At 42.3% G+C, this 143084-nt stretch overlaps 7 protein-coding genes across 11 annotated transcripts in view; 3 read left to right on the top strand and 4 right to left on the bottom strand.

Annotated features, from left to right (window-relative positions):
- The window catches only part of LOC130127838 (CDP-diacylglycerol--glycerol-3-phosphate 3-phosphatidyltransferase, mitochondrial), a 21812-nt gene extending 2972 nt beyond the window's left edge, over window positions 1-18840 (top strand). For 2 of the 3 annotated variants that reach the window (XM_056297558.1, XM_056297560.1), the window contains 10 exons: window positions 2808-3018; window positions 7715-7792; window positions 7897-7996; window positions 8084-8273; window positions 8408-8586; window positions 9406-9668; window positions 11556-11847; window positions 12570-12718; window positions 12903-13033; window positions 18096-18840. In XM_056297558.1, coding sequence (XP_056153533.1) covers window positions 2808-3018; window positions 7715-7792; window positions 7897-7996; window positions 8084-8273; window positions 8408-8586; window positions 9406-9668; window positions 11556-11847; window positions 12570-12718; window positions 12903-13022 — 1582 coding nt within the window. In that variant the 3' untranslated portion in view covers window positions 13023-13033; window positions 18096-18840. The remainder of the gene's footprint in view (window positions 1-2807; window positions 3019-7714; window positions 7793-7896; window positions 7997-8083; window positions 8274-8407; window positions 8587-9405; window positions 9669-11555; window positions 11848-12569; window positions 12719-12902; window positions 13034-18095) is intronic. The other variant, XM_056297559.1, reaches the window with a different exon arrangement.
- LOC130127159 (dynein axonemal heavy chain 17-like) lies at window positions 18081-48790 on the bottom strand. Its single transcript, XM_056296730.1, has 77 exons — window positions 48749-48790; window positions 48506-48605; window positions 48326-48411; window positions 48109-48234; window positions 47830-47982; window positions 47594-47680; window positions 46813-46980; window positions 46587-46703; window positions 46065-46333; window positions 45416-45608; window positions 45137-45283; window positions 44891-44999; window positions 42878-42981; window positions 42200-42340; window positions 41930-42073; window positions 41659-41832; window positions 41199-41453; window positions 40853-41022; window positions 40503-40725; window positions 40258-40374; window positions 40081-40167; window positions 39584-39985; window positions 38591-38713; window positions 38111-38458; window positions 37868-37959; window positions 37600-37726; window positions 37315-37467; window positions 36986-37111; window positions 36587-36694; window positions 36347-36478; window positions 36067-36227; window positions 35497-35653; window positions 35269-35373; window positions 34999-35156; window positions 34398-34536; window positions 34027-34254; window positions 33595-33732; window positions 33372-33504; window positions 33159-33286; window positions 32930-33078; window positions 32439-32721; window positions 32154-32327; window positions 31857-32064; window positions 31520-31685; window positions 31144-31246; window positions 30893-31040; window positions 30661-30752; window positions 30370-30531; window positions 30071-30235; window positions 29726-29917; window positions 29309-29575; window positions 28980-29141; window positions 28470-28703; window positions 27330-27494; window positions 27105-27200; window positions 26808-27025; window positions 26457-26664; window positions 25033-25148; window positions 24747-24939; window positions 24422-24657; window positions 24191-24319; window positions 23818-24022; window positions 23570-23734; window positions 22990-23130; window positions 22666-22836; window positions 22453-22575; window positions 22157-22350; window positions 21646-21794; window positions 21422-21549; window positions 21104-21331; window positions 20812-21003; window positions 20476-20655; window positions 20136-20318; window positions 19863-20045; window positions 19622-19765; window positions 19251-19476; window positions 18081-18328 (listed from the first exon to the last, which is right to left on the bottom strand). Exons 1-77 carry the CDS (start codon window positions 48773-48775, stop codon window positions 18081-18083), a joined length of 12681 nt encoding a protein of 4226 aa, XP_056152705.1. The 5' UTR covers window positions 48776-48790.
- Window positions 48791-52373: 3583 nt separating this feature from the next.
- On the bottom strand, window positions 52374-68288 carry slc16a5a (solute carrier family 16 member 5a). Of its 3 annotated transcripts, none has more exons than XM_056297327.1 (6): window positions 68229-68288; window positions 60974-61422; window positions 58996-59139; window positions 57183-58022; window positions 55530-55841; window positions 52374-55163 (listed from the first exon to the last, which is right to left on the bottom strand). In XM_056297327.1, the coding sequence occupies exons 2-5, from the start codon at window positions 61341-61343 to the stop codon at window positions 55579-55581; spliced, it is 1617 nt and encodes a 538-aa protein (XP_056153302.1). In that variant the 5' UTR covers window positions 61344-61422; window positions 68229-68288; the 3' UTR covers window positions 52374-55163; window positions 55530-55578. The 3 variants fall into 3 exon arrangements, with proteins under 3 accessions (XP_056153302.1, XP_056153301.1, XP_056153300.1); XM_056297326.1 differs by adding an exon at window positions 64886-64989 and having other exon boundaries at window positions 52374-55841; window positions 68229-68269; XM_056297325.1 differs by having other exon boundaries at window positions 52374-55841.
- Window positions 68289-75029: 6741 nt separating this feature from the next.
- Window positions 75030-78362, bottom strand: kctd2 (potassium channel tetramerization domain containing 2). The gene is made up of 6 exons (XM_056297152.1): window positions 77753-78362; window positions 77538-77646; window positions 76830-76921; window positions 76522-76617; window positions 75968-76093; window positions 75030-75810 (listed from the first exon to the last, which is right to left on the bottom strand). Exons 1-6 carry the CDS (start codon window positions 78104-78106, stop codon window positions 75781-75783), a joined length of 807 nt encoding a protein of 268 aa, XP_056153127.1. The 5' UTR covers window positions 78107-78362; the 3' UTR covers window positions 75030-75780.
- Window positions 78363-82959: 4597 nt separating this feature from the next.
- On the top strand, window positions 82960-100558 carry tubgcp2 (tubulin, gamma complex associated protein 2). The gene is made up of 18 exons (XM_056297433.1): window positions 82960-83024; window positions 83611-83771; window positions 84924-85052; window positions 85353-85529; window positions 86153-86312; window positions 86550-86757; window positions 87659-87858; window positions 88288-88477; window positions 89247-89392; window positions 89487-89667; window positions 90155-90335; window positions 94089-94261; window positions 94665-94793; window positions 94926-95046; window positions 95823-95966; window positions 96414-96524; window positions 99581-99744; window positions 100289-100558. The coding sequence occupies exons 2-18, from the start codon at window positions 83622-83624 to the stop codon at window positions 100362-100364; spliced, it is 2640 nt and encodes an 879-aa protein (XP_056153408.1). The 5' UTR covers window positions 82960-83024; window positions 83611-83621; the 3' UTR covers window positions 100365-100558.
- A 568-nt stretch (window positions 100559-101126) lies between these two features.
- On the top strand, window positions 101127-111879 carry LOC130127499 (zinc metalloproteinase-disintegrin-like 2d). Its single transcript, XM_056297164.1, has 24 exons — window positions 101127-101199; window positions 101448-101554; window positions 101698-101771; window positions 101897-101972; window positions 102095-102171; window positions 102956-103157; window positions 103475-103540; window positions 103647-103709; window positions 103840-104009; window positions 104110-104191; window positions 104330-104472; window positions 104695-104881; window positions 105367-105456; window positions 106140-106338; window positions 107259-107361; window positions 107662-107830; window positions 107920-108000; window positions 108108-108192; window positions 109285-109405; window positions 109527-109686; window positions 109857-109904; window positions 110030-110080; window positions 110430-110572; window positions 110688-111879. The coding sequence occupies exons 1-23, from the start codon at window positions 101160-101162 to the stop codon at window positions 110559-110561; spliced, it is 2526 nt and encodes an 841-aa protein (XP_056153139.1). The 5' UTR covers window positions 101127-101159; the 3' UTR covers window positions 110562-110572; window positions 110688-111879.
- Window positions 111880-117000: 5121 nt separating this feature from the next.
- Window positions 117001-142539, bottom strand: LOC130127260 (inhibitor of nuclear factor kappa-B kinase subunit alpha-like). Its single transcript, XM_056296840.1, has 22 exons — window positions 142456-142539; window positions 141773-141888; window positions 133743-133837; window positions 132199-132316; window positions 130745-130814; window positions 130560-130648; window positions 130330-130419; window positions 129824-129948; window positions 129421-129528; window positions 129005-129140; window positions 126817-127011; window positions 124796-124898; window positions 124451-124574; window positions 123243-123394; window positions 122961-123022; window positions 122345-122454; window positions 122030-122079; window positions 121735-121840; window positions 120943-121090; window positions 120453-120589; window positions 119017-119116; window positions 117001-117502 (listed from the first exon to the last, which is right to left on the bottom strand). The coding sequence occupies exons 2-22, from the start codon at window positions 141875-141877 to the stop codon at window positions 117437-117439; spliced, it is 2289 nt and encodes a 762-aa protein (XP_056152815.1). The 5' UTR covers window positions 141878-141888; window positions 142456-142539; the 3' UTR covers window positions 117001-117436.
- Window positions 142540-143084: the final 545 nt, after the last annotated feature.

Below are 143084 nucleotides of genomic sequence, written 5' to 3'. Positions count from 1 at the left end.
CAGTCATGTGACACGGGCGAGCTAAATATGTCAGCGAGGGCTGTTTATTGGCACAAACATATACAAACATACTGAAAACGTTTGGAAGTGATAAACGCTCCAATATAACAACAGTCCAGAATTCACAATATGTAGTCTGTACTGAGACAAGGGGAAAAAAACCAAAATACCTGGTCTTAAAGATAATTTGAAATTTTAAAAATCCGTACAACTGACGCTGATTTTCTTTTTGTTACCAAATCTTCCTTTAGATAGATAGATAGGTTATTTTATTAGCCACACCAGCAAGGCCGGTGGAATTTGTTTTTGGTACACATTACTCTCTGCAGCACAATACATACATGGACAACAGCACACACTCCACATATTATCACGAAATACAGTTACACAATAACAGAAATAAACGTGTCAGGCATAACAGGTGAATGGTGGTATTTCTGCCAATGGTGCGTGAGGAGGGGGTGTTTTTCTCCTATTCCTCGCTCTTTTCAGGTTGTGGTCGACGATTAGAGGGGGCGGCTTTGGTTGTTTGATAAACTGATCAAGAATGATTGTGATAGGTGGTTCGCTATAAATGCAGAGCCTGCATGTCACTCACTAGCAACAAACTCTCCGTGTATCCAAGAGCCCTTAAATCAGAATAAATCGTCATATTAGACAGACTTCTCCTGTAGATTAGTCATTGAAAATAAGAATCGTACCAGTTGTCCTTTTGTATCAAGCAGCAAATAGTTGTAGCATGAGGTGTTTGTGTTAAATTGCCTTATATTTACATCGCACATCCCGCGATGTGACTATTGCGCTTGCGCACATTGCGATGGCGATGGCGATGCCATCCATTATCTGAACCGCTTATCCTGCTCACAGGGTCACGGGAATGCTGGAGCCTATTCCAGCAGTAATTGGGTGGCAGACAGGGAGACACCCTGGACAGGCCGCCAGGCCATCACAGGGCCGTCTCACACACACCGATGCTGAAACGATATATTGTGCAGCTCTAGTTTGAACTGTTATGATCTGAGGCTTTGTGAATTGCGCGTGCGTGTGCGTGTGTGTGTGAGAAAACATGTTGGTTATAAGATAGAGGGACACAGTTGAATGGCTTTTGACACTGTGCCTGACTCATAGCCATCCATGTCTGAGGTTAACACTCCACCCTTTCCTACTTGTTTAATGTGGTTGTAGAGTCAGACCGCATTATTTGATTGTGTGGTGGAAAGACAGCGAGGGGTTGGGGTGAACTCAAGGACACAGTAAAACCTGATGGATCTGTGTCCTGGTCTCAAAAGTGTCAGGGGTGCCTGCCAGTTGCCCCAGAAAGTTGTGCTTTTGAGTCTGGTTCACTTTTCATGTCATCCCTATCTCCCCCAACCTTCTCATATTGCCCAACTGAAAGCTATTTTGGTAAAGCAGGAATGACTTCATTTCTAAGAAGACAATACTAGTCATTCATGGCAGATTACGGACTCAGTCCAAATGCAAGTTTGCTGGTAGATTAGTACTTTCTGGCAAGTCAGGTTTATTTAAGGTGCATTATAACCAGTGAAGGTCTCAATACACCTCACAATAAGAAGACAAGAAGGGCAAAAGCTGAAGAGATACAAAGAGGGGAAAAAGTAATAATAAGATGATTATAATGATAAATATAGTAATAATAATTGCATAAAAAGTGAAATGGTAAACACAAAACAAGATCATGTGTTCTTGAAAGCTGTTGGTGTGCCCGCTGATAAGACTCAAACAAATAACGGAAACGTGATCCAAAGGCTGTGAGCGTGGTGGGTGAATACTTTGCCCCCCATTTGACTTTTTGTTAATTTTCTCACTGCCTAAATAGCCAGCATCTGAATGTGAGATGGGGCATATGGGCTAATGAGATCTAAAATGTTTCAGGGGGTTAATCTATTCAAGGCTTTACATGTCTAAAAAAAAAAACTTAAATCTGCTCCATCTTGTATTGGGAGCCAGAATGGTTGGCGTTGTGTGGTCAAACTTATAGTTTTTTTTTTGTTAATAGCCTAGCCATTTTGAGTCGAGCCTTTTTTCTTTTTTATGAACTTATTTCTGATTTTTCCCTTTTTCTCCCAATTTAGTGGCCAATCGATCCCTATTTTAGTTCAAACACTCACCCTCGTTCTGCATGCGTTCGCCAGCTGCATCTCTCCGGCCGGCAGTCTCGAAGGAGACGCCTCGCCAATTTCATGACAAGGTGAATCCAGGCCGAACCACTGCTTTTTCCGACACACACAGAGACGCATTCATGTGATGAACACAAGCCGACTCCGCCCTCCTCCTGAAGACAGCGTTGCCAATTATTGCTGCTTCATCGAGTCCGGCCATAGTCGGATCTGACGAGACCGGGGCGTGAACCCCGGTCCCCAGTGGGCAACTGCATCGACACAAAGCCGATGCTTAGACCGCTACACCATCACGGACATGAGTCGAGCCATTTTGAGTAAACTGAAGACTTCTTGTGGCTGAGTTAACATAGACCAGAAAAAAAAGGACGTTACAGGAATTGAGATGAGACGAGACAAATGCATGAATCAGGGTTTCAGCATCAGGCCACCACAGCGCGGATTGAATTTTATCAATATCACAGAAGGGAAATGCCATCTTAGGTAGACAGCAGGTAACTAACCATCATTTTACGAACCTATTATACGTTAACCATTTTAAATGCACAGCAAAATGTTTATGAGGCTTTTGGTATTAAGAAAAAGCTTTTTGGTGTACTTAGGTACAACAATAGGCCGATTTACCCCAGTGAAGTGAGAGTTCTTCTCTGCTTCCTGTGTCTCCTTTAGGTCCTCAGTGCTGCTGCTGGCCCCTCTCCTGGCAGAAGCTGACCCTGCCCCCCGACGTGTCTGCAAGCCCACCGGTTTGGCTGGAGCTCAGGGCACAGATGGCCTCCACGCCCGCTTCCAGTGGATGTCGGAGCACGTGCCCGCCTTCAGGGTACCAGGTGCTCACATTCACATTCTCACCTCCCCCGACCAGTTCTACCAAGTGATGAAGGTGAGTGGGGAGGAGGAGGAGGAGGAGGAAACACGTTAAGCACATGACTGACTGAATATTAATGTGTAGTTTTGACAAACAAAAAAAAAATTGTGGGCTGCATAACTGAATGTAAAAGGGGTGTGTAAGCAGGTGTGTTTAAAAAACAATCATGTTTATTTGTTTTACCTTTATTGACCTTCCCAGAACCTTGAGAGGAGGAAATATCAGATCAGTCTGGCATTGTATTTAGTAGGGCTAACACACACACAGACACCCACACACACACACACACACACCCACACACAAACAACATTCTCATCTCCTTAGTCATTGTCACCTGCATCCGTTACCTTTCTGTGTGTGTATTCACGTTTGTTAATGTGACATACAGGAATTGTACCCTGTGCTGTGTTTACTGTTTGCTTAGTGTATTATAGCACCAATCATGTTAGATTAGTGGCTAATATTTTCTCTTTCACTGACACAGTTCTACAAAGAAAGCATGTTTTTATTTATTTATTTATTTTTTGGTATCACAAATACATTGGTAAAAGTCAACAAAGCATGTTGAGCTTGGGTTTAATGTTAGGGGTGCACAATATATATCGGCTACTACTACCACCTTCAGCTGCTCCTGTTAGGGGTCGCCACAGCGGCTCATCCGTTTACATCTCTTCCTGCCCTCTGCATCTTCCTCTGTCACACCAGCCACCTGCATGTCCTCCCTCACCACATCCATAAACCTCCTCTTTGGCCTTTCCCCTTTTCCTCTTACCTGGGAGCTCCATATTCAGCATCCTTCTCCCAACATACCCAGCATCTCTCCTCCACACATGTCAAACCATCTCTATCTTGCCTCTCTTGCTTTGTCTCCAGACTGTCCAACCTGAGCTGTCCCTCTGATATGCTCGTTTCTAATCCTGTCCTTCTTCATCACTCCCAACGAAAATCTTAGCGTCTTCAACTCTGCCACCTCCAGCTCTGCCTCCTGTCTTTTCATCAGTGTCACTTTCTCCCAGCCATACAACATAGTTGGTCTCACTAGCATCTCGTAAACCTTCTCTTTCACTCTTGCTGGTACCCTTCTAATCACTCCTGACACTCTTCTCCACCCAATCCACCCTGCCTGCACTCTCTTCTTCACCTCTCCTCTGCACTCCCCATTACTTTGAACAGTTGACCCCAAGTATTTAAACTCATCTACCTTCGTCACCTCTACTTCTTGCATTCTCACCATTCTGCTGTCCTCCCTCTCGTTCACGCATAGGTATTCCATCTTGTTCTTACTCACGTTCGTTCCTCTTCTCTCCGGTGCATACCTCCACCTCTCCAGGCTCTCCTCAGCCTGCACCCTACTCTCGCTACAGATAACAATGTCATCCACGAACATCATCGTCCACAGAGACTCCTTCCCTGATCTCATCTGTCAACCTGTCCATCACCATTGCAAACAAGAAAGGGCTCAGAGCTGAGTTGGTGGAGGTGAGATTATCCCACCTCCACCTTGAAACCATCTGTCATTCCAGCTGCACAACTCACCACTGTCACACTGCCCTCATAAATATCCTGCACCTTTCTACGTACATCTGTGCCACTCCTGACTTCCAGATACAATACCACTCCTCCTCTGTTGGTACAACCCTGTTATTCTTGAAAATCAGTACCAGTATGCTTCTTCTGCACTCCACTGCCATCTCTCCTAAACACCTCCATGCATCCACAGGTATGTCATCTGGACCAACCGCCTTTCCACTCTTCATCCTCTTCATAGCTGCCCTCACTTCCTCCTTGCTAATCTATCGCACTTCCGGATTCTCTATCCCCACATCATCCAGCCTTCTCTCTCTCTCATTCTTTTCATTCATCAGCTCCTGTTGCACATCCTTCCCAGCTTGGTCCCTCCGTCTAGCCAATCAGTACAAGTCCTTTTTTCTTTCCTTAGTGTCTAACCTCTCATACAACTCACCATGTGCCTTTTCCTTTGCCTTCGCCACCTATCTCTTCGCTTTATGCCACATCTCCTTGTACTCCTGTCTACTTTCTTCATCTCTCTGACTATCCTACTTCTTCTTTCTCTGTGTACTTTGCTGTACTTCCTCATTCCACCACCAAGTCTCCTTGTCTTCCTTCCTCTGTCCAGATGACACACCAAATACCTTCCTAGCTGTCTCCCACACCATTTCTGCAGTGGTTGCCCAGCCATCCAGCGACTCTTAACTACCACCCAGTGTCTTAGCTCCTCCTTGAACTCCACACAACAGTCTTTCTTCTTCAACTTCCACCATTTGATCCTTGGCTCTGCCTTCACTCTCTTTCTCTCCAAAGTCATCCTACAGACAACCATCTAATGCTGCCTAGCTATGTTCTCCCCTGTTACCACCTTGCAGTCTCCAATCCCTTTCAGATCGCATCTCGTGCATAAGATATAGTCCACCTGTGTGCATTTTCCTCCACTCTTAGACGTCACCCTGTGTTCCTCCCTCTTCTTGAAATACGTATTCAGCACAGCCATTTCCATCCTTTTGGCAAAATCCACCACCTGTCCCTCCACATTCCTCACCTTGACACCATATCTGCCCATCACCTCTTCATCACCGGTTCCCTTCACCAACATGTCCATTAAAGTCCGTTCCAATCACTACTCTCTCCTCCTTGGGTACCCTCTCCACGACGTCATCCAACTCACTCCAGAGTTCTTCTTTCTCTTCCATCTCACACCCAACCTGTGAGGCATATGCGATGATAACATTCATCAACACACTTTTGATTTCCAGCTTCATACTCTGTCTGACACTCTCTTCACCTCCAACACATTCTTGGCATACTTTTCCTCCAGAATTACCCCAACCCTATTTCTCCTCCAATCCACACCATGGTAGAGGAGTTTGAACCCACCTCCGATGCTCTTGGCCTCACTCCCCTTCCACCTGGTCTCTTGCACACACAGTACATCTACCTTCCTTCTTTCCATCATATCAGCCAGCTCTCTCTCTTTTACCAGTCATAGTGCCAACATTCAAAGTACCGACTCTCACCTCCACACAGCTACCCTCCTCTCCCGCTGCCTCTGGACATGCCTTCCCCCCAGTAGCATAGTTTCCACTGGCACCCTGCTGGCCAGCAGTACCGGGGATGGTCGTTGGCAACCTGGGCTTCAACCGATCTGGCAGGGAAATCTGATTTATGATCCACATATTTGATTTGGCAAAGGTTTTATGTCGGATGCCCTTCCTGACACAACCCTCCCCATTTTTCCGGGCTTGGGACCGGCACTAATAATGCACTGGCTTATGCATCCCCAGTGGCTGGGTTGGGGGTGCACAATATAGTTTGTGGGTATTAGCTGATAATAGCTTTAAAATCTGTTGTCAGCAGTGGACCTTGCTAATGATTGCAACAGTCAGTTTCAGAAATACTTGTTACTCTCCTCTCTCCCATTGCTGATCTTGACTAACCTTAAAAAAAAACAAAAAAAACAACCTGATTTCAGTGTTGGGGTAGATATCGAAATTATGCCTGATATGTTGCACATTTTAGAGGACGAAGCATTAATTATGTGCCAACAGCAACCACAGGCATTAATGCAAAGCCTTGTTCTACAACCTGTAAAGAAATGTCTACAGTGTAACGATTTCTGTTTCGTAGTTACAATTGCTAGCCTATCTTGAATGGATGTAATTAATATCTAACTTTATGTGCATTTCTAAAAAGGTTTTGTGATTTGAAGGGAGTCGATTTCCCCTTTTGATATTTCACAGAAAAAATAATTTTACCTCAAGGTGACTATGTGATAGTGATCACTTTACAGGGAGGCTTTTAAGGATCGTCCTGTTGTAGAACAAATGCAGGGGTAAAGATGTTTGAAAATGTTCTGCCAAAATAAATGGGACATGTTTTCTCCATTTAAGTTGAAGTCATTTGTGTTCCTCTCCTTCAGTGAGTGCAGACATTTGGAGACATGTAGTGTTTAGTAAGAAATCAGGACCGGTACTAATAAAGTAGGGTCTTTTTAGATGTCTGCATCTACACCAAGTGTAACATCTACAGTATAATAACAGCTAAACTTGGGGGCGCCCCGGTGGCTAACCTGGTGGAGCGTGTGCCATATGTCAAGTTGAGTCCTTGCCACCATGACCTGGGTGTTCGAATCTGACCTGGGCCCTTTGGTGCATGTCATCCCCTTTTTCTCCTTGCCTTTCCTGTCTCTCTCGGTCTACTGTCACTGTCAAAAAAAACGGACAACGGCAAAAAAAATCATCTTTAAAAAAATAGCTAAAATAAAAAGAAACAAAAAAAACTAAACTAACAAAAAATAGCTAAACTAGGTGTGAATGTGTTGGCCCTGTGATGGCCTGGCGGCCTGTCCAGGGTGTTTCCCTGCCTGCCGGCCAATAACTGCTGGGATAGGCTCCAGCATCCCGTGACCCCGATTGGAATAAATGACTTGGATAATGAATGGATGGATGAAAAATAGCTAAACTCCACTGGTGATAACATGATGGTATTGCTATGAAAAAAACAAACAAAACGGTACCGACCAAAATGACCATGAAAATGATCAGTTATTGGATACCATCAACAAATTCAAAAATCCAGTACCATGCATCCTTGCTAAATGTACCAACTCAGTATTATATGAGGAGCTTTATTTTATTTTGTTCTTTATTATTATTTTTTTAATTATGTTCTTGTTATTTAACTTTTCCCACTTCAGGCACACATCAAAACCGCTAGGAGGCGAGTGGTGATGGCCTCGCTGTATCTGGGAACAGGCCCACTGGAGCAGGATCTGGTAAGAGGCCTAGCATAGAGGCTGTGTATGCACGCATGCATATGATGGTCTTCAGGAGCATTTATGTTTTTGATGCTTGTTTCTGACACCCTGTGGGGTTTCAGGTGGACTGTATGGAGGAAGCTCTGGAGCGCTCACAAGAAGATAGCGATGCACCGGACCTGAAAGTCTCTATCCTGCTGGACTATACACGTGGCTCGCGAGGTCTGTAGCAAATCTGCCTCTCTTTGAGATAAAAGTTAGGTATCAGCACCATACCGCCATCCTCATTGTGTGTGTGTGTGCGTGCAGGTCAGATCAACTCAAGGACCATGCTGTTGCCCTTACTGCAGCGCTTTACATCTCAGATGCGAGTGTCCTTGTACCACACTCCAGACCTTAGGGGCTTACTGCGTCTGTTGGTTCCTCAGCGCTTCAACGAGACCATTGGCGTCCAGCACATCAAAGTTTACCTGTTTGACGACAGCCTCATCATTAGCGGGTGCACTGACACGCTCCAAACTTTGCTTTGGGTGGTAGCGCAAGTTCACATGCTGAAAATTTTGCTTTTCCCAATCCCTGGCGCTCTCTCTCTCCCTCTCTTCCCCTCCGCACATCTCTTCTCTTTCCATGTAGGGCAAACCTGAGTGACTCCTACTTCACCAACAGACAGGACCGCTATGTACTGCTGGAGAATTGCGGGGAGGTGGCAGACTTCTTCTCTGAGCTAGTGGGGGCTGTGGGGGACGTCTCCCTGCAGCTTCAGCCTGATGACTCAGTCAACATGCTGGAGGGCATGGTGCACCCTTATAAAGGTGTGTGTGTGGGGTGTCTGTCTCACATATGCAGAATGTGTGGCCTCGCCAGAAGCCTTTTAAATGTTTTGACACCTAAACGTACACACACTCCTCTTGAACCAACCAGCGTTTTTTTATTGAGATGGGGGATAGGCCATGGAATCAGATGTCCGTAATGGAGTTCAAAAGCTTGGACAGGCAAATAAGTGAATGTCAGACATTGTGTGCATGTGCATGCCCATGTAACTGACAGGGAGAAATAGAAGCTTCCATGTGGGAGATAGATGCGAGGGTGCCCTGGCGTTTGGGTAGCAGTGTAACTGGATGTGAAATTGTCGGAATTGTGTGTGTGTGTGTGTGTGCGTGCGTGCGTGCTTATGTGCTGAAGCAGTGGACTGCTAAGACAGTAGAATTTGGGATGAATGACATCATGTCTGCAGTACTGGACCACAGTTGTAACGGACACCAGGAATAGACTTGTGATGTCACAATGTTTCTGGAAGGTGATATGGAGTGAGAACTTATACACACACACACACACACACACACACACGTACACACGTACACATTCAGAGACCTGCAAAGACACTGAATGGAGCTGATAATGAATGGCACCTGGAAAGATGAGCAAGGGGACTGACTTACAGTCAACAAAGGCTAAATAGATTAAAGCTGAGGTTGCATTTTCACTTCCTTTCCATCACCATCTTCTGACTCATGCCTGTATGCGGTTCCGGACATCTTTCTCAAACTTGGGCACTGATGGCCTCCCCCCAATCCAGCATCCACCCACTTTCCCATCCCTCATCTACCTGCCTGCTTTGTGTGTTTTTACAGTTTGCACGTGTTCACATGTCAGCGCACACTCACACATGGACCTCTCTCGTCACAAACCAGGCAACAGGGATGACTTCTCTGCCTCGGCTAGGAGGCGGATAATGGAGGTGGTTGACACAGCCCGCACACGGCAACAGCTGTTGAACCAATCAGAGGACTCCGGGGACGAGGACGTGGGAGAGAGGGTGGAGGAAGACACATGGGTGTTCCCTCTGGTCCAGATGAAGCCTCTGGGAATCCAGGTGGATGAGCAGGTCACTCAGGTGGGGCTCTAAGGAGTTTGATTTATATTTGACTTATTTATCACTACAGGGATGCACCTTGGTCATTGTCTTGTGACATACTTGGATCAAAACAGTATTGTCCACACTCTGTGTCTGAACATGAGGATGTTGTGACATACTGCCAAGGCACTTGTAATGTTGCAACAGCATGTGTGTGGTGTTTGAAAATGAGTTGTTTTTTTTTGGGGGGGGGGTCCCCCTTTTTTCCCTCCCCAGTTGTACTTGGCCAATTGCCCCACTCTTCCGAGCCATTCCGGTCGCTGCTCCACCCCCTCTGCCGATCCGGGGAGGGCTGCAGACTACCACATGCCTTCTCCGATACATGTGGAGTCGCCAGCTGCTTCATTTTACATGACAGTGAGGAGTTTCATCAGGGGGATGTAGCACGCGGGAGGATCACACTATTCCCCCCAGTTCCTCCTCCCCCCTGAACAGGTGCCCCGACTGACCAGAGGAAGCGCTAGTGCAGCAACCAGTACACATACCCACATCCGGCTTCCCACTCGCAGACATGGCCAATTGTGTCTGTAGGGACGCCTGACCAAGCTGGAGGTAACAGGGGGATTCGAAACGGTATTCCCCGTGTTTGTAGGCAATGGAAAAGACCGCTATGCCACCTGGATGCCAGAAAATGAGTTGTTTAGTACAATATCCTTTGGGACTTCAGTCCATCCATTATCTAAACCGCTTATTCTGCTGTCGGGGTTGTGGGGATGCTGGAGCCTATCCCAGCAGTCATTGGGTGGCAGGAAAGGATACAGCCTGGACAGATCGCCAGTCTATCACAGGGCGGAGTGACTGTAGTGTCTTCTCAGTTTTATCCGAATTTAAAAGCAGAAACTTAAGTGACATCCAATTTTTCACAGTAGCCAAGCAGGCCTCTGGGAGAAAGGGATTTTACAACAATTAAAGTCATTAGTTATGGAATAAATTTCTATTGCTATGCTGATGATACTCAGCTGTATGTGCCTGTAAGGGCCGATGATCATACTCAAATACTTTTTCAGTATGTTGAAAATTCAAGTGGTGCCAGAATTTCCCTGTTTTGGGCTTCTCCCCAACCCAGACTTTTTAACTGCCCCTCTATAATAAAGTAATAAAAATGGTTAAATTCTGGGTAGTGTAGCAGTCTATACCAACATGGGGATCGCCGGTTTGAATCCCCGTGTTACCTCCGGCTTGGTCGGGCGTCCCTACAGACACAATTGGTCGTGTCTGCGGGTGGGAAGCCAGATGTGGGTATGTGTCCTGGTCGCTGCACTAGCGCCTCCTCTGGTCGGTCAGTGCGCCTGTTCGGGGGGAGGGGGAATAGTGTGATCCTCCCATGTGCTACGTCCCCCTGGCGAAACTCCTCACTGTCAGGTGAAAAGAAGCGGCTGGCGACTCCACATGTATCAGAGAAGGCATGTGGTAGTCTGCAGCCCTCCCCAGATCGGCAGGAGGAGGTGGAGCAGCGACCGGGACAGCTCGGAAGAGTGGGGTAATTGGCTGGATACGACTGGGGGGGAAAGGGGGGAGGGAGGGGGCATGGTTAAATTCATTAAAACTTTACTTTGTATTTTCTCATAATTTAAAAAGACATAAAGAAAATAAACAAAAAGTCAGATTAAAACTACAACAGCTACTTCCCTGGTCGTCTATTTGGTCAGCTTGATAGCCTGTTCCATTTGTCATTAGGAGCGTGGCTGTAATGCCTCTTTGACCAATCAGCTGAAACGTAATTACAATTAAATTTGCAGGAAACAATGTTGTACTGCTCAGTATATAACATGAGTGGCATGTCTTTAACATGGTCTTAGTAGAAGTTTGGTGTGACGTTTGTTTTCCTCTGAGCTAAGCATCCCATGTTTCACGTTGAACCTCCAGCGTTTGCTGACAGATGCAGGTCCGGACGCCACTGTGTTCCTGACTTCGGGGTACTTCAACCTGACGCGGGCATACATGGGGCTGGTGCTCGGAGCCGGAGCCGACTACCGGATCCTCACTGCCTCCCCGGAGGTCAATGGTTTCTTCGGGGCCAAGGGCGTCGCCGGAGCGATCCCCGCCGCATACATTCACATAGCCAGACAGTTCTACAGTAAAGTCTGTCAGCTGGGCCAGCAGGAGCGAGTGCACCTCCACGAGTACCACAGGCCACAGTGGACCTTCCATGCTAAGGGTAGGTCAGACACACACACACACACACACACACACACACACACACACACACACACACACACACACACTGTATTTAAGGAGACACACCACAGCTTATAAACCTAGCCTACAATAGAAATGAGTTTTATTTCTTATTTTATTTTCATCTGTATATTTCTTATATTTTTACATTTATTCCTATGTTTCTATGCTTATTACAATTTGGCATATTTTTTAAGTTTTAGCTTTTGCTATCTAACCTTTTTTCTTCGTTGACATTTCTTTTCTCCTGCTGTGTACATGTGTATATGCTACGTGTGACCAAGAGCAATGTACCAAGTCAGATTCCTTGTATGTGATCATACTTGGCAAGGAGAAAATTTAAAAAAAAAAACTCGATTCCCCTCGTGTTGGCTGAATAACCTGTTTGGTCTCGCAGGGTCAACGAGAATATGAAATTTTAGTTTTGTTGGTTGGTTTTCTTGCACTGCTGTTCGTGTCAGTGGTTGCTTAGGCATGTAGCGTGAGAGACGGTGGCTTGTACAGTCATTCCCTCATTGCCCCGGGACAAGGATATACACTCAACTCGCTCATACTTTTGGTTTGGAGAGACGGTGGGGATTTCTGCATGTGCTTCCTTTTAGTTGTGGTTTGGGCCAACCGAAAGTCCCGAGTGGAAACGGCTCCGATAATGCTTTTCAACATTTCCTCATCACTCATTGCTCTCTTTTTCCCTTCCTACAGGTCTGTGGTATTACCTCCAAGGGCAGGATCGGCCTTGCCTCACTCTAATTGGCTCTCCTAACTTTGGTTACCGCTCAGTTCACCGTGACCTGGAGGCACAAATTGCCATAGTAACCCAAAACCAAGAACTGCAGGCCCAGCTGCAGGAGGTCGGTGCTCTTTTTCTTCTTCTACCACACAGCCAGAGTCGAAGATTAATGACTCACATTTACACACACACACACACACACACACACGTGTGTGTGTGTGTGTAGAAATGCATGCCTCATTTTGTTGTACTTAAACACACTCTTTCTTTCTTTTTTTTTCTTTTGTTCTTTCTTTCTCTCACAGGAGCAAGAAATGTTGTACAAGAGATCTACAGAGGTGTCGAGCTCTACGTTCGAGCGGCCGGACCGCCACGTCAAGCTGTGGGTCAAACTGGTCACTCCTCTCATCAAAAACTTCTTCTGAGAAGTGGTCAGGTATAATTCAACACGCATGTGGTCACGGCCCCGGCGGGATGCCCTCACAGCACAGTGTTGAAATTCTCTCTGTGCCCTTACTACAACCTTGTTTGACATTTTGACGTGCCTGTACCGACACGCAGAGACACACACACACACACACTCCATCCACATAGCCTCCCCCAAACCCGTTTCATTTCTCTATATGTATGCATTGCCATGATATTTAAAAGCACCATAAACCTCACAGATTCATGGTTTTCGCCGTTTATATCTGAATTCCATTTTTAAACTCAGTTTCCGTCATTTCATCTGCAGTTTTTTTTCCCCTCAAACTCCAGTATAAAGCAGACTACTCTCTAGGGCACCCTGCTGTTCAGAAACAAATGCAGACACATAGAAGTGCAAGACCCTCTGTAAAACACACTGGGTGGATTTTTTAGAAATGTCCCTAGTCATTGTGGTGAGTCTCGATTCTTCATCCGTGTCCTAATCTTCCCAGCAGCCTCACCCACATCACCCAAGTGAGAGCGGGACAATGTGCCGACTAATTCGCTTTTGTCAAGAAGTGAGTCACCACGGTATTATGGCGATGATTTGACAGTGTGGTCGGGGGTGAACTGACGGGCTCTGAGGATTTGGTGGGAGATTTGCTGAAACGGTGGAGTTTTGATTTCACCATCCCTGAAGAGAACGAACGTGTTATATCTGTTACCTCAGGCAGTTCCTTCCTTGTTAAAGAGCAGCTGTATATTCCGTTTTTTGTTGTTTTTGGGGGTTTTTTTTAGTGTAAAAATGAAACGTATAGCTTCATTTCAGTTACGACATCAGTCTCAGATGAAATCTCAACGTTTTTGCACATATATGATTGTTTGCGTTAAGTCTGCCAACTGCTGACTGTTCCCTGCAGCATGTAGTTCAACCACCAGATGTGTTATGTATTTAAATTAAGTATTTTCTTGTCTGTGCTGGTAGCGGTAACTGATATTGGGGGTTATTGTTCCTCATTAGAAATATTTTTTCTTTTTTTTTCTTTTTCCCCCTTTTTCTTCCTAATTGTTCCTGGCTAATCACTCCACTCTCCGTGCCATCCCGGTCACTGCTCCACCCCCTCTGCCAATCCGGGGAGGGCTGCAGACTACCGTATGCCTCCCCCAACATATGTGAGTTGCCAGCCGCTTCTTTTCACCTGACAGTAAGGAGTTTTGCCAGGGGGACGTAGCACGTGGGAGGATCACGCTGTTCCCCCCTCCCTCCTGAACAGACGCCTCTGACCAACCAGAAGAGGCGCTAGTGCAGCGACCAGGACACATACGCACATCCGGCTTCCCACCTGCAGACACAGCCAATCGTGTCTGTAGGGGCGCCCGACCAAGCCTGAGGTAACAGGGGGATTCGAACCGGCGATCCCCGTGTTGGTAGGCAACGGACTAGACCGTAATGCTACCCGGACACCCCCCAGCAATCTTTTTGACTTTGAAAATTACCCATAGTGCTCTTCAAAGTCTCCCATACCCTCCCATTCATGCTCATGGTTTAGTGGCCATCAGCAGTCAGTGCAGAAAACACATTGTAACATCAGTGAAAGGTAATGGATGTGGATGTTGTGGACGGTCTCATCCAGAGTGCTTTGCATTGAGCTAGCTGATGCGGGTTTCACTGTCTCACTCGAAGACACTGGACAGAACAAATTGTTGTGTATGGATACAATATTGGTTGCTACAAGTTTGAAGATGAGATATTATGAGTTGGCTCCTCTGACCATGAGCTCAGCTGCTGACCATGAGCTCAAGCTGCTGCAGATCTTATGCACTCAAAAACAACATGTCCATGTCAAAACACCATTCGCCATTGCATGTCATTTAAAGCAGAGCAACCCGCCGTCATCGTTCTATCCCATGGCATAACATAAGAGACAAAAATAAACAGAAAAGCGCACCGTGCCCCCCCCCCCCGAGCCTGATGTTTTACCAGAGCCGTTAGAAGTTTGGAGAGAAAACAACTAATAGTTTTGTTTTGTTTTGTTTTTTCTGGGCAGAGCAGGAAGTGTTGGAGTTTGGATAGTGACAGGTATTGTGTGGTATTTTATCTCTACTTGAGATAGGGAACGAGATTAAAGGAATCTGAGTGATCTATTGACAGAGTGAAAGTGTAGCAGATGGACAGTCTGTCATTCAGATATGCACACTGCAGACATGCCAGCACTCTCGACACAAACATTGAAGGCACAAGCGTATATGCCTGTGTCTATTTCAAGACCTCTTAGGAATGTTCCAAAGATCCTCGTGCTTTCAACATTATTATACAAAGAACAAAAGAAAAAAAAAGAGAGGACTTGGCAAATATGACAGGTCTCACTGGTTTGTTGAGCCTTCAAAGACTTCACCCAAGAAAATGATTATTAAGTCTGAGCTCCAAATATACCTGGTGAGCATTTGGCTCTGTGCTGTGTGTCAGGTGATACCCTGAAATGTGAGGTTGAAACACAGTCAGTTGGATAATTTTAGACAAAGCCTCTGTTATTTTTAATCCATCCCAACCCGCTATCAGTCAATGGGAAAACAAGCGAGAACAGCTGCTTCCTGTATCGTGTAAAGTGTGTTTATCTCTGCTCTGTTGCGGGGGTTGCTCAGAATTGTGTTTTTGCTTTTTTTTGTTCTGTATTACAAATTGCATAAAGTAACATCTACAAGAGTGTGTATTGTTTCTGGGTTGCAATCTGTAAAACGTGGCATTTTTAGAATTTAGACTAATTTCAGATTAATTAACATATGTTTGGGGCCCTGAAATGATCTTTTTCCAGATTTTTTTTTTGGGCAGGTTTGGAGGATGAGTGTAACTTTCGGCCTAGCGAAGCGGGTTCACTCCTCGGCCCATGTCAGAGTCAGTTCAGGTAGATGTGGAAGTCTCAGGTTGGATCTGCACCAGGCACTTTTTTTTTTGTCGAATGTCTCTTGTATCAGAAACACTTTCATTTTATCAGTGCTGTCATCTACACTGGTGTTGTGTTGGAAAGCGTCCGAGTTGCACCCTAGGCATGTTGCAGCAGCCTGTCCCGTCTTTTAACACCTGATCTTAATCTATTTTTTTGCACATAAGCATATAAATTAAGCATTTGATCCCAACATGTAAGCTTTCAAACCACCGTCATGTTAACTTTCAAGGCAAAATATAAATACACAATATGAGAGAACAGCAAGTTGTTATCCAAACACAAAACAGATTAATGACACAGTATTTATCGTGCAGTATTCAGTGCTTTTATTTCTTAAAAGCCTTGCTGCATTTTGCAAGCAAAAGTCTTAAAGGTAGCCTATAGTTTCCAGTATTCAGCAGGGATGCACCAACACCACTTTTTCAATGCTGATACCGATTCCGAGTATGAATCTATAAGTATCGTTGAATACCAAACTGATCCATTAGTTTTGTTTGAGTTCAGACTTAGACCATTAGTTTGGGGTCAATGGACAAAATAATTGAGCTACATTTTTTCCATCATTAAAGAAATACAGGCTTCCGTGTGCCAAAAATGAAGTAAATCATGCCATTTTGCTTTTATTCATGACGTTTTTTGTGGCTTTTGGTATTAGATTTTAGTCCTCGGTAAATTCTTAGATACTGACACTCCGCTTCAGTTAGGTAGCAGTCCGATACCAGTGTAGATATCGGTGCCTGAAAGCAAAACAAGTTTGGATGCAAATGGAGGGGCCACGTTGAGATGGTTTACGTCACTGACACGATTCACTGCAACACAGTCTGTGAAGAACGAGAATGGATCTTAAACTGGATATTTCCAGCATGATGTATGAACAACTTTGCCTGTTCTCACTGTTGGGACAACTTTCCTGTTGGGGCAAGGGGAGGATACTGGATAAATGAATGTAAAGGAAACGCTACTGAAGTGAGACATGTCACTTTTAAAATTATGTGTTCAGTGTAGACGGTTCGAAAGCTGAAGCCGAAATCACTTCAACTTTCTCGTTGGGTGCGTTATTTAACTTCCAGAGTGAGATTCAAAATAACAAGTAGTCCACAGATATTTATCTCCTAATGAGAACTTCATTTCAATGGTGGTACCCAGGTGTTGACAGAAACATTTCTCAGTCTGTTAATCAGTTATGAGCCTCAAGGCCAGGCAATATAGTATACACTTATCGTGGATACACGTTTTGCCCCATGTAATTGACAGGTGCTAATCCTGTGGCAAAACACCCAGTTGTGCCCTTCTTTCAAACTGTACTTTGCCTTATAAATATTCTTTGCAGAGACTATAAATCTAGTTAGCAACGTCATACCACATATCATGAAACGGTTGCTGATTTTTACTTTTTTATTGGTCACATTAATTTACAACAGTAAACTGCAATTCATCATAACAGTAGTGAAGATAACTGTCAGTGGTGGTGTCTGTGCCAGAAAATGGTCAATTAGTCCCAGACTTTACGACCAAGGGAGTAATTATAGGTTGGAGGAAGCAGGTGTAGTTTTGCACTCTGATGTGCATGTGATGATAATGAGTTTAATACATATGGAATTTGAATGTATGTCGTTCATTTCTTTGCCTTAGAGGCAAAAACAAAACACAGCTCGACGACAATAGTTTTCCCGTTTAAAAGGGTAAAATGTCCTCATCAGCACTGTACAACTGTTGAGAAAGCACTGACAAGTTGGAACCCCTCCAGACTGTGTCACACTAGAGGACCTATTGTGATGTGGGCAGGGTCAGTGTTCCAGCATTTCTATGTTCTTGTTCTTGTTCTTCACCCCTCAGCTTGATGAAATGCTGAATACATCTGTTTTGCAAGACAGCTGCTTTTGGTTTGGACTAGCCTGCCCTCTAGTGGAGTACATTATTTTATCATGTTGGTTTCGTACACCCAGTATACACACACATTTACCATTCTTCTACTTAGTGAAATTACCTTTGTATTATTGCCATTAATGATAAATTGGATAAATGGCGACATAATCATAACACCTCAACTGTAATAAATTCCCCCACACCTGTCACTGATTTTTAAAACTGAAGCCTTTATTAAATAGTGTGTTTTGTCTCTGTTTGTGTTTATTTGTTGAGCAGGAGGCAGACTGCGGCAAGCACCCACTTGGTGGGACTCTCTTTGGTCTTGAGGTTGAAGGTCCAAACGAAAGTGGATCCTCTTTCACGGGTCTTATACACGGGACATTCATACACATCTGTGGTCTTCAGGCGGTCTGCAGGCACCGCTTTGACAAAGATCACTGGCATCCTGGGTGTCAGCTCTTTCAGCCGCGCTGGAGCTATTAACCCCGCCTGTGTGTCCCAGCGAGCCCCTTCACACACACACATTTATACAGCAGAAGATACCTCGATGATTTAAATAGAGAATCTTCACGATTAACTTATAAACCTGTAACTTTTCATCCCTGCCTTGAGCTTTTCTGTTTTCTGTATCTTTTTCAGACCACAACGTTTATAAATATCTGACTTCATGGAACTGTTGATTTCTGTGTTTGTAGTTTTGACCATACACATACATTAAGAGGCATTTCTTAATTCATTATGTTCACTTGTATATTTTGGCATGTAAAGGACTGGAATAGGACCATTTTTTTTACATCGCTAGGTCCCTCTCAATGAGTCATATCTTAATCGGTGTGATGGCAAACAGACTAATGTGGCAAAGTAAATAATAATATAGTTCTGGGCAGCTCTTATTATGTATGTTTACTGCTCTTACTACCAACATACAGACATCCCAGTCACTGTACATTGTTTATGTACGGTTATCTTTGTAAAATACAGGATGATGCAATGGGTTTTTAAAATGACATTAAAAGTGTGACTGAGTAATCCATTTTGTGATGTCTTTAAATGAGATGCAACTGCCGGAACACTTTCATGACAGCAAACAAGGAAGTATTTCAAAGAAGGAAGACGGCGCTGTTAAGGCGATGTTTTAAGTTACATGAATAATAAACAGTTAAATATGAGCTATTCAGATAAATTAAGAACCTCACAAGGTACAATCTACCTTGTGAGGTTCACACACACACTCTCTCTCTCTCTCTCTCTCTCTCACACACACACACACACACACACACTATCTTACACACACACACAAATTGTAAGAACCTCACAATCTGGATTGTGTTGGTCAAAAGGTAAAAATAGGGATTCATAAACAATGTAACTTCCTATGTTTCTTTGTAGTGACTGCTATTTTGGTTTGATAGGGCAGCACATTAGCCTTACCTTCCATGAAGAGACCATAGATGATGGCTCCCTCCCTCGGTGGGCTGGTCAAGTCTTCTCGATTCTTCTTGGTCACCTCAACAGAGAGACTCATGTTGTCCAACGGCCATTTGTTCTTGCGTGCCATGGACTGCATGATGGCCATGAGAAAGGACTGGGGATTGAAAAGGCCAGCCAGCCACACTGCAGTGGGAAGTGGGAAGTCTGTAACCCATGCCTCCAACTCCTAAGGATGGAAAAGGAAAAACCCACTTTATCCTGTCCTCACTGATATTCTAGTCAGAATGTCCTTCTGATAAAAGAACACATGTAACACCTTAAAAGGGAAATCTAAGCACATGGTTATGGGTACAATTTGTATAGAGGTGTACCTGAATTCTGAGCAGTAGGTCTGCATACCAACCCCCCAACCCCTGTAGGGAGGGGTAAGCCACTTTGGTCCAAGATTCAGGCACAGTATCTAAAAACACAGCATTGGCCATCTCCTCCATATCCGTGGAAGTGGATAGCTCTCCCTGTAGTACAGATGATTGCTGATAAGTTAAAGTTCATAAACTTTAAAGTTATCAGCAATACTAAGTACAAAATGCATATATGTGCACACTCACACACCCTAAGTTCCATGTTGAGCTTTGTGAGAGAGCTTGACATCTTCATGAGGAGGATGTTCATTCTCTCACATTCCTGGAGAGCCACAGTGATGAAGGGTGTCCTCTCCTCCACCTTGGAGATGATCTGTGTCATATTGAAACCTTTAGGCAGTTTCTCCAAGATGTCCTCCAGTATGCCCTTTATCTACAACCAGAGTACACACAAGAAATTCAGACCATTTAGATTTCTGTTCGATACAGCAGTGGGCACAGTGAATGAGTTTAGCAGACGTACTTTCTCTTGGTGAGAGCCCCCATCTCTTACGGAAGCATCAAACTCTTTGGGCTGGATTTTCAAAATGGTGTAGAAAAGCCTCTCAGAGATGACAGTGAGAGAGTCAATCTCAGTGTTGGGATGAAGGCCATACAAATATGGGCTCTCTGCAGGAAGGAATTTATCTATGTGTGTGTGGTAGCCCTGTAACATAGAAGCATGTTTTTTAAATTAGAATAGATCTTTTCACTATATTTTGCACCTTCAATATGGTTCCCATCACTAAGGCTGCAGTTCATACAAATAAGAGACTGTAAAGAGTGGACGTGAAGCTGTGTGCTAGACTCTTGAAGTAACAGACCATGTAGTCAGAGCTGGGTGGGGAAAAAAACCCAGGTGCGAGCTGCAATTTCCCCTCCAGTATCTCTGGTCTGATGTACTCCTTTAGATATGTGCGGCACAGCTTCCTGTCCCAGTCATCACTAATATGACCACCATATGTGATCTCTCCAAACAGATACTGCAAGTCTTCCCATCGTACCTAAGAGAAGGAAGAAAAGAAAAACCACTGCCACCTTGGTACAAAATGAACACTCACAGGTGCCAAATAAATTTTTCATTTGATGTTACCTGTTGTTTTGTTTTTTGTCTGTTCTTACAATTTTGGTCTCAGTATATGTTGCTTTTCCATTATTACCTTAGAGTTGCCCTCCAAGTATTTGTAGAGCACATTAACAGAGATGATCAAATCTTCATTGTTAAAGGAATAGGAGCTGTTCCAGCCCTGAGCTCCAAACCTTTGCCTCTCCAATACCAGTGCATGGAAATAGCATAGTCCAAACAGAATTGCATTGAACTCCTTCTCCTTTGAGCTCATTTCAAATGTATCCTAAAAATGACAAGTAAAAAAAACCCCAAAACAATTTACTATCCTATTTGCATTCCATTGTAAGACATTTTGTTAAACAGAATACTATGAAATATGTAACCTGGTTGAAGAGGTACAAGGCCCTGTGTAATTTAGCACGCAGGCCTGTTGGGGGTTCATCAGTGATTTTGATGGCATTTTCCAACAAGCCCTGGGGGATCACATAGGACTTTGTTGTAGGTGATGGCTCAGCACTTATGAACACGCGGTAATCGTCATGGCTCCCAATGCTGTATTTCTCTACACACACTTCCAGGCTGTTCAGCCAAGAAGGCAGCAGGTGGATGTTCTGTGAGGAGAGCAAGTGACCTTGACAATAACCTATACTGACAGATAGGAGCCCAGAGAAAAATTGTTTCAGTGTCAGTATTGCAGGTACCTGCAAGAAAACCCAGTGGCCCTCTTTTGCTGCCAGGTCCAGAGCGGCCTTAGCCACCACTTCCTGGTCCTGACCCAGGGAAACATTGTGGAACTTCCCATTGTCAAATGTGAAGCCAAGTCTCTTGCCTAGAGGAGCAAGTCATTAGTCAAACATTGTTCCGAGTTTTCTAGTAGGTCTGTAAGTATCTGATCTGGTCTGAGAGATACTGCATTTGAACAAACCCAGAGCCTCAACATCTTTGAATGGGTCCACCCCAGGGGAAAGGATGAAGAAGATAGGGGTAGTAGAGCTGCTCTCAGCATAGGACACAGCAAAGTCAATACTCCTTTCTTCTATGTACTTAGTCCCCAGATTCTCCTCGACAAAGTTCCTGTAAGAGCAACAACAGTGTAGTTAACAGATAGATAGAAATTGTTTATTAACCACATGACCAAGGCCAGTGGAATTTGATTTTGGTACAATATGTAAAAACTCTGCAGCACGATACATACATGGACAGCAGCAGACACTTCACATAATATCACGAATCAATACAGTGATACAAAACATATTACACATAACCACATACAATAAGTGAATGGTACATATGCATACACATATGTATGCCAGTAGTGTGTGAGGAGGGGACAAGAGGGAGGAATTCAGAGTTCTAATAGCTAGGGGGGAAAAGCTGCTAGGGGGAAAAAGCTAATATTCAGTAGAATTGCATAGCTTTATCTCTATATATCCTACCTGACTGCATAGGACATTCGGTCAGGCCTCATACATCTCAAGATGCACAGTTTCTGCAGACCTTTCTTATTCTTCCAGTCCTGAGGGAATTTGTCCCTCTCAGGAGCCTCAGATTTCACAACCTTTTCCCAGCACATGGCTGATCCCTCAACGTCTCTGTCCAGGTTCTGAAAACCATCCATCTCAGACAAAGCCTTTGACAACCATGCAAGGAAACTTTTAATATCCCTGCAGCTATCAGTTTAAATATGACTATGACAACAATGTGTGCAACAGTGTGGAAGTGAATGCAGCACCTTGATGCCACCCCAGCACTGGTTGGTTAAGAAATCCACAGGAGAGCTGAGGCCAGCTTTGAAAGGAAAGCGAAGAAGAAAGTCCAGCTCAGTGGGATTAATCTCCTTCTTCAACAAAAAAGTCTAATCAGGATGAAGAAAAGAGTGTGAGCCAAAGCAACTTTTTGAAACATTTTCTTGAGAAAAAAATATCTGCTTTTGATATCCTCTGACCTGAAAAGCCACTTGTGTGATGAAGATGAGTTTGTCCCTCCCAAACAGACTGCGATTGGTGTACAAGAACAGTGAATAAGTTATCTCATCTATCAGGTTGTCCACACGCTGTTTCACATTCTCATCCGGCACCGTAAGCATGATAGCTGCTTCAAAAACAATGCTGAAAGCCTAAACACACACACACACACACACACACACACACACACACACACACACACACACACACACACACACACACACACAAAACATGAAAAAACAGATTCAAGAAAATCTTAATTTGAAGTACCTCATACAAGCATTTGTGATCATAGTTGTACTTACCTTGAGGGAGTATTGGTAAATGTTGTTGATCTTATTAAGGTCATTGAGGAGGAAGTAGAGTCGGGCAGCTTGGACAGCTACTGGTCTGTAACTCTCTCGAGCCTCATTGATCCTAGTCTCAGTTATTTTAGCATCTTGTATCTGATGAGTTAATAGAGTGTGACAAAGCTCGTCACTAACCATGGTTCTCTGACACAGAGACATGGATGATGATGGTAATTGAGGGTTCAACAGACATTTATCAAAAACAAAACAGATTAAAACACCAAAGATGAAAACCAAAGGTTAAAACAGCGAGACGTCTGCAGTCTTTTACATGGGAGAGTTACTGCCACAGAGACTGCAGCAACTCTCCCAATGTTAACAGACTCCTCTCCCTGGTGTCCAAATGTGAGTGTGTGCACATTTTTGCTGATCTGCACAAACACACACCACCACACTGAGGAATCAGCTTGTTATCTCACTCAAAGCAAATAAGGTTTGGATGGTGCTCTTTGGTCAGTAAATTAGCATAATTTATAGGAACATTCAATATACAATGCTTTAGACCTCTACTCCTACTTCAGGACAATGTCATCACCTTCTCTTCAATCTCTGTGACAGTGTACTTAGTAGTCTCCAGGTTCTCCACCACGGCCTCGTCTCCCAGAAGGTTCCCTGAGACAGCAGCCAGATGTACCAGCAGAGACTCCTCCAGCTGTTTTAGAACAATTTTAAAGTTGTTCTGTTGCATTGTTAGCTCTACCTGCATAGATAAAAATTGGCAGTTAGCAAATAATTTTAATTTAAGAACGCAAGCTACATGATGAATATCTTTCTTTACTTTACCTTACGCTCTTCCAGATCTGGTTGTTCCTTAGCAACCACAGTGGCCAGCAGCTGGTCCTCCAGGCGTTCACGTGTTACCAGGAAGTTTATAAGTGTGCACTGGGCCTGTATCTCTGGCTTGTAGTGGGGGTTGAAACATTTGGTGTGTAGGATCAAATGGAAGTTAGGGTGGAATTCAATCTCCTTATCATCTATCTGAATGTATCTGAAAGACACAGCAAGAGGAGGAACTTCAAAGTCTACAGAAACTCCTCACTGTAGTTACTGCGGCACATCTGATAGAGATGGCGCACCATAGGGCACAGGGGAAGGTGGTTGATGATCCAAGGTACAGTAGCTGATCTGAACATGCATAAAGATGTAGACGATTTACCTTCCCTTCTTTTTGACGGTGTTTCTCTCCAGTAGGGGTTTCAAAACTGGTTCTACTGCCTCACCACTGATGTTCTCTATGAGCAGCGTGTCTCCATTGGTAATGGCATTCTCTATGCTTTCCAGATACCTGTAAACAAAAATGCCAAGAACATTTCACATCAAATATGAGTTTATACTTGAATGGCAAAATATTTCAGAAGTTTCTGTATTTATCTTCAAGATAGCAGACCCCTTCTGTCCCAGGTGGATGACTTTAAGGTTGTCTTCATATTTGTTTTTGAGCCATTTGATTCCTTGCAGTTGGGAATCTACAATCAGTGGCCAGCAATTTGTGTTGCAGAGGATAGCAGCATTCTCTATGGACATGCGGTCGCTGGGCAAACCCTGGTTACTCCAGGTAGCAATTTCAGCATCATCAGTCAGCAACATCAGGGGATCGAGCCACTCTGTTATTGGTTGAGGAACCTGAAAAAAGTTGGATATCAAATAGTTATCTGCTCACATTTAGCTTAATTGTAAACAATAAGCAGTATCTAAACTATACAACTGTAGACCTTGAGCTCTTTGAGGTAAGGCAACCAGTATTTGTCCATCAGTTCAGTGCGATACTTCTTGGTGAAGTAGCCCATATAGCATACAAAGGCTGAAGTGAGCACTGCGTCCACAGCCAGGGTCTCCTTCTGAATCTTCAGCTGGGCTGTGGCCTCAAACCAGCGCACACTTTCAGAGGCTAAAGCCTCTAACAGCCTAAGGCAAAATACGACATGTCTTACATTGACTGTATCTTGTGAATGTGGTTGAGTTACCTGCGTACAATGTTTGTCCATCTTTGAACTATACCTGCTGGCCAAGGAGAGAGTCTGACTGGCGACATCTGCCTCTTGCTGACACCTCAGTTTTCTGGCTGTTGCTCTCACTAGCCCAGATGTCAGTTTGGCCAAGTTTGCATTCAGTTGCTAAAGACAAGAATTGAAAAGGTATCTTGAATCAAAATAAAATATCTGATCTCAAAATAAAACATGGGGCTCTATTTTTGTAAAACTGAGTGCAACTGCAGGCACAAGTGCAAGCGCATGTGTACATGGGTGTGTCCAATATAATTTTTGGTAATTTGTTGACCAGAGACCACGATGACCAACTGCATCCCTGGTGCAGTGCGGTGCAGTTGACAAATTAGTTGGATTAGGATACATAATAATCAAGTGGATTCAGGGCGGGCTTTGACTTGACCAATCAAATCAGCTCCTCTCAGTTGGTAAATGCACTGTGGCACAGCGTATTGTTATTTTCCTGATGGATGAAGAAGGAAGCCTATTAGAAGAGCTACACATTGCTCTTTGGTTAACTTAGATGAATGAAATTTGGCGGCGGTAAATTATTTCCCTGTACTGCCGCCATCTTCCAGCTATATACTCCATCCCTATAGTATAGATTGTGACAAAAAATATACAACATTTGAAGCAGCACACAATAAGATCTTGATTCAACAGCCTGGCTGACATAACTTACAAATTACCTTCAGTGTTCCCACATTGTGCACAAGCTTACAGAGACTGACAATGGACACAATAGTTTAGTCTAGGGCCTGACACTTGAGTGCATTTTCATGTCTAAATTTCATGACTCAGTGAAAAAATTCTCCCCTCCTGTTCCAATCATGGGATTGATAGTGAAATCGACTCCCATCCTAAGGGAATTCTGCAGGAATCCCGGGATTCAAGAGTCACAGAACTCCCAACCAGATGTCAGGCTCTATTATAGACAATCTGTATGAGTGGATACATCTGTCTGGATCAGGCAGACATTCACTTTGTCAAGTTAGGGTTGAATTTTCTGTGTGTCATAATGAGTGCAAACTGATTTGATTCGATTCACATCAAATTCAACAACCAAATATCAAAGATTTTTCTGATTAACTTATTGAGAATGTTGCATGCAATTAGTTGTTGCTAATGAGTTAATGATTTACTTCAGTGGGGTGAAATTGCCTGAGACGGCAGCCAAAATGGACACCAAAATTGTATTGCACCGCCAGCTGTGCCACCCCACCCATCTCCATGCAGGTGGGTAACTTTCAAGTTGTGAAATTATCAAACAGACGCAGACAGGAAAGATTTACCTTGAGCTTGAGAAACTGTCAATCACCCTGTGTTTGTGTTTCCACCAGCTCTGTGCCAGCACAAAAATAGAGCCCATGGGCTTGTCCCTTAGGGTTATATGAGAAATAATTATGGTAGACATGAGATATGAGTGGTAGGGCTCACTTTTATCCTGGCTGTTATAACAGAGAGTCTTCCCTGAGCAGCAGTCAGCTCAGTGTTGGCCTGAGAGAAGGCCTGTCTTTGGCACTCTGCATGAGAGTATAGCTCGTAGAACTTCACAATGTTGAGACACCATGAGCACAAGCTAGAAGCTGCAATGGACTTGGAGTAGATAGAGTGTGGCTCAAATGTTGGGTTGTCTTTAAATGGTCTGTGCAATAAACAAGGTGAAAGAGAAACTTAAGGATCACAGGCTCTATGCATAGAAGCACTCTAGGTAATGATTTAAAAAAAAGTATTATTACATCAATATTCTTTTGTTAACATGAAAAATCTAAAGAGTGTCAGTCTCACTGGACATTCTTGATACAGGATTCAGGGATCTTCTCCTTTTTGTAGTTATTGAGGCTATCCAAAAAGACATCTACTTTAGCCATCATGTTCTTGGTAGCCCTCCAGCTCTTGTCTTTAGGGATCTTTCCTGAGGGTGCCAGTAGGATCATCACAGCAGCCATTACATTAACAACAGGCTCTGGGGGAGAGGCCAAGGACTTCAACTCTGTCACATTGTTCTACAAGAAGAAAAAAGTAAATAAAAAGACAAAGAGGACACTCATCTCAGCTTCAGTAAATGAAATATATATCAATAACCTTGTTTAGAGTTTTCACAGCTTCCTGAGCAGCAAGCCAGAATTGCTCTGCTTTGTCCAAGTTTTCCTCATAGGATAGTTGTTTTTCTAACACGTTCTGCAAAAAGTCAAACAGACAACACTTAATGTGGGTTGCAACATCTGACTATAAGGTTACTAATACAGATTATAAAGCCTGTGCATACACAGACAACTGAATCGTACATTAACACAGCTTGTCACATACCTTGGTGATGACTTGTACTTTGAGCTCCTCCTTATTGGCAATGACCTGCTCCTTGGAGACCTTTTCAGTTTCCACGCCAATGACCTCAATAAGTTTGTCAGCATCCTCATTCTTCTGCCGTAATTCCTCTTTTTGAGCTGCCTGTGTATCTTTTATATCATTTACCTGAAGGACAAGAACATACAAGGGATCAAGGTTCAGAACAGTCAATTTACTTTACATTTAAAAGATAATTCAATTTTTTTTACAAACTGACTTATTTTTGAAGTTTTTTTTGTCATTGTGCATATTGGTTATATTTTTCTCACCAGCTTCATTGTAGAGATTTTAGATACCAGACCAACACTAAAACAGCATCTTATTGGACATCAGAACACAAGAGCCAGACATATTTCTACAAACCCAATTATCTAAACCATGTAGTTGGAAATGAAAACAAAAGTGCAAGTTAAAAGTTATTACCTAAAATGTCCAATATTTTCAAAAATGATCCATCAAATTGCTGAGCTACTTCCTGGTTCAACTTGCATGAATCCTATCGTCAGCAAACTACCGGGCCAACGCAACTGCGAAATCATAGATAATGGGAAATCATGAACACAGTCTAACTGAGACACTAGGGTTTTTCTGTCATTGTTATTGAAAGGACAGGTTTAAGGCTTGTGTTTTGATTCCCTGTAAGATGCCATTGTAAAACTGTCCAGCGTGTCCAAAATCTCAAAAATGAAGCTGGTGAGTAAAATGATATCATAACCAATATACACTATGGCAAAAACTGCAAAGATATAACCCAAATTGTAAAAAAAAACCCAAACACAACAACAACAACAGAATAATCCTTCTGGTTGATTTTCAAATAATACATTTTAAGTTTGTTTTTGTTTTTTTGCTATCCATGTTAAACTGTATGGCGTCATAACCCCCTATTTTGGAATTGTAATCTAATAACCAAAACAGGAGTATAGCCCAAGCCTTGGCCAAATACGTAGGTTAAAATCATGCTTACTGAAGGCTTCAAATCCTAACTTGAGACACCAAGTAAACACATCTGCAGTAAACTGCAAGGTCCATTCTGTCAGCAAGTCCCTACTTAACTCAAAAAGAACGGCTTCTAAGCAATTCTCACCTCATTTTTCTCACCTGTTCAGAGGTGCTCCTCAGATTTGTGAGTCCATTCTCCAGATGCTCAATCTTAGAAAGCAGCTGAATCCTTTTGACAGCCAGCAGCTTCTGATAAAGTTTGATGTGCTTCAAAAAGGTTTTGAGTGTTGCATAGTTATAGCGTCCGTCAGACAACAAGTAGGACTTCGACATTTCATTCACTGTTTTATGAACAAAGGCCATAAACTGGCTGAGAGAGTCCTTCATCACTGGCTGAAAGGATAGAGGAAGCCTTTCAATATTTCTCATCTCAAAGTAAAGTAAATAGAAGTCATACTAAAGAGAAAAAAAACAATCTTGGGCTCTTCAACATCTTTACCTTGATTTTTTTTTTGTACTGTCCTTGGTAAATATTTAATTAAAAGTTTAGTGTGCCAAAGGCTTTTTGATAAATTTTGAATTGTGCAATTTCCTAACAAACAGCATTACATTCAAGGCTTAGTTTGACTGACTCCCATTCCTTTTTTTAAGATGTATCTCAGAATTTACCGTGATGCCCTTTGTTTCACTGAGGAAGTGTTTGCTGACAGAGACTAGTGCCTCTTCTGGCCACTCATGGAACCAGTCAATGGAAGTGCAGTTGACCAGAGCAGGGAATTTGTGGGTCCTCACCCTCAATGTGGAACCCACAGGAGAGAAACAGAGGATAACCTAGCAGAAATTACCTTTCATCACACACAAAGCCTTCTAAGTGCAGGGAAAGAAGGCAAAGTGCTAAACTTTTTTTTAAACGACTGTCACATACAATCTTGGTATTTAAGACAGAAACCAGTCTAAAAGGACAATTTAGTGGAGCAGGGTTAAGTAAATCATATAACCTTGAGCTGTTTTCTGACTTTGTCAGTGAATAACTTCCAACAGTTCTCCCTTGAATCAAGCAGACCAAACTGTTTGACCTCCTTCCTCATGGCTCCCATAATATTCTTCACCTCATCATCCTTGAACAGGTCTGAAATCTCCCCTGATGCCAGCAAATCATTAATTGGTGCCAAGAACCCCTCCTCAACCACCTGAGAGTCTGCCATTAGGAAGACTGAGCCTATGTTCCTCAAACCAGCCTTCATACACTGGGCTGCCAGGTCCAACTGCACAAGAGGGGAGGACAAAATGACAAAATAGATAAAAGCGCTTCAGGTAGAAAGAAAATATCCACAAGAGTGAGTGTGCTGATCAAGAATAATGGATAAAAAAAGGTTTGAAAATGGATAGGGAAAAACGATGAACGTCATGTGAACCTTAAGATCTGGTACACCGTAGTTTTTTCTCAGTGGAATCTGGAACACCTCTAGGTTGGAGATTGTGGCAGCGAGACAAGAGAGGGACTGCTTGCCAGTTCCACTCACCCCCATGAGGAGGGCGTTACCATATGGAGACTCCAGGATACGGTTTATGCGACAGATATGTGACATGGCATCTTCGAATAACACCTGCTCAGATTGCAGTTTACTTAATGAAAAGCTGTTTCATTTGTCACACTTCAATAATCACAAATATAGAAGAAAAAAACCCCCATACTATGACACATTCTGTGTTATAATTAATCTAATGCATTTTCACTAGCTGGGTGCTGGAAAACTTACCAAGTTCATGGCAGCATTTACTTTATTGTAAGCATCAAGGGCTTCTAATAACAGCTTATTAAGAGCTCCCCAGTTTTCAACAGGGAGGTATTTGGTCTCTCCAATGCCTTGGGAGAAATGACAGTAGATGTTGGGCTTCTTCAACAGGTACCCATGATCCAAATCCTCAGGAAAAGACACAAGGAAAGGGAGAGGATGAAAAGAAAGCAAACATTTAATTCTACTTTTATCCATATGAGCAGTAAAGGCCAGTAATACTTCTACAACTTCCTTTTTCAAATGTCAGTATTTTCTTCTACCCCAAAGCACTTGTTGCAGATTTCTCGCCGGATATTTGAGAAATTCTCCATGTCCACTTCATCGACCAATTTGTCTCCATAGACACGGTCACATTCATGAAGCCAGAGACGCACCAGATTTGCAGGAGATTTTGCGCAATCTGGTACTGACAACAGAAGGCCCTGCTTACAGAGAAGAGATCTCATGGTGGATTACGATACCTTTGAGAAGAAATAACATACTTTTCCAAATTAAACATTCCCCAACAACAACAAATGTATACATTCTTGATGTGATAGAACAAGCCATACTTGGAATATTTTAGATAAATCTCTGAGGTTGTAGACATAATGAAACTTCACCACTGTGGGAAAGAACGTGGTGGATATCTTCTGATGGAAGACTGTTTAAATGGAAACAACAATATATCAGAAACCTCTACTGTGCATATAATTCAATTTTTGGGGATTACTTCATTAAAGGAAAACATATGAGAAATTTATATCATGTCATAAGAAAGGTTTAACACATTTAGGGTCTCACTGAGTGCAGAGTTGACAAGTATGGAGGAAAACTTTTTAACAGCCGGGACAAATCTGTTGATTTCCAAATGTTGGGAGAGGATGGAGTTATAGATGCTGTGAAGGGCATCGTGGCCAGGAAAACACACGGTAAACACTGCAAAGTGTCTCTGAAAGAAATACAAAAGAGAAAAAGATGAGAACAGCCTTACAAAAAGGACTTCAGTTAATGTTTTCAGTTCCCTCTCAGTTCGTACCCATTCTGTTCCCCACCTGAAGTCGAGGATCAACAGTGAAGCTGCCCGCTGAGGGGTTCATGCAGGCCACATACTGGCAGTTTTGAATGTCTTTCACAGAGAGTTTGGTTCTGTCATACCTGTAAAACGTGCAAAGACAACGTATCTTTTTTATACAGACTGGGTGGGCACCTGAGGTTTACATACAAATGAAAAAAACAATAAGCTGAAAAACAGAACAGAAGCACATTTCAAACTGCTTATATGTTTTGGAAGTTGGTTTTCAGTCATTTTAAAGTTTTGAACAGGTTATGACAAACAGATGACTGCACTTTTTAAATGGTCAACAATTAGCATCACTGTCAGTCTGACCAAAAAGAGAAGGCACAATGGTTTAGTATTATTGGATATACCAGTGCCCATGATCCAAATGCTGGCGAATGAGTGCATGTGGCGCCACAGTGAAGTACTTGTCCATCTCTGGCGTGTTAAGGTCATCAATGAAGTAAACTAATTTCTTGTTTCCTGGTGGACCATATTTTCTACCAGGCTTCCTCTCAAGGGGTTTCTCCAAAATGGCTAAAGACAGAGAATATGAAGAGGGCTTACTCATGGCCAAAGGCACTGAACACCCTCTGTAGACATTGAAATTGTTTTACAAAACCTTGTTTGTTTGGTTATCATGACCATAAAACTAATTGAGGACATCTAATCTTTCCATTCGAATAACATGGCATTAGACTCTCATACCTTGTAGCATTGCAGTAGTAGTGCTGAAGTTGAATTGGACTAACTGAACCAAGTATTGGTCAGTATTGAGGCTCCTCAATTTATCTCCCATTAGCATTGTCTTCCCGGTGCCTGCACTGCCAACCAACATAACTGGCCGCTTATGATCTATTAGCATATCCATGAAGTAGTGGATCCGAATAGTTTCAGCTGTATGCACTACAAAATCCTAAAAACACAGCCAAGTCATGAATACTCTAAAAAGCTTAAAGAAATCACACTTAAGCTTTCAGAGGACAGTTAGACTTAAGAGCAGACCTGTAGCGGAAGGTCTGGGTCAAGCACAAATTTTGGCACTTTTTCTGTCCAGGGAAGAAATTTCTTGGTCACAGTATCAATGTAGAAGTCAAATACAGTCCCACTTGATGGAAACCTTACGGCCTTGAACTTATTCACCCACCAATTGCTGAACTCCAAACGGTAATCTGTCAACTAAGAATCAAAGAGAAAGATCAAGTGGAACAGTTTAGGACTGAACAGAAAAGGGTGACTATCAGCATTGATATTCTAAAATCTAAAGTTTTAAATAAAATTTCTAAATACCTGGTCCTGAAACATTGCTCCCCCAAAGACCCAGACACAGGCAAACACCAAGTAGAGCTCATAGAGTTCTTTAGATGACTCCGGAGGTGTGTTCTCCGGCACCAGCAGACACTCCATCAGATACAGGAGGGTCTGGATCAATGTTGCTTCGGGGATGGTTGTGATTTTCTTAAAACTTGACTTTACTTTCTCCAGACAAGCAGGAAGGTACTTCTCAAACAGGATGGAAAGGTTGGCTTTCTCTGACTTAACATCTCGCTTTTCAATCCAACTTGTCACCACCCTGCCACCGGACAGAAGAGGGACGGAATACATCATGTATTATTCGCCTTTTTAATATGCTGTAAGACAGAGTTTACGCAGACTTACAAGATCTTGTAGAAAACAATAAATTCAAATGGGTGTTCATATCCAAGACAAACACTGTATAGTCACAGTTAAACAGTTAAAAGAAAGATCTGTAATAGTGGGTTTGCATTATTGGAACTGACGGGTTCCAGCCAAGATCAGTAGGGCTGATGATCAAAATACCAGCCCGCGAAACCGTGGCTGGGGTGGCCACCATCAAGTCTTTAGTCTCAAACACCAGTCGCATGGTGGGGTTAAGAGGTATTCGCTCACTATTGGCCAAGGTCAACACCTAGAAACCAAAAGATACTGATGAGAATCGGTTTTTGCTCCACACTCATCTTCACTAAAGATTTTTATCGAGGTTTAAACCTTATTATCATCCATGACAGAATTGAGGGATTCAGTCCACATGGGGTCAATATCTCCATCCAATATGATCCACTTAGGACTATCATTGCTTATTTTTGCCAGGTCCCTCATCAGACAAGAGAATAGCCCTGAAACAACATACATATAACTGCAAATATAATGTTTAATCTAGAGAGGCTATAATAAAGTCCTGTTGTAAGTATGTATACCAACCATCCTTCCACTCCTTGGTGTCAGGGTTGAAGATACCAAATAGCTCATCACAGGTCACAGCCTTGGGGTCAAGATCCACCACCACTGGCTCCCTCTTCATGTTCTGGTAGGTTTTACTTAGTGACTTTAAGACCTGTAAAGATGATTAGTTTGAAACCTCTGGCCTTTACAGAACATTGTTACTCTGTACAAGTAAAAAAAAAAACAATAATTTTTTAATCACCTTTGACTTGCCAGTGCCAGCATCACCAATGATGAAGACAGAGTGTCGAATGGCCAGCAACTCCTCAAGCTGAACCACCTTCAAGATAAAGCTCTCCTCTGCCTGCAGTTTCAGGTCTACGACTGACTGCTTCACAACCTGCAAGACACATATATAGTCATAATTTGGTACCTTTAATGCTAATTCATTGTATTATTTCTTCACTGCAGCAGGGTGAAGGTGTTGACTGCCTGTCAACTGAAGGACCACAAGTTATAGTCCTGATATGGGCTAGCATCCAAAATGCTGAAGTTTTTTCAGAGAATGTATGGCCATCTTTAAGTGTGTGAATCTGTAGTTAAACTTGCACTCTTTAACTCCCAGTGGAAGTGGGCAAGCACAAAGGTAATATCAAAAAATAATAATTATTATTATAATGAGACACCATCTGACCGCTTCAAACTCCATGTCTCTCATCTTGGGGACATCCGGGGCAGGGAAGAGGTCTCCTATCAATCCCATGAATACAGGCATGTCATCCAGGACCATCTTCGGGGTGTTGAAGTCTCTAAGAGCTCTCATTAGAACCTGATTTTCTGGTTGACTATGATCTTTTCTCTTTAAAGAACCTGCCACCACTAAAACAGACTTGATAGCTCGCAAACCCCAATCATAATGGCCCTGTAAATAAGCACACATGCAGGAACCCATGCAAACAAACAAAAGATTTATTGCAATATATTTGATTAATCATTAACAAAAATGAATGTTTGAGTCTACGGAGTAGACACACTATGGATGGCCATGCTGCACGCAATTCTTACCCGTTTGGAGAGCAATTCTTTACACATTGTGTAAAGGGTAATGAACTTCCTGGCCAGGACCCGAACACCAGTGAAGCCCTCTCCCAGCAACATAATCTCACAAATCAACCCACTGTCTGGTACCACCATAGCACATGGTCTGTAGGTAAGTGACAAAATAAGCTTTCAGAAAGGAACAGAGTGACGTAACAAAACATGTTGACAAAAGATTACTTTCATTTAGAGGATTGCACCTTTTTAACCCTCCTACACCCAGTGTTTTGTCATCTACTATATGTTCCTGTAACTTGCCATTTAATTACTTATTTGTTGTATTCATTTTTTTGTTTGTTTTTGCTTTATGCCTTCCTATCATGCTTGTATTGTCATCTTTTAAATTTGTTCTGCCGATCTTTCACTCTATAAAGTATTCTTGAGCCCTGGAAAAGCGCTATACAAAGTAATTTGTCATTATTAAGATGAAAAGAGGGAGGAATGATAAGAAAGGTGAAATCAAAACTAGCCCGACAAAGTTGATTGAAATTCAAATCACATCAACATCAACATATATACCACAATTACCAGGCCCTAAATAGTATTGTGGAAATGTTGTAAGTGGAACCTGAAAAGAGCTTTGAGATTCTCAGGCAATTCAGCTCGTCCAGTGTAGCCAGGGTTCATTGTGATAAAAGCACCCACCGAAGGTATTAGCTTCATCATCTCACCCAGAAAGGTAAAAATTGCCTTTTTTTCTCTGATACCATCCTGAATGCTCTTCACCTAAACAGAGATGGAGGCAGCCTTAGCATTTGGGAAATTGTTAGGCTAAAGTGTGGGAATGTCTTCAGATAAACAGTTTTTATACAGGTTTCAGCCATCAAACATATTTTACCTGCACAGCAATAACTGACAACACTCCAGCAGAGATGCGCTCAAACTGGTCAAAGCAGCCCCAGGTCCCAGTCTGAGCTAAACCTTTACAGACGTTTCCAAAATACTGTAACAAAAAAGATCAATTAAAAGGTGGATCAGACTGACAAACATACAGTCCTAGCCTTGCCTTGATGTATTCTGGTAACTCTGAATTCAAATCTTGGAATAAACAAAAAATGGAACTCACCTTGCTGTCCATCTGCTCAGAACAGCTGAATGCATAGACCATTATGCCAAGGGCTTTACCAAGATCCTTGACTGTCTCTGTCTTCCCAGTACCGGCAGGCCCACTCATGGCTCCACCCATGACGTGATGGAGTGACTGTGACAGTGTGATATAACACCTGTAGGAAAGAGTGGATAATACTTGAGAACATCTCATACCGCATCTCCTTCAAAATCATCTTAAAAGATGGTAATAATAACTAAAAGGTCTATTTACTGTGTGTAGTTGCAATAAAGATGTAATATGTACAAGGTAAAGCTAAGTAACACCATCAACCCCACCACTGTAACGTAAGGGATGAACATTGCATTTAATTCCATTGTTATGAAATTTACTTCTGGTTGCTAAAAGCATAATGATGATTCTAGCAAGAGTTGCAGAAATGCACAATCTGTCTCTCGTACTAATATAGTTGACTACAACAGGTGAATTGTGCTGAATGTTTGCCACAACTGGCAAAACCCAAATCTGTTTCCCTTCTGTTTGTTTTCACTAAGGAGAAAAACATTTGCAGAGCATGAAGCAAATAACCTTTCAGTGAGAGGTGTGACAACCAAACGCGGGGTGTTGCCCAAGTACTCATAGGAGTATCTGAATTGAGCATCGCAGATATTTGCAAAGCAGTGTTTTGTGCCATCATCCCATCTGTGTCTCAGCTGTGATTGCCACATGAATGCCTGGCCATTATTAATCTGTACACAAAGGAAAAACAGCTTAAGATATTGCCTGCCCTCTCACTTTATACTCTCAATGACAAGCATGGTTTTGTTCCATTCTAACTGTGGTAATAACTACTAGTCAATAAGCCTGCCTTTTCAGAAATGAGTTTGGCCACTACGTCTCGAGCATGGACATCAAGGGTACAGATAGTCATGAGCTTCTGGCGCTCTCCTTTGGTGAGTTCTCCATTCAGCAATTTGACAAGTGCATTGAACCGGAAAACCTGGAGGCACCACATGTCAGAGGTCAGACTTAAAAATCAATACTCAAAGTACAAAGTGGGTATTTTCAACACAGAAAATGCAGAATAGACTCATTTAAAATAGTCTACCTGTTCATCAAAATAGACCTTGATTGCATTTTCATACCCCTCCTCAAGTCTACGAAAAGCAATTCCAACTTCGGTGGTACACCAGATCTGAGTAGTTACTAGGGCAATCTGTGAAAGGTTAAAGTTTTATTTTACTACCATGCAGCCATGCTAGTATAGTTCATTAATTTCACTCTGACATTTATAACACATGACAAACTTCAGTGCAACAGTGAAAGTAAACACAATGGATAGACATCACAAAAAACTACAATTACAAAGTAAACATAATCGATAGACGTCACAAAACAAACTACAATTACATTAACATAACATTTTTTACATTTCAAACAGCAGTGAAAGCAGTCTCTGTAAATTAGAGTCCAAGATGAAACTTGACTATATTTATAAAGCAGGGACCTGTGCTGGGTAGTCAAACAGCCACTGTTCTCTGGGCTTTTCCTCATAGGCTATGACAGCCTCTTCAAAATGTGTCCTCACTGTGGCACACATTTGCTTAAGGACTGCGTTCAGCCATTGTTCCACCTGCAAAGTAAAGAGAAGACAAACACAAAATTTGTCTAAAGGTTTTTTTTTAAATAATGAGGAATTTATTATCAGTCATTTCTTCTGAGTGTGTATGACTTTTTTTGTTAAACATAGATTATAATAGCTATAAATAAATATTAAGTGAATTAAAAAAAAAACTGAAAAAATGCATTTGGAGGAAAATATTTGCAGAAGCCCACCTGTCCTGAGCAGCTGCAGTTCTCTTTAAAGTTCATATACTCCTTTTCACTACTGAACATACCCAAAGCTGTATTTGTGGGTTTACCATTTTCATCCATAATGAACTTGAGGTTAGCTAAGCTGTCAAACAACTTGGGTAGGTGTTTGCTGACCTACAAAAAGAGGAAAAAGAGACTGTAAACTATGAAGAAAAAAAAAACTGAGCATGCTTATATACATTATGTAAAATGAAAGTACATTATGTAAAACGAAACTGCAGAGTGGGCCTAAATTGCAATATTTACCACCACAGGATTGTTTCCATTGGATAGAATGTCTAGAAGGTCAGCAGAGGAAACAAAGTAGAATCTGGGGAAGACCGTTCGCTTGTTTTCCAGATACCCAGCCAAAGCATTCTCACACATATCCAGCCTGTGTGGTGGAAAAAAAACAGGCTAGCATCTGTGATGTGACAATGTCATTCAGTCATTTGAACTAAAGAAATTAATGGATTTCATTTGAACTAAAGAAATGAATGGATTTACAGATATTTATGAAAAGAATAAAATATACCTTGCTTCCAAACTTTTCAGCTTTTCAAGTAGACCCTTCTTGTTTGTAAGTTCAACCACATTGGTTATTTTTAATGCCTCTGTCATTATTCCCTTGGAGAGAACCAAAGTCAGGCATTTTGGCCACATAGGCAAGTGAAGAGTTATCCAAAATACTATATAGCATAGCATACATAGTATTCATATTCATTTACTCTTTGATGTAGCTTTCCTAGCAATAGTTTGCAATTAAATTTCTCCCTACCTTAAAATCCTTGTCAATGTCATCAAAGCACTTTGAGGCCTCAGGCAGCTGTGAATGGATGTCCTCTGAATCAGTGAAGATGCTCTCAAGGAGGGTCCAGGTGTGTTGTACAGCAAACCAGATGGAGATGACGGAGTCTACCATGGAGAGTTTCTCCTGCCAGCCTGAAGCTTGTTCAACAATATGGGAAATGTACTTGGACGCCACCATGGTCTGCAGCTGCACTTGGCTGTCCTCCAGTGTCTCAACCAGCTCCTTGTTTGGTATCAGCAGCATGGTACCTGTACGCTCATGGGGTTCATGCTCAAATGCCATGCTACCCCATGTACTGTCCAGCTTGGCCAGAGCCTGTAAAGGGGAGGTATCAAGAATGAAGATCATTTAAAGTGTTTTTGCGAACAAAACATGTTATGCAGACGCAATCACAGCTATTGTAAATTCTGATAAGTTTACAGTCTTTCTGGACATAGCATTCCTCACCCTTTCCATCTCAGACTCCTTGACAGCTTTGAGCACAATATCACGTACTTCTTCCTCAAACTTATGCAAGTTCAGTTTCAGCAAATCCTCAAATGTTGTGTTTTCAGACATCTCAAAATTCACCTGATGGATAAACAGATAAGTGATATTTAGGCTACATGTGTGAGGCAATATTTTTATTTTGTTAATAATGCAGTGTTCCCTGCAGTATTTCTTGCTGATGTGAGGGGAGGGCATAATTTCTTCTTATTCTTTTTTTGGATTTTTCTCCCCAATTGTATCCGGCCAATTACCCCACTCTTCCGAGCCGCCCCAGTCGCTGCTCAACCCCCTCTGCCAATCTGGGGAGGGCTGCAGACTACCACATGCCTCCTCTGGTACATATGGAGTCACCAGCCGCTTCTTTTCACCTGACAGTGAGAAGTTTCGCCAGACAGATGTAGCGCATGGGAGAATCACGTTATTCCCCCGTTTCCCCTCCCCCCTGAACAGGCACCCAGACTGACCAGCGGAGGCGCTAGTGCAGCAATCAGGACACATACCCACATCCTGCTTCCCACCCGCAGACACGGCCAATTGTGTTTGTAGGGACACCCGATCAAGCTGCAGGTAACACGTGGATTCAAACTGGCAATCCCAATGTTGGTAGGCAACGGAATAGACTGCTATGCTACCCAGATGCCCGGGAGGGCATAATTTCTATTAGTTGTGCCACATGTTTGCTCTTGGGCTAATTCCAAGATCAGTCCGAGCAACTGTTGCAGTCTGAGAATTGTTTTTTGTTTTGTTCTGTTTTTTTGGATACACATATACTAATATAAGGAAATCCTTACCATATTTTTTTAAATGTTATATATTCATTTGTTTGCAACAACTGGATGCATTTAAATACAATTTCATCAAATTTCTTTAGTGTGGGGGTCATCACAGCTAAATCAATGTAAAAGAAATTATCTTTAAGGGTGACATTGTCAAATGACCAAAAAACAGTACCTTTGTGGCCATCATGAGCTGCAGCCAGTGCCGCTGTCTGATAGCTGAGTTCTTCAGGCATCCCACAGCTTGCAACGAAATCATCATGTTGCTCACCATGCTGTCCAGTCCAGTGAAGGCATCCCATGCCCTCATTTCCTTGTCCAGCCCCTTGATATCCCTTAAGTATTTCTTTATGTCTATGTCCATATCATCCACATTGATGTCCGTCCACAAGGTGGTCTTCCAATTGTCAATGTTCCCTTTGATCTGAAGGATTGTGTCCCAAAGCTCTTTAAGCAGTACAACCTCTTTACGACAAGCTTTTAGTTGTTTACAGTCTGGAACATTGACCTCGAACAGACTGGCAGACTCAGTCAGTGCAGCCATCTCTTGCTCCAGCACTACAATGTCAGTTTGAGCCTACAACATGGGCATGCATACACACACGTCATTTAAATTATTATGTCATGAAGGTCTCAGTTTATTTGCTGAAACAATGCTATTTTATTACTCACCTCATCAAGAGACATGAGTGGATTTTCACAAGGAAAGAAAAAGAAAGGCTGATGTCTAAACCTTTTTCTAAACTCATCCTGTTTGATCTGTTGATAAAAGTATGATAATAAAATAAAAATTCTGCTCCTAAAGTTTAGTGTGTTGAAACACAATCTTTATATGTGAATACACCATACCTCAAACTGTTGACATTTCTGATGGACGACATTGACCTCACACATTTGCAGAGGAGCAACATTTTGTTTGACTTGGGAGGAAATCTTTTTAACACAATTCCAGTGTTCTGGGAGAGCCTACACAAATATGAATCCGATATCTTCAAGATGTAGTTTGCGCACATGCTGCGACTGAATATTATGGCTTTAGTTTTAAGTGTGGTACACAACAACAATCTTTGTGTCACCAACTTTGCATCTCTCACCTGTAGCTTTTCATGAATCTCATCAGGCAGCGCCTCTCCATAGACTCTGAGGAATTCAATAGTGTCTTTGAGAGAGGCAAACATGGAGTCTGTCACAGCCTGTCTGCCTTTCACTCTTATTAGGTGGCCCATAACCTCCAGCAGACCCTGATAGTCTCCCTCCTGTACTGTTTTGGTGAGACCCACCTTCATCTCGTTAATGAAGTCCTCTAAGTCTTGCAGGCTTCGCACACACATATACACACACACACACACACACACACACACACACACACACACAACTCAAGAATAATCAGACAGTAAAACTCGAACAAGTGTGAAAAAACTATAAGGGTTAGAGTGAAATTTACCGGTTAGAGATGTTGTCTATAAGGTGCTGTTTGAACATAAGGCTCCAGAGTTTGATGTTGTGAAGCAACGAGTATTTGAAGGGGCGAATATCAATCTGAAGCCAACCCTGAAGTAAAACGGAGTTCTCGAGGTTGCACATCTCATTATACAAGTTCTCAGATTTGTCTATCTGCCAAAAACAAGAGACACATTTCTCAGTTTATCCTAGTCACACTAATGCTAATTCCCACGGACCAGAAAACTGACAAATAAAACGAGACAAGGAATGCAGATTGATTTACAAAAGGTAAAAAAAAAAATTAACCTGTAACCATCACAAAAGTGCTCCCCTACAACTATTCCTACCTCCTTTCTGAATTCTTCAAGTGTTGGTGGGATTTCAGGGACAGGCTCATATCCATAGGTCTCTATTATCTCTGCACTCAGCACTTTGCCATACCGCAAGAACTGTTCCATGAACTCGTCCCTGTCATCTTGCCACAGGTAAGAGTAACTATACATACTCTGTCCATACGTCTGTGCTTCCTTCATAGCTTTCTGTACATGGTTTGTCACATTCTCATACATATTGGACAGCTTAGGTATACTATCGAGAACCAACTGAGACAAACATGAACACAGAAAAAAAAAGATCATACCATTGACTAATTGTGCCCTTACAGCATCAGTTTCCTTAATGAAACATGAAATAGACCCAAAATGATAGTTATGACATGAATGAAAAAGCATGGTGTTTCTATCCTAGTGATGAAGGGCAGGGTCAAGCAATAACTTTTGTCCAGAACCCACATTTGTTAGTACTCACTTGATAGCTACTTTTGTTGGTCAGTGATATGGGAGGGACCAACTGTGCTACTTTGTATACATCAGTTATGAGATTCTGCACCATCTCATGAAAGCTGTGGTCTAAACTTGGGCGGAATACAGCGAGTTTATTCTCTAATTCAAATTGAACCTCAAACAATGGAGCTCTGCCTTGCTGTAAATAGAATAATATGCCGTTACAAACAAAATGCACAAAACTCAAACAAGATGGAAATTTTAACTTATTCAGTGGAATTTGTCAGAGTTGATACCATATCATGCATATTAGTGGCCAGGAACTGAAGTGACACATGGACAACATCACAGAGTCCATCCACCACTTTGTCATCAATATAATCAACATATCTGATCCATGATTCTGCAGTTTCAGCTGCTTTAAACAGTATTTTGTTCTCCTGGAAGACAGAAAAGGTGACCAGATTACATGCCGCTTCATCTGTTAGACTCTGTATTTCTACCATGAATCCTCAGTGTGTCTGAGCCTGCCTACTTCATATCACACCATGCTTGGGTTCCTATACCTCTATCAACTTGTGCAGTTTCCTCCCTGACTCTTGAATAGCAGTGTACTTCTTTTCAACCACTGCCGGTCTTCCTTCCAAGTCCAGTAGAGAGTCCTTCTTATTGTCTTTCCTCTCAAACATGGGTGTAATAGACCACTCCTGCAAACAATCACAAACGAATGAGACTATTATCAAAATAGTTTAAAATGAAAATCAACAAATTCTGCTTTCATGATAATACTGGACTATTCTTAATTGGTCCTTATGGGGAAAATGTTCCTTTTTACTTTACCACCTGCATGGGCCAAAGCACAATGTCAGGAATCAGGAACACGTTGTCATTTCATTTCATGCACTTGCGCACACGAAATGAAACAAATCATCGTTTCCCCCAGCCCACAGCAGTGCAACTCCAAGACAAAAACACATCCAAAAACTACAAGAACTACAAGAACACATATATCCAAACTAACACATACGTATATCCAAATGTCAGTTACAGAACAGCATCCCTGGAGCTGGAAAGGATTCAGAGTTTTATCTAAGGACACATTAGTGGGTAAGAGGACATGGACCCTGGGTTCTCCGATGAAGTTGAGATATCCCCCTTTTCACTACACTACCCTGGTGCCCAGCAGTCCTAGCCCTAACAAACTAGCAACATTCAGAAAGAGGGATGACCTAGAATTTATTCACCTTTATAATGTTGTCCATGGTCTCTAAATTGACCTTGGCCTGGTTGATTCTTCTATGAAAATCATGCAGTATGTCCCTCATGTGCTGAATATACTCCCACACACCTAAAAAAGTTCACGTGATTTAGTCACTCATCAAATCAAAATGGTAAAATTTATCTCAAGACAATCAACTAATGTATTATTCTCAGCAATTCAACAGCTCTTCATTGTCCACTGAATCAGGCTCTTGATCAGTCATATTATTCAAAATTAATTTAAGATGCACAAAGTAATTTTTTTTAAAGATTTATTTTTACCTTTTTATTAGACAGCAACAGTGAAGAGGCAGACAGGAAATCGGAAAGAGAAGGAGAGGGATATGACATGCAACAAAGGTCGCCAGCTCGAATCAAAAAGGCGACGATTGTGATCATGTGGTGTATGCTCTAACCATTCAGCTACGGAGGTGCCCCACAAAGTAGTATTTTTGATATTAACAGTGAAATCAAATAACTCCCTGTAATGTCTAAGGATCATTTGTGCTCCTGATTGCATGGAGAATCAACACTGCAGTCTACAGTTTTCTTTAACCAGAGACAGGCTTTGCCTTAACTTTCAGCTCAGTATTTCATTGTTGACATAATCCAGCCCAAAGATGGCACCTCTCTTGCAACTATATGTCAATGGATAATGGCAACAACGAGCTGAAAGTGAAGGCAAAGCCTGTCTCTGGTTAAGGATAAATACAGACTGCAATATTGATTCTCAATACATTTGTCTGCACAACTGATGTCTTGATCCATGCTCAACAATCTAGGTAAGGAAATCCCAGAAAGTTGAATCAGTTCATCTGGACACAACGTTTAGTGGGAGAAAGGTTTCATCACTCATCTAAGTGTCTTCGTCAGGCTAGGCTGACTGCAGGTATCCCCAACCTTATAAACAGCACAGTTGCATAACGACAGAAACCAATGATCGGTTTCATATGCAAATTGCCATGACCATTAATTAGAGTTACAATGGCCATATGTACTATTCACAGAGGATTGGGGAATAGTTGCAATCACAGCATTATAAGATGGTGACAGATGTACTCTTAGCCCCACTCCGGTTCAGGGATGGTCGTTGCCTCTTCACCTAGATGGCTTCTTTGACTCCCCATTCAAACCAGCGTTCCTCCCGATCTAGGATGTGCACATATCCTGATCCTTGAAAGAGTGGCCACTGGCCTGTATATGGGTGTACATTGCCCAGTCCTGGCCTGACGAGGTAACTCTTCTGTGTTGTGCCAACCTCTTGGCCAGCGTCTTTTTGGTTTCCCCGATGTACAAGTCACAGCAATCCTCCTGGCACATAACAGCATACACTATATTGCTCTGTTTGTGCCGGGGGACCCAATCCTTGGGGTGGACCAATTTCTGGTGCAGCATGTTTTGGAGTTTGAAAGCAACCAAGATGCAGTGTTCGGAAAATGTGCATCTCAACTGTTCTGACACTCCCACCACATATGGGATCCGCCACTGGTTTATGCTTAGACAGCTGTTGTCCTTCTCCTTTATTCAATCAGCTGGTGCACTGTTTGGGTGTATTCCTGGCTTTGACAAATGTCCAGTTAAGATAACCACCCTTAACTAGGGATTTCTCCCCTTCCCCAGCTGCTGTGTCAGTGGGGACGTTGTCAGCTCGGTGGTACAGCGCCCTGGTGAACTTGATGTGGTTGTCCACAGAGTTAATGTGGTCAGTGAAATGTTGTACGTCCTGAGATTTAATTTTAACTCAGTTGTCGTCCACAAATCTGAACCAATAGCTAAGGGTGTCCCTGGATAGGACATCAGAGCCCTCTTTTCCACTTCCTCCATAGACAAGTCGGCCACTATAGGTGACAGTGAAACTGGGGAACCCAGTGATAAGTGATCCTTTCACATTACAGGGAGTCATTTGATTCACTGATTATATCAAAAATATTGTTTAATGTAGCTTTAATTATCATGCACGTAATAAAACTGGTACTTTGAATTAATTTTTACAGTACCATCCCTGCTCCACCTCAGAATACTCTCAGCCTGGGCTAGCTGAATATCAATGCTTTTCAGCTCTTCGTGAATCAGAGGCAATTCAACAGGGAGAACTACAGCCCGAATCTGCAAGAAACAAATTTTGTTTAACAATGCTTTTCCCACAACAATTAATATGAGTATCTGTGTCTATGCGAAATCAGCTGTTGCCAATCACAGCTCTTTCTTCAGTCATACATTCAGTAACTCTTTTTTTTTTTTACCTGATTGTACCATGACACAAGTAGGTCGAGATTGCAGACATATTTCCTTAGGATGCTGTTCTGAGCAAAGACATCAGCTGCACTGAGAGGGATGTTCTCCTGGCCTTGAATGGTCAGGTACTTTACCTCTCTGAGCACTGCCACCAGCTAAGGAATCAGAGAGACAGCACAATGTATGAGCACACATCAGTTAATGTTGGTTGTCGTATTGTTTATGGAGCTATCGTCATAAAATCGTGAATTTACATAACCAATTGCACAATAATATTGCCAACGAACCTTCTTGCTGAAATTTACACTGAGGATGTTTTGCTCACTGCGCAAAAGTAGTGGGTGTTCCAAGTTAAACCGGCAGTCTTTGTCTACCTGAGAGGTCCAGACAGAGTATACATCCTCACAGTACTGATGCAGCAAAGCCATAATCTCATCATACTTATGGAGCAACAATTTAGCCTCATCTGCGTCCATACAGCTGAAAACAAAACAAAACCAAATGCTTCAGAGCAAAAAAATAACATGGAGATGAATATCTCTGCATTCGAGAACTATTATGCAATTATTTATTATTTTTGCAAAACAATGTGGCCTTTTCAAATGTATTCCTGTCTCGCTTTTGTTGCTTCATTCATTTTTCCCCTACAGGGACCTCATTTAGCATTGGTTGATTGCTCACTACTAGAAAAGTGCTCTAAAACTAATTCATTAATAAATCTTAAATGATTAACAAAACAAAACTTGATGGAAAACATCAATTTAACCTTTCTTTAAACAAAAAACTAAACAAATGTGCATTTATAGTACAAGTAGTCCATAATTAATCCAATTAAGAGGCATTTTTGTGCTTAACCAGGTACTGAGACTACCATCAGGGATACAAGGGTTCAACGGTACAAACAAAGCATTTTTATGCATTAAAATATTCACATACAGCTGGTGTATGGCCTTGAAGCTTTTTGCTGAAATTTGAATCCTGTTTCTTAGCTCATGAGCCCATTTAATTTGACCTGCGATGGGTGGCATGTTCTTGCCGATTGAAGGTATACTCATCCCTCTCTGAACAGCTGCCTTCTGTGTATCAAACATCAACCTGGCACAGTCCAGCTCTGCAATGAACATTGCTATCAGCTTCTTGTATTTTGGGGAAAACCGGGCCTGGATGTTAGGTCGATGCATGATAAAACTGAACATCTCCATCAACTGCAATAAAGAGAAATTCATTATTTAGCATATATAGTCCTTAACTTATGTTAAATTTCTAGTTGCCATTCCGAAGACAATACTTTTTGTGGAATTCAGGGCCCATGTAAATTTTAGAAATATATCAATTATAATTATATAATTTATTATAAAATTGTATAAAAATTATACACGTATCAAAGCTCCAGTCTATCCTTTTCAGTGAAAAAAGCCCACTTTCAATAGAACGTCATCATGCCTAGCAAGATAGCACCTTCACTGCAGATTCAGCAGAAGCACAGTCATCAAAGGCTTTGCAGAGAACAGTGCCCAGTTGTTCCTCAAAATCCATGACATTGACCTGAAACTGCTTGTAGTTCACCTCATAGCTCTGTATTTATTGTAGGAGAAGTGCTGCAGTTATGAAAGATGTAGAAAGCCACCAAGCTCTTGTATGTGTGTAGAAAATAACTTATTCAGACATGTGGCTAGTTTTTCACCTTGTCATCTGTGTCAGTCACATCATATTTGCATTCAGCAAATGTTTTGATATACTCCTGGAAGTCCTCATAGATACCAAAAACCGCAGCTCCCATAGTATTGCCATGGACCCCCTGGATAGCCACATTCTCCAGTTTATGTAGCTGCGCTGACACAGAGAGGACTTCCTGGGAGATGAAGACAAGTGACTTAGCCAAACGTGAGTAATGTATGGCAAGTTAAAGACCATACAGTGACTTGACATTATTTGTCTGTGGGTGAGCCCACTGTATGGAAAAGAGGGGAAAACACTCCATTATGTGGTGCTAAGGATATTGGTCTAAGCAGAGCTTGCTTTTCTTATCCTACTGTGATTCCTCAGTTAAATTTGCTGAATTCTAGAAACTTTAAAAATCCTAATGAATTTCTAAAATTAAAAGTTACACACACAACTACAAATTTCACGCATATAATCGATTTACTGAATTAAATCATGACCCTGTTGTGAAAACTGTGTCATCACAGCAGTAGTACACATATTAAGACAGGGAAATAAAGACCGCTAAAGGTGATAATACAAAAAAGTCACAGCACTAAAGAGAAACACAGCTACTTCTTTGGAGATAATGATAAAAATATACTTGAGCCAAATTTTGTTATGGATCTGAAATATACTATATTTCAATTATATGAATTTTTAAACAGTTTGTTTATACTTCCTGTTCCCATTCAGGTCCATTTTAACACGGTTCAAATGTTTGTTTTTTTTTACAAGTGATTGAGAGAGTGAGAGCTGCATACTTCAATGGTCCATAGGCGTTCCAGAAAAGCATCTAGGCGGTTGAACACCAAATGAGATGGAAAATCCCAGTTCTTGGTGGTTCCACCCTATAAAATAGAAACAATGGGATGACAGTGAGGGGTAATTTGGTCTTGAAATGAGAATCAAGACATAGCCTTAAATACAGTCTTAATATATTAAACAAATTATAAAATGGATGGAAAAGAATGAAATTCATCTCAACAATTTTACTTACCTTGAAGTATGTGCCCATTTTCCCTTTAAATTGTTTATAGGTTTCTTTGAGGGCCGCAAGAGTTTGAATACACGTTCTGATATTTGCCAGAATCTCATCAACCTCCCCCATAACACCCTGCATCACCTTCTCACGACCGAGGAAGTTTCTGGTCTGCAGTACAATGTAGCACAATAACCTGCACTTACTATTCACATCATGATCATTTCATCTTTGTTAAACACAAATCTTATCAGCAAGACAACTCAGTGTTTTGAAGGCAAATATAACCAACAGTACCATATCAATGAATAAGTTACAGATTTCCTGGAGTATTACAATGATCCTCGCTGGCCTGCAGTAGTCTTCAGAGTTTGCCCAGGTGAGACAAACTGTGTGCATCATAGCTTTGATGCTGGTTATTAGCTGGAACGGAACCAAAGAATGAAAATATTATGGTTCAGTTTTAATCATAATTGTGGAAAATTAGGATAAACATATTTAAAAATGCTGTCACCTCTGAGTAGTCATTTTTCTCTGTGTCATTTAGTATCTTTTGCAGCGGTCTTAGATAGGTCACTATATCTCTTGCCTCCCTCAGGCCTAAAATTGAGGAAATTCATGAAATACTCTAATTTCTAAACATGTGTGTACTGTACGTAGAGTGAGATATTTTTTTAAAAGCAAATTTTAAGACCGTCTTTGATGTCGTTGTAAATATCATTCAGTATGGGCCAGTAGATACTTTCTGCTTTCTCAACTATATATGCCATTTTGCGGACTTTGTGGTTCATCAACTGTGAAGAAGGTAACAAAAATAGAATTACTAACTCCAATAGTGGTTGCATTGTTGCTATGTTAACATGAGATTCCAAATCATTCAGGACTGCTTGAAAACCTTCAATTACTTTTGTTAGATAACTTAGAGGACATACTGTACCTGGTCGTGTATATAATTCAGATTCATCAGGCGATTGTCCCAGAAATCAAACTCGGTTTTAGGAAGTGGGTTTAATCCATCCAGTATAGGCTGGCCTGAGTCTTTGTTTAGGACCTCATTTATCTGATAAACCCAGTCGATTATCAAGGTCTCAAGTGCATGCAAAAATTTGCTTTCAATCTGAGCAGGTAGCCTACAAAATGCAAAAGGAAAATATTTGCCCAGCTAAACTAGAGGTGAAAAAGTGAGTTACTTGCTGCCTCTGCTACGTTTGTGTTTGCCTACCCGCTTCCAGCATTCGCAACAGTTGCTGTGTTTTCAGGGAGTGGAAGAAATGTTCTACCCTGAACTTGACCACTGATGACAAAGGCCTCATTCTTTAATTGTTGAGTCCTACGAGAGACATCTTCTGAAACAACTTTAGGCCAGCTCTTGGTGTTGTCTTCATCTGCAAGCAGTGGGTAAACAACCTACAGAGAAAAAAAACAAAACAAAACAAAATCTCCAACTTGAAAACAAAACACCGAATGTATGATGAGGTGCAGGGACAAGCAGTCTATCTATATATTTTCAATGTTTCTTGAGAATAAAATCAAAATTTTGTAATTAATGTACCGTGATATTTTGAGAATTAAGTCAACATTTTAAGAGAGTCCAAAAGCTATTTTTTTCTATACCAAGTTAGGCATCTTCAATGAAATGCAAATGTAACGATCACGGATGAATAGACTTGCTAGCCCTTGGCTTGACTGGCTAACACTGTCGCCCGTGGTGAGGGAAATCCGGGTTTGTGTTCTGGCTGACTGCAGTGGTTCCTGGCTGCCCCCCTGAATTCACTACATTGGTGTCGGAAGTGGGATGGTGAGACCATGAGGCCATTGGAAGCGCGTGTACCCAGAGGCGTGAGGGAACTGTTACGCTGAAGCGCGGGGACGTGCTTCCCAAAGGAGGAGGGTAGTGTAACGATCACGGATGAATGGACTCGCTAGCCCTTGGCTAATCGGTCGGACCCTTTAGTCGACTGGTTAACATTGTCACCCGGGGTGCAGGAGATCCGGGTTCTTGTCCTGGATGCGGCGGTTCCCGGCTACCCCCTTGAATTCACTATACATTTACACTACCCCCCTCCGTCGGGAGGCGCGTCCCCACGCTTGGGCAGACCAACTCCCTCACGCCTCTGGGCGCCCGCGCTTCCAATGGCCTCATGGTCTCACCATCCCATTTCTGACACCAATGCAGCGAATTCGGGGGGCAGCCGGGAACCACCGCGGCCAGGACGTGAAGCCGGATCTCCCGCACCACGGGTGACAAGATTAACCAGTCGACTAAAGGGTCCGACCCATTAGCCAAGGGCCAGTGAGTCTAGTTATCCGTGATCATTACACTAACCTCCTCCTTCGGGAAGCGCATTCCCGTGCTTCAGCATACCAGCTCTTTCACGCCTCAGGGCGCTCATGCTTCCATTGGCCTCACGGTCTCACCATCCCATTTCTGACATCAATGTAGCAAATTCAGGGGGCAGCCGGGAACCACCGCAGCCAAGCCGCGAGCGAACTCAGATCTCCCGCACCACAAGCGACAACGTTAATCAGTCGACTAAAAGATCCACCCTGTTAGCCAAGGGTAGCAAGTCTAGTTATCCGTGATCGTTACACAAACAGCCACAGTGTGAGCTGTACGACATTCAAATAACTTAGATTCAATCCAATGACTTTAATTCAGACAAGTTTTATTGCGAAATATTAACCTTAGGGGTGTCATTTTTTCAGCTTTAGAAGTATCATTTGATTTGTTAGAACTGTTATATGGCCTCCTCGCTGAAAACAGCAAATATTCGGGAGGTTAAGGGGGCGTGGGCCTGAGTATTATTATTGATAGCTACAAGATAGTTCACTAATTTACATTTTGTTACGAGGCAATTATTCGAAAACAGAGCAACGGGCAGACTGATCATGTCAATTCATTGACTGCCCACTCCAATTTGGGTATTAAATGATGGAATTTATTATCAGAGGCCTACTGGTAGGGCGGTTCTCTGCCGCCGTGTCATGGATTACCCCATTTTATTATATGGCTGTACCTTACAAAAGAAGTCAATAAAATGACATAAACTAATCGTTGAAAATTATTCCGGAGAGATGTATTTCTTTATATGTAGCTTGCTAGCATTAGCCTAGTTACTTCATGAAGCGCATTAATTTGAAACAGAACAGGAGCAGTGATGAGGCCGCGGCTGGACAACCAGCTTGACAACAGTCCAATAACTAACTGCAGAATTCTTTAACTGACCAATCAGAATCGAGTATTCAACAACGCCGTAATAAAGTGGTCTGATTATGTTGACAAACAAGAGGATGGCCTCTCATGGGGCTTAAGTCATGTTTTCCCAACAGTAATTCTGATATTTTGGGTTACTTTTCATTAAACCGTCTCAAAAAATACGAAATTGTAAAACGTGATTTGTATCGCTATCTTTAATGGTAACATATAGGTTAAAATTTCGAAATTATTAACATTACGTGCGTGTTAGTTATTTGGACACTGCTCCTCTTGCGGATATTGGAAGTTGTTTGCGTTTTCACTGGAGACTTAATAAAATTTAGAAAAAAATAAGTCTTTTCCCTCAAAATGCTTACGTAATGCTTGTCATAAAACAACATTCATTTTGAAATTCTGACTTTATTGTTGAAATCCATTTGACACTCCTTCCAAACGTAAAGTCAAATATCAGAGGGCTACACCTAGCTAGCTACCTATCGCCCGCATTTGGCTAAAACCGTCCTGCGTTTGGCTAATTTAAAGCCGTTTTTCTCACCTGCTGTGTCACTGCAACAATGGCGTCCACGGGTTCCTTCGCAACCTCTCCTACGATGAGATGTTTAATATTGTCTTTGGTAAGGACTTTGTTCTCCCTCCTGATAAAATATACAGCTTTAGTTTTGATGTATCGGGGGAAACGGAGACTTGCGACGAGTTGGGAAGCGTCGTTCAGGGAAAAAACGAGGACGGAGTAATCAGACTTGTCAAAGAAACTCAGCAAAATAACGCCGTTGCTCTCCCTCTCTTTGAACTCTCGCCACTTGTCCTGCGTTAATTTGAACCCCCTGAGAATTATCTCTTGCAGAAAATCCAGTCGTTCGTCTCCCGGATCCATTCTTTTATTTTTATTTTACACCGATCAACCCTTTCCCCCAAATTTCCCAAGGTTTTCTATCAGTTCACATCTAAAAGTGGATCACCAACTGAAGAAAAAAACCCCAAGAAAAACCGTTGGAAGTTTCAATCGAACCCTCGCGCCGACCGGAAGTCAACAGTTTGTTACACAGTGAGCCGGATTTTGGACCATGTAGGTGTCGAAAGACGAAGTTAATATCTGGTGTAAATTAGCATCATTATCGTTAAATATCCCACTCGAACGGGATTGAACTACTATTTCAAAGCAGCTTATCCCACAGGAGGGCAGTCCAAGTGAGTTAGGACGGGTCACGGGGCATTTTGTGGCGGCAAGCCATTGGAGGCCAGAGTAAACCGTGAGTCCAGGGCAAGTCATTGGCAAGTGTGGTGGCCAGTGATACAGAGAAATTGCAACAACAACAAAAAAGTACATGAGACGAGGATCCTCCAAAATAAGACTTTTATTGACGTATCAACAAAGTCTGAGTCAGGTCTGCAGAGTGACTGAAAATCAGACAAAAGCCTCCCTGTCTTTAGACCATTTACAAATCTAGTGAACAATCTACTTGCGTTAGTCAATGTCCTGCTAATCAGGGACCTTGTTGATCAGGACATGTTGGTGGAGCAGGAGCCTCTATCGATGCAAGGATGACGTTAGGATGTCTTCAGTCATCACCCTTTGACAGTCTAATGGTTGTCTTGACATGCTACTACTACTGTTTTCTGCGTAATAATGGTTACACTTACATGATGGAATATCACTTATCATACTTTTGGGCATAAACAAGTTTATCTTCTACTGACGTTATGTCCTGGTTATATGGCCTTGTGCTACTTGCCACGCTTGTTTGTCGCTCTAGTCACATGATACCCACTTGTGCCCTTACGTACTACCATGCAAGTCATTGGAAGCCAGAGTAAATCATGAGATACCAGCGGGAGAAAGAGAGGGTTGGCTACCTGTAGCCGATACTTGGGCACAATATAATTCTAATTCATGAACGAGCATCTGATTTACAGCAACGACAACCAACCTCTATATGTGCAACAACACACGCACGGCGAGATAACGGATTTAGCACTCACCGTTTACTCTTGGACTAGAAAAAAGGCAACCTTTTACACACTTATTATCAATGCATTTCTCTTTAGTCAACTTTTAGAAGATAGATACATTTGGAATACTTTTTGTTCATGATCAAAATGTACAAATAATACATTTGTATCAAAGGCATGATTTATAAAAGCAACACTAACCCTTAGAAAAAATACTGAACTACCTTCGGTACAGAAACGTCACTGACTACACTCCAATGTAATTTCAGTGTCATGTCTTGATCACCAAATAGTTTTTATCTGAAAAAAAAACCAAAACAAAATAATAATGCTAGATAATTTTATCTGTATCTCCAGAAAAACACATTTTTGATAATGCATTTTCTATTTGCTCTATTACACAACAAAAGGAACTTTTTAAGATAGTTTTTGGATGCATTAATATTTATTCACACACTTGTATCATATTCATTCCTGTACTGATAGTAATCCTCACAGGAAAGTAGGCTATTGTTCAAAATGTTCCAGGTCAAAACTAAAGCAAAGTGTTTCAGTATAATAATAATAATCTCACACACACACACACACACACACACACACACATATATATATATATGTGTGTGTGTGTGTGTGTGTGTGTGTGTGTGTGTGTGTATTACACTACACTGCCACCCAAACACCTATAAAGCAGGAGCAGTTGATAGGTCTTATTCAAAGCCATTCCTCATCAATATGGCCTAACTACAATGAAAGAGTACAACTCTTCTTAGCCCCCCCCAAAAAAAGAAGTGAGAGGCAGAACATAAAATGAAAAATCACAGCAGACAACTGAGCTGCACTGTGTGCAGAGTGACACAAAATTACAAACTTTCTGACAGGTGGAAAGAATTCAGACAGAAAATAAACATGTTTGTGGAGCTCTGCACAGAGAGCAGATGCTGAAACCACAGCTACTAGTGAGTGCTGCAGCCAATGACTGGTGACCAACAAGGCACTTCTACCACGTGTGTGTGTGTGGGGGGGGTCTATATTCTGAATGTTTGAAGTGGCTGCAGCAAAAGCTCCAACACTTAATTGGCTCAAAGTTAACCTCAACTCACGGGCAACAACTATGCAAACGAAAGGAAATATGAGATGGAAAGAATAACACACACACACACACACACACACACACACACACACACACACACACACACACACACACACACACACACACACAGAGTACAGTTGGAATTTTTTTGGCAGAAAATGGGCTCTTACAAGACAACACTTTACTTACAAACACTATGTCTTGATAACCAGGATCGCCCCATCTGGTCCTCAAACACTAGTATGTATACTTTAAGTAGAAACACTTGTAGCAGTAATAATAATAATAATGCACATGGTCCTCTGTGAAATCACATCATGTTCATATGTATCAGAATGCAGATTGAGATAAACATCAATAAATGGGTGATAAAAAAACCAATTTTTTACAGACACTGCTGATGTGCTTGTCCTATTGACTGCAAATTAATCCTACAAAATATTTGAACTCTGATTGTTTAATTAATTAATCTCCTGTGCCAGTTTTTAATGTCCCCATATGGACTGAACACAGAAACTGGCCGGCCCATTTCTTATAGAAATACATAAAATTCTTTACGTTTAAAAGGCACTATTTCATGACAGTATGAGGAGCAGGAAAGATATGCATGTTTAATTAACATATACAGTACATATTACAGTGTGTATAACAGTGTAATAGTCTAAAAAGTTGGTGGATCTACCTTTGATGAGCTCACGTGATCAAGGGCCATTGAACCTGGTTATGAAGTGACTTGGCATCTCATGTTTAACGTCTTGGTGCTGTAATAACTAACAGCATTTTTTCCCTCCACTCACTACTCCTTTTGAAGGATTAAATATATGGCTTGGCATCATACATTGTCATGGTGGATTGTGTGATCACATTGATAAGTAAAGCAGCATATTATCACATAGAGTGAAAAACAATCACAATTCAGTGACTCCTTCAGTATAAACACAAATAAGTACCTCAGTTTGTTTTGGTATGTGTCCATCCTCGTCAAATAGTATTTGCAAATGGTTCTTAGCATGTGACAAGCTTGGTGCACCAGACTGGGGGATGACTTGTCATAAAAAAACTGTTCAGATTGTGTTTCAGCCTCAGCAATGTTGTCTGTCACAGAGAAATATAATGAATAATGTTTCATATTCCTTACTGTGATTATTTACACTTTCTGACAATTGTATTGTCCTATAAGGGACACCCACCTGATACATCAAGCCAGATAACAAAATAATAGGAACTAGAAAGTACATTTAAAGAGGGAATATGTGTGGGGAAGCTGAACGGGTTTGCCAGGTAGTAACAAGGTGGTTGCAAAATGTTTAACAATGGCTGCTAATTAATTGCTAGGACATTACTAGGTGGTTGTAGGTGCACTGCATCCACAGGACACCCAATAATAAGCAGGCAATAGCCCATAGAAATCAATGAAAACTGGAAAAAAAAACAACACGAGCACGCTAGCTTTTAACCAACCTGCAAATTACTTGTAAGTACTATTTGACCCAAGGATGAGGCGAGGCTATCAGAGCCTTGTGACGGTCTCAGAGTCTGAGGTCTTGTCTTTGTCTCCCTCTGTTGGCACACTGCTGTACTGACACCGGGGAGCCGTGTCAGCGGGTCTTGACTGGTCTGTCTGCGCTGAAAACTGCCCCTGTTTTGACGTCTTCTTGTCCCTTTTCCCCAGCCAATAAAATGAAACTATGATGAACAGGGCAGATGAGGCAACAATAACACTGCAGGCCAAGAATACATGGAAGTATCGCCCTGTGCTGTCCACCAGCATTCCTGCCAACAACAAGAAGAATGTTATTAATGTCGTCCATCACTAAAATGCAGGCAGAGGAAAAGACAGGCAGAACAAAGAACTTTTTTAGTTGTCTTTTTTTTTTAACATTTTCAATTCTATCAATCTGAGGTTTATTCCACCCCCCTCCCCTCAAGCATTTAATACATTACTTTTTATTTTCCAAGCCACTTCCTAATTAGGGTCACGGGATGCTGGAGCCTATCCCAGCACTCATTAGGCGGAAGGCAGGGAAACACCCTGGACGGGTCACCAGTCCATCACAGAGCAGACACAGACATTCATGCACATATTCATACCTAGGGGCAATTTAATATCTCCAATTCACCTGACTTACATAGCTTTGGACTGTGGGAGGAAACTGGAGCTCCCGGCGGAAACCCACGCAGACAGCGGGAGAACATGCAAATTCCACACAGAGTGGACCCTGGCCGGCCGGCTGGGAATTAAACCCAGGACTTTTTTGCTATGAGGTGAAAGCGCTACCACTGTGCCGCCCCTCATGTAATAGCTACTTGAAATTTGTTAAAATTATTGTACTAGATATATCTTTTTTATTTTTTTTCCAAAGAAGAAAGGATGTGCTGATTGACAGCACTGTTGCAAACTGGTGTTGTGGTCGATCTCATTCTGTAGCCACAGAAATGTTTGGGGAAACATATCTGACATCCGAGAAGGCAGCAGCATTCCAACATGACAGCCTGTGCCCTTTCCCCCCCTTTTTCTTATGTCACTAATACCAACTAGTAACACACACACACACGCGTGTGCACGCACAAACACTCTCCTTAGCTAAGGCTAGAGCTGTTTCTGTAGCCCCTCCCTTTAACCATTCAACTTGTCTAAAAAAAGTTCTTATTTACAGCAACTAAGAGACAGAGGCCACACATTCTACTTTAGTCCTGCTGCTTTTCATAGAATGCATGAATTAATGTGGTTTTGCATGAAGCCTTAAAATAAAACACACATGCGCAAACCCACACACAGACGGAAGTACAAGCACTCACATCACAGTATTTTCACTTGAAACACACAAATTCTTTGTTGCACACTGACACTAAATGGCAGGAAATTGTCCAAACTACAAACAAAAGCTTACACTTGTTTATAGAGCTGGGATTCTCAACACTACAAATACTAATAAGACAAACTATATGTACGATACCATGGAACATCCAAATGATTGATTAAAAATGAGCCCATGTCACTCCCTCTTTCAGCAGCTCATTTTATTTTACTCACTCCCTGCCCTTTACACTGAGACCCCCCCCCCACACACACACACACACACACACCACCTTCACCCCCTGTATTTACAGTACCTGCCAGTGGAGGCCCAATGAGTAGCGTTATGCTTTCCATGATAGCAAGCAGGCCCAGAGCTGCGGGGAAGCGACTCATCTCCACCGTATCCATGAGGACAGTAAACATCAGAGACCCCACCACACTCATGGACAGCCCATAGGTCACCACGAAGGCCAGCAACACAGGGAAGCTGGCTCCAATGCAGCAGATACTGTTACTAAGCCCATTGACCAACAGGGCCGAGGCAAACACGTACACGTGTCTACCTTTGAACCAGGGCAGGTTGAAGAGGACACCGATGGGCGGCCGCACTATAATATTGACCATGCCTATGATGGAAAGGAGCAGTGCGGCCTTGCCCTGCTCCATCTCGTGGGCTGTGGCATATGGTACAATGTACACTAATGACACCACGAACCCCAGCATCATCCAGGTGATGCCTATGACATACACACGGTAGTGTGTGTTCCCGCAGAATAGGTCGAAGGCCATATGTTTCCTCAGGCCAGCCGCAATACCGCTGAACATTGTCCTTGACCACCCCTTCAACGTCTTCTGCTTCTCCTCCTCTGGTTGAGTCGTTGTGTGGTTCATTAGGGGCTGCCCACGACGTCCAGGGGGCACCAGGGGTCTCATCACAGCGCCACACACACAGCAGTTGAGGAGAACTGCCCCCAAAACTAGGAAGCTTCCCCGCCAACCTAGCTCCATGTGGAGGAAATTACCCAGGATGGGTAAGGTACACAGGCCCAGGGCCGTACCTGTGGAGGACATGGCATTGGCAAATGCACGTCGACGAACAAAATAGTGTCCTAGGATGGTCACAGCCGGTTGGAAGCAGAAGCAGAACCCTAGGCCTATAACAAGAAAAGAAGATGGTAAATCATGCATTATATTTAGAATTGGAAAATTTAGAGCTGGAAAAGAGAGTTGGAAAATAAGTACGTGTTTATGGATAAAAAAAAAAATTCAATTATGTAGATAAGACGCAAGTGTTCTTTTGTCAGGTTATGGAAATACAAAATTGATATTCACTGTACTAAATGAATATATGTAGTCCTAAGGCTACGATTACATCGGACACGTTTTCAGCAATGAAAAGGGCCTTTTCTCATTGTTTTCCAGGGAATTGAAGCATTTTTTTTCCCGCTGTCTAAGCACCATGGGGTCCTTGCTTTTTGTCCGCCCAGCGCGCCTTTCGATTCACAGGAAATGCTTTGAGTGCCTTAAGATAAAAATGTTCAACTCTTAGCAGAAAAACGTCCTACATAACAATGGCCTTGGCAGGTCTTCTGAACGGAACTGTTGTACAACAAAGATAGAGGAAAAAGAGCTAAAGCAAGTGCTTTCCATCTCCCTATCCATCTCCCTGTTTAAGCTTGCTATCTGTAATGACAAGTCCAGATGGGTAAGTGTGTAGCTAATTCACGTTTTGCTAACACTGGCACACAAGTTGATTGACAGGTGACTCTCTGGCTGCTTTGCAATGGTAAACGCCTTCTAGTGCCAAAACGGCATCCAGGTTGATTGGGATCAGGACTGTTCAGAGAAAAAGCAGTAGGTTTGCAATGGGGTCACAGCCCAGTCTATATAATGTTGATTCTGATGAGACACGATGAGATGAGATAAGACGTACTTTATTGATCCCCGTGGGGAAATTCATCCTCTGCATTTAACCCGCCCCCAACACACACACTGGAAACAGTGGGCAGCCATGTAGCTAGGAGCAGCTTTGGGATGGGTTCGACTTTAATCTCTTAGCATGAATCGATTACAAACATGGTCATGAAGACTAGCATTACCTTTGCCAATGTGTCTGTTATCACTCACCTGTAATAACCCCGGCAGTGATGTATATCTGAATGATGGATTGAGTGAATGAACTTGCAGCCATTCCAATTCCACTCAGAACTCCACCGAACATGACTGTTGCTCTGCACCCGAATTTTTCCACAAACACACTGCAAAGAGGACCTGTAGAGACAGCGTAATGTCCTTTGGGTTAAATTCCACCTCGAGCATTAAAAACAAAATCTTACATAGAAACGACGAGGAAACTGCCTTAATTCGACAATCCTCTTTGCTTGACCCCACAGCTTGCCTCAATTATCAGTACATGACTGAAATAATTTAGTTGTTCAAGTGTAGGCTTCAGCATCCCTGCGACCCTGACAGCAGGATAAGTGGTTTGGATAATGGACGGATGGATTGTTACTTAAACATTTCATGTGTTTGAGTTTATGATTTTGTGAGGTTCTAAAACTTGGCAAAACTAAATATTTTCTCTAAGACACACAGACATCGTTTTTTGTTTTTGTTTTTTCTGGGTGGACCATGGTCTCTGGTCACAGTATTAACTAATAGCATTATTAATAGTAGTGAGACATGTGCAGAGGAGAGATGATATATTAGGAGAAGGATGGTGAGTACGGAGCTGCCAGGGAAGAGTTAAAGAGGAAGGCCAATGAGGAGGTTTATGAATGTGGTGAAGGAGGACATGCAAGTGGCTGGCATGACAGAGGAAGATGCAGAGGACAGGAAGAGATGGGAATGGATGATCTACTGTGGCGACTCCTAACGGGAGCAGCCGAAAAAAAGAAGATTATTAATAGTAGTTGCAGCAGTTGTAACAATAGGAGGAGGATTGAGATATATATATATATATATATATATATATATATATATACACACACATACATACATACACACACACACACACACACACACACACACACACACACACACACACACACTTATTTATTTTTATTTTTTTCCTTTTGGATTTTCCCCTCCGTTTTTCTCCCCAATTGTACCCGGCCAATTACCCCACTCTTCCAAGCTGTCCTGGTCACTGCTCCACCCCCCGCCGGTCCGGGGAGGGCTGCAGACTACCACGTCTCCTCTGATACACGTGGAGTCGCCAGCTGCTTCTTTTCACCTGACAGTGAGGATTTTCACCAGGGGGATGTAGCACATGGGAGGATCACACTATTCCCCCCAGTCCCGAACAGGCACCCCGACTGACCAGAGAAGGCGCTAGTGCAGCGACCAGGACACATACCCACATCCGGCTTTCCATCCGCAGACACAGCCAGTTGTGTCGGTAGTGACGCCTGACCAAGGCAGGAGCTAACATGGGGATTCGAACCAGAGATCCCCGTGTTGGTAGGCAACGGGATAGACTGCTACGCTACCTGGATCCCCCCCAGGAGGATTTATATTTAACTTAATTTTAACTTCCCCTTGGCATCAGTGAAACACTTTTGTATGGCCAACCTTACTTCTGTATTTCATACTCGTTATGTAATGCTCTGAGGCACACCTTTTAAAAGGATGCTGGTATTTTCTAGAGCAACAGCCACTTGATAAAGACTCAGTTTTCCCTCATGCAGGTGTAAGAGTGACATGTCATAGATAAGTCGCTTATGGACCATGTAATGTGTTTCACCAGATTACATCTTCTGTTAATGCTTTGGGAAATAAAGACTCATTATCAAATTTTAATTTTAATCTGCAATGGATTAACACCGTCTAGGTAGTGTTCCTGCCTTCAGCTCAGTGTCTACTAAGATAGGCTCAACCTACCACAAACCTTGAATTTGATTAGGGGGGTATAGGGAATAATTTAATAAATTATGATTTTAAAATTCTATACTTACTGCATATACATTTTATACATACTGCACACCTTGTATACGGCATCTAGCGCAGATGTCTGCTGAAGGTTTCAGAGAAAGTAAACATCATATATTTTTATGTTTTCTAATTGGAGGTATTGGTGCTGGGTTGATTGGTCTATAGACAATACCTCCTGCATGAAGCACCGATGTCATTATAGAGGGCACCCACGAGGTCTCACTGTTGGTGGCATGGAACTCTTTCTGCAAGTCCGTGTAGAAGATTCCAATGCAGGAGGGGAAGGCAAGGGTCAGAGCCAGAACTATGATGGTGGCAACAAGCACCACCCAGCCCCAGCCCCCATCAGGGGCAGTGACTGCCCCTGGCATCGGCGAGGAGTCCTGGGAGTCATAAATGGTACTCCCCGCCTCACCAGGGTCACAGTTGCTAGCCCCTCTCTCCCTCTCCTGGTCCACACCATTAGCCCGCTTGTGGACCTTGGTGGTCTCCATGTGAAGGCAACAGTCACTTGTCCCTCTTTCTCCATTTCTCTGAGTCATTTTCTGCTGAGTGACTCGGACAGTGCTATCCAGGGTGTACAATTACTGACGCCATCCATATCAAAATAACTCCTGTCACCTGTCGGAAACGACAAAAACAACATATGCGAAGCAATCAGATGTGTCTATCTGCCAAATGGGTTTATTTTCGTATGACAGATTTAATTCAAAGCCAGTTTGCCTGGGCCTGCAGTTGATTTTAAATGCAATGGCCACAAATTAAGAATACAGATAGAGGGCGAGTGTTTCTGCTGCAGCAACAATAATATGAAGCTCACAAAAAGCTCTTAAAAAAGTGGGGAAGACTAAACCCAAAATATTACAGTTAATATGGCTTCAATATTCTTGAATGAAAACTATATAGCACCATAGAGACCCGCTATTTCCTTTTTTTCTAGTTGATAAACTTGTTGAGATTTACTACTTTATTATAATGCTGTGTTACATGTAGGTCTACATGTTTCGTGTGAGCAACCCACCAAGCCAAGTTTTTAGCTTGTGTAAATTTACTATGCAAATAAAACATTCATGTTCTGACTGATTTTGTGTTACCAGAGGGCAAAACAGTTCAATTTTATTCATTTCATAACAGGCTGTTATTTAGATAATCAGAAATTCCCACTTTATGAAGATGAAGATATGCTCTCTCAAATAGTTAGGTAAGAAGTTATTTTCCTTTCTGTTTACACATCTTGTTTATGTCTTTGTCTTGTGTGTGTTGTGCATCCCCAATCAAATTGCTATCATCTGCAAACTTACTTGGCGAGGAATAAAACAAACTCACATCAGAAGCTTTCCGCATTTAGGGAATTCACTTCAAGCTAGAAAATGAATTTGGACCGTTAACAGGGTTTTAGATCAGACTGTTTGTCCAGCGTGGGGATACTGCGAAGTGTACTTTGGCTGTTAGGAAGCTTGCACACGCTTGAGAAAACTCGAGCATGAATGGCCCTCTGTGTGAATGTGCAAGCCTGGTTTCCGCGTGATATTGCAAGCTGCTTAGTATCATTCGCAAAAGAGGAGTGCACTCAGCAGAGTGCAGATCTCCACCAGGTGGACGTATCTCCCCCTTTCTGTTGTTCAAACTTGAAGAAAAACTCCTTTTTCACCTACCGAGAGAAAGGAACTACACGCACACATGGACAGACAAACCAGTGTTTTTCCTGCCATTGTAAGACTTCAGCGCAGAGCCCAAGTCGATTGAACCAGAAATATGGAAAAAGAAAGTCGTTAATATGTAGCACTCAAGCTAAAACAATCTACCCAATAAAAACGTTTTGCCTGTCAGTCTGTGGATGTACAGCCGCCTAGGTGGAGCCTCACACGAATGCGACCAAATCTGACATAAAATGACAGAGATCATCCATCCATTCATCCATTATCCAAGCCACTTATCCCAATCGGGGTCACAGGATGCTGGAGCCTATCCCAGCAGTCATTGGGCGGCAGGCAGGCCATCACAGGGCTGACACATGACCTAGGGACAATTTAGTGCGGCCGATTCACCTGACCTACGTGTCTTTGGACTGTGGGACAAAACCGGAGCACCAGGAGAAAACCAACGCAGGCACGGCACGGGGAGAACATGAAAACTCCCCATAGAGGATGACCCCCACGGTTGGACCACCCCAGAGTTCGAACCAAGGACCTTCTTGCGGTGAGGCGACCGTGCTAACCACTGCAGAACTATGCTGCCTGACAGAGATCAGACTATCATTGTTTCAAAGCCCTTATTAAAAGACTTAAAATGTGTGTAAACATCTTGGTTTTCCTATCACATGAATCAAACCGCGGTGAAATTGGTTTTATATTCAGTGTTCACTGACAGGATAGTTTCCCCTTCTAACCTCAACAGCTTAACGTAAGCAGAACCGATTGTTTTCAGGTTGGTTTTATATTATAGAGGAAAATGCAGCCGATGTTTCAGTCTTGTTCAGTTCAACAGCTTCAGCGGTTGTGACGTAATCGCAAATTAACTTCGTTGAATGTCTACGGAAGTATGTAGGCACCATCATAAAAGTGCTGTTTACGTATACTGAACTTGCAAGAACTTATTTTATTTATCAAAACAACCCAGACCAATTATTCTATGATTAATGATTCTCTCTCTACCTTTTCACAGCTGTTGAACTGCCACTAGCCTATGTTTTATATATTATATAATGGCCGTTTCATATTACAATTAGCTTTTGTAGTAGCTGTCAGTTTTCAACATAACTTCAAAACACCTCTTAACTATTTTGCATCTGGTTTATGAGTTTTACCAACTGTTAAAAAGCCTAAAATCACACCAATAATCCCTAATTATGACTATTCTTTGCATTTTTTCAACAGCTTTATCAATTCAAAAGATAAAGATATATTCAAAGATATGCATATCAAATCACCTCTCATTTGTTATTCAGATCCTCTTACAACTTTCACAGTAGGGAGCAGGTGGAGGTATGCACTGGAGAGAAGAGGAATGAAAGTCAGTAGGAGCAAGGCGGCATACATATGCGTGAACGGTGAACGAGAGGGAGGACAGCAGAATGGTGTGGATGCAAGGAGTAGAGGTGATGAAGGTAGATGAGTTTAAATACTTGGGGTCATCTGTTCAAAGTAACCGGGAGTGTGGAAGAGTGGTGAAGAAGAGAGTGCAGGCAGGGTGGAGTGGGTGAAGAGAGTGTCAGGAGTTACTTGCGACACAAGAGTACCAGCAAGAGTTAAAGGGAAGGTTAACAAGATGGTAGTGAGACCAGCGACGTTGTACGGTTTGGAGACAGTGGCACTGATGAAAAGACAGGAGGTGGAGCAGCAGGTGGCAGAGTTGAAGATGTTAAGCTTTTCATTGGGAGTGATGAAGGACAGTATTAGGAATGAGTAAATTAGAAGGACAGCTCAGGTTGGACAGTTTGAAAACAAAGCAAGAGAGGCAAGATTGAGATGGTTTGGACATGTATGGAGGAGAGATGCTGGGTATATTGGGAGAAGGATGCTGAATATGGAGCTGCCAGAGAAGAGGAAAACAGGACGGCCAAAGAGGAGGTTTATGGATGTGGTGAGGAAGGACATGCAGGTGGCTGGCATGACAGAGGAAGATGCAGAGGACAGGAGGAGATGGAAACGGATGAGCCGCTGTGGTGACCCCTAACGAGAGCAGCCCGAAAGTAGTAGTAGTAGAAGATCGTTTGAACTGAAAAAGCCATTCAAAATATAAATTGGAAACTCTCATAATTAAGCCACTAAGATTGGCATTAGACTTAGACTAGTTTTGTCATTGCCTCCCTTGTCTCATACATACAAGGGAATGAAATTATGTTTCACAAGGACCACAGTGTCGCATAAAAACAAATAACACACTATAAATATTTAGTGTATTAAAAGCAAAATTCACTTCAAAGACCTAAAACACCACAAGCACACGTGACACGGACAGTGAGAAATATGGTCAAAAAGTAATTTTGTGGAAGGTCTAAATGTTCAGGCTGTTGAGGAACCTCACAGCCCGAGGAATGAAACTATTGCATAGTCTAGTGGAGGCAGCATGGATGCTCCGGTACCTCCTGCCAGAGGGTAGGAGGGTGAAGTAGCTGTGGGAAGGAGGGTGGGTGGGGTCCTTCACAATGTTGAGAGCCTTCTGGGTACACCATGCGTCATAGATGGCCTGGATGGATGAGAGAGCAGTTCCTATGATCTTTCCAGCTGTCTTCACTATCTGCTGTAGCGATTTTTGGTCGGAAGCCTTGCAGTTCCCATGTCAGACAGTGATACAGCTGGTCAGGATGCTCTCTAGCTGACCTCTGTCCCGAGGGATCATATGACTCTTAATAAAGGCTTTTTTTGACAAGCTAAAAGCTGTTGAAACTTGTGAGAGGACCTGAATAACGTGTCTGTGAATGTTCTCATTCATCCAGGTCATGGTTATCCAAAGGAGTTGAATCAAGTGCAACTGGACTTGGTATATATCCGTGAAGACGTTTCGCCTCTCATCCAAGAGGCTTCCTCAGTTCGTGCCTTTCTGACTAGACGAAGCTAGTCTGACTGGCTGGTGATGAGACTCAGAATTTATCCTCTTGGAGTCGTTGGTCAGAGCTATAGATGTCCATGGCTCTTTGTGTCCCGATGTTTACAAACGCCCATCGCTAACAGAGCCATAGATATGAGTGGCTCTTTTGTGTACCGATGTTTGGCCGCGCCCGTCGTTATCGGAGCTATTGATATGCGTGGCTCTCTTGTGCTCCGATGTCCAGCCGCGCCCTTCGCCATCGGAGCCAGTCAGACTAGCTTGGTCTAGTCAGAAAGGCATGAACTGAGGAAGCCTCTTGGATGAGAGGCGAAACGTCTTCACGGATATATACCAAGTCCAGTTGCACTTGATTCAACTCCTTTGGATGACCTGAATAACATATGAGAGGTGATTGGATATCATTTTGAATTGATAAAGCTGCTGAAAAAAAAACCCATGTAATAGTCATAATCAGGGATTACTGAACTGACATCTGGTTTTAGGCTTTTTAACAGCCAGTTAAACTCATGAACTAGAGGTGAGATAGTTAAGTGGTTTGAATTTGATATGTTGAAAACTGACAGCTACAACAAAAGCCAATTGTAATATAAAATCGCCATTATAATATATAAAACATAAGCGAGAGGAAATCCAATGGCTGTGAAAGGTAGCGGTAGAGGGAGAATCATTAATCATAGAGTAATTGGTCTGAGTTGTTTTGAGGTCCGAGTTGTTTTGATAAATAAACAGTTACTGCAAGTTGAATATAAGTAAATAGCACTCTTATGACGGTCCCAACAAACTCCCGAGAAGCGCTACTTAAGAGTAAATGGGTTTTTTTTCTCCGTTTTTGCTACTTAGACTGATATTCAATGAAGTTAATTTGCGATTCAGTCACAACCGCTGAAGCTGTTGAATTGAACAAGACTGTTAAACATCGGCTGCATTTTCCTCTACAATATTGTAGCGAATTCAGGGGGCAGCCGGGACACAAACCCAGGTCGCCCGCACAACGGGCTGCGCTAACCAGTCAACTGAAGGGCCCCACCTGTCAGCCAGTTGGCTAGCGAGTCTAGTCATTCGTTGTCATTAAACTACCCCCCTCCTTCAGGAAGCACGTTCCCGTGCTTCAGCGTATTAGCTATGTCACGCCTCTAGGCGCACGCGCTTCCGATGGCCTCATGGTTTCACCATCCCACTTCTGACACCAATATAGCGACTTTGGGGGCAGCCAGGAACCACCGTAGCCAGGACGCGAACCCGGATTTCCCTCACCATGGACGACAGCGTTAGTCAGTCAACTAAAGGGTCCGACCCGTTAGCCAATGGGTTAGAGTCTAGTTATCCATAGTCGTTACACGATCCCCCTCCTTTGGGAAGCACTTCCCCGCGCTTCAGCATATCAGCTCCCTCATGCCTCTGGGCGCACGCGCTTCTGATGGCCTCACGGTTTCACCATCCCACTTCTGACACCAAATGTAGCGAATTCAGAGGGCAGCCGGGAACCCGGGTCTCCCGCACCAAGGGCGACTAATGTAACGACAATGAATGATTAGACTCACTAGTCGGTTAGCTAACGGGTCAGACCCTTTAGTCGACTGGTTAACGTAGTCGCCTGTGCTGCTGGAGACCCGGGTTCGCGTCCCGGCTGCCCCCTGAATTCTCTACATTGGCGTCAGAAGTGGGATGGTGAGACCGTGAGGCCATCAGAAGAGCGTGCGCCCAGAGGCGTGAGGGAGTTGGTATGCTGAAGCGCGGGGACGCGCTTCCCGAAAGAGGGGGGTAGTGTAACTAGTATGAATGAGTAGACTCGCTAGCCGGTTGGCTAACGGGTCGGACCCTTTAGTTGACTTGTTAACGTAGTCGGCCGTGGTGCGGGAGATCCGCGTCACGGCTGCGGGGGTTCCCGACTGCCCCCAGAATTCGCTACAATACCCAACCTGAAAACAATCGGTTCCGTTTACATGAAGCTATTGAGGTTAGAAGGGGAAACTGCCAGCAATATCTAACATAAAATAGACAGATGGCTCCAACAGTTTGCGAGATTAGCCGCGGACGGGGACACACACACACACACACACACACACACACACACACACACACACACACACACACACACACACACACACACACACACACACACACGGTATCACGCCAAAGCGTGTAATACACTCGCTGGTCCAACGTGTATTCTTCTCCGTGGGGAGTTGCTGGCATTCGCGCACTGCACCTCCATACACGCTCGTACTTTCCACGCCTGAGCGAGGCAACCCGTGACACTTGACACGTTGGACCGGCGGTTGTATCACACGCTTTGGCGTGACACTGGGCTGCACACGCGCTGCCGCCTGACGGAAGTAAGTGAGGGGGGGGGGGGCATCCATACAGTACTTGGGCGGTTGTACAGGCGAAGGCAGATGCAAGCAGTAGTCAACTACACGGAGCATCCCCAGCCTTGAGTTCATAAGCGCTATCGACGATACAGCCAAACTAAAAACACTACACCCGTTTATACGTTTATCCACGTAACCGGCTTCCTGTAACTTAAAACCAGCTATTTCTGGGTTTAAAAAGCAACTCACTAATTCCAACCACGCTGGACCAACACAAGCAGCTTGAACGCACCCTCGCTATACTGCCCCGATGGTAATTTCCTGTCAAAAGCCATTAATGGCCGATACGTCCATCATTTATCAATATAAACAATGCTACTCCCGCCCCCCTCCTAAAAAATGCTGGCAGTAATTTTATCGCAAATCTGGTATTTTCGCCGAGTAGATCTATAGTCATCTATAATCATATTGAACAAATTCATTCGGCAAATCCGTCCCAAACGGGAATCAATATAAACCAAACACATTTTTTAATAGTCAGTTGGAAATATAAAACGTCCTCACCCTTGTACACCGATGTGCACAGCCTCGTCTACCACCCCTGCCCGCCGTCTCGTAGTCTCGTAGTCTCTCTAACCAGGCGGTAGTGTTGTGCTCGCAGTGGGAGGAGCCAAACCACAAGGGGCCAGTGGGCCCTCCTGCAGCAGGCCGACAGAGGCCCCCCGCGTAAATGCCAATCCGGAGCAGTAAGGCGGGAGAGAGGAAAGAAGAAACAGGTTTTATGTTCCTCGCGAATAAGGTGGGAATTTCGAAATCCGTTTCGGTACGGTACGTTGAGAATTACGGCAAATTGCGAGAGAGAGTCCAAAAGCTATCTATTCAGAAGGGATCTCATCGTTTCAGCCACGGCCAAATGACTTGCCTGTAACGTGTACAAATCAGACAGTTTCAAATGTTGACGCAGCTATACTTAATAAAATTTTGCATTTTTGAAGACATTTTCAAAATGCCAACGCACCTTCTGGCTGTGTTATGACATTCTGATATAGCCTGCTTATTTTTTAACGTGACAACATTAATTAAGAAAATTCTAACTTTGTTTTTGAATTTCTCAAAAAAACAAAAACAGAAAATTTTTTGGAGGGCCTTAAACACTCCTTTAGATGAAGAGTGGAAAGGCAGTTGATCCTGATGACATACCTGTGGAGGCATGGGGATGTTTAGGAGAGATGGCAGTGGAGTTTTCACTAGATTGTTTAACACAATCTTGGGAAGTGAGAGGATGCCTGAGGAGTGGAGAAGAAGCATACTGGTACCGATTTTCAAGAATAAGGGCGATGTGCAGAACTGTCGCAACTACAGAGGTATAAAGTTGATCAGCCACAGCATGAAAATATGGGAAAGACTAATAGAAGCTAGGTTAAGAGGACAGGTGATGATTGGTGAGCAGCAGTATGGTTTCCTGCCATGAAAGAGCACCACAGATGTGATGTTTGCTTTGAGAATGTTGACTGAGAAGTATAGAGAAGGCCAGAAGGAGTTAGAGTGTGTCTTTGTAGATTTAGAGAAAGCACATGACAGGGTGCCGAGAGAGGTGTGGTATTGTATGAGGAAGTCGGAAGTTGCAGAGAAGTATGTAGGAGTGGTGCAGAATATGTATGAGGGAAGTGTGAGGAGAGGTGTATGGTAGGTGTATGGTAGGAATGACAGATGGGTTCAAGGTGGAGGTGGGATTACATCAAGGATCGGCTCTGAGCCCATTCTTGTTTGCAATGGTGATGGAGAGGTTGACGGATAAGATCAGGCAGGAGTCTCTGTGGACTATGATGTTTGCGGATGACATTGTGATCTGTATCAAAAGTAAGGTGCAGGTTGAAGGGAGCCTGGAGAGGTGGAGGTATGCACTGGAGAGAAAAGGAATGAAAGTTAGTCGAAGCAAGACGGAATACCTATGCGTGAATGAGAGGGAGGACAGTGGAATGGTGAGGTTGCAAAGAGTAGAGGTGACGAGGGCATATGAGTTTAAATACTTGGGGTCAACTGTCCAAAGTAACGGGGAGTGCAGGAGAGAGGTGAAGAAGAGAGTGCAGGCAGGGTGGAGTGGGTGGAGAAGAGTGTCAGGAGCGATTTGCGACAGAAAGGTAGCAGCAAGAGTTGAAGGGAAGGTTTACAAGATGGTTGTGAGACCAGCTATGTTATATGGTTTGGAGACAGTGGCACTGACGAAAAGACAGGAGGCGGAGCTGGAGGTGGCAGAGTTGAAGATGCTAAGATTTTCACTGGGAGTGATGAAGAAGGACAGGATTAGGAACGATTATATTAGAGGGACCTCTCAAGTTGGACGGTTTGGAGACAAAGCAAGAGAGGCAAGATTGAGATGGCTTGGACATGTGTGGAGGAGAGATGCTGGGTATATTGGGAGAAGGATGCCGAATATGGAGCTGCTAGGGAAGAGGAAAACAGGAAGGCCAAAGAGGAGGTTTATGGATGTGGTGAGGGAAGACATGCAGGTGGCTGGTGTGACAGAGAAAGATGTGGAAGACAGGAAGAAATGGAAATGGATGATCCGCAGTGGCAATCCCTAACAGGAGCAGCTGAAAGTAGTAGTAGTAGTTAAACACTCCTTTGGAAGTGGCCCTTGGTAGTGAGTTCATTCCTTTCCATGGTCCAGTGAGGAGCCCCTGGCTGGAGGTTGGAACGGGGCTACATTTTGGGTGGAGTTAAACGTGTAACCCCAACACGTAGCTCCATCCCAAGTTTCAAGTGGAAGAAGAGAGGCGGGGCAACATGTGTGGCTCCGTCCATAACGTAACCCTCCCGTATCTCCGGCCTGCAGCAGCGGGTAGTTAGGTCCAGTCTCAACACATCTAATTAAAAAAGAAAAACAAGGAAGAGAAAGAAAGCGCTTTCTCTTAAAACTGTCGTGGAGGAAACTCATCACTTGAATGTTGGATGAAATGGGCAGGGGTTTGACAGAAATGGATACAGAACGATTTCCATTTGAGTTAAGCCACCAGTTTACCAAAAAGCTCTCAAAAAGGCTCCTGTCACTACTCATCTTAACAGTCATCCTTTTATAACACTATTCTTTGGCTCAGCTCGCTTCATGAGTTAACTTGTGCATTTACTACATTACACTGTGTGCAAAAGGAGTGCACATCAATGCTTAGTGAAATTTAATTTTGATATGTTGAAATGCTCACATGCCAAAATGCAAGTGGTGTATTTGTTTAAAAAAAAAGAGAGAGACTCTTGACTGGTAGAATAGGTTGCAAGGGGGACCTCTGAGTGAAGCTGACAATGGGTTTTTAGTTTCTCTGATAACATACTTGATAACTGAGCCCTACTATATTCAGTTTGTCCACAATGTATCGTCTGACAACTATTTCCATCTAGTACTCCCCTATAAGCAAAATTCCACCCATTATCCGAACCACTTACCCTGCTCTCAGTGTCGCAGGGACGCTGGAGCCTATTCCAGCAGTCATTGGGCAGCAGGTGGGGAGACACCCTGGACAGGCTGCCAGGCCATCACAGGGCCCCCCCCCCCACCCCCACACATTCATACCTAGGGACAATTTAGTATGGCCAATTCACGTGACTTACATGTCTTTGGACTGTGGGAGGAAACTGGAGCCCCCTGGAGGAAACCCACGCAGACCCGGGGAGAACATGCAAACTCTACACAGAGGACGACCCGGGACGACCCCCAAGGTTGGACTACCCTGGGGCATCTTGTACTCTCCCTGTAAGCAAAAAAAGTATAATTCTCTGCCTTATACAATTAACAACACAAACTAATAAAAAAAGGCCAGTGGGACGCAGACATTTTAAAACACAGACACATTTTATGATTAAAAACTAGACTAGGTTTTGTTCAAATTGTTACATTTAAAGAAAGAGCATTGGTAGACAAAATTAAAAAAAATAAATAAAAGTGAAAAGACAATCAGACAAAATGATTTGTCAGTTTCCAAACAGTTCTCCAAAGTCTCCATTGACATCAATACTGCTGATAAATGAACACACACAAAAATAACGGTTAATAATTGACATTTTCAATACTTTTAAATGAGTGCACAAGTGTATATGTCCACAAATGCATGCCGGTGTTTATAGATTACCTGGCCAAAGGAGCCATTAATCCAAAATAAATTCTTTATTTTGTGTGCGGACCTTTAGGTAAACGCTATATTCCGGGTAGGGGGGGGGGTCTGCCGATGAACTTAGACCAGTTGGTTAATTTAGTTAAATCAAAATCAAAACTAGCTATTCCTTATCTACTGTTGAGTTAAGTTGGCATGACGGGTTACAAAAATAACACAGAACACTTGATAAGAGAATATGTCTAGTTGTGGACCAACTGTTCCACATGGGAAATCTATATACCTACCACAGAGCCATGCCTTCCCTCTGCCTTCCCACCATGCATCACAAACACTTTGCACTAACACAGAGGTCAGACAAATTCCAGTATACACAACATCATAACCTCTAGAACAATGCATGCTCTCACCTTTTATGTGCCTGCCATAAGAGATTTTCTTTTTTTAATGTTAACATTGCACATATCTGGAGCCTAGCTAGTGCAGATGAAAGCTGCTTGACTTAGCTCTTATGGTAAAACACACTCCAAGGTTAAACTAGGTGTATAAAGTAAAGTCAATTTTGGTTCACAAAAGGTGACAAATAAGTGCTTGGAAAGTCGACTAAATACATCTAAACATAGGATTGCTGCAGTCGGCTCTAGTTGCCTCGAAGCAAACATGCAATTCAAGATAGACGGCCAAACGAAGGTGAGTTAAGTCGTTGTCTTTTTCCCAAAACAAAAAGTGCACCGCTGGAATTTTACTAAGACAGAGGCAGAGGAGGGAAAAACCAGGTTTGACTTCACTTTTTGCTGCTGCTCCCCCAAGTGGGTTGTGGCGTAAACATAGGGTGTAAGCGCCACAACACCGACCATGCTCTGATAGGGCCCGTCTCTGAAAGGGCCTATGGCCGAGGAACGCGGGCAAAAAACGTGAAGCTTCAGGAGTGCAGGTGGTTTCGGGCAGAGTTCAATATTACTGGCACGAAGGAAGCAGAACTTAAGCCTAAGAATCTTCAGTCAGTCAGTATGCATAATAATAATAATATTTTTTTTTTTAAAAATCACAGAGAGAATAGACATATTCAGATCTGTTCTCCTGGGGTGTGTCTCTCACCGAAACATTATATAGAAACCAAGCTAATTACTGCAGTATACAAGTACGTAAGGTGCCTCTGGCTTTTTTCTTTCTTTTTTTTTCTTTTAAGGTACAACAGGCACCTCATGACAGAGGGGAGAACAACTGTGCACAACACAGGTCAAAGGCACAACACTGGACACAGACGAAGGGAAACAGAACACCCCAGGTGCTTTGAAAAGGCCCAGAGGGGGAAGTAAAGTGCCCCTCACAGAGACATTTGGGCAATAAATAAGCAGCACACGCGGTCTGCTCATGTCAGAGAGTAACAGAACTGCACAACACACACTCAAGAGGAAAATGAAATGTCACACCAACAAAGTTTGAGCTCGGAAACCCGACTGGACCCGGTCGGGGAGCATGACAACAGCAAAAGGTACAGGATTTTTTTTTCTTTGTTTAAATGCATTCTTCTTGTTCATGCTGATATAACATAATTGCACCAAGTATATTTTTTGTACACATAATGGCGCATCAAAGTATTCAACACTGGTGAAATAAACAAGGTGATGTCACGTGAGGATCAGACGCCTCTCAGCTTTTGGGGGCTAAGAGATTTAAGTAAATGGTGGGACTGAGAGATGATAAAAGTCCTATTATAAATGGGAAACAACAAAAGTCTAAATTCTCCCGCAGATATGTGTAAATATGCATCAAACTTTACATTAAGTCGCTCTTATGTCTGTGTAAAAAGGCTGTCATTAGATTTTGTAACATTCCATTTTCTGCTCTATTTTACTAAGGTGCAATTGTTATACAGCGCTATTGCGAAGATAGGTTTTATTGTTTTGGCCGCTTTTGAACATTTACTTTCGTGTAAAAAAAAAAAAAATCACTGAACTCTTGCAAATCATTTAAAATCACTTGACACAATATTATCTATATGCATGTTGGTCCAATGTTGTCCAGAGAATAAAAACAGCACTATCACATAGATTAAAGAGCAACTTAATATCAAGAGTCAGAGAAATATACTTGAAACAAGTTGGTACCCATCCGTTCAAACAAAAAAAGGACAGCTTCCCGTCCATATCAGGTCCTCACTATAAACCCAGAAAGCTAGACACCTCTCATCTGGCACTCAGCCAAGCCAAGTAAGTATAATTATTGAAACTCGGCTATTTTCGAGCATTGTGTGAGGAGTAAAGTCTAACTTGCACCACAGCTGCTACACTTGCTGCAATAAGTGAGACAACGCCAATATTTGGGCTGTAAAATTTAAGTTTTGGATTTGCAACGGAGGCATCTTCGGAGTGAGTGAAAATTGGCATGAGAAGGCAAAAACAGAGGCCAGGTAGTAGAGGGTGCTTCAGGTGTTTTTTTGAGGCAGCAAATAGATTGGCTATTGTCCAACTACTTCCCACAGGACTATACTCTTTCCTGGACACATGAAAATCTTTTCCCATCCAAAAAAGAAAAAAGAAAGAAAAAAAAAGCAGCTCTCTTCAAGCATTTTGTTACAATTTTAAGATATGCAAGAGAAAAACGTAGGATATCTGAGCAAAAACATTGTTTTGAAGAATACCGCAGAAACTAGGCTGTTGAGATAAGTAAGGGGAGAATTTTGATATTTCAGTCGTGGAACGATAGCAGAGAGGCACTGCATACACAAACTCACACCCTTGTTACATGAGAAACCCTCAGGAAAACTGGTTATGAAGATATTTTCCCCTCATTTAAATAGAATTATTCACCATGATACACAATTATATGACAACTATGATACAGAAATCAATAATTACACCATTTGCATTCAATCTATCATATAATTTCATCATGTAGCCTATATAGATTTATATAGATTCCTCACATGCCTTGACAAATTGTACACAGGTGTAGTTTAGTCTTTTGAGTCATTTGTTTTGTGAAATTTCCTTATTACAGATGTGAAAAACGAGTGCCTTCCCTGTGAAAAAGAAACCGAATCAAGACAGAGGGGAAACAGGAAGAGTGAGACACTGTATGATTCCCAACAACAGCAGCACCAGCAGCGCTGTCACTGCGACAAACCAATCCGGGGGCCTGTGTAAGATCAAAACTTGTAACTCCCACATCCTCCATTTGAGGAATCTGAGAAAGCGAAGAGGAGACTGTAACAAGCTGGCTCAAACAGAGCAACAGGACTCCACATCATGCTGCCTGGGACACCCCCATCTTATCCCCACTTCCTGTCTCCTATGCCTGGTGAGTTGTGCTGCGACCCGCCACAGTCCCCGGCTGAGGGTGTCGGGTGGCCGGAGAGGGAGGTGGAGGCAGATGCTTACCTCCACAAAAGAATTCCGGAAATGCAGCAGGCTCAGTCAGGGTAGTTGTCTTCATTCTTTTATGTCCTTTGAGAGTCCTGAGGAGATAGTCACAGATTTCTGCCGAGTCGATATAGCCACACATATGAGGGAGAAGGAAGTGCCCTGTCTATTATTGTTGTGAAAATGATAATGACTTAGCTCTGTGCTGAGGGTCCATCCATTAACAAGGTGAATCATCGTGGCAATGACCATCAAAAGCCCTCTCATAATGACAACTACTATGAGGAGTAATACTCTCTTGTAATCTTGATTAGACCCCCCCCCCCTCCCCAAATGTTCCATAGCCTATGACGGAGAATGAGGATGCAGCTGGGGAGGGGGTTGCAGCACTGTAGAGGAGGGGGCATGGGAGAGCCCCCACTGTGGAAAGGCACACCAGAGGAGGGTGTTGGTGATGGAGTATGGTGGGCTGGGCGGTAGTGTGTGTGTGTGTGTGTGTATGCACGCGTGTGTGTGCGCGCGTGTATGTGTGTGTGTGTGTGTGGAGGGGGGGGGGTGAATGCATGGACCATGGCTAAAACTGGAGTAAATGGTCAAGTGAATTTTGATAAAGTGTTATTCAGCTCAGGCTCTGGGTTTGTCTCCTCACATCCGCGAGCCTCTCTCCTGGAGGATCTGCAAGAGCAGAGAGGGAACTCAGTCAGGAGAGCTTACACTACCACCAAAATCCCAGTGTCACACTGTCTCATACAGACACTGGATTTGGTACCATTCTCTTGACCTTTCTCTAAGGACGAAGTAATTTAAGTGAGTCATGCAGCAGATCACTCACCTTGGCTTTCTCAGTGGGCTCGATGACAATGCCATTGGTGGAGTTGTTGAGCTCCCGGGAGACTACACATAGAAACTCAGCCTGGTCCTCATTACCATAGTTATAAGAGGAGCCTATACTTATAAGCTGGAGGGGGTAGACCAGAAAAGAGAGAGATGGTATTATGAAATTTCCTTCATGACAAAAAATGTTATGTTCACTGACTTGTTTTGTCCATGATAGAATATCTTAACTAAACATCTAAAATGTTCCTGTAATCACAGACCGCAATCAAAAGATCTCAAGGAATACTGCAGTCAGTGATACTGACTTCACTGAAAAATGCCTAACTGAAAAATCTAAAACAAATGGATTCCCTTTATTTCTCATTCTACACCTGATGTCTCAAAATATTATCATTTTCAGAAAAGTTTGACATTTGGGGACATCCCTGGTTGATGCAGATCTCAAAACAGAGACTTGAAACAGCACAGTTGAAACAACTACATCATAAACCCTATGGGCAAAATGTTTCTCTTTCGAAGGTTTTTCTTTAAAAGGTCTGATTTTGTCACCTGCTCAAACTTCCAGCCGTCCGACATGGTTGAGACCATCTGTGTAAGTTCCTCCTCTTGGCACTGCAGCACCCGATACACATGTTTCACAGGACCCTGGGGAACACGTACAAAAAGTGTTACTATGGGAACAAAGCATCAATGATGTGTGCACAAACGCATGATCAATTTTTGATAGTGAGAGAAAGTGTTTTGGATAGTGTTGCATATTTGTAGTTGCAGACAATCTGGCAAACAGATTCATCAATTGAGTTCTTTGTCCATCCATTGACATGTTTTTTTTTGGCTTCGCTCAGATATGTATGTACCTGAGATGTCCTGTTCTCATTGTCCCGTATCCTCTCTTTAACCAGCCTCACCAGAGAGGCGATGTTGTAGAACTCCGCCTCCTCAAGAACACCTGACATAAAGTAATAGCATAACCATTTCAGAGTTATCCTCTATGTAAAAGGACTGTTATCCAACAAACCCCATGCTTCCTGAAAGCTACACAAAAATATACATACATCTGTGTATACATACATAACATGTAAGATGAAATTCAACATGATTTTTCAACACCAATATTTAGAATGGAGTATGATAATGTAAAAATTATGGCTCAATGAGATGGGAAAAAATGTTGCAAATGTTTTTTTTACTGTGTGTATGTATTGCAATATTAAAGAAAAAAGTAGTTACACGATTTCACCAGATTTGAGCAGCTTTTAACTTTAAAAGCACAATTAGCAAATAATGCATCTCTAGCAATGATTAGAGTAATTTTAGAGGGGGAATTCCAGATCATAGAATCAGGATAACTTACATTATTTATCAGCTGCCCTGGAATATTTTTCTTTGAGTAGTAGTCTAAAAAGCTGACCTTTCTAGATTTCATTTTCATCAGGCAACAAGAGTTTTAACATGACTGATGGGCCCTGTTTTCCTTACAATGCATTCTTTACAATGTGGCTGTTCCACAAGCGTATATTGTGATGTCCATTCTAGCACGTTACAGTGTTATACTTGTGGGTTACCTTCCTCTGCCAGGTTTTTATCCATTATGAGTTTCCCATGCCGGAGGTAATTCAGAATCGGGCCAAAGTATGTGGGGTCCCTGTCAATCAGGTAAGCTCCCGTCTCATCCTGCAAGACACACAAATAAAGAGTTGATATGAATAAGATGTCTAACATTTACAAATAGACAAACAACATAAGCACCTTTTTGTTGTTGTTTTCGATTTGAACTCACTTTGTCAGAGTCCAGATCGGGGTCTTCTTGACACAGTCGGTACAGGAAAGACTTGGGGTCCCGGCACAACGTCTGTTTGGTCGTGATAAAGTAGGTGCCGCCAACGTTGAGGCGGACCCAGCGTGGTCCCGGTTTATCCACCGGTTCTGACGGGGAGCTCGGGTTGCTCTTCGCCGGGAAGCCGAACACCGACCGGCCGGCGCCGCTCGACACCCCGGGACTCGGCAGGCTGCTCCGCGGCGGGATCATGAGGGTGGGCGACGACAGTCGCACCGAGCCCCGGACATCGCGATGTTCGGTCTGTTGCTCTATCGTGCCAGTGCCGCTGGGCTCCACCACATGCAGTTCGGCCATATTTCCTTCCGTCTGAAAACGGCCGCCCGATTAGCTACACCGCAGGAAGACAATTTCTTACCCGATTTGTAAACAGAGCAGGGCTATTTTCCTCCGACAAGGTGGCTGGCATTAGGGCGTTGCTGAAAACACTCGACCACCTCCCTCTCACTCTCTGACGCCGGACACAAAGACGCGGAGATCGTCTCGGGTTAGGTGTGCAACCTTAGCCACGTCGAGCTTAATCTTTTCCCTATTCCAAATTGTTCATTCTTGTTTATTCAAACGTTAATCGAAGAGAGGCAATTCTTCCGGGTTGTAACGTGATTACTGTTTACTTCCGGCATGTCATATTCTTTTCAAATTAAGAGTCAAATTGCCAAAACAAGAAAGGATTTCGTTTCTGCGCCTCTGGTTAGTTTTACAAATCCGTGCAATCTGGGACGTGTGGAGTTATGATGAGATTGACGCGACATGTATAGCATGTTGTCCAGTCAGTCGCTCTGAAAGACGTTTTTATTTCATTTAAATATTTAGCAATTACAAACTCTGTTCAAATGATTAGTGCAAGGGAATTTAAAATGTACACATCGTGATTTAGACAGGTCTATTTAGAACTCTTAAAATATACAAATCCATCACTCTTGTTTACAGAACGCAGTGTAACTGAATAAAATCCATTTGTCCCTTAGATTGAACAGAAAGGAGCTAATGAATTCATGTTTGCTTGTGTAGTAGCAGTTATTCTTTGAATATCGCCTCAGTATTACCTCTTCAATTTACCAACCATTTTACTCTAATCATTCAAATTAATTTGGCACTTTCACCTGAGCCCATTACACAGAAAGTCTGATTTATTTCAATAAAATGAATGACCCATACAAAACTGGTGGCTATATATATATATATATATATATATATATATATATATATATATATATAATCCAGTGAGTCAAGTAAATTCTTTAGTAGACAGAACAAGCCTGCAGCTGATGATTGTTTATAGCATGAAACAGGCTTGTGCTGTCTCATAAAGAATTTACTTGACTCACTGGATTATTTTGCTTTGCTTATTTGTTGAGCACTTTCCCTACCATACTGTGATAGACTGGTGGCCTGTCTAGGGTGTCTCCCTGCCTGCCGCCCAGTGACTTCTGAGATAGGCTCCAGCATTCCTGTGACCCTGAGAGCAGGATAAGCGGTTTGGATAATGGATGGATGGATGGATTTTTTTTTCAAATATCAATTTTGCAAGGTTAAAACACAACATTATAGCTGAATGTGTGTGTATGTTGGTGTGTATGGGTGTATGTTTGTATGGATGGCATTTGTTTGTTTTATGAAAATCTGCTGTTCTCTCTAGACTATCAGTGTGAAGAGCATTTACAGATCTTTTAGTACCAATAGGCCCACTTTTATTGTACAGTCCAAGGCTAGCAAATCAAGAGAGCGATTATTTGCGGGTATCAGTCTGAAATAAGATAAAAACATAAAATCAACAAATTTTGTTTTAAAAACTGCAAGATACTACATTATTTGCCCATCATGGAATCAAAGCCTTGCTTGGCATTGTGACGGAATGGAATACAAGAAGCAAGATGGAATACATAGGTGCGAATGAGGGGGATGACAGTGGAATGGTGAGGATGCAAGGTGGATGAGTTTAAATACTTGGGGTCAACTGTTCAAAGTAATGGGGAGTGCGGAAGAGGGTGCAGGCAGGGTGGAGTGGCTGGAGAAGAGTGTCAGGAGTGATCTGCAACAGAAGGGTGCCAGCAAGAGTTAAAGGGAAGGTTTACAAGATGGTAGTGAGACCAGCTATGTTATATGGTTTGGAGATGGTGGTGCTGACCAAAAGACAGGAGGTGGAGTTGGGGGTGGCAGAGTTGAAGATGCTAAGATTTTCGTTGGGAGTGATGAAGAAGCACAGGATTAGGAATGAGTATATTAGAGGAACAGCTCAGGTTGGATGGTTTGGAGACAAAGCAAGAGAGGCAAGATTGAGATGGTTTGGACATGTGCGGAGGAGAGATGCTGGGTATACTGGGGGAATGATGCTGAATATGGAGCTGCCAGACAAGATGAAAAGAAGAAGGCCAAAGAGGTTGATGGATGTGGCGAGGGAGGACATACAGGTGGTTTGAACATTTGGTGGTGGATAAGAAAGTACAGGAATGTAAGGAAGAGGGTTGGCGAACGAGAAGTGGGATAGTCAGAGAGATGAAGAAAGTAGACAGGAGTACAAGGAGGTGTGGCATAAGGCGAAGAGAGAGGTGGCAAAGGAAAAGGCATATGGTGAGTTGTATGAGAGGTTAGACAATAAGAAAGGAGAAAAGGACTTGTATCAATTGGCTAGACAGAGGGACCGAGCTGCGAAGGATGTGCAGCAGGTTAGGGTGACAAAGGATAGAGTTGGAAAAGTGCTGACAAGCGAGGAGCATGTGTTGCGAAAGTGGAAGGAGTACTTTGAGGGGCTGATGAATGAAGAAAATGAGAGAACGAGAAGGTTGGATGATGTGAGGATAGTGAATTAGGAAGTGCAGCGGACTAGCAAGGATGAAGTGAGGGCAGCTATGAAGAAGATGAAGAGTGGAAAAGCAGTTGGTCCAAGTGACATACCTGTGGAGGCATGGAGGTGTTTAGGAGAGATGGCAGTGGAGTTTTTAACTAGATTGTTTAACACAATTTTTGAAAGTGAGAGGATGCCTGAGGAGTGGAGAAGAAGCATACTGGTACCGACTTTCAAGAATAAGGGTGATCTGCAGAGCTGTAGTAACTACAGAGGTATAAAGTTGATCAGCCACAGCAATGAAGATATGGGAAAGACTAGTGTATAAGCTAGGTTAAGAGGAGAGGTGATGATTAGCAGGCAGCAGTATGGTTTCATGCCATGAAAGAGCACTACAAATGTGATGTTTGCTTTGAGAATGTTGATGGAGAGGTATAGCAAAGGTCAGAAGGGGTTACAGTGTGTCTTTGTGGATTTAGAGAAAGCAAACAACAGGGTGCCGAGAGAAGAGGTGTGGTATTGTATGAGGAAGTTGGGAGTGGCACAGAAGTACGTAAGATTGGTGCAGGATATGTATGAGGGCAGGGGGACAGTGGTGAGGTGTATGGTAGGAATGACGGATGGGCTCAAGGTAGAGGTGGGATTACATCAAGGATAAGGTCAGAGCCCTTTCTTGTTTGCAATGGTGATGAACAGGTTGATGGATGAGATCAGGCAGGAGTCTCAGTCGACTATGACATTTGCAGATGACATTGTGATCTGTAGCGAGAGTAGGGAGAAGTTTGAGGGGAGCCTGGAGAGGTGGAGGTATGCACTGGAGAGAAGAGGGATGAAAGTCAGTAGGAGCCAAGACGGAATACATATGCATGAATGAGAGGGAGGACAGTGGAATGGTGAGGATGCAAGGAGTAAAGGTGATGAAGGTAGATGAGTTTAAATACTTGGGGGCAACTGTACAAAGTAACAGGGAATGTGGAGGAGAGGTGAAGAAGAGAGTTCAGGCAGGGTGGAGTGGGTGGAGAAGAGTGTCAGGAGTGATTTCCAACACAAGGGTACCAGCAAGAGTTAAAGGGAAGGTTTGCAAGATGGTAGTGAGACCAGCTACTATGTTGTATGGTTTGGGGATGGTGGCACTGACAAAAAGACAGGAGGCTGAGCTGCAGGTGGCAGTGTTGAAGATGTTAAGATTTTCATTGGGAGTGACAATGAAGGATAGGATTAGGAACAAGTGTATTAGAGGGACTGCTCAGGATGGACGGCTTGGAGACAAAACAAGAGGGGCAATATTGAGATGGTTTGGGCATGTGTGGAGGAGAGATGCTGGGTATACTGGGGGAAGGATGCTGAATATGGAGCTGCCAGGGAAGAGGAAAACAGGACGGCCAAAGAGGAGGTTTATGGATGTGGTGAGGGAGGACATGGAGGTGGTTGGTGTGGCAGAGGAAGATGCAGAGAACAGAAAGAGATGGAAACGGAGGATTCGCTGTGGTGACCCCTAATGGGAGCAGCCAAAAGTAGTAGTAGTACTAGTAGTAGCAGTAGTGGTAGTAGAAGTAGTAGTAGTGTAGCCGCTGTATTTAAAGCTCTGCAATGCACTACGAGCATAGCCCATCATTAACAGCCAACGACATAGGAAATGTAATCCAATCCATGTGCATTATCTGAGTAAAATTGAAATTTGCATTTTCTAATAACGCAAGTTAATACTGGTAAATCAATATAAAGGAGAGTAAAAGAGATCACCTCTTATGTTACAGAACTAACACAAAGCATATTAGAATTCTTGAAATTGCAAACTTAAAAAAAAAAGATATATTAGCTGTGATATGCTAATTGAAGTATCAACAACAACAAAGTCATAACAAAAGGCTCAAAACAAGTTATTTCAGCAGTTTGCCTGCCTGGCCCGTGTACTCGGGTCATCATGTAAAATTTGTGGACCTTCCAGTTTCTTAAAAAAGGGTTTCCAGTTTGATACAAAAGTGTCTCATAGAAGTCATGTGCAGTTCAATTCTGAGCGAGGTCCAAACACATTAATGGCACAGATCTGAAAACCCAAGCCAGTATGATGACTTTCAGGTTTTATGCAGGTTTTATGTATGATGACTTTCAGGTTTTATGTAGGTGACTCTCCCTCCTTTTATTTATCTTATTTTACGCTTTTATAATGCTTTTTGTTTCTTTTGCCTGTAAAGCACTTTGAATGACTTCTGCAATGATAAGGTGCTATACAAAAAAACTTGTCTTGCCTTGCCTTGCCTTACCAAAAAGGCCCAGTAGTATGACATTAAACCTGTGGGGGCAGTATTCTGCTTTCACCCCTTCCAGTCTGCCGTGTAATGGAACAGAAGAAGAGCTGTTTCGCTAAAGGAGGGCGCGTTGTTGTGGTTGGAGTAGGTACATCTGATCTGCCCCAGATCTAACTGACAGGTAAAATGCTAAGACCGCGGTTTGCCTTGAGCCATTGCTGAGGAGTGTTTCATAAACTCCCGTAAATGCATCCACACGAGCATGCATCAATACATCCACATGGTTTTGCCAGATTTTAGGTGGAACAGAGTAGCTAACCAGTTAGCACGACTGTTCCCTGAGCTAATTGGTTTGGTTTGGTGCCAGCGTTAGCTTGCGATCTGACTAGCTAGCAGGTCGTCTTGCTCTATGAAGCAGAGTGCATGGGAGGGATGTTGTGAGGATGGAAGATGCAAATAGATACTGTTCTTTTAGCCAACGTTAAAATGGCGATAGTTTACACCATCCGGAATCGGGAGGCGGTAGCTATTAGTAGCTTCATTACAGTTTCATCTATGTATGATTTGTGGTTACAAACCCAAGTTACTGTATAAGCCCAGCTGAATGTTATGCATAGCAGCCTACACTGTATCGATATAGTTGTCTCTAAGATGGACAGATAAGCATTATCTGACTACCAACATTGGAGGAATTGACAGTTAAACGGGCTTTAATGAGCTCAACCATGAACCATTATACTGTTTGCCATCTGTTTTCTTTATTTCAGCTGCCTGGGCCATGAGTGAGTTTAGGATACACCATGATGTCAATGAGTTGCTCAGCCTGCTTCATGTGCGAGGAGGTGATGGAGCAGAGGGCTATATAGACTTACTGCAGAAGCACAGGACTCCATATGTCACCACAACAGTCTCTGCTCACAGCGCTAAGGTGGGCAATGCATGGTTTGGATCTCTGTCTATTTAACCTTTGGCTGTATACACAGAATACTTTTGTGCCCTTCCATGATAAGAATACCACTGCTACTACTTTCGGCTGCCGCAGCTGATCATCTGTTTCCATTTCTTCCTGTCCTCTGCATCTTCCTCTTGTCACACCAGCCACCTGCACGTCTTCCCTTACTGCATCCGTAAACCTCCTCTTTGGCCTGCCTCTTTTCTTTTCCCCTGGCAGCTCCATATTCAGCATCTTTCTCCCAATATACCCAGCATCTCTCCTCCACACATGTCCAAGCAATCTCAATCTTGCCTCTCTTGGTTTGTCTCCAAACCATCCAACCTGAGCGGTCCCTCTAATGTACTCATTCCTAATCCTGTCCTTCTTCGTCACTCCCAATGAAAATCTTAACATCTTCAGCCCTGCCACCTCCAGCTCCTCCTCCTGTCTTTTCATCAGTGCCACTGTCTCCAAACCATATAACATAGCTGGTCTCACAACCATCTTGTAAACCCTCCCTTTAACTCTTGCTGGTACCCTTCTGTAGCAAATCACTCCTGACACTTCCCCAACCACTTCACCCTGCCTGCACGCACTTCTACACCTCTCTTCCGCACTCCCCGTTACTTTGGACAGTTAACCCCAAGTATTTAAACTCATATGCCTTCGTCACCTCTACTCCTTGCATCCGCGCTATTCCACTGTCCTCCCTCTCATTCACTTATATGTATTCCATCTTGCTCCTACTGACTTTCATTCCTCTTCTCTTCCCTGCATACCTTCACCTCTCCAGGCTCTCCTCAACCTGCACCCTACTTTCGCTACAGATCATAATGTCATCTGCAAACATAGTCGACGGAGACTCCTGCCTGATCTCGTCCGTCAACCTGTCCGTCACCATTGCAAACAAGAAAGGGCTCAGAGCCCTTTCCTCCTGGGAAAGGAGTCCTCCATGGACCCCTTTCAGAGTCCATGATAGGAACACTGTGATATATTAATGAGTTTCGGTCCCAGGGCAAGACCAAATTTTGTTCATGTGGAGCAGCTTTGAACGTTTGGAAATGGATGTGTTGCTGTGATACACAGTGTGTATGTATTTATCCTCCCATTGCCTGATAATTGACTTTTGTGTGTTGTCATTTGTAGGTAAAGATAGCTGAGTTTTCCAAAACCCCAGAGGACTTCTTGAGGAAGTATGATGAACTCAAGTCAAAAAATATACGCAACCTCGATCCCCTGGTCTATGTGCTATCCAAACTCAGTGAGGATAAAGAGGTAATTGTTTATTCAAGCTGGTGTTTGCATGTTCCAATTTCCTAAATGCATGTAATCGTTTTGGCAGTGGCTACATTTAGCAAGTGTTTTATTTATAGTTGATTGGTTGGAATGCCTGACAGCAGGGGAATGTAATTAACTACCTGTCAGTGTAGAAAACGATGAGTGGCATGGGTCCTGAGTGTGTGTTTGAACACTACTGCTGTAAGGAGCTTGGTCATGATCTTCTATGAAGTACCTGTCATATCACATCACATCTTATCTCAAAACACCTTTAATTCTGTGGTGATATTTTCCTAGACACTCCACTATCTGCAACAGAATGCCAAAGAGAGGTCGGACTTGGCAGCAAACACGTCCTCAACCGCAAGTACCAGTTACACTCTTCCTGCAACTAGCACCAAGATGTCCATGCAGGAACTGGATGAGCTACGCAAGAAGCTCGGCAATGTGACAGCGAGTTCTAATGTTCCTCAGGTTGGTATTTTTTACTATGCGGCAGAATATCAAGGAAGTTACGTTGGCCTATGGAGTTGTAGGGAAGCTCATTACTAAACAGTTGAAAGAAATGCTATAGATATAACACGCAGGTTTCGTACTTTAATCAGGTGCTAAATAGAAAGGTGAGAATGTATGTCATAGAAAACAAAACAGAGTTTGGAATGATTTGTTCCAATTGTAGTAAAGTGAAGTAAGATGATAATGTCCAAAACGTTTTGGAATTGTGATGGGAAATTGTTAATGGATAATTGCCTTGTTGTGAAAGTGAATGTTGCAATTGGCTCCAGGCAGATGTATGTAGCCCTGGAAAAATAAGCTGCAAACCAAATTTGAAGACTAGAAAAAATGTCAATTGATAATCTTTGCAAAGTTATGTAGGGCACTAAAATTAGATATTCAAGAATAATGTGAATCAGAGCATTTTATCACTCACAAGCATAGGTCATATAAATGTTATTTGTCAGCGAATATTCATGGAGAAATTGACAATTCTCAAATGTATAGGAATGTGAAAGTTTTTAACTTTGTGTGCACGCTGCACATAGCGACTCGCTATTTCTGTTTAAATGCATGCATCTCCTATATCAATTTGCTTACAGTCTGCAGAAGTCACACGGAGGATGCTGAGGGACAGGCACAACAAGAAGAACCCCACCCAGCCTACGCCCGTATTTCCAAACTGGGTGTATGACCGTCCTGCTCTCATAGGAGACTTCATTGCCAGCTCCACATCTGTGGGAGACACGGTTGTGGCCATTGGTGTGTGCTTGAGTGTGAACAGCTTCTTTTTGTTCTTGTTGTTTTTACTGTACTCACGTTGTAAAATATGTAGTCCACAACTGGATACCCTCACTGTTTTCTTAAACTTTCACAATTTATATTGTGCCATTGCATTGTTTCAGAACTTCATAACATGTGTTCCAACACTTGGCAGTGTCCATTTTGCATTTGAACCATGTTGTTAATTGTCTTCACTGGTGCCATATCTCTGGTCAGGTACCATGCCCCTGGCAGCTCAGGAACAAGCTTTGGTCGAGGACTTACTGTTTGTGCTGATTGGCGTAGATGGGAGAGACATTGCAGCTCAACCCGTCCTGGGGAGGCAGAACCGCTCCTTTATCATTGACCCAACTCTGGACATGTCGATCAAAGAGTTGGTCAGTCGGATATTACCGGTTGCATCATACTGCTCAACTATAACACGGTGAGTGGACAGCCAATTAGGAACACCATGACCTGTTAAATAGACCCGGATGCAATCCCTCTTTGCCATTGCAGTTGGAAAAAAATAATTGAATGTGGTTTTGAGTAGCTGCAAAAATAAGCATACTGCTCTGGAAACGTTTCGTTTTGCTAATAAACCAATTTCGTTGGAAATTGTCTGTTTCCTAAGGAATGATTAAAGCTGTTTTTTTTTTACATGTATATTGGTGCATAAATGTAGATTGTTGCCAGCCTAATTAGTCTAGTGAGTTGATTATATTGATTGCACTGCAGAATGCATCTGGCCTTCCTCTCCAATAGGAGGCAGAAGAAATGGCAGACGCAGCCACTAAGCAGATGGTCCAATCACATCTGCGGAGGCTGATCTAAGATGGTTACGATAGTGCAGTGTGAAATAAACAAGCATAAACATAAGTCAGCAAAACGCAAAAGATCATTGCTGACTCCTCTCATCCCGGCCACTACACATTCCAAGCCCTCCCTACTGGAAAGGGACTAAAGCCAATATATGCCTGCACTCAACGTACTATGCTAAGGTGTCACTCAGTTCTGATAAGTTGGTGTATTTAACATAATGCAAAGCAGCAACGTCCTCAAATGAATTTGCTCTCTGGGAGTGTTAAGCCAAATGGGTCTTGCATTGTGATCAACTTTCAAGACTACACTGGCTTGCAAATCTAATGTTTACTATCAATAACAGTGACAAATCCTACACATTTATCATCTTGGAAGGAATGTTATTTTTGTGGCTAAGTGTAATGTGAGTTATCAGGCATACCTCAAGTAAATCATTTATTTTGCTCACTATTCAAATATTTTTTTGTACAAAACTGATTGCTATGGAGAAAAATGTGTATCTTAATTACCTTATTTTCCTGTAGCTTCATAGAAGAGAAGTCTTCCTTTGAGTATGGCCAAGTGAACCATGCCCTAACCGCGGCAATGAGGACCCTGATGAAGGAGTACCTGATCCTGGTCACCCAGCTGGAGCACCTCCACAGACAGGGCATGCTCTCCTTACAGAAGCTGTGGTTCTACATCCAGCCCACCATGAGGACCATGGAGATACTTGCCTCCATTGGTAAGAATCTGACCTCAACTCACTTTTTTTCGCTTTGAATTTTCTTTTTATTACTAGGCAGCTTGTTTAGTTAGTGGTGTCACTGGTTATGGGTAGAATGTTGGCTTGTTCAATTGTTGGTCCTCAGTTCAAACTTTTATTAGATTTTGAATTTAATCAGTACCAAATAGTGTTTTTATCCACAATTCTTAATTTTTAGGAAGTAAAAAAGTAGTTCTTAATAGGCATTACTCAGTACTTTTAAAAGTATTTTCTCTAGTGTTTACTAACTGATGAACAGTGGTTTTCAGATGGTAATGATTGAATAGTATTCCATTATGACTTTTACTTAAATGTTAATGATCAGTTTCGTTTGTCATTGCACAGGTTGAAAAGCCACATTTTGTCCTTGTTTTTCAGTTATTGATAAGCATTTTATTTCCCCTGCAGCCTCCTCGGTAGACAAAGGAGACTGTATGGGTGGCTCAACGCTGAGCCTCCTTCATGATCGCACCTTCAACTACACCGGTGACAGCCAGGCACAGGAGCTGTGTCTCTACCTCACCAAAGCAGCAAGCGTCCCCTACTTTGAAATACTGGAGAAATGGATCTACAGGGGTATAATAAAGGATCCATACAGGTACATTTGCTCTCATGTCTCAGGCAAATACATTTGAGAGTTGAGATAACTCAATCAATGCTTTCATGTGTTGTGTTGTTCATTGCATTTTCTTGGCTTCATCTGGTTTACAGTACAGCTGTTTAAATATGACTATCTAGAAAGATTTGAATACATAATCATAAATAGAAAAGTTGTCTAAATAGAAGGTGGAGGGATCTACTTCTTATAGCTTGGATCCATTCCACCCTTATAAATAGTTCAGGCTGAACCACACATTTTAGCATCTACTGCAAAATATGGTAGGGGAGCAGCCAGTCTTAACTTAGATGCATGTTATGGCTATGGGTATAGATGCCCACAATGTAATTGCAGTATACAAGAATGGTGATGTTAGGTAACTTGGCAGGCATTGTTCAACTATGTGCTCCATGCTCAGTGATATACTTTGATAAGTTGTCCACTCTGTACAAATAAACTTGCTGTTGGCGATTGGGAAAAAAAGTGAGATTGTATACTCATTTGATAAACACTTTTGCCCATTGAGAGGGGGAGATGTGTTGCCCTGGCGCTGAAGGATGAAGATGGATTTGTTTTTTGTTTTGATTTAGTTCCGTTTTGCTTGCAACCTGCAGGGGGCAACAGTCTTGCGTAGTATTCTTTCATAAATTCGAAAAACAAATCTGTTTAATAAAGCTTGGCCATAAGGCTTGTTATTACATTTCTGTACTATTAGCATTGAATTTAAATCCAATCAATTATCCTGTGCATCAATGTTTTGTCTGTCCAGTGAGTTCATGGTTGAAGAACATGAGCTGCAAAAAGAGAAGATTCAGGAGGATTACAATGACAAGTATTGGGATCAGCGATACACAATTGTTCAACACCGGATTCCATCCTATTTACAAAAAATGGCAGACAAAATTCTAAGCACAGGTAAACAATAATATCAACAGCGATTATAAGACATTTTAAAGGTCTTTGGCCTCTTTAATTGAAAGAGAATCTGTTTTTCTCTGTTGTTCCATAGGGAAATACCTCAATGTGGTGCGAGAGTGTGGCCGGGATGTGACCTGCCCTGATGCTAAGGAAGTCCTGTATACACTGAAGGAGAGAGCCTATGTTGAGCAGATAGAGAAAGCCTACAACTATGCCAGCAAGGTCCTCCTTGACTTCCTCATGGAGGAGAAGGAGTTGGTGTCACGTCTTAGGTAAGAGAGGAGAGAAATGTCACAAATGTCACAATCAATTTTATTACCCAAGCAAACTTATACATACAAAGAGTTTCACTCACTGGGTTTCTTACATAGTTCACATAAGTAAAACAAAACAAAACTAGAAAAGTGGTGTAAATGATAACACCGTAAGCAAAAAGAACAAATATTAATTAGTGGAGGTAGTGAGCGGTTGTATACCGTATTTACTTTGTGTGAGAGAGAAAGTATAGTATCTATACTTTTTGTGGAAATGCAAATTGGTTGTAGACAAGTAGATGTGTATCAGCGTGAGGCTAGATGCCACCTTTGTGAAGGATTTTAAGTTAATATGACAATAGGCTTGACCTCCTTGACATGCGTTGGCACTGTAGATATTCTGATCTTGATTTATACTACTTAATGTATACTCTATACTACTATTACCAGTATCATAATTTAATAAATGTATTTTTAAGGTGTGGGGTTATGTCCTTTTTTGTAGATCAATAAAGCACTACTTTTTGATGGACAAAGGTGATTTCTTTGTTCACTTCATGGACCTGACAGAAGAGGAACTGAAGAAGCCAGTAGACGACATTGTGCCTCCCAGACTGGAAGCCCTGCTGGAGTTGGCTTTGAGGATGAGCACAGCCAATACGGACCCCTTTAAAGATGACCTCACGGTGGGTGGAAGGTTTAATTGTGTTATCCATTGGCTCAGGGCAGAGCCGGGTGAGGGAGCCCCCCCCAACACACACACACACACACACACACAAGATGGCAAATTCAAAGAGGTAGTTTGAATTTGAATAATTTTAGTAGTGGCTAAGCACTTTGTAAATCTCAATATGGGTAATGTATAGAATTTGTGGAAGAAGAGTTGGTGGACTGTGACAGTACTGCTAGCTGTAAAAGCAAACTCCAAACTAGAAGAGTGCAGATCCTCGCCCGGCGTATCTCTCCTTCTCTGGTGCTCAAACTTGGCGACAAACCACCCCTTTTTTTGCCTACCGAGAGAAGGGAAAATACAGAGGAACTGCCTGCATATCTCCACTTTTCCGGTGCACAGGTTTAGGCGAAAAACCAGCTGAGGAGTTAGCACTCAATTGTGGTATAAAACAAGTTTTTTTTTTAAAAGGTTTTGAGTCACTGCAACCATGAGAGGTCCTTGATCATACAGTCATAACTGCACAAAAATAATTTGGCTGACAGGCCCAGTAGTATGGGAGATTAGCAGCAGACAGATAACACGCACACATGGACAGAAAAATCAGTGTTTTTCCTGCCATTATAAGACTTTTGCACAGCACCCACTTCGATTGAACCGGAAATATGGGGGGGGGGGCGTTAATATGCAGCGCTCAAGCTAAAAAAGTCTACCTAATAAAAACATTTTTTCTGTCAGTCTGTGGATGTGCAACCTCCTTGGCGGACCTAGGACCACGAATGCAACAAAGTCTAATATGAATTTGCACTTTCCATAAAGAAAAGGTTTGCTATGCGACCATTTTGGTCTAACCATGTGTTTATTTTCATAATATAATAAAGCTGGGTAAATCATTTATGCTCGCGCATGCGTAACTCGCATCTACGGTTGGCTGAGATTGAGCAGCAACAAAAAGATGCAACACTTCCTGTTTTTACTGCAACCTAGAGGAAATTTTCCTTTATAACTTTCGTATTATTTTGATTATCAAAATTCTTTCAATAACTTCTGATCATGTTGCTACCCGATCTGAGTTAACCGTAGATGTGAGTCACGCATGTGTGAGCATGAACAGTTTACCCAGCTTTATTATATTAAGAAAATAAAGACAGAGGTTATTATTTTTGGTTCTTCCAGCGTTCCTTCCATTCTCCTGTGCTGAGCTCAGCAATGAATGATTTGCTGACTTGCAAAATATGATTGACTTCTCATTTTTGCTTTGAGTACTCATACCCGAACAAAATGTTTTGTCAACCGTAGATGTGAGTTGCACATGTGCACGGCTAACTTAGATCAGGCAGCAACAGAGCAGTGTTGGTCGTGCAAGCTAGAGAAAGAATGAAGAGAGGGAGCGGCAGTAGTGAGAACAAACATTTTTCAAAGGATTTTGAATCACCGCAACCACGAGAGGTTCTTGCTCAAACAGTCATAACTGCAAAAAAAATAAAATGTAGGCTGATAGGCCCAGTGGTATGCAAGATTAGCTGCGTACAGACAAACGTACATAAACCCACACACAAACACACACACACACACACACACACACACACACACACAGGACCAAACTCAAAAAATTAGCTGGCTGTTGTTTGTCATGTCTTAAAAATGAGAGAGAAAGAATGAAAGCTCTATTTAGGCACCAGAAATCCACCCATCCATTATCCAAACCGCTTATCCTGCTCTCAGGGTCGTGGGGATGCTGGAGCCTATCCCAGCAGTCACTGGGCAGCAGGCGAGGAGAAACCCTGGACAGGCCGCCAGGCCATCACAGGGCCGGCACATTCGCACCTAATTTAGTGTGGCCAATTCACTTGACCTACATGTCTTTGGACTGTGGAAGGAAACTGGAGCACCTGAAGGACACCCACGCAGGCACGGGGAGAACATGCAAGCTCCACACAGAGGACAACCCGGGACGACCCCCAAGGTTGGACTACCCCGGGGTTCAAACCCAGGACCTTCTTGCTGTGAGGCGACGGCGCTAACCACTGCGCCGCTGTGCCGTGGCACCAGAAATTGATTGTCTTATTCTAATAGTTACGCTCATTCTGAGGTGTACCCATTTAGCTCTGGTGACTGATCAATCTTAGTCCACCAGATAAGCGGAAATAGCCATACCAGCAGACACTGTACGGGCTGTCAAAGGTGTAGTGTGGCATACCTGTGGTACTGCTGGTTTTCTATTGTCAGATTGTCCATAATATACTTTTTAGACATGCTCCAACAAATAAACATTATTAACTACCTGTTAGAATAGATTTCCAGCAGTACTGAAGGTCACAAGGCCATGAGTTGAAAACCACCTCTGTAAGGTCTCAAAAAACAGACCCTTTTCAATGCTCTGTACATATCAACACCTCCATCTGCTGGTTCCTTAGGAGAGGAACCGCCCCCCCTCCCCCCATCAGGGATTGAGATTAATTATAAGGCATTTCATGCAAATTCCTTCAATGAAATGAAGACGGTTACTGCTCTGTGACTGATTGATCTTGTCTGGGGCAATTTAATAATGATAATAATAATAATACATTTTTTTGTGGGCACCTTTCAGATCATTCAAGGACACCTTAATAGAACACAGTAGAAAAAACAAACAAGCAACACTGTATCAGGCAGCATAAAATGAAAACAAAAAAGGGTAGACAATAAAAAGTTAATACAACAGATAAGTATAAAATCATCATCTGCACAAAACTCAATGAAGTGTGTATCAGACTAAATATGCCAGTTTAAAAAGGTACACTTTGAGATGGGATTTGAAGGTTGAAAGAGAGTCAATGTCACAAATGTCTTGGGGGAGAGAGTTCCATAGGTGGGGGGGCAGAATGACTGAAGGCTCTAGACCAATGGTTTAGTGAGTTGGAGAGCAGAAGAGGATCTGAGAGTGCAGGAGGGCGTGTGGATATGAAGGAGTTCAGAAAGAAATGAAGGAGCTAGGTTATTAAGGGCCTTAAAGGTGAGAAGCAGGATCTTGAAGTCAATACGGTATTTAACAGGGAGCCAATGGAGTTGCTGAAGAACAGGAGTGATATGATCTATGGAAGGAGTTCTGGTAATGATACGGGCAGCTGAATTCTGGACCAATGGAAGTTTATGAAGACACTTGAGGGGAAGACCAAAGAGGATAGAATTGCAGTAGTCAATACGGGATGTAACCAGGGTGTGAATGAGTATGGCGGTGCTGTTAGGTGTAAGTGACGAGCGAAGACGATTAATATTGCGTAGGTGGAAGTATGCAGACCAAGTAACATTGTTGATGTGAGCTTCAAAAAATAACGTGCTGTCTAAGATGACACCCAGACTCTTAACCTGAGGCGATGGAGGAATTATAGAATTGTCAATAGTTAGTTATCAGGTGTAGCCGAAGTAGATTTAGTACCTACTAATTTAATCAATAAGACCCACTTACAGAGGCTAACCACTAAGTAGTCCAGAAAAGCGGCAACAAATTTAGAAGGCAGCCCTATAAACATGATGCTGACTCCAGTTTATTCTATTGCTACTTTAAATGCATTTACGATGTTTAGATATGAAATAGTAATGAAGCCTTTCAGTGGACAGCAGAAATATTTTATTGTACCAATGCTACAAACGTTTCAATCGACCATGTTCTGATTTTGCGCCTAGTTCTTTACTCAAAATGTTGAAAAAAAAACTTCAGTTATCTAATTTTCTGTTTCTGGTTTGTCTTCACATTGCTTTAACTGCTTGACTACTCCCTTTTCCACAGATTGACTTAATGCCCCATGATGTCATTACTCAGCTGCTACGGGTGCTGGCCATTGAGACCAAGCAGGAGAAGGCCATTATTAATGCAGAGCCCGCAGAGGTGGCCCTCAGCGGCCTGGAGGCCTTCTCCTTTGACTACATTGTCAAATGGCCGCTCTCACTTATCATCAACAGGTTTACATTGAATAATTCAAAATTAAAACTAATCATGAGCTCAAGATGTGTTTTTCCTTGAAATGATTATGAAATCAGTTAAACCTCACAATGGCATCATCAGTGCACAGGAAGTGTATATGTTATCATGACACAATGTTATTAATGATATTGATATTTTGCATTATAGATGTACTGTCAAGTCACAGATAAGCATCATTCCATCCGAACTATTCAATCCTATTTTATCAAACAGGTTTAATCAGATGGGTTTTTTACAAGGATGAAATGAGCCGTTTACACACACACCGAATAATTGTCTTTTACATTTAGGTTTCATTGGTGCAAAAAGCTATAGATGTGATTCAGTTCTACAGTAATTTTGGATCATCTTGAGTTTTGCAATCAATGACCTGTTTAACAGGAAAGCGTTGACAAGATACCAGATGCTGTTCAGACACATGTTTTATTGCAAACATGTCGAGAGGTTGTTGTGCAACGTGTGGATCAGTAACAAAGATGCCAAGCAGTACTCCTTACACTCTGCTAAGTGGTGAGTGGTCAATGGACCCTAAGAAAAATTGTAGGTATAGTGACTTTATGTCCTTTTATTGAAAAATCTGGCTGTTCATTCAAGCGAAATCTCTTCACACCCTATTCTAACTTCACCTTTCCTCCCCCACAGGTTTGCTGCTGCATTCGCTCTCCGACAGCGCATGCTGAACTTTGTTCAGAACATCCAGTACTACATGATGTTCGAGGTGATGGAGCCCACATGGCACATCATGGAGAACAACCTGAAAACGGTGAGCAGACGTGGCTAAGTGTCCTCTCCTGCCTGCCCTCATCACTCAAATCGACGGTATTCAAAAGAAGTCGATAGCTTTTCTTTTCTTTTTTCTTTTTGGAATTTCCCCCCTTTTTCTCCCCAATTGTATCTGGCCAATTATGCCACTCTTCTGAGCCGTTCCAGTCGCTGTTCCATCCCCTCTGCCGATCTGGGGAGGGCTGCAGACAACCAAATGCCTCCTCCGACACATATGGAGTCGCCAGCCACTTTTCACCTGACAGTGAGGAGTTTCGCCAGGGGGACATGGGAGGATCACACTATTCCCCCCAGTTCCCCCTACCCCCTGAACAGGCACCCCGACCAACCAGAGGAGGTGCTAGTGCAGCAACCAGGACACATGTACCCACATCTGGCCTCCCACCCGCAGACACAGCCAATTGTGTCTGCAGGGATGCCTGATCAAGCCGGGGGGTAACAGGGATTCGAACCAGCGATCCCCGTGTTAGTAGGCAATGGACTAGACTGCTATGCCCCGTCAATAGCTTTTCTATTTGTTAGAGAGCTTTGGCTACGGACAGTTGTTACATTATAGTTGACCTTGGGTTATTCCTTTCCCCTTGGCCCAAGATGATGGATTTTTGCTCCATTGGTCAAAGATATTGTTCATCCAATTGGTTTTCAGAGAGGGATACATGGTTAGAACGCGAGACAGGGATGAGTCATTGAAAGAGAAATAGGGTAATAAGTCAATGTATGTGCATTTTTTTTATGCTCCTGTTCTTATCCCTGCAGGCATCTAACATTGATGACGTGCTGTGCCATCACACAAGCTTCCTTGACAACTGTCTGAAGGACTGCATGTTGACCAACCCCGAGCTCCTCAAGATCTTCTCCAACATCATGTGTCAGTGTGTCACGTTCACCAACTGCATGCAGGTTTGTGGATGTGGCCTGACAAAAAAGCGCACTTACCCTCACATACTTAAAGATATCAATTTTTTTCTGTTTAGTTTTCATGCAAGCCCAAAACAAACCTGGGATGGGTTTCTGCACTTGGTCTTTTTGCCAGTATCTCCCAAATTATCTATATCTGTCCATTATTTATATTATGTATACTTACATCTATATTGGTGCATGGTACAAACATCAAAACCTCACCTGTATTGTCATGGTCGAGTGAACTGGAGTAGCAGCAGTGAATTTATCCATTTTCAGATTACATTCCTCTCTCACACATTTATCCTCTACATAGTTGGTTCAATGTCATGCTGTATGTACCAAAGGAGGTTGGTTTATCCGTCAACCACTCGTTCACTTTCAGAGAGCAAGAGAGAGAAAAGTTGGAAAGGCCTCTATTAACCTCTGCTGTCTTAACATATTTAGAGGTTCACCCAGAGCATGCGGTTGGACCGTCTGTCCCTGGAGCACAGAAGCGCAGAGCCCACCCAAAGCCAACGTGCAGAGGACATAGATAAAAGGAAGCTGACCACAAAGGTACTCACACAGGCCTGGGTGCTCCAGGTGTCCCATTTAAGAGTACCGGAACAAAGCACGGTTCACTTTGAGGAATGTAAATGTTAACAAAAGGCAGTCGTAGTAGAAGACATTTGAGCAGCAACTCTTGTAAACATTACTTATTTTCAGGAATGGTTTCAGGAAGTGCTTAAGTGTAATCAAATTTTTGTAACGAAACGTTGGACAATGACTCGCTATTTTGGCTGCTAGCGCAATAGAATGCCATGGATGCTTCTAGCATTAATGAGCCATGTCTACAATACGTTTTGGACATTTCTTGATGGGTTTTTGCTGCATATTGTTTTGAGTCACTGATCAAGTCAAAACTTCATCCACAAAGGCAAACTGTTTCTGAATCAACCTCCACTTCAAAGATCTTTGCTAAATAACTTGTCTATCAATCTATTTATTGATCACAGAAACTGATATTTTAATATCATATTTTAATATCAGTGCTTCCAGTGTGGGAAGATGGTTGCGCAAATTTGCGTTGGCCTCACCCAGTGCCGGTGTCGGAACATGGCAGCACGAATTCACATTTGCGGCAGTCTCACCCAGTACCGTCCATGCATTGTCTTTGTCCACGTCTGCGTTTTGTCTTCATTTGATGGCTGGGAGAGCTGGCGCTGGATCGGCTGGGAGAGCGGGGCAGGCTAAGCTAACTGCTAGCCCATGCAGACTGGCAGTTCCGATAACACCGAGGGCAGTCTGGCAGCGGCCTCACCTGGCATTGACTGTGGTGTTTTTGACGTCGTCGTGAGGAGTGCAGGGAGGTGTGTCGAGGGTGTCTGGCTGGGAGAGCTGGCGCTGGATCGGCTGGAAGAGCTTGGTCTGCTGCATCCAGTGGGCGCAAGGACCACGGCCCTTCCCGGAGCTATGGGCGAAGAGGAAACACTGAGGGCGGTCTGACAGGATGCGGAAGTGGGTCGAGCTAAGCCAACTGCTAACCCATGCAGACCGGCGGTTCCGACAGTCGTCCTGGTTGGCGTTCATTCCCTTGGACAGTGATTTTTTTTGTTTAGTTTGGATATACACTACCGTTCAAAAGTTTGGGATCACATTGAAATGTCCATATTTTTGAAGGAAAAGCACTGTACTGTTCAATGAAGATAACTTTAAACTAGTCTTAACTTTAAAGAAATACACTCTATACATTGCTAATGTGGTAAATGACTATTCTAGCTGCAAATGTCTGGTTTTTGGTGCAATATCTACATAGGTGTATAGAGGCCCATTTCAAGCAACTATCACTCCAGTGTTCTAATGGTACAATGTGTTTGCTCATTGGCTCAGAAGGCTAATTGATGATTAGAAAACCCTTGTGCAATCATGTTCACACATCCGAAAACAGTTTAGCTCGTTACAGAAGCTACAAAACTGACCTTCCTTTGAGCAGATTGAGTTTCTGGAGCATCACATTTGTGGGGTCAATTAAACGCTCAAAATGGCCAGAAAAAGAGAACTTTCATCTGAAACTCGACAGTCTATTCTTGTTCTTAGAAATGAAGGCTATTCCATGCGAGAAATTGCTAAGAAATTGAAGATTTCCTACACCGGTGTGTACTACTCCCTTCAGAGGACAGCACAAACAGGCTCTAACCAGAGTAGAAAAAGAAGTGGGAGGCCGCGTTGCACAACTGAGCAAGAAGATAAGTACATTAGAGTCTCTAGTTTGAGAAACAGACGTCTCACAGGTCCCCAACTGGCATCTTCATTAAATAGTACCCGCAAAACACCAGTGTCAACATCTACAGTGAAGAGGCGGCTGCGGGATTCTGGGCTTCAGGGCAGAGTGGCAAAGAAAAAGCCATATCTGAGACTGACCAATAAAAGAAAAAGATTAAGATGGGCAAAAGAACACAGACATTGGACAGAGGAAGACTGGAAAAAAGTGTTGTGGACGGATGAATCCAAGTTTGAGGTGTTTGGATCACAAAGAAGAACGTTTGTGAGACGCAGAACAAATGAAAAGATGCTGGAAGAATGCCTGACGCCATCTGTTAAGCATGGTGGAGGTAATGTGATGGTCTGGGGTTGCTTTGGTGCTGGTAAGGTGGGAGATTTGTACAGGGTAAAAGGGATTCTGAATAAGGAAGGCTATCACTCCATTTTGCAACGCCATGCCATACCCAGTGGACAGCGCTTGATTGGAGCCAATTTCATCCTACAACAGGACAATGACGCTAAACACACCTCCAAATTGTGCAAGAACTATTTGGAGCAGAAGCAGGCAGCTGGTATTCTATCGGTAATGGAGTGGCCAGCGCAGTCACCAGATCTGAACCCCATTGAGCTGTTGTGGGAGCAGCTTGACCATATGGTACGCAAGAGGTGCCCATCCAACCAATCCAACTTGTGGGAGCTGCTTCTGGAAGCGTGGGGTGCAATTTCTCCAGATTACCTCAACAAATTAACAGCTAGAATGCCAAAGGTCTGCAATGCTGTAATTGCTGCAAATGGAGGATTCTTTGACGAAAGCAAAGTTTGATGTAAAAAAAATCTTATTTCAAATACAAATCATTATTTCTAACCTTGTCAATGTCTTGACTCTATTTTCTATTCATTTCACAACATATGGTGGTGAATAAGTGTGACTTTTCATGGAAAACACAAAATTGTTTGGGTGATCCCAAACTTTTGAACGGAAGTGTATGTGTTACTTTGGGTGTGTGTTCTTGTAGTTTTTGTATGTGTTTTTGTCTTTGTATTGTACTGCTGTGGGCTGGGGGAAATGGCATTTTGTTTCATTTCATGTACACAAGTGCATGAAGTGAAATGACAAATAAAGTGTTCCTGATTCCTCACATATAGGCTGTGTAAAAATTCAAATATCCCACTGCTGCCCTAAATTGAATTCTGTTGTCTTTTACTTTCCACAGTGATAAATATTTGTCTAAGATGGCATTAAATAATCACAAATTGGAAATATTTCGACTATTAAACGCTGCTCATGTTTCAAATGTATCCAATTGGGAATGGTTAAGCTGAGGTTTTTTTCCCCTCTTTTTTTTCATCTGTCCATGTCTTTCTTACAGTTTCCCGTTGAGCACGTGGATGCTCTGCAGTCTGGTGCGGGCTTTGAGGCCACCATCAGCAAGTTCGACAGCAACTTCAGTATGCTGCTGCTGAACCTGCTGGACAAGCTCAGCATCTACAGCACCAACGACTGTGAGCACAGCATGATCAACATCATCTACAGGTACACGCATTCAAACTCTTTTTTTCAAAGTGATGATAAACTAGGTGATTGGGCATGAGAAATATTGCTTCAAACTCATAGGCAGTCAGCTCATGAGACATATAAGCAAAATGGATGGCATAGTGGGCTATAAACGGCTAAATACTGTTGATAAAACAGTACATTTATATAGCCTCAGTGTTTGCCATGTAGCGCGAATTGTTGCATCCTAAGGAAAAAAAGCAACATTTTTTCAATGTGTAAGTTCAGATGAATCACATTTTTCACATTTAAACAAATTAGACTTTCACAAAGTTTGCAGCTTTGTTAAATATTTCAGCTATTCGGTGTGCTTAATATAACCAATCAAAACGGTATGATTTGGACAGCTTGACCTCGACACATTTTACAAAAAGACTAAGATTAATTTATCACCCGCACTAACACAAGCACACGTAGTCAACATTATTTGCCAAAGTCTAAAACAAATACGTTTAAAAGCATTATCAACGTTTGGTGGTGCGGATTAATATGATTATGAACGGTAACAAATGTTATTCCGCAGGCTGGATTTCAATGGATTCTACACTGAGCGACTGGAGAGGATGGCCATCGAGAGGAGCCAGAAAACGGCAGCATAATAGCGTTTGTTTTTCTGTTGTGTGTAAATGGTCATCCAGTAATAAGGACGTTCAGTTCCTCATGTTTCCCCATCACTCCAATACCAGCCGCCCAGATGTCAGCCAAGTAAAAGGCTGCGCTTTGTTCATGAAACTGATATTTCTAATCTGTGTATACGAGCCCGTGTATTGTATGAAATGTAGTCACTGTCTACCGTTCACTGCTTCATTAAAATGTTTTTAATATAAATTTCGAGTCCCGTGAAATGTTCTTTTATGAAAAAAAAAGTAAAGCGAAAATCCTAATCACTACGAAGATGTGGAGATTGTTTATGTTTGTACTTCGGCCATTCAGTAAAGGCCTTACGAAATGAATTGTGATCCCTCCCTCTGCGGGTCCGGATCAGGGCTTTCCGGTAATATGTGAGTTCGTGATAAAAATAAAAAAAACCTTATCATGACCTCACGTTCTGGCAGAGATAGCGTATGCAAACACTCTCTCGAAAACCACGTGGCCAGTGGGCACTTCCGATTCACGTTCTCCACGAATAACTACAAAATATTAAAACGCCATAAAAACGTGCAGTATACACGCAAAAGCTGTGTATTGGTGTCGTTTCGGTCCCGTTTGACTTGTCCGTTACAAACCCGGCGCCGAAGACTATCCGGCGGATGAAACCCGCTTCCGTTTAACCACGTGGTTTCTGGGAGAATGTCTGACTGACAGGTTGCGCTGTGTGGGGGAGGATTTCGGTGGAAACGTCAGTTGTAGCGCACGTTGGAACTGGGGCAACTTGTCCAGTAGAGCGCACCATCATGGGATACAGTACGTGGATGCTACTCTGCCTCACATGGGGTAGGTTGAAAAGTAGTACTTTTATCAGGTGATTGCAGCTGGTTTTAAATTAGGGAGGAAACCCCGTTTATCTCGCGGATCATAGGGAATATTAAACTTTGTCTCTAGAAAAAAAGGATATCCTCAAAGCTCGAGTTCTCTCAGCACCGTCAGAAAATACTTGGGATTTGTTTCAGTTGCCCAGTTTCAACTTATTGTGTTGCAAACGTGTGTCCTTCAAAAGCGTAATTAAATCTGTTTGTGTTTAGACTCGTTCGTGCCGAGCTCGCAGATCTTGACACATGTGGATCGCTATCATGTAGTGAGACCTCAGAGATTGCACGAAAGAGGAAAAAGGAGCCTGTTTCCGAACCAGGTAGGCTTCTTTACCCCTAAGGATGGAGGTGGCAGTCTAGTCGATGCTTGCTGCTGTCCCCACAATGAAGGTTAAACGGTAAAAAGGATGAAGTACACCAGGCTAATTGACTACTAACTGATCAAGGAAACACCTTTCCACAGCTTTATCCCGATGCAATAGACTATGAATTGGCAATTGAAGGAAGGAACCATACCATTCATCTTGAAAAAAACAGGTAAAAAACACGTATGGATATGTCGCCGCACTTAAGTTATCAAATTAATGCAATGTTTTTGTTTCAAAGAAAATGATATGGGGGGGGGTATCATTTACAACAGTCTAAACGTTTTTCTATCATAGGAATCTCTTCGGAAGGTCTTACACCGAAACGCACTATTCAGAAGATGGACAGAGGGTGACAGAAGCGCCAGATGTGGTGAGGGTTTAGGGCACAGCATCGCAAGCTCGTCTCTGCGGACAGCTGTTGCCGTTTCACTCGTTTTGGTGGGTTTGTGCGTTGTGTTCAGCCCGTTATAATCCCTTTACTATTCCCCCCAGGACCACTGCTACTATCACGGCCATGTCAAGGGCGTGACGGACTCGTCTGTCAGTGTTGGGATTTGTTCAGGCATCAAGTGAGTACTAAAGTTTCACTCTTACTTCCAGTTTGTAAGACCTGGAAGAAAAAAGAAAAACAAAACATTTTTCGCATGTTTCTTAAACGCTGTTAAACACAACATTTAATTTTCTATTGTCTCGCTTTTATGGGCCCCAGCACGCTTCCGCTGCACCTCTCTGCTGTGCATTATCTCGCTTTCATAGTTACTTTTTAAAATATGATCTAGCTTTGAAGGCTTTTTTTGTGCTAATGTAGAGACAGTAACACTTTTTTTTATAAATTAAATGTAAGAAAAAAAACAAACCCTAAATTGAACTACTGCTGTGGGTTTATTTTTATTTTACATAGTGTTGCTTACTGAAGAAATGTTGGATGTTCTCAAACAGAAAGGATGTTGGTGATTTTCACACTATTCCTCTTGGAAATAATGTGGACCAGACAGATGGGCTATATAATGAGTCAATGCTGTGTTTCAAAGTGCATTCTAGATTGAAATTGCATTATAACTATTAAATATTAATATAAACATAGATCAGAATAAGAGTATCCCCCCCCTCCGTAGGTTGTATTATTTTCAGGGCTCTGCTGGACTAGATCTCCAATGGCAAGTTGAAAAAGGCACACCTGATTTACAGCATTCATTCTGTTGTTGGGCTATAATTCAATTATAATTTAGTTCATATAATCATTCCATGTTTGTTTTTGTTTTGTTACCCTAAACATCTGTTTTATGAAAACAACTGCTTGCGTGGAGCATTTAAAACATATACTTGTGTCTTTGTGTGTCTCCCTGTGCTTAGTGGCTTTGTGAGGGCTAGGCAACAGGTTTATCTCATAGAGCCTTTGGAAGACCGAGACGATGGGGACCACGCTGTGTACAAACAGGAACACCTCAAAGTCAGCAGCAGTCCTCGCTGCGGCTCCTCCAGCAACATCACTGCCTATGACCATGACCAGGACTTGGGCCCCAAGCTCTCCGGCCTCTTCAGATCTAGACCCTGGGTAGGTAGATTCAGTTTGGCTTAATTGGCTTGTATAACATAAACATCCATAACAGGCCTGTGATATACAATTATAAATAAGATAGTCTAGTAGACAAATAATAGTCTAGTAGACAAATAAGGATGCATTTTGTCTGCACAAAAAGAATTGATACATCTTGGCAATAATCGTATTTAAAGTTAATGTTACTTTGTTTCTTAAATGTTTAAAGCATCTCTGTACAACTCAGGCCTGTGTCAATATGCCTCAAGTGTAGGCTACCTATCAATTTAAGCGTGAACACTGTGATTGAGACTATCTATTCTTATGCTGTTTAGAAAAGGAAACCTACTCCAGGTCCACAGCGGTTTGTTGAGTTGATTGTGGTGGTCGACAATGCAGAGGTAAATAATCTGAACCAAAATTACTCAAAATATTGACCTAACTCTCTTTTAAGGCTTAATCTGATTATTCATTTGTCTGCTGCTTTTTCCTCCCTTGTCCCTCCAGTACAGACGTTATGGAAGCCAGACGAAAGCTCGAATCCTAACAGTTGTAAATCATATTGACAAGGTAATATTTCAGGTTACGTTTGCGTTTTTTTTTAAAGTTGTATTTTTGGCTTTGTGCCACCCGATGCTGTTTGCACACTGCTTATGCTGCATTCAGTCATTCATGAAAACCATCTCATCTCTGACTGAAGCTGTATCGACCCCTGAACATTCGCATCATGCTGGTGGGGCTGGAGATTTGGACGTACAGAGATTACATTAATGTTGCCCTGAATTCAGAGACCACGCTGGACAGATTCCTTCTGTGGCGCCAGGAAGATCTTCTGAAGAGGACAAAGCATGACAATGCCCAGTTTGTGACGTGAGTATTGAATTTAGAAGCTGCAAGCGTCTCTGCAGATCTTCTCGAACACAATCAGGCCTCACATTTCGACCTAATGTCAAACTTTTGTCTTTCACAGTGGCATAGATTTTGATGGCGATACTGTTGGACTGGCAAATAAGTTTGCCATGTGTACTGCAAATTCAGGTGGAGTCAATCAGGTATAATCAGTAAACCTCTCCTATCACTGTTCAGCTTCCCAAGATGTCAATACAATAACCAAAACAGCTTAAGACCAGTGGAGATTATTGATATTCTCTTGAGACTTTTGTAGTAATAGTTTCCATTTATCTTACAAGGATCATCACAGCAACCTCATTGGCCTTGCCTCCACCATTGCCCATGAGATGGGACATAATTTTGGCCTTTCCCACGATAGCCCAAGTTGTTCGTGTGGCTCATCTTATGGCAGTGATACCTGTGTCATGGCAGAAAAGCTCAGGTGAGTCTGTTATTGAGGAATAGAGCCTTGGTAAAATGTTTAATTTTGGTCCTTTATGCCAGTAATTATCACATCCACACAAAAATCGATGCACAGTATAGACTACATATTTTGGCCACACATGCATTGTTCATGCACATTCTTTTGCCTCTCTGTTCTGAATTAAAGTTATGATTTGACTGTGTGTTTGTTGAATGTGTTTGTTGCGCTGTAATATTACAGGACAGGAACTCAATCATTCCCAGAGTTGTTCAGTGACTGTAGTGAAGAGCAGCTGTCTGAATTCTTTGAGAGAGCTCAGCCCAAATGCCTGCTCCAGCCCAGCTCTGTTAAGACCATGTTTGGAGACCCTCTCTGTGGCAATGCCATAGTGGACTCTGGGGAGGAGTGTGACTGCGGCACCGTGGAGGTAAACCTTACAGAAGAGACTAATAGAGTGGCATGCAGAACCTTTGAAGCTGGTTAGTGATTCCTAGGACCTTGTAAGTCCTAACATAACCCTCAATCAGCAGTGGTTCTGCTGTAGCTGACTGGTGTCTGATTTGCTGGTCGGCACAGTTTTCTGTGTGCAAACCGTTTGTGCAGTAAAAAGTAAAAGTGGTATTGATGCAGGAGGGTTCAGTCTGGAGGTTGGCTGAGAAGGTCCTTGATTGAAATGGGTTTTCTTGTTTCTGTATGAGCACAGGCTCATGTCTTATCACAGGAACATAGTTCTTGGCTGTGCCATTGCCCGTGAGGGAGATCTGGGTTTGAGCTGAGTGTTGTATGGCAGTTGTTATTTTTTTTCCTCAAAACTATTACTAGAGTACTGGGTTTCACATACTGCAAAATAATGGCTAACACAACCAATAAAAAACAAAATGGAGGAATATAGGTGCACTTTGTTGTTACCAGGAATGCAAGAATCCCTGTTGTGACGCTTCAACCTGCCGCATGACAGAGGGAAGCAAGTGTGCTCATGGAGAATGCTGTGAAAACTGCCAGGTACTGAAACTTCATTTTGTCTCTGCTCTCCCTCGTTCAGAAATGTTCTTTATAGCTCCTCAACCTGGGAACGTATTTAAGCCCACGGACAAAGTAAGGAATTAGTTTGACCTTGTAGCATTATCTGCAGAAATGAGTTTTTGCTGTGGACCTCACCAAAAAGAGAAAGTCTAATACTCTTGTCCTTATGCATGCTTTATACGTGATGAGTCTAATACTCCTGTCTTGCTTCCCATCAGTTGAATTGGCACATAGTGTTTTAAGAAATCAGTCTGTTCTGTGTTGAGCAAACCAAGTAGAAAATTTTGCCATTATATGAGTTTGTTTGCCACAGCAGAGAACAACCTTGGCTAATACAGACACACCCTGCCACCGGCTAATAACTACTGGCATTAAATAGTAACAGTATAAAGTTAGCCCTACTTCGAGGAGCAGATGAGTGGCTTTAGCAACCACGGGAATGTGGCAGCAGAGCAATAATACCAGGAAACAGTTTGTGATATCCTGACAGTTTCAAGTAACTCACCACATCCTTCCTCAAAATGACTGTTTCAAGGACTGCATGAGGGTAGTGTCAGCGATGAAACACCATGTGAAAATACCAGCTAACTGAATAAGGTCTGTAAACCACAACTAAGCTGTGGTCATTCCCAATAAACCACTTGTTCTCTGCTAACCCACAGTTCAAAGAAACTGGAAGTATGTGCAGGAGGTCTGCGGGTGACTGTGACCTGTCAGAATACTGCACTGGGTTATCTGGAAATTGCCCAGAAGATAGCTTTAACATGAATGGCAAACCCTGTTACAACCAAGGAGATGGCTACTGCTACAATGGCCAATGCCCCACACATCAGCAACACTGCTGGAGACTGTTTGGATCAGGTACTGTGTCGTCGGCTGTGCGACTAGATTACAATGGACCATGTGGAGCTATTGCATTCACAGACCTGCTCTTTGCATGCCTAAAAAAATAAAATGGGATTAGGGGGGGGGTGTCCTGGTAATGTAGCGTAGCGGTCTATTGCCTACCAAGACGGGGAGCCCGGTTTGAATCCTCTTGTTGCCTCCAGCTTGGTCGGGCGTCCCTACAGACACAACTGGCTGTGTCTGCGGGTAGGAAGCCAGATGTGGGTATGTGTCCTGGTTGCTGCACTAGCGCCTCCTTTGGTCGGTCAGGGCGCCTGTTCAGGGGGGAGCGGGAACTGGGGGGAATAGTGTGATCCTCCCACGCGCTATGTCCCCCTGGTGAAACTCTTCACTGTCAGGTGAAAGAAGCGGCTGGTGACTCCACATGTATTGGAGGAGGCATGTGGTAGTCTGCAGCCCTCCCTGAATTGGCAGAGGGGGTGGTGCAGCGAACGGGATGGCTTGGAAGAGTGGAGTAATTGGCCGGATACAATTGGGGAGGAAAAATAAATAAAAAAATAAAACAGATCCAAGTTTCCCTTTCCACTGAATTAGCAGACTGTGCCCCGACGAGCTCTCCTCAGCCTTAAAAGAATTTCATTATATTGTTATCGGTAGAGATTCACGGTCACATGGTGGCAGTTGCTCTCAGAGGCCCACAAAGAGTAATTCCTTGGTAACACTTATTTGCTAATACTGGACAGTGTACAAATAAGAGATGGCAGAAAACACAGTGTATTGTGAGTTTATTGCACTCCAAGTATTTCTACACGTTTGCAAAAGGTTTGCGTCGAAATACACTCCGATATGTCAGTCAATAGATGATGTAAATCTTGATTTTGTGACATCGCCAACATCCTGTGATGCAGCCTTGTGTGAAATCTTTCTCATTCTAGGGGTCAGAGTTGGATCAGATTTCTGTTTTGACCTGAATGTTAGGGGTCAAGAGGGGTCACACTGCGGAAAAACAAACTATGGCTTCACCCGCTGTACGCCAGCGTATGTATAATCACATGGTCACTCAGACATACATGTATCAGAGCCTTGTCAGGATTATACCACAAAAACAATACAAATTTGCTGTTGTGGAATGCAGTTTACCAGCACTGGACAAGTTCACAGCTGTGGACAACATGTAAAACATTCACAAGTTAACAACAGTCACATTTAAGTTTGAACTAGAATGATGAAATAAAAGGAACAGCTACCATTAAAATAGGTTTATACTCAAAAGAACCTTTTCTGTGTCCTTTGGTTTGTATGGCTGGTTTCTAGACTGTTTTTTCTGACTTCTCGTAGGAATGCAAAGTGTGGATCTATATTTTGTGATGGAGGTGGGGACTCCATCACCGGTAAAAGAGCCGTCTTCACTCTGGGAAGCCAGGCCAAATGCGTCGTAGCTGTCGATGGCAACGAGACCAGGAAACTTGATATGGTCCCTACAGGAACCAAATGCGGACACAACAAGGTTGACACTCAATGAGTTACGCAGAGTACTTTATCACTTTGGGCTTCACATGTGCAGAAAAGGAAAATTACTTTTGATTTTGTTTCCAGGTCTGCGTTGCCAACACATGCAAGGATATCTTGGTTTACGGAGAAAAGGATGATTGCGCAAAGAAGTGCAACAACAATGGGGTGAGGGAACGATTTGAATGTCAGCATCAGACTTTTGGTCTGTTTGCTTTGTCATTGCTAGAGTCAATTGTGCTAACTTTGTGTTGGCTCACTTCTTTTATCTTTAGGTGTGTAATCACAAGAGGGAGTGCCACTGCAACGCCGGCTGGGCACCGCCTTACTGTGAAACCCATTACACAGACCTACCTCAAGGTAAAAAAAAAAAAAGTCCTGTTGACTCTTTGTTGACAGGCAAAATAGTGTGGAGAGATATTTCATGATATCACACATATTCTGGTGATGAGTGTGCACGTGAACGTAAACATTCTGACCATATTTGGGCACTAATTAGGCCCACGCAGAATCCTGTATTTGCTTTCAGTATCGCTCCATCTCGCACAGCACACACACACACACACACACACACACAGCGCAGCACTTGGATGAGAGCATGCCAGTATGTCGAATCATGCCTCCAGTAAGCCTTGCTGGAAACGCTGATTTGTCCGTTGTTTTACTCTTTGTATGCTGCACATTGTTTCTCTGCCTTGCCCTTCTCACGCATCTCTAAAGTTTACTTTGCATGTTAACGTTGGATGCTAGATTGTTTCTCTTGACGCATGTGTCCCATCAAGCCCATAGTCCCTCCGCCCGAAACTTCTTATTCTGACAGTGGAAAGTTGCCCGTCTTTCTTTTTCTTGCAAACAAAATGAATATAAAATACACAAAATAGCGTCTGGGTAGCGTAGGGCTTTCCGGTTCGAGTCCCCATTTTACCTCGGGCTTGGTCGGGTGTCCCTACAGACACAATTGGCTGTGTCTGGATGGGAAGCCAGATGTGGGTATGTGTCCTGATCGCTGCACTAGCGCCTCCTCTGGTCGGCTGGGGCGCCTGTTTAGGGGGGAGGGGGAACTGGGGCGAATAGCGTGATCCTCCCACGAGCTACGTCCCCCTGGCGAAACTCCTCACTGTCAGGTGAAAAGAAGCGGCTGGCGACTCCACATGTGTTGGAGGAGGCACGTGGTAGTCTGCAGCCCTCCCCGGATCGGCAGAGGGGGTGGAGCAGTGACCAGGATGGCTAGGAAGAGTGGGGTGATTGGCCAGATGCAATTGGGGAGAAAAAGGGGGGGCATATATATATATATATATATATATATATATATATATATATATATATATATATATATATATATACACAAAGTAATGTACAGCAGTAATTGTGAAATGGGTGAATAAGTTATTTTGATGGGAGTGCTATTGTAATACTTCATATCGGTGGCTTGTCTATATCTTGTCCCTACAGACCAGAGTGGACTGATAGCTGGTATCTGTGCCGCGCTGATCATCCTCATAGTCCTCGTTTTAGTGACTGCAGGACTGATGTGTTGTAAAAAGACAGACAGAGAAAACTACACCTCTAAAAGGTATGTCGATTCTGGGTCACGGTTTCAGTCTTGGGGCTCGACAGCCTGCTAAATTCTGGTGGAGCACATCGGTGCATTTTCAGCCTTCAGCTCTCCAACCACATCTTTCCCCTGTTCGCAGGAAAGTCCACTCTGCCCCAGACAGGTTAAACCCCATGTTCCAGGAGCAAAGTACCAAAGGGAGACCTCAGATCAGCCAGCCGACTTTTATGGAGTCGACGGCCATGCAAGCCTGCACTCCTCTGTTTGTCACTGTTGTCCCCAACAGACCGCCTCCACAGGTACAACGAGATGACTTAAATGTTGGTGAACGGGGCAAATGGGACACAGCAACCAGAAACCTTATCAGCCTTGGGAATCAGTACATTTGTGCTGTTGTGAAATCTTTCTTAGGAAAAGAATGCGATGTAAATGCAAAGTAAAGAAATGGTCTGTGATTCATATATTTCAGCCTCCAAAGAAATCGTCAGTGGAAATGACTACTCCTCATTCTGATGCAGTGAGTTTTTTTTCCCTTCATGTTTTTCATTTTTATCTCGTTATGTTACACGTTGCAAACTGAGAATGTCTATATGACTGAAATGAAACATCAAATCAAACCACTTTTTTTTTTCCTCACCACAGTGGAAACCTCAACCTCCATCCAAACCTTTGCCACCTCTGAACGGCACGCAGGTGAGGCACTGCTTCTGAAACTTGTGTACAGATTCATGGCTGCATTCCTTATTGCGAATCATTCATATACAACATCATGCAGAACTAGTGTGTAACACTCATATCCACTACGTTAAGCTGAATTATAGTTCATTCTTAGGTGTACTCAGATCTCAAATTGCTGCTGCTGGGTGTGGCAGCTGTTCCTCCAGGCATCTCTATAAAAAGAATATCCCAGTGCTGTCAAAACTCCCATAATTTCGCCCTGACATTCAAAACAGAACGAGTGCAGATGTAGTGGCAACACATTGTTGTATAAAGGTCGCTATCAGTGGGCTTACATTGAAACTTGTCTTCTGCTGCATCTCAGTATAACGCAGCCGAGTTGAGCCGAGCTCCCCCTGCACCTCCCGTGAAGCCGAGTCCTCCTCCAGTCCCTCCAGTCAAGCCTTGTCCTCCAGCTGTGCCGCCAGTGAAGCCCAAATTTTCAAGGCTCACATGAAATCCTCAGAGGTATGGTATTTCCCTACGCAGGCATTTCAAAGCAGCATGTTTGGTACTATTAACCTTTGTGGTGTAGGACATACAGAAGGGCGTATTTTCGAGATTTCTTTTTCATGTGTTGCAGCTGAACTCAGGGTGAAGCACGAATACGAGGAGCAGAATGATGAGTCACAGAGGCAGTTGGAAAAATTCACTCCGTGGTTTTAAAGACGTGTTGGATGGATGGATGGCGCTGATGTAAACTTGGGAGAATGCCTTTGATGATGACACAAGACCCACACTGGTTTGAATGGGTCGATGTCTCTCAGCTACTGTGGAAAAGTGGTTTGCGGAAAAGAAAAGGAAAAAAAACAACACTGGTGCATGATTTTTTTTTAATTGCCTTTTTAAAAAAAAATCCTTTTGTGAAAACTCCTTTGAAATGAGTATTAACAGTCTTTCTTACATGTCATTGCACTTTTATAAGGGTGAGCCAAGTGGTACTCATGTGGAATTGTATCCTTTGATACAACTTATTTAACTGTTTTGCTTATTGTGTTCAAAGCAAGTCTGTGCCTTTTTTTTTTAAGGGTTATTTTTCAATGCAAACCTGCTCCAAAAACCTGTTCTCTTTTTGCATTACTTATGAGAGTGCTTAAAAACTAATGTATGGTACATAAAGTTATGCCTGGATGCTTCGTCACTGTTTTTATGACCCGTGTATTTCGCTGTAACTCGCTTTGCAGAACTTACACAATCCGTTATATGTTAATAGTCCCAGTGAATTCAAGTGTCACTGTGTGTGTATGCGTGTGGGTGTGTGTGTGTGTGTGTTTTGAAGTGCTGGAGCTCAGTGGTCTGAGCTTTTATCATATCTTTATTTAGCGCGATAGTCATGGGATCCATGCCTCAACATGAAATACATGTCCTGCGTTTACAAAGGATGCCTTTCTGAGCCCAGCAAACAGGGACTCGGCTGTCCTACGGTGAATCGGATGACCAGTAATTTTTATTTTATTTTTCAGCATTTTGTGTATTTTAGAATGTTATCGCCACTTATTTATGGAGAGTAATGTTTAAGATGTCATCGAAGTTGTGTGTCATCTGTTGAAGCAAGTTACATTTTACCTCGATGAGAAATTGCTAGAGGGCCTATTGTTGTGGTGTGATCGACAAGAAACCAGTCTGTGCACTTTATTGTAAAACGATGATGACATCAACTGATACTTTATCTCGGTGTGAACCAGAATGTATCAACAAGGATTTTTTTTTCTTTCCTATCAGCAAATTCGTTTCGGAGCGCTTGTGGCATTCTTTGTGTAATAAATTATGACCTTCCCACCTTTGGACCTGTCTGAGAATTTCATCCAAGTCTGAACAGGCTTTTATGGGACTCGTTTTGGTGCCTTGCCAATCGGCCAGGGGTGATATGGTTATCTCCCGATTTGATGCTATCACGATACCTGGGTGCCGATTTGAAATCGGAATCCGAATCAGGTTTATTGGTCATGTAGGTTTGCACACACATGGAATTTGACTGCGGTTTCGTGGCTCTCAGTGTACTTAACATAGAATAACGACACAAGTACTGGGATTCGATATCACGATTTGTTTGCTTTTAACACTAGACCATGGGAGAGTTGACTCATACACTTCTAGAAGACTGTATCATGAGTCAGATGTACAAATCGGTGCACACCACACGTCAGTCAAGTCTTAATGAGTTTTATTTCAGCAGCATCCCTGCTATACTGCACATAGAAGTGGTAAAAAGAATCTTTATCGAAGTGCTACATTTAGCTGTTCCTGCTCATCAAGCTAGTGCCATAAAGGGCATCTGGGTGGCGTGGTGGTCTAGTCTGTTGCCTACCAACACGGGGATTGCCGGTTCGAATCCCCGTGTTACCTCCGGCTTGGTCAGGCGTCCCTACAGACACAATTGGCCATGTCTGTGGGTGGGAAGCCGGATGTGGGTATGTGTCCTGGTCGGTCAGGGTGCCTGTTCGGGGGGGATAGCATGACCCTCCCACACACTACGTCCCCCTGGCGAAACTCCTCACTGTCAGGTGAAAAGAAGCGGCTGGCGACTCCACATGTATTGGAGGAGGCATGTGGTAGTCTGCAGCCCTCCCCGGATTGGCAGAGGGGGTGGAGCAGCGACCGGGACGGCTCGAAGAGTGGGGTAATTGGACGGGTACAATTGGGGAGAAAGGGGGGGGGGCAAGTATCATAAGAAAATAATAAATAAAATAAAATGTTAGAGCCCCTGAAATCTGCACACAACACAAATGTGAGCCTTTAAATTAACATCCTTCCCATATGAAATTGAACTTGAAAAGTGTCCTTTCCGGAGTCCTGATTCAGGAATGAAAAAAAAAAAAAAAGATGAAAAAAAAATCATAAAAAAACCCCACGATACTTAAGTGAGTTGATTTTGTTTTCCCCACCCCTACTTTTCATATGTATGTGGCAGCCTTGAGACAAGTCTGGTTCATGCGAGTTCTCCATTCACTGGGGAATGACTTGGAGGCATTTGCCGTGCAGTATCTATTGTCTTGCCTAGCGCGGTCCACAGAGATCAGCAGACGGATAGTACAAATGTATTGCTCTCTAGCGAGGGACTCCAGGAAATGGGCGAGGAGGCCAACAGTGAGTCAGAGCTCTGCTGTCAGCGAGGGCCAGACTCCCAGTATGGAGGGATTCTGCTGTATGGACTTCATTACCGTTGTCTTGTAAAAACCCATTTTTTCTCCCACTTTTTTTTACGCAAAGCAATTAAGGGATCTCAAAAGAATGCTCATTCACAAAGAAATAAAATTAAAAAAACAAAACAAAACTTGATAGCAAAGAGTTCCAAGGATGAAACATAATCAGCGAGGCTTGAAATGAAATTCCTTAAAAGAAATTATGAAAAACACAGCAATTTCAAGTACAACGAAGCAAATCCTCAGGTGGATGATACAATTTTCCCCCTCCACTATGAGCTGCTTGCAACTATTTGTGAACTATGCCATTATAAGCCTCATGTCAACTCAGCACACATAGACTTGGTGTACTACTGGAGGCAAATTCTCGAAGTCCTCACTGGCTTGGACTCAACAACGTCTCTGCTTTGCATCCATGACAGTGTGTCATTGTTTCACCAGTGTTACAGACGCAGTCTTTCTGAGCTGTCGAAAGAGAAGTACCATATTGTATGTGGATACTCGAGGTCAGGCAGACAGTAAGAGATTGGGTCTGTGCCATTTGGGCCGGATTAACACGAGCATGCCAAGCAATTAAAACAGAAATTGTGTCCACAATAGCTTTTTGCGCCTGCCCTCACAAAGGTCCAAATGTGGCTGATGTGCGTTCGTAACACAACTGGGTCTGCCATGATGTCCGTCACATCCGCCCATAATCTTCAATATTGATGCATAGTACTAACTGACCCATATGGAAAATATTAGCAAAAAATATCACGAAATATTCCACACTATATATCACAATATTTACATACATATGCAAAAGTACCATGGTTAAGAATCTAACTAAGTTAATCACATTGAACTGTTTGGTAATGTAAAGTATATCAAACCAAACTAGTTTTCAAAAAATACTCCTCCAATAGTAGTTCAGACACTAGTTTGTGAGAACCTTTTTAGGTAATAGATACTCATCGTTAAGTCAGACAAAACAAAACAAAAACAAAAAAGTGTATTACAATATTATACCGAATTTCATCCCAATACAACACCATGGAGAGACGATAATATTGCGTTATTGCCCAGCTCTGCCCAGGAAAGGAGTTAAACTTCAGACCTTGAGGTGATTCTGTTGAACCCTCTGTCATATTACACTGACCTGTTTTAAAAAAAAACATGCTAAAATTGGATGTGCTCACAACCTGGGAGACGGTAGTATGCATAAAATCTTGTTACAACTGAGTTTATGTTTCTTCTTGCTGAAGCAAAGTAGGTCTGCGGGACAATAAAACAACCAAAGATTGAGCTGACCCCCCCCCCCCCAACCAAGATTAACAACAGAAAAATCCAACTTGCCCACCCAGTTTACATGCATGTCTACTGGACCCATTTCAAATGTAACACCCCCCCCCCCCGAAACGATCCGGTTTCGATTGTTTAGATAACACTGAAATATCTGAGTAAAATGCAGCCAACAACGGAGAAAAATACCCCAGTTTTGGACTGGTGGGGGTAAACCAGGCCTGAGTAAAGAGAGTTGTACTTGCTGGAATGTTGGCCCCAAGTAGGGGGCCGATCTCTCACAGGGAGGGAGGCTGTCTGATTCACAAAGCATACAGCCATTAAAACAAACCTTAGTGGTAATGCAACTTGTTCTACCACAGCGACTCTGTCTCTGCTTGTTCTGCACCGATTGCTCATAAACAGTGATTATCTGGTGACATTTCGGAGGGGTATATGTGAATACCTGCCGGCATTCACGTTCAACAGAAGAAAGGGTTGTACTCAATAAACCCGAAAACTGGCGGGCCAAATTTTCAGGTTTACGTCGCTCTCTTCGGAGTCATCCAACATGAAACCACTAAACTTTCCGACAACGCACGCGGTCTCGTGAGACCACGGGGATCCAGGCTGTGGGGTTTCACTGCAGCTTTATTTTTAATCTCTTTTGGGCACGAGTGATTCACTTTCCAAGGTTTTACTGGGCATGTTTCGGTCAGGGCTGACTAGTGCCGGCCTTGAAAAGAACAGGCAATACAGCGACTTCCCTGGCAAATGAGCAACTGGAGATTCAAACGCAGAACTGCACGTACATGACCAGTCATGCATTATCTTCCCTATAGCTGGAGATGATGTCAATGGTGGAACGGGGGGGGGGGGGGGGGGGGGTTCAGTGTGTACTAACATTGTCTGCATTATTGCCACATGTTGTCTCAGCTAATGGATTTCGCTACAGCCAGAGTTTTGAAATGGCTAATAGCCACACTGGGCATTTAATTCAACGAGGAAACTGAAGTGACCACGTGGACGCTTGTATGACTCTCTTACACGTAATGCTGCTCAATTTCCTGACACCTGTGGTTAAAAAAACAGCATAAAATGACAAATCATGAGGCCAGCTGAAATCGAGTCCACAACGGAACCAAAAACATTAACTGGGTCATGGGAAGGAAGGAAGGGAGAAGTACATAGACTGATAGAATGTGTCTAGCTCAGTGACTCATAATTAATCACTCTCAAGCCTGTATTGCTGCTCTGCTTTTAAATTATCTAAATAGTTGACCTAAATTGTTTCCAGCCTTACTCTATTATAGCGAAGGTTAAACTCAGACATTGTCAGAAGTTTCCAGCTCCTCCACTGTCACAGTTGGAAATTAACACGTAGCAACGGACATTTGTGATAAGTAATTTTTCCACAGTAAAAACCATCCATTCGGTGATAACATTTACAGCAGCAGCATTGACAACGAGGGCAAAGGCAATGCCAAGGACAGCACAGTCATGCCAAAGTCGGTTTTTATTGTAATACCAGGCAAACATTTGATTTCTCTACAATGCAATATCTTAAAAATTGAACAAAGACAGGTTCAAACTGTCAGATGGGAACAAATAGTAACATGGGGGGAAAACAAATGCAGCGTGTCACTTAAATTAAAGAACGAAAACAACTTTCCATTGCACTTGAACATAAATACACCTCAGATTAAAAATTTCTTTCTGCCGCAAAGTTCTGCTCGTCACACAAAACAGTTCAGTTTACACACAACAGTGTAACTGCAGTACATTCTAATTTGCCATTCTCCGTTTCCATTAAGTATCTCTGTACTAAGATCCAATTGTTTCATTGTAAAAATCAATGGACAAAGATGATCATTGTGCTATGATGTTTCTTGGAAACCAGGCCATGGCAAACTTCCATATATAAGCCATCCAGTGAAATAGAATGTGCATATGAATGGTTCAACAAAACCCATTGTGTCAACATGACAAAAAGACAAGATATACAGTACAGACATTGTATAAACAGATATTGGCCAGCCACTGTTGTCACATACATCATGACAAAGGCTGCCGCATATTATATGATTTAGAACATCTTGCATTAAAAAAAGAAATGAGAATAACATTTACTTATACTCCAAAACCTTAGAATCCACTTGTGTATAGCAAAATATTTTGACTTGAATATGAATGACAATAACCACTAACAATTTCTGTCTCATTTGTGATTGTAACAGCTGTGACCATTTGATAGCCTGATAAAATAGGATCCTGGGAGGATTTAATCTGGAACATCACATTTCTTTACAGAAAAGCATACATGGGAGTATCAAAGTGCTGTTTGCTTGATTGTTATTTCCTGTGTCCCCAAAACGCTTCCTTGTGTTTTCCTTGAGTTACATCACAAGCCACGAGGATGAACCGAGCTCCCCATATAACTGAGTCAAGTACACCTCATCCCGGGCCCGCACCCACCCACCCCTCAATCTGGTGCTACAAGTTTGCTTGGTTTTGCGATAACAACAAAGATGAATATTATTTGTTAATGATTTATGATAAACTGTCTGTGTGGCGAGTGATTAAAAATATGTGAAACCTACATGCTTCCCTAGAGAGAAGTAACACAACACATGATCAGTGTTTGGATGATATTTTGCATATAAAAACAATAATATTCATTGATCAAACTTTCCACCATATGAGACAACGGGAGAGGATGGGCACCAACAAGCTCGTGTGGATTCATCTACCGGTTGTTTTTTTTTTTTCTTTTCAAAAGAGGCTCAGAAAGGCCATTTTAAAGTGAATATCCCAAGTCAGTGTACTAATGTACATCATCTGCCACTCCATTCTGTTAGCAACATTTAGTCCTTAGTGTTACGTGGAGCGCAGGCAGGGATGAGTTGGATGGTGCTTTCATTAACAGGCCTTAGGCGTTTCGTTTTTTCAGTTTTGTCGATAACGTTTCGTATTTGGTCCAGCTCCAGTCTTGGTCCTACAAATAACAACAGGGAGATCAAGGTGTCACAGCTGCAATAATAAGGGAGACGCTCAGCTGAGAGTTAAGCCTTGGTTTATTTGTTCAGGTCCCGAAGTTAGACAGCCACACTTCTCTAAATGTTTATACAGAACACAAATATTCCCTTAAGCCATCGGGGGCACTTACACATACGAGAAAGTTAATAACAGAAAGGTATCCTGCATTAATGACTGAGGTATGATAGTCCTCACCATCTGCTGGACCTCAGTGGATAGCGCTTTGAAAGCATCAATGCCAAGGGTCAAAGGTTCCATTCCCAGTTGCGCCGCACCCATGCAAAAAATGTACCCACACATGCTACTGGCAGGGACACGAGGTAAAGGTATGTGGCGTTTTTCCTCCATAAAATAAAGGTAAAATCACTTTCCTGTGATTCCTGATAACTTAAACACCAGAAATAGCACACAATAGACACCCTGAAACAGTAAAGGCAAACCTAGCATGTTTTTTATATGCTTTTTATGTGTTTTTAAGTTGCTTTTAAACTTGTAGCACAATATTTGTAATAAAGTGTGCTGTAAATAAAATTAATATGAAAAATGAGAATATGTGTTATTGCTGTGAGCGATTTAGATTTTTATACCAAGATTGTGTCAACTGCTAAATATATAAAGAGGAAACAAGACTAGATTCGTCTTCTTCTTTCAGCTTGTTCCTCGTTTCTCAGGGGTCACCAGAGCAGATTGTACAGTTTACATCAGTACCCTGTGAGGGCACAGCACCAATGGTGGCCGTTGGAAACGAGGAACATGGAAACAAGACTAAGTTAAAACCTAGTTATATGGCTGGACCGCGACTACATTTATTAAACAGCTGTTTTTGCGTGACTAAATTTAAAAAGCGGCTGTTTTGATATTGATTCCTTGAACAGCTGATGACATAATTGAAAACTTTACACACGGCCAATGGGCAAAACTCCCAACTCGGCTGTCCGACCAATGATGAAACTCCATCACTCACTCAGGCACTCACTCACTCACAACCGCATGTGTAGGGCTGGCCCCGCTGTTGAGGTCCAGCCAAAAAGAATGCTGGGAATGACAGATCCGTTACCACACAAAACTATCAACATTAATGGTTTAAAAATGCTCGCGTAGTTGATATATGCCTAATATCAATTTGAACAGCATTTGCCCTGAAAAAAAAATTGGAGGCATCACTTCAAATGCTCTAAATCAAATTTAATGATGACTTTTGTTTGAAAATGTTAGAATATATGAGAAAACTTTCCAAGATCTAGCAGGAAGCGAGTCTTGCATTCTACATGGCCTACAGTGGCAGACTGCTAAAAACTAGAGCTTGAAAGGCTATTTGGTGCTTAAACAATGCCACTCACAATTCAAAATTCAAGCTTTGCCAAGTGCCAATCAGAGCCCTCAGCAATTCACAACAGTAATCCCACACATAATCCTATATACTTGCCTGCAAAGGTCAAGTCCAACATCAGACCACAAAAGCATTCAACTCACCACTATGCTTTTGGCTTGCTCATCAGCAGCCTCCTGCATCAGGCTGGTCAGCTGACTGAGGTACTTCTGGTTCTCCTGGAGCAGGCGCGGGGCTGCATCACTGCAAAAAAGGAAACACACTGAGCAAAGCAAGCCAAGCATGGAGGATCTACCCACATAAACTAGTCTGACTCCACCAGTATACACAAATCAAAGATGTGTTCTACAGATGAAAAGCCTCAGGTCAACACTATACAGTAGTGAGGTGTGGGTCAGGGTCTTTTAATACCTGCACCCACCTGACCCGTTATGAAAGTCAATCCACAACACTTGACCAGCTAAAATACGCGTTAATTAACTACCCAAACCATAAACCTCCAAATTTAGCCGAGGCAACAGAAAAGTGAGCAGTGTTGCACTATTTTGTTTTTGGGCTGTTCGCCCAGCATAATACACTGATTGCAAGGCATAGCCTATTGTATCTTAGCCTAATAAGGTAAGGGTCTAGGCTATTAAATAAAAACAGAGTCAGCGTCAGAACAAATCTAATCAGGGGGCATTAGGTAACCCACGGAGGGGGGGGGGCACAAACTGCTGTTCAAGAACTCAATCTATAATGTAAATGCTTGATAACACAAGTTTACCATCAACAACCCAGTTCCAATTTCAAAACATGCTGCAAAGTCTCTCTCTCTTATGCACGCGCACGCACGCACGCACGCACGCACGCACGCACGCACACACACACACACACACACACACACACACACACACACACACACACACACACACACACACGCCTCTTCTGACAAAAAAAAAGAAGTTTTGGCAGTGTAAACAAAAGCTACAGATACCACTTGGGGAAAAAACTTGGGACTTGTAGGTGAAGTCTCAACATTCTAAAACACATGCACTGACCAAAACCACAACCGAAAATTGATGATAAAGCTGCTTTCGTATGTGTATTAGAGAGACAGAGAGAAAGAGAGATACTCTGAATGCCGCTGTCATTTTTTGACCCACCGTTTGAACCCATATTTTCTAGTAAGCTTACCCAAACCTGCCTGACCCGCGGTTTGACTATCACTACTATACAATGTGACACACATACACCTAACAAATACAAAGAACTTACAATAAGCTATAATTCCTTCTAAACTGTTAAAAATAAAAAGTGCACTAACTAAGGACCAAGCCTAAAGTTCCGTGGAAATGTGGCTATTTAGACGCAGGCAGGTAAGGGCAAAGTATTTGTACAAGTTGTAGTTTTGCTCAGAGTCACGAAAATGGCATGAAGCACAGCCACTCAAATTCATTTGCACTGTGTGTTGTTTCATTTAGGTATGTTCTTTTAGAGATGCTGTCCTGACCCTGAGGAACATGCTAGCAACTGATGCTCTGCAGAGTTTGTGTCTTGTGTGTTTCTGGACCCCTGAATGACTTGATCATACTGGTACCTGTCATTTGGCCCAGGTAGAGAGGTGAGCGGGTGTGGGGAGCTGACAAGCTGTGCAGACTGGGACCACTGAGACACCTGCAGTGGGTTGGATGTCTCCGGACTGGCTGCTATTGAGTTTCGCGATGAATTCTGAGCCTGGATGAGAGGGGACAATGGTAACGGGTCACCAATCCTAAACTCATTGCCCTTGTCCTGAAAAAGAACACGGTCTTTGGACTGGGGGGGGATCAGATGGTAGATTATAATGCTTACAGATGTGTTACATACAGCAAATGGATGGCGTCGTATGTAACCCCCACACACACACAAAGGGCTCTGTTTCCATGCGTTACCAAGGCACATACTGTAACATTGGGATTTTGTGTGTGACCTTTGTGGGAGATTGTGCAGTCTTTCTTACGTGTCACTTCCACATGACATACCAATGAATTAAAAAAAAAAAATCCCAATTTACACCACTATCTAGTGGGCAAGAAGCAGCAACTTACACACGCTATTTTCAGTAAGTGCCAGAACTCCCTCTGTCTCTTGATCTGCATCTGCATCACCGTGTTGTCTGCATCCTTGATGCTCTCCAGGGTCTTCTCAATTCTTGGAAAGAGGTCAATGATCTTCTGTTTGCTGAGCAGGATCTTACTGTGAATGAGAGAAGTGAGAATGAAGATGTATAAAAACAAAGGGGCATGGAGGAGGGGAGAGGTCAACCCTTACGGTTTTAATGATACAGTCCAGCTGGGGTTCAATAAAGAGTGCAATGAGTTTTGTCTGGTGACCTTGAGTTGTTAGAGCATATTTGTACTATGGCCATAATTGGACCCATAAGAAATAAGGGTGTGTCCAGTTTGGGCCCCAACTTTTAGTTTAAAAAACACTGTAGTACATTTTGAAGTGGAAAATAACTCCTCTCTATCTTTCCTGTGCAGATGAGGAAAAATAGTTTGCATGTTGCGGAATGAAATGCAACTTTAAAAGAGAAGATGGAAACTTATTCATGTAATTATCAAGCAACAACGTTTTTTCTAACATCAGAGTAAAGTGACAGAGTTGAATCTTGGGATTTTCCATATCCCAACAACTTTATGAGTAACAGAAAGTTAAAACCACACATAGGCAATTGAGTACACTTATCTGTGAGTGCCAGATCGGCCGAAAATATGAGCTGTCCTGACACATGGAAAACCCCACCCACATAGCCATGACCCACCCAACAGGTAAAAATGAACAATGGGAATCATTTACAAAGGCCATGTGACCCAGGAGTGTTATGACAAAGCTCTCACCTGAGGTGGGTGTACAGATCTTTGAGCACTTTGTCCTGGTTCTGGACTGTCTGAATGATGGCCTTAACCATCTCAGAGCTGTCACTGCTCATATCTGGCTCAGGGGCTGAGGGGATAAAAAAAACACAACATACTAAGCAATGAGCCAAGATTTACCAAATAAAATCATCTGTTCACAAGGACAATCTTGAGTTAAAAAAACCCCAAAAACAAACTGCCCATATTAAAAAAACAGTAAGTCCTGGCAGAAGAGGGTAGAATCCTGGCATACTATTTCAAATATAAGTAAACTTACTTTTGCATTTCATCTTGAGTTGCTTATAGAGTTCGATAGCCTTTTCCTCTCTGCAATGACAAAGAAAACATAGTTGTGTACAATCAAACATTAGCATCACACATTGCATGCTGACAGGTGTATCACTGAGTGAAAACAATAGAGGAATAGCAACAGACTTTAGAAACAGCAAACATACTGGCAGAAATTAGCTTATTAAATTATACGTATTTTTTAAAGAAGTTGATTACAATGAGGAAAGGCAAGTTTTGATAAATATGGAGGTGACATATAGCCATGTATAGGATATGGAGAGAGGGGCAACGTCTCACTTACAGCTGCTCCATCTTGTCTCCTTGGCGACGGGCATAAGGGCTTCTCTGAAGCTCCACTATCTCCGAGTGCAGCGCCATGATCTCCTCATCCAGATGGCCCACCTCTGCCACCTACAGCACAAAAAGGGAATTACTCAAAGACCTTCAGCCACCACTGGGTACTATGCCATTCATGATGACATCAGATAAAAGACAAAATTGCAGAAAGAAATGGGGGAAAGAGAGAAAACATTTTCAGCAAGATATGAGAGCTACCAATGAAAAATCTGCGGTGAAAAAAAAACATGAGAAACGCAGGGAAAAACAAGTGAACAAACAAAGAGCAACATCAGTAAGAAAATAAAATCACAGCTCTCCAGGTTGATGTCGAGCTTGTCAGCTGAACTGGATAAGCAGAAGATTTCACAAAAACAAACAGCATTTGGCTAGAAGAGCTGTATATGTGCAGGCTACACATGCATTTACACATGCACCCTCACTTAATGCCAGCCAAATGTCTGGCCTTAAGTGAGGGTGCATATTAACAATTAGTAAACAACCCAGCTATGCCAAGGGTTGTTGTCCGGAGTCTGAAGTTAAAATCAGTTAAAACTCTTTAAACTGAAAACATACAGTACCTGGGCAAAAGCAGCTGCCCTCTCTTCATTCTCCTGCCAGGCTTTCAGCATCTTTTCAGAGGCTTTCAAACAGCAAAAACAAGATCAGAAAGAAATAAACTGACACTAATCCCATGTTGGGGGGGGTGTCATAACCTGGTGTCTCATTGTTTCTAATCTGATAATGATCCATTTTATATGCTCTTTAATAACATACATCTTTTAAGTACAAGAAGAAATGAAAAATTGACTTTTTTAAGAACAAGCAATTAGCACTCACAAAAACAAGCTGCATGTACTCACATATGCCATAGTGCATCTGATCGCTGTACTTTTCAAGGTCGTATTGGATGCTGCTTTTGAAGAAGTCCAGCTTGGCCTTCAACTGCTGAGAGAAGCCGAACATGCTGTTCTTATACCTGGTCAGATTGGTGTTGTAGCGCAGGAGACTCAGCCTTGGGCCAGAGCGACAGAGAACAACAGTCAGAAAGCGCTCTCTAAGCCAGAAGATGTGATGGTGCACTGCACCGATAGGATGGATGAAATGCTCCAAATTCATTTATGACTTCATCGCCACTGCACCAAGATGATTCATTCTCGACATGGCAATGCCTCCAAAGTTTCTTTACTGTTAGTTATCAGTTATACACAAACAATATGGTGTGTCTCAAATATGATTTAATTTGCATTAAAAACATCTACTGATGGGCAAAACAGAACAACTGAGTCCTATATTCTAAAGGTGTAAATGTTCAAAATAAGTGATGGGGGAGTGGTCCAAGAGTTTTCACTTCAAGGAGTTTCTCCTTTCTGTGTTATGTGACAGGTTCAAGTGGGCTTTGGAAAGTAAAAATAAGTGTTCCTTTTATTTTGTTTCAAACATCAGTTGTTTAAGTCTATGTTTTGTCCAAGCTGTGCTTTTGTTTGAAGTTTGTCATGAATTATCCATGCTTTTTTTTTTTTGATAATGGCTTTTTACAGATACACGCAAGAGCATTTTCCCCTGGGGGCCCCACATGGATGATCGTAGACTATCCTGTTTGTAAAGACACCATTACCTAAAAGGCGATCTGAGCATCTGCACTTGTTTTTTGTGTATGTAGTCTTAAGTTACAGTAGCATATACCTAGAATATTTGATATTAAGTTTCTCAGAAAGTATGAGTTCACGTCACTTCAAAGGCAGTGAAAAATGTGTGGTCAAATATAAATAAACCTCATCAAAAGGAGGGTGTGCCGGGCTAAATGAATGATATTCCAACATGATAGCCACTAATTCATCTCCTGTCAGCTCTACTTATCATTCTTTAAAGTACAAATTAAAACTCGAGACATTTACATGCACTCTTCAAGCAGCTTTGACAAAAACTAACTAATTTGAAATGATTTGACAAAAAGAATCAAAGTCCAGATTCAGGGGGTCTAGCATGAATTAGTTCTAGCTGGAAGACTGTGGTTGAAATGCATGTAAAGGCACTCACTGCTCTACCGTGCTTGGGTGTGTAGACTTACATGGCAGCCCTCTGGCCCTGGAAGAGTCTGCTGTAGTCCTCCTTAAGCCCACAGATATAGCTAACTGCTTCACCCCACACTTTCTTCAGCACAACAAGGGGCAGCTGGGTCTTAGCCTCTTGTACTATAAGGTTGGAAAGTAACCAAAAACAGTTACACCATTTGGTGTTAAAGCAAAGTGGAAGAGAAACAAGATAAATTGTTGGCCTGTGATATAGGTATTTAATTTAGAATTTTTATTTCAAGCACCAATGTGCAGTGTAGTTTTGCTTCATAAGCCAAAGCCTGAAACTGGAAAATACTGAGCACCATAACCTACTACATAAATCTTTAACATAAACTCACCAATAGTGTTGACCTTATCAGGCAGCTGTCTGGCACTAAAGGGGCCAGAGTACTTGGTAAGGCTCTTGTCAAACAGGTAGACAATGTAACTGTCCCAGCCTCTCTGTAAAGGTGAAAAGAATGGTGATACTTAAAGCAGAGCGAACACTTGTGTGCCTTTTTGAAAATAAAGAGTAGTGGCCTCAACTGCAATTTAGTGTTACAATACTGTCCATAAACACAGTCTAGAGCTGCTTATTGTTGACAAAAAAAAATCATAGTGCAAGTACTATGATAACAACGTGGATCATGACATACTGCGTTTTTGGTTTAAAAATCCCAATCCTGAAGATTTACATGCATTTCCAATATTGGTGTATGCAAGACAACAACTCATCAAGAAAAATTCAAATTTATGGACGCTTTTGTAGTTGCCCATTTTAGCAGTTATGGACGGACTTGATCTGGGGAAAAAAAATTACTTGGAGCGTTTCCCGTCTTCCCCACAGCAGCCAAATGCAGAAGAATGAAGCAAGTAGCGCTGAGTTTGAAGAAAATTGTTGTGGCTAATAAGCAGATATGGCAACATCCATCCATTATTCAAACCGCTTATCCTGCTCTCAGTCGCGGGAATGTTGGAGCCTATTCCAGCAGTCACTGGGCGGCAGGCAGGGAGACACCCTGGACAGGCTGCCAGGCCATCACAGGCCAGATATGGCAACACAACCTTGTAAAAAACCTTTACCAACAGATACTACATCAATAGCTGCAAAATGAATTCAACAATATTTTTGGTGGTGGGGTGCTGACATAGTGCCAGAGACTGTTTCATTTTGAATGGATCTCTGGGATTTGCAGTGCTCAAACACCACTTTAATTACCGGGTGTCACCATAGGTAACGATGATCTTCAGGATTGTAATTGTAATTTGTTATCAGCAACTGGAAAAAAATGAGGAGAAATATATCTACCAGTAACTGACATATGGAGATTTGAAAAAATCTTAATCAAACATTTTCTATAATGTATTACTTGATTTATGGGTGAGACATTCTGAACCACACCAAAGACTTTATTGAAGAGTTAAAAGAAAGTTTTAAGACATTGGGTTTCACAATGGCCTTTTCCCAATATATGCCCAGTCTCTTGCCCTTAGGATGTGAGGTGAGGCTGCAAGAATTTCCATTTTGCAATGTATGTTTTAACATCTAGTGCTTCACAAAAAATAAAATAAAATAAAATAAATAAAAAAGGACAATTACAAGATAAAAAATAAACATGCCAAAATGCAAGTAGGCGACCAGTGGCTGTATCATTAACACTTCACCACACTGAGCCTCATTAGACTAGCACTGATTTATTCAATTACATTAATGAGATATACCTAGTTTACAACCACTCCACTTTAGCCATAACAGAAGTAGCTTCCTGTTCATTTGTCTGCAACTCCGAAATGCTAATATGTGATTACTGCTAATGTTTTAACAAAAAGACAGATGAAATGATTCTCCAGTTCATCCATTTAAAAATTGCAAGTGAGGAATAGTTTATGATAAAGAGCCATTGATAAAGCACTAATGTGAACATCACAACAGATAACCCCCTAGGTTTGTGATTGTACGTTACTAGGAGCGTCTCAAAAGTCTTTTTACAACTTTGGACCCTTGAAGCATTGCACTCCATAGGACCACACTTCTGACTTACCAAAGGGGGCACTTGGACAACTGTAGGACCATAGGGCGAAATATGGGACAGGGCCACTGTCACTATGTTTCAAAGAAGGTTGAATCAGTTCATCTGGATACAACGTTTATACATTTCATCACTCAGTGAGGAAACGTATCTGTCAATAAACGTTGTATCCAGATGAACTGATTCAACCTTCTTTGATTTTCTTGCATCAAGACATGTCCCATTGTTTGTCACAACAGTGCAACAGACTACGTTAAATGTATGGCAGCATGCTCTAAACCGCTTAAAAAAAGAAAAGAAAAAAAAGATGAGATTAAACATGATGATTTTAAAAAGAGAAAATATCTTACCACCCCATCTAGGACACACTGTGCTGCAGGCTTCCTGGGGTCCAGTGACACCCCTGTCTCCTGCAGAAGCTCCTGGTTTACCACTTCTATCTTGGTCTCACCCTCAATGCACTTCTGCAAGCTGTGGAGACTCTCATCTGGAGCCAGCTGGAAAGAGTGGACCTGGGCCGTTGTCATGTTCAGGACATGGACGACCTAATGACAGAGGGGAAAGCTCTCAAACACTGTGGGCGAAAGACTTCCGAGTTTTCATTTAACCTCTGATGGTTGCAGAAACTGTCAGAGAAGTGAGAGAGACCATCTATAATTCAACAGACAACCAATATTGAATGAGCCATTTCAGTTATCTATTGCTGGGAAAATATGACATCCCCTCAAAAGAATGTATAGAAATAATACATATAGCATAAATAGTAAATATTGATTTAGTAACAGCTCTCACTATCGTAATATTTTAGAAATTAAGGCAAGCACTTATAAAAAGATAAATAAATGTCCCTGGCCCTGACACATATTTTAACTGTTGTCCTAGATGCAGCTAGTTCAAGCACAATAACATGAGTCTTACATCTCAACATAAAACATGTAGACTAGGAATGTTACTGGTTCATGAACCATTAACTACCAATAAGAATTCTCACCAATTAATCTGATTGGTTAAAACCAAACCCGTTGATAGAGTTGCAACACTCCCATAGGCTTCTGTTATATGCAGAAGTAATGTGTGTTGCGGGGCAACCAATAGTTCCAAAAACTATACAGCATATATGTATATATGGCGTTGAATCCCATTCATCAGTGTTTCCCAAGCACCCTCGCTTGAATGTATTTTTTGAAATTTTTACTCATTCGCGGACCTGTCATGAATTTAATCAATAGCAGCATTTCATGTAGCCAGTTTTAGTTAATATTTATCGTAAGATAATTGCTTGTTAGATTCTAAATGCACTTAGCCAACATAAACAAAACTTTGCTAGCTACAATAACCACGTCAGTTGGCCTACATATACCCCAAATTAATTGCAGTTATTGGTGTTCGTTGGCATACAAAGTTTACCTTTGGTTATTAAATTCATTTTAAAAGTTAGCAACACTTAGTTTCAACTGTATTAGTAAATCTGATTTCAATGAATGGTGGGTGAACTCTAAAAAACAATAGTCCTCAGTAGCTGGCCTAGTAGCATAGTATCATAGCAATCTCTAGCTCTGCTTTACGATATTACCACCTAGTGGTATAAAGTAAGTAATATAACATAAATAAGTAAAAAATAACAATAAAGTAGCAGACATATAAATGATAGAACACAGCAGTAATCAGTGCACATTATGCATTAATATTTACCAAAAATTGTTGTAAATATAATCACTGCTGCTGTCTGTCCCGCAGAAAACCACTCAAACAGGTTGACAGCACAGATTTGATTGGAACTGCTGAGTGCTACATGAACCACGTGATAACATGGCAGCAAGATCAAAGAGTGTTGCCACTCTCTCTTTCAACGGGTCTGGTTAAAACAAATAATTTCAAATACATAGCCAAGTGTTGGCAATGCAATTTTACAGTTTAGGCCAATCAACAAGGGTACGAAACTCTAGTCAACTACTGTACAACACACAAGGGCTGTGACAGCTGTTTTCCAAGGGCTGCCACTTTCAGTGTGTGAAAGTTAAGTGAGCAAAGTAGAGTTCAGTTTGGGACCATTATGTCCGCGAGGACATAATGGACATTGTAAGATGTACGATGTATGTAATTTGCCTATATATTTGATATCTAAGATTAACGTATTTCAAAAGTGTTCATGGCAGTCTTGTTGTGGAAGGGTTCAGCCAATAATGATAGCCTTTTTTTGGAATAGCCTATTTGAATAAGCGGGCGCTTATTTTCTTCCTCAGTCACAATTTTTTCCATGTCATATGGGCTAATTGTTTACTAAAGATTTCTGCGCAGTTTCAAAATGGGAATCCAGATGTCCTCATTTTTGGTAATGGCCCATGTTTGAATAAAGCTTTCTGGTTGAAAAAGGAAACATTTTTATTGGCATTTCTAAAATGGTCACAGACGAGCATCCATTGGTTCATATTAGATTTATCTATAAGCTTATTAGTTAACAATTAACAACCAAGTAAGTATGGCTGTCAGCTAGAAAAAAAGTCAAAATGTGCATCCTTAGCTCTGAAAGTTACTAACCTTCATACTCAGAATCTGTTCCAGCAGTTCAAAGCAGTGGGGTTTCTTGTTGTCAGGGTTGACTCTGCCTCCTCTTTGGACAGGATCCCACTTCAGCATAAGTTGCAACAGTGCTTCCATGGGGTCCAGCAGTGTCCTGTATATTTGTCATTCAAACACATGTCCAGGGGGAGAAATCAGTATCAAACATGATTTAAATATTAAATGACAGATAATGCTTTTGGCTAAGCACCCATTTAGTCATTTCACTGACTAAATGGAGGCTTAATTTCAAACACCCAGTAGACAAAATCTTTGTTTCCATTTTAGAGAAACTGTCCCACAGAACATGAAACAGATGTAACTGCCACTCTAGACTGTTTACAGGTGAAATGTTTGAGAACCATAGCCAAATCTTTAGGAAACAGGGTGTATACCTGCTGAGATTATTGGGGTATGGGAGATGTGTGGAAAACCTGACTTCTCCATTCAGTTCCTCTACAGCCATGATGTCTTTTGGACCTTTGTTCCGCACTTTGCTGGCCCTGTGGATGGGAGGAAGGTCAACAGCACACTACAGCAGGACTACATCTCAAAACAACAGTATTAGCCTCCCTAAATGTATGTTTGATTAAATATAGAAGTATTAATTAGATAAAGTCCCATGTTGATGAAAACTGGCTTAAAAAATATACAGGGAAAATGCATCTGTCAGCCATTTCCACTTGAGTCCATAATCTTCAGAAATGTGTCAAAATATGTTTTTGTCTGCCAACTGACAAGAGTTACTCCTAGGTAAATTTTAAATGTAACATTTTTCTACTAATCTCTTCCACATACCACTGGACAGGCTGCAGGTTGTGCAAGAACGGTCGGAAACCACAGCTGCATTCAAATATCATTGTGCCAAAACTCCAGTAGTCCACAGTAACAGTGTATGGTTTATTCTCAAATAGCTCAGGTGCCTGGAGTAAACAAGTAGAGCATTTGATCCACACAGTCAATCTTGTTAACCAAACTGAAAAATTTTCACAACTGTTTATACCATTATATATCTTCAGACTTAAAATGTTGCCTGTGTATCATGGTCTTTAGGAGTTTCCACTTGAGTACCCAGTATCCATGTGTGATTTTAATGAATACACAAGATCTTTAGATATACTTGGATAGTACACTTCCGTTACGAAGGGTAGAAGAGCGAGACTAAAGAAGAATTTCTCAGACTTTAGTAGAATGAGGAAGAAGATTATGGAAAGGAGGCATAATTCAACATTAGAAAATTATTTCAGATGTTTTATACTCTTAAATGATACATAGAAATGGATATTATTTGGTGAAGTGCTTACTAGATACTGGAGAGTGCCGACAAATGAGGTACAGAGACTGCCTTGGTCCAAGTCTTTAGCATAACCCAAGTCAATAATTTTGTGAACCAGCTGGAGGGACACAAAAACGCAATAAATTTTCTTTCAAGGCACACAATACATAACATACCCTGAAAATACACACACACACACACACACACAGGAAAGGTGCAAATCGGATTGATAAATCAAATAAATCAACGACAATTTACCTTCCCATTGACATCTTGCAGTACTATGTTTTCTGGTTTAAGGTCTCTGTGTATAATTTTGTTTTCATGTAAATACTGGATGCCAGATCCTAGAACACAAAACAAGTGTGAAGAATGCACAACATGGCACTTGGGAAAACAGTGAACAAATAAATAGTTTGGAAAAAGTAAAATACTGTACGTACCAACATCGTTGAGTAGCGAAAGCACTTCACTTTCTTTTAAGCCACAGCAGTTTTCAGGTTTACTAAGCATCTACAAACCAAACACACCATCACATTCTCAGTATACAGTTTGATCTGGTTTAATTAACTTTACTAGGTTCTATTTTCAAACTCTGGTTGGGGAGCAGAGGCAACCACTTAGCCTGGTACCCCTAGAGAAGGTAGGGGTTCACTGTCCAGTTTAACGATGCTCTGACTACTAAAGGCCTTTAAACACCGGGAGCGTTTTTTTTTGTGCGATTAATTTGCACGTCAATACATTTTTTTGAACTGTTAATTTTGTCATGAGTACTTTCACAGAACACAAATATTATGTGGCGAAAAAGTGACGTAATTCTTTTCGGAACAAGGTTGATTTTTTTGAGCTTTCGCACTGCAAATAAAGGCATCAACCAATCACGTTGTGCGGAACAGATGTCATGTCACAACTGCTAAGGAAAATGGTGGACCAGTTTATTGTGTTTCTCATCACCCTGTATTGTATGACAAAGGACACAAAAATTATAAAGATAATGAATTCAAGGACAATGTGTGGCGGAGCATCGCCGAGCATCTAGGCTTTAAACATTCAAGACTATATCTAAATTAATATTTACTAGTTCAGTTTGATAACTTCAAAGAAAAGTCTGCACAGTGGAGTAGTGAAGAGACCACGGTGCACCTGGTTTTATTGCCATGGGATTTGGCGAGCAGGAGAGGTAGAATACTGGCAGAAAGTATCCCCCACCCTCAATGCCTCAGCTGATGCTCTGTTTCCCCAAAGACTCCTAATGGCACCCAGCACACTGCTGTCTACATCATCACCACCTTCATCCTCAACATCAGCACTATGCTTCCCATCTGCATCACAGAGGTAGTTTGTCAGGATGTAGGTGGCTTTGATGCAGCTGACAAGCTGTTAGGAGAGACTTGCAGTCAGCATTAACACACCCTCCAGCACAGACTGAGAATGCCAAAAATACAACTTTGTGTTTCTGTCTCAAATTCCTATCGCTGCCAGTATGAATAGTTTTGATGCAAACTATTCGCAGGTGACTATTTCACATTTCCGTGTCATTTACTAGTCATGTGTGTTAAGGCCTCAAGGCTGGGTATGGAATCTAGACCTTCTGGTTGAGCGATGGTCTCATTAGGCATCAGGCTCTCACTACCCCTCAGATATTTGATTTTATAATGCTTTTTAGTCTGGGTCACAATGTTTTGTTGACCTAAGATGGGGAAGAATTCTGAAGCCCAACTGTTTGAATGAGAAATCAGCTTTATCGTACACTTGGGATTTATCATTTTCAATATTTTATGATGAAGATACTATGTAAGATGAATCCACCCTGAGGTTGCCTTATGAGAAAAATTTACATGATAAGGAGTATTACTGAGTTTAGAATCACTAAGTTTCCTTTCCACAAGTACCTTACCTTTCTTAGGTCTCCCCTGGAGCAGTACTCCATGGCCAGCAGTGGAAGATCATTCAAGGCTATGTGCTTCATCTCCTCGGGCACGTCTCTGGCTGTCACAACATTGATGTTATTTAACCTTAAAGAGAGATGACGAGACAGCAGGTTAAAAACACTTGTCACAACCACATTACCTGATATAATCACATCACTATTACAATGTCACCACAATTTTATGTATTTCAAATCTAATAAAAGTCATTTCCAACCACATGAATGTAGGCCCTCCAAAACTCATAAAACCCCCTCGTAGTTTTGAATGTTAACATTGCAGTGCAGACAAGACAAATGTTGGTTTCCCTTATATGAGCTCCATTCCTGGATAAGGATTTTTCCTTCCAAGAACTAATAACATAACACACTGGCTGTCTCATTTGAGCCATATTCCTCTCACTTTCTCACTGTATGCTCACAAAGACTGAAGTCCTGGAAGATGGCCTGCCCTCTCTACATAATAAGAGTTCATTATTGAGAAAAGCTTGAACCAGGGTCCAAAATCACTGTTACACTACTTTATATAATTGTTGCATTAGGTTAGTTTAGTGTCATATTGGGATATACCAAGCACACCTTTTAGTTGAATTCCAGCCAATAATCAGGAAATTACAAGCACTGCAGGTTCACAGAAGGATTTTTTGATTCTTTTCTGCTTGAATACCAGCTACAGAGGATTAAGTATTGCAGAGAGATAAGCTTGTAGGATTTTTCACCATGACTCACAAGCTAAAAAGGACATACAAACTGTGAACTGTATTCCATCTTGCCTGTCTTCCTGATGCTCAGTCTTTTGAATCTTTAAGCAAAGCTATCAAAGACATTTTTTGTAAAGCCATAGGACACCATATGCTATTGTTTTCTGTTTATAAAACTGCCCATTCATTGAAATTGCTTTCACACCAGAAACAGTCCAAAGAGAAGTGGGCAAAGGTCCCTGAATTTTGGTGAACATTTTGGACTAGTGTGGTCCACATGGAAGTTTTATGTTCGTTTTAAATGCTGTAGATGTGAAAACAACCTCGAAGTCTTTGCTCCCAAAACCCTGATTCCCCTTTGCAAAGTTACTTGGGTTCTACCCAGTGTAACCACAGCTTTACTGCAAGATACATAGCCCTCCACTGAAACAATTGGGGGATAGGGTGCCTTGTTCAGGGCCACTAGTATGTATTGAGGGAGGGGAGACTGTTACTAAATAACTGTCACCACATTTTTATACCAACCCAGGGTTATAAATCAATTCTTAACAAGCTTGCTTCTCTGACTTCTTGGCTAAAGTTCTTTAGATAAGCACTTTGTATTGCAGACCTTGTGACAACTTTAAATGACAATTCAAGAATGCTGTTAAAATGTAGGAAGGTAACTGTTCCACTATGCTGGATAATATCAGTGAGGGAACACAAGTCTCAAGACATAAAAATACCAATATATAAATACATCATACTGTTTTTTGTATAACAGCAAGCTCTCTCAACAAACAAGGAGAGCAAGCTGAGGACAAGAGTACAAACTTTTTCATGATCTGGATCTCTCGGCTCCATCTGTCCTTATTTCTCGGTGTCAACTCCAGACGGCACATTTTCACAGCTAGTTTTTCATTTGTTTGCTGAAAATGACAAAACAAATTCCCCTTTAAGTAACATAACACATAGCAGAGTTAACAGTTAACATGCTGTTGCTATTTCCAATATGATTGATTTTTATGAGAGGTTTATCTTATACATCTATATCCCCCTGGCCCAATGTAAGGATGCAGTTATAATGTACACATAACGGCCACTGTATTAGGTACATCGCAGTACCCAGTTGTCTCAAAAGTAGCTTAATTTTTGAAGTTTGGATTCATAATAACATCATTCCAGTCAGCCAGGTCCAGTTCTAATATCATGAACCAGTTCCTGCAGATTTTTCCACAGCATATTCATGATGTAAACAGCCGGTTCTACCTCAAATCAAGAGTGCTCTACTGGGTTAGGATCTAGAAGCCCACAACTGGGGTAAAGCATAGTCATTTAAGTGCAGTTAAACTGCACTAAAGTGCAGTTACTGGAGATGACAGGATAATGTGACACTGTACGTTATAATGGTGGATGTATGTATTTGAAAAACGCCACAATGAACAAAAATTGTGGCAATTAAGGGATTTACATGGTCAACTGCTATATTTAGGTACTCTGCATCATTTAGCCAATACGCCATTAGTTAGTAGGCCTAATGTGTGCATTTTAACAATGCCATCACCAAGTCAAAACAGAAACTGAAATTTGTCAGACCAAGTGAAAATTTCCCAAAACATAGCTTATCTATTATTTTGTGATCAAAGTCCAGCAGGAAGGGAAACTGGCACTGGTTTTGTGCTGCTGCAGCCCATTTGCTCCAACGTTCAACAACTTGTGTCAACTGAGATGCCTTTGTGCACATCACGGAGGCCATTTACACCTAGCTTTAACATGCATCTTGGATAAGCTGATAGTAAGTGGACTGCTCCAAATACGTCAGTTCACACCTGGCATTAGCATGCGTCTCCACATGCGTCTCAAGTAACCACTTGCCAGTGCATTCTTAGTGCCAGTCCCAAGCCTGGATAAATGGGGAGGGTTGCATCAGGAAGGGCATCTGACATAAAACTTTTGCCAAATCAAATACGCAGACCATAAGTCAGATTTCCATACCGGATCGGTCGAGGCCCAGGTTACCAATGACCGTCACCAGTACTGTTGGCCAGCAGAGTACCAATGGTAACTATGCTATTGTTGGGCCAAGGAGAAGGGGAAGTCATGCCTAGAGGCAGTGGGAGAGGTGGAAGGAAGGGCAGGAGTGTTGAGGTCAGAGTCGGAAATTTTGAATGTTAGTACTATTACTGGTAAAGGGAGAGATCTGGTTGATATGATGGAGAAAAGGAAGGTAGATATACTGTGTGTGCAAGAGACCACGTGGATGGGGAGTAAGGCCAGGAGCATCGGAAGAGCGTCCAAATGCTTCTGCCATGGTGTGGATGCGAGGAGAAATGGGGTAGGGGTAATCCTGAAGGAAGAGTATGTCAAGAGTGTGTTGGAGGTGAAGAGAGTGTCAGACAGAGTGATGAGTATGAAGCTAGAAATCCAAGGTGTAATGATGAATATGTTGTCAGCGCATATGCTCTGCAAAGTGGGTGTGAGACGGAAGCTAAAGAAGATTTCTGGAGTGAGTTGGATGAAGTGGTACAGATTGTACCCAAGGCGGAGAGAGTGGTGATTGGAGCGGACTTCAATGGGCATGTTGGTGAAGGGAATGGAGATGATGAAGAGGCGATGGGTAGATATGGTGTCAAGGAGAGGAATGTGGAGGGACAGATGGTGGTGGATTTTGCGAAAAGGATGAATATGGCTGTGGTGAATACATATTTCAACAAGAGGGAGGAATACAGGGTGATGGATAAGAGTGGAAGAAAGTGCACACAGGTGGACTATATCTTACGCACGAGATGCAATCTGAAAGAGATCGGCGACTGCAAGGTGCTGACAGGGGAAAACGTAGCTAAGCAGCATCTGATGGTGGTCTGTAAGATGACTTTGCAGATCAAGAAGAAGAGAGTGAAGGCAGAGACAAGGATCAAATGGTGGAAGTTGCAGAAGGAAGACTGTTGTGTGGTGTTCAGGGAGGAGGTAAGACAGGCGCTGGGTGGTAGTGTAGAGTTTCTGGATGGCTGGGCAAGCACTGCAGAAATAGTGAGGGAGACAGCTAGGAAGGTACTTGGTGTGTCATCTGGTCAGAGGAAGGAAGACAAGAAGACTTGGTGGTGGAATGAGGACGCACTGGAAAATATACAGAGGAAGAGGTTGGCGAAGAAGAAGTGGGACAGTCAGACAGATGAAGAAAATAGAAGGAGCACAAGGAGATGTGGCGTAGGGCGAAGAGAGATGAAAATGAGAGAGAGAAGCTTGGATGATGTGGGGATAATGAATCAGGAAGTGCGGTGGATTAACAAGGAGGAAGTGAGGGAAGCTATGAAGAAGATGAAGAGTGGAAAGGCGGTTGGTCCAGATGACATACCTGTGGAGGCAGGGAGATGTTTAGGAAAGACGGCAGTGGAGTTTTTAACTAGATTGTTTAACACAATCTTGGAAAGTGAAAGGAAGTCTGAGGAGTGGAGAAGATGTGTACTGATACCAATTTTCAAGAATAAGGGTGATGTGCAGAGATGTAGTAACAACAGTGGTATAAAGTTAATCAGCCACAGCATGAAGTTTTGGGAAAGAGTAGTGGAAGATAGGTTAAGAGGAGAGGTGATGATTAGCGAGCAGGAGTATGGTTTCATGCCAGGAAACAGCACTACAGATGTGATGTTTGCTTTGAGAATGTTGATGGAGAAGTATAGAGAAGGTCAGAAGGAGTTACAGTGTGTCTTTGTGGATTTAGAGAAAGAATATGATAGGGTGGTGAGAAAGGAAGTGAGGTATTGTATGAGGAAGTCGGGAGTGGCAGAGAAGTATGTAAGAGTGGTGCAGGATATGTATGAGGGCAGTGTGACAGTGGTGAGGTGTGCGGTAGGAATGACAGATGGGTTCAAGGTGGAGGTGGGATTACATCAAGGATCGGCTCTGAGCCCATTCTGATTTGTAATGGTGATGGACAGGTTGACGGACAAGATGAGGAAGAAGTCTCCATGGACTATGATGTTCGCGGATGACATTGTGATCTGTAGTGACAGCAGGGAGCAGGTTGAGGAGAGCCAGGAGAGGTGAAGGTATGCACCAGAGAGAAGAGGAATGAAAGTCAGTATGAGCAAGTCGGAATACAAATGCGTGAATGAGAGGGAGGACAGCGGAATGGTGAGGATGCAAGGAGTAGAGGTGACGAAGGTAGATGAGTTTAAATACTTGGGGTCAACTGTTTAAAGTAACAGGGAGTGTGGAAGAGGTGAAGAGAGTTCAGGCAGGGTGGAGTGGGTGGAGAAGAGTGTCACAGGTGATTTCTGACACAAGGATGCCTTCAAGAGTTAAAGGGAAGGTCTACAAGATGGCAGTGAGACCAGCTATTTTGTATGGTTTGGAGATGTTGGCACTGACAAAAAGACAGGAGGTGGAGCTGGAGGTGGCAGAGTTAAAGATGCTAAGATTTTTGTTGGGAGTAATGAAGATGGACAGGATTAGGAATGAGTACATTAGAGGGAAAGCTCAGGTTTGATGGTTTGGAGACAAAGCAAGAGAGGTGAGATTGAGATGGTTTGGACATGTGCAGAGCGGAGATGCTGGGAATATTGGGAGAAGGATGCTGAAGATGAAGCTGACAGGCTAGAGGAAAAAGAGGAAGGCCAAAGAAGAGGTTGCAGGTGCAGGACATGCCGGTGGTTTGTGTGACAGAGGAAGCTGCAGAGGACAGGAAGAGATGGAAATGGATGATCCGCTGTCGTGGGAGCAGCTGAAAGAAGAACATGTGTATATATATATATATATATATATATATATATTCTTTTTGCTTTCCATTTTCGTTCGTGCAGTATTAGTATTGACCAATCACGTTTGAATAGGCGGCGATTTCTACTGGTCTATTGGTTGCACGTTGTTAACAGCCCGAACGGGGAGTGAAAAAGGCAGAACAAATTGGCTAAAATGTCATCTGGACCCAAAACACCTACAAAAATTATCGTGTTTGAGTGTGGTGTGGAAAAATGTTCGATTCATGTCGACTACTTGTGAAACAGTCTGGTCGTAGACGTCGTCTCTCAACTCCAACTCCATTCTCACAATTCATGTTTCTAATCCATCCATCATTTATCCATTATGTTACTAATCCGACTGTAAAAAATGATGGGCACGTGGAAGAGGAAGTCTTCATAGGAAACAGAAGCGAACAGCCAGCAGCTACACTGGAAGACCCAAAATATTGGCTGTTGTCCCCAGCCACTGGGTTCTGAGATTGTATGCAAATAAACACATACATCACTGTGATAGGGGTGTGTGGTTTAGCCTTGGCTGCAAGCGGAGGGAGGGAACATTGCTCATGGGAGAGCATCACACTGTCCCATGCAAGTGAACGAATAAAAGACATTATTAAATAAAGCCTGTGTTAATCGCCTAAAACCATGTCTGACTTCATCTCAAACCCTCTCCATGACATAGACATGTCACAATCACGTAAATAAACATGTACAGAAACGCGAGGAGAGAGTCGAAGTAACAGGCATTTAAACAAAATGAGACATCCTTGCTCACTCAAGCTCATTTTAATGTGGCCTCAATTATTATGACGTATTTCCAATCTCTGAGTTATTACTGTCAATTCCATCCATCCATCCATCCATTAATCCAAACTGCTTATCCTGCTGTCAGGGTCGCAGGGATGCTGGAGCCTATCTCAGCAGTCATTGGGCAGCAGGAAGGGAGACACTCTGGACAGGCCGCCAGGCCATCATAGGGCAAAAGAATTTAACAAAGTTGTTATAAATGTGAGAGGTAAAGCACTGTCGACTGTCAATCTGTGTATGTCCTCTACCTCCAGGCCATGTGTTAACCTCAAGTCTGACAAGGCAGGGACACTGTTCTGTAGAATTAGTCATATGTGTATGAATGTTAACTACCTGTGGAATAGTCATGTAAGTGGCAAGGAAGTATTTCAGAGGAAAAAAATCCAACAGCCGAAAGCAAAATTTGCAATGCAAATGTTCTGAAGTGTGGCAGTGCTGTACACTTTGCCCAGTTGCCATTATATAATGGAAAAGGCCATCCCTCATATGAACAATGAAGTTTGCGAATTTCTCTCCAAACTCTTGGAGAATGTAGGCATGATTAGTTTCACAACAGACATCTGGAGCTCAGACGTGAGTCCAATTATTCTACTAAATTATATTGTCATACAAAATTTGAAGTGCTCTTGAAGAAATAAAACAAATCATCCCATATCCCAACTGCACCTTTTTTTTAAATTTCCATTCCACTTTGTTGTGAAGCACAACAGGTTTTTAAAAAGTGGTGTGTAAATAAACGTTATTATTCTGATGATAACGACGTAGATCTGTCGGAAAGCCTTCAGACCCCTGACCTGATATATTCTCTCTCTCACACAGAGTGGGCTTTCTGACTAATTGTGTAATATAACACCTTAAATTTTAGACTGACCTTGTCTCTTGTCTCTCTCTCTCTATTGCATTTAAGGAATAGTCTATTGTGGGTAAATAGCTTCACATTATTACAAGAGCATGGATGCAACAAATGCATGTCGTGCCAGATACAGACAAATAATCTTGATGAGGAAAATTAACTGAGTGAATTAGTAGCGTCAGGCTCCGATTGTTTACCTTCTTACATTTTGTGCTCAAAATACACAGCAATAGTTGAAACTCATTATGTGGGGAATGGTAAATGTCTGAACACTAGAGTTTGTAATTCTCAACCCGAACCCTGTCAGGCTCGACCCGATCACGTTGGTTCAGGCTCAGATTATTTAATTATTCCAGCGTGTTTGAGAGGGCCAGGTTCTGTACTGCGGCGAATAATGAACTTGAACTTGAGTGCGCAAGCAAGCAGGGGATCTTCCACAGTTGTGGGTCTGATGTATGTCAGAAATTACAAATGAGGTAAACCCAAAAATAAACACTTAACCCAGAGGAGGCTTGGTGATCACCTAATCAACTGACATCCTCAGTTGACTACGCGATCCTTCAGTGCGGCCTGGACACATGTGAGTTTACACTTCAAATGCGATGTGGACAAGTGCAACCCAGGCCACCTATGCATGTGGCCTGAGTGATCAGATTTCAAGATGCATTGAGGACACATTGAGTGCATTCACACCTGTACTTATAGCTGTCCACCTGTGATCTGACCACCCAAGATGCATGTTAATGCTAGGTATCAATACAGATGCAGGAAAAAAACTTTTAATACAAAGCAGTACAAGCCTGTTTCGTGCTATGTTAATGCAAGGCATAAACAGCCTTCATGTTGTACTGAGCTTTATGTTTGCATTGCTGGGGACTGTTAGATTGAACAAGTGCTGTTATTTCTTCTGCCTCATCTCCCTCACAATATGTTTTTGCAAACAGGAATGCCAATGTTTGGGTGGTGTTCTTCCCAATATGGTTTTATTTAGAAAAAATAAAAAAAGTTGGAATTCTATTTATCTTTAGTACGTTTTATTGATTCATTGATATATTAGAAAAGAAAGGAAGGAGACAGAATAGAGAAAGACTCAAGAAATGGCTCTGGCATGACTGCATCTTAAAAGGTGTTAAGTAAGGACACACCAATACCGGGTGCCAGGTATTGGGTTGATACCAGGCTAAAATGGGAGTATTGGTATCAGAGATTTCAGCCAAGACAAAAATCTGATACCAAAAGCTATGAGTAATGTCATCACATAAAAGCAAAACGGTTTGATTTACAGCATTTTTGGTACTTGGAAGCCTGTATTTCTTGAATGGTGGGGGAAAAAAACAAAAAACTGACTATCTCAAATTATTTTGCCTAGTGACCCCAAACTAATGGCTTAAGTCTGCACTGTACAGCAGAAGTGTTAGATCAGAACGGTACTCAATATCGGCTGATACTTAAAGCTTCATACTCAGGATTGGTATTCTGTATCAGCCGATACTTAAACCTTCGTACTCAGAATCAGGATCAGCATTGAAAAAGTGATATCAGTGCATCCCTGGTGCTAAGTTTAATTCTACTCAAATCTTAACCTCTACTGTTCAGAGATGTGAAAAACAACAACACAACAATAGCAAGCTAACGCAAAGGTACCAGATGCACAGCACGTTTGCCAACATCTGCCATTTTCAAAAATCCTCAGTAGATATCGTTCGCTGCAGCAACTGCATAGTTGGATGTAAGTGCAAGCAAACTTTAGTGGGGGGCGAGGCATCAAACGACAGTAAAAAACAATTCAGCCAGCCCAGCTCCTGTGTTTTTGAAGTCAGAAATCCGAGTTTTCATATTATGCTTTAGGAACACTAAAATACTACACATAGCACTTCAGGGGCACTGGTGCTTTCTGCAGGGACTGATATTATTTCTTTTACTGCACCATTTTCAGCAAACTAGACACTGTAGGGCACGAAAATCCCAAGAGGAAGGTTGTTTCTGAGATACTAAAACCAGTTTGTCTGGCACCAACAATTATACCATGCTCAGTTGACTTAGATCACACATACTGTCCATTCTCGTAATCTTGTGTGCATACTTTGAATACTGAGGCACTGCCTTGTCACTCATTGAGTACCTAATAAAGTGGCCACTGAATGTACACTGATATGGATGGTGCCCTATTATGAACATATAATTGCAAATGTCAATGTATTCTTGGTGGCAATTAATTTATTCATGAATAGTTATGAGTATTTGAAAACTGAGTCAAAACAATTTCATTTCAAGCTTCTGTTTTCATTGTGAAAAATATTCATTTGTGGATAGTGGAATATTTCTGGTCATAGTGCATTTTTGTGCAATGTGGGTTACATTTGGGCCTACTGAGTTCCAAGACAATCTTGCATAGCTTGGCATGTTCTTTTGAGTTTACTGCCAATGAAAGATTGTAATGACATCTCACTGATGAAACTTACATGATGTTGGTAGAGGTAAACATGGGCAAAGCCACCCATGCCCAACCTTTCTTTCAACTCCCAGTCTCCGCAGTTTTGATTTTGTCTGAAAGGAGGCTTCTCCATTGCAACGCAAACTGTAACAGAATTTCAGTGTCATCTCAATAGAAATAGCATTGACATACAAATTAGTTTAAAGAAGAAAGCAGCAAAGACAACATCCGACGGCATGCCACACTGACCGTTTCAACTTGACCATCTTTCTAACATCACGTACAAGTATTAGTAAATAAAGCAATAACTGTCAGGATTAAGGCTATATCCTGGATCCGCTAGCACTGAATAGCATTCGATGTTGTCACATTGACGCTGATAGTTTGACACAATACGATTATACTAACGCCAACGCTCTCTTTCACCGAGTAATTTTTATAAGTAAACGTGATAATTTTAGAAAGCGTACGTATGTAGTTAGCAGAATATTTCGCTGATATAGCGGCTCAATAATTAGCAAACAATTAGCATTAGCACTCAGTTATCGTTCAACAGTCCCGATGTGTTCTCGTGCATCCCAGAAAATAGACGGGGCCATTTGCTAGCTACCTGGTATTGGGAAACAGACGCTCCGACAAGTGAGCATTTTGTGAAGTAGCATTTGCGATAACTATGTCGAACAGCAAACAAAAATGCGCGATGAAACTCACCCAACGTTTCTACGAAAATGTCATCAGCTGTGTCCGCGAGAAGATTACGATTGTCTTGTTTTCGGCTCAATGCAGCAGTGTGTGGATGTGTACTTTCCTAGTAGTGACGTCACCAGAAACCCCGGCTGGGTTTGAAAATGAGGCGGGGGGCGGGGGAAAGGTAGTTCAACAACACATCTGCCGGGCTGAACATGCTCACGCTCCTGGATTACCATCAAAAACACTTACTAGCGTTTTCATATTTAGAAAAATGACTACCTCAATCTACTCAGCAGGCAGAAATCCATCCATAACCAACTAGATTCATTGCCGTGTTTTTCTTTTCTTTACATTTTAGTTAAGTTTGCTTCGGGGGCAAAACTAGGTTAATGTCTTGTGATATCCTTTATAAAATCCATCCATCCATCCATTACCGGAACCGTTTATCCTGCTCTCAGGGTGCAAATAATTGTTATATGTTCTTGCATGAAACAAGGGTGATACTTCATTTCTCAAAAGGCAAATAGTCTCCTTCCTCATCAGAGTTAAATTGCACTTCGGGCCTATCTAGAGTTCTCCAAAACTGTTGATTCTATTGTTTACTATATAAATAATGAACACGGTTATCTTTTCAAAACACTTTTATTTTT

The sequence above is a fragment of the Lampris incognitus genome, chromosome 17 (genome assembly GCF_029633865.1).
Source record: "Lampris incognitus isolate fLamInc1 chromosome 17, fLamInc1.hap2, whole genome shotgun sequence".
NCBI lineage: Eukaryota > Metazoa > Chordata > Actinopteri > Lampriformes > Lampridae > Lampris > Lampris incognitus.
The sequence above is the reverse complement of the archived record's forward strand: the minus strand, read 5'-3'. Positions and strand labels throughout refer to the sequence as shown.

Excerpts from the sequence above, each read along its gene's own strand:
- LOC130127159 (XM_056296730.1), bottom strand. The coding sequence starts at position 48,775 with ATGAATCTGAATTATATACACGACCAG. Across the intron at positions 48,235-48,325 it reads AGAAAAATGACTACTCAGAG|CTAATAACCAGCATCAAAGC; the intron begins GTGACAGCATTT and ends GTTCCGTTCCAG. Across the intron at positions 27,201-27,329 it reads AAGTACAAGTCATCACCAAG|AACGTGTTAGAAAAACAACT; the intron begins GTATGTGACAAG and ends GACTTTTTGCAG.
- slc16a5a (XM_056297325.1), bottom strand. The coding sequence starts at position 61,343 with ATGACTCAGAGAAATGGAGAAAGAGGGACAAGTGACTGTTGCCTTCAC. Across the intron at positions 59,140-60,973 it reads ATCGGTGCTTCATGCAGGAG|GTCCTCTTTGCAGTGTGTTT; the intron begins GTATTGTCTATA and ends CTGTCTCTACAG. Across the intron at positions 55,842-57,182 it reads CATTGGGCCTCCACTGGCAG|GAATGCTGGTGGACAGCACA; the intron begins GTACTGTAAATA and ends TGTTGTTGGCAG.
- kctd2 (XM_056297152.1), bottom strand. The coding sequence starts at position 78,106 with ATGGCCGAACTGCATGTGGTGGAGCCCAGCGGCACTGGCACGATAGAG. Across the intron at positions 77,647-77,752 it reads CCGATCTGGACTCTGACAAA|GATGAGACGGGAGCTTACCT; the intron begins GTGAGTTCAAAT and ends TGTGTCTTGCAG. Across the intron at positions 76,618-76,829 it reads ATGAGAACAGGACATCTCAG|GGTCCTGTGAAACATGTGTA; the intron begins GTACATACATAT and ends CGTGTTCCCCAG.
- tubgcp2 (XM_056297433.1), top strand. The coding sequence starts at position 83,622 with ATGAGTGAGTTTAGGATACACCATGATGTCAATGAGTTGCTCAGCCTG. Across the intron at positions 86,313-86,549 it reads AGACACGGTTGTGGCCATTG|GTACCATGCCCCTGGCAGCT; the intron begins GTGTGTGCTTGA and ends ATCTCTGGTCAG. Across the intron at positions 94,262-94,664 it reads CTCTCACTTATCATCAACAG|GAAAGCGTTGACAAGATACC; the intron begins GTTTACATTGAA and ends CCTGTTTAACAG.
- LOC130127499 (XM_056297164.1), top strand. The coding sequence starts at position 101,160 with ATGGGATACAGTACGTGGATGCTACTCTGCCTCACATGGG. Across the intron at positions 103,158-103,474 it reads TCTTCAGATCTAGACCCTGG|AAAAGGAAACCTACTCCAGG; the intron begins GTAGGTAGATTC and ends TATGCTGTTTAG. Across the intron at positions 103,541-103,646 it reads TGGTGGTCGACAATGCAGAG|TACAGACGTTATGGAAGCCA; the intron begins GTAAATAATCTG and ends TTGTCCCTCCAG.
- LOC130127260 (XM_056296840.1), bottom strand. The coding sequence starts at position 141,877 with ATGGAGAAGCCTCCTTTCAGACAAAATCAAAACTGCGGAGACTGGGAG. Across the intron at positions 132,317-133,742 it reads GAGATCCAGATCATGAAAAA|GTTAAATAACATCAATGTTG; the intron begins GTTTGTACTCTT and ends TCTCTCTTTAAG. Across the intron at positions 129,529-129,823 it reads AACCTGCAGCCTGTCCAGTG|GGCCAGCAAAGTGCGGAACA; the intron begins GTATGTGGAAGA and ends TCCCATCCACAG.